Below are 142207 nucleotides of genomic sequence, written 5' to 3'. Positions count from 1 at the left end.
CTCTCGATAAGGCTCCAACAGAGAAACATGAAAGACTGGATGTACCTTCATAGAAGTCGATAATTCTAGACGGTATGCCACTAGATTGATTTGCTTCTGGATGATAAATGGTCCCAATCTTCGATAGTCCAACTTATCACATGGTCGCTTGATCTTGATATTTTGTCGAGGAAGCCATGCTTTATCTCCAATTTTGAAAGTAGGTGCTTGATTATGAAATCTATCTACAGATGCCTTGTAGGATTCTTGAGCTGATTGTAATTGAAGCTTCAACGTATTTTGAAGCTCTGATAGTTGTTTCGCAAATCCTTCAACTGCTGGATTGTTATTTATTGACGGACTCAATAAATCAAGCTTTGGATGATACCCATAGTTGGAAAAGAGTGGTGTGTATTGAGTCGACGCATGGAGGATGTTGTTATATGCAAACTCGGCTAGCGACAGATATGTGGTCCAATCGTCTTGCTGATAGTTGATGCTGCATCTTAAGTATTGTTCTAAGACTTGCTTCACCCGTTCCGTTTGGCCATCAATTTGAGGATAAAAAGCCGAAGAAAGCTTGATATCCACCTTCAGTATCTCAAAGAGAGATCTCCAAAACTTTGATACAAACAGGGTTCCTCGATCTGATACGATATCATCTGGTAGTCCATAATATCGATACACATTATTGAGAAAGAGCCTTGCTGTGACTTCACTGGATGATGTCTTCTTGCAAGGGACAAAGTGCGCCATCTTTGTAAGTCAATCTATCACGACAAAGATGTTGTCAAATGAGTTCCATGATGGCAGGTCCGTGATGAAGTCCATAGAAATTGAAGACCATGGTCGACGTGGAATCGACAATGGCTGTAGGAGTCCATAAGGGCAATGCCGAGGATTCTTGGATCTTGAACAGATGTCGCAGGAAAGGACAAAATCTTTCACATCCTTCCACATTTGGGGCCACCAAAAATCTCAAGAAATAAGCTCCAAGGTCTTGTTGAATCCAAAATGTCCCACAGCTGGAAAATCGTGGTAAGATTGAAGAACTCGGAGTCGTGCTGGTCCTTTTGAGATATATAACCGCTCCTCAAAGTATAAAAGATCTCCTTCTACCTTCAACTTGTCGTCATTGGCACGTTGCTTAACATCAATGGCTACTGAATCTTCAATGGTTACAACACGTACTTGATTCAGGAAGTCAGCATCAATTGGCTCAATAGTAGCGCAAAGCTGAAATTGCTCTGGCTTCAACACTGTCGTACATTGTTGATCAAACACTGCTTCTCCAGCCTTTGGTACAAGATATGATCTCCTCGATAAGGCATCAGATAGTCTTTGTTGCTTTTCAGGTGGATAAGTGATAACAAAATCGAACCTAGATAGCAACATACTCCACCGAGCTTGATGTCAATTTAGAACTCGAGCCGATATGAAATACTCCAAATTCTTATGATCTGTGTATACGGTCACTGGGTGTGCAACTCCTTCAAGAAAGTGGTGCCATTCTTGGAAAGAATCCACTATAGCAAGAAGTTCCTTATCGTGGATCTCATAATTGATTTCAGCAGCAGAGAACTTTCGAGAATAGAATGCAACCGGATAGAGCTTCTTGTCTTCTCTCATTTGTGAAAGTACACCTCCCAAAGCAAAATCCGAAGCATCAATTTCTAAATAAAAGGCCTTTGTAAAGTCTGGATGTACCAAGATTGGAGCTGTAGTAAATGTCGTCTTCAGGTCTTGAAATGCCTTCTGCGCTAGAGGTCCCCATTCCAACTTATCCTTGCATATCAATCGAGTAAGAGGAGCAGCAACTTGAGAGTAATTCTTGATGAAGATCCGATAGAAGTTGGCAAAACTAAGAAAGCATTGTACGTCTCTAATCGTCTTTAGAACCTCCCAGGACACGATTGCTTCCACCTTCTTGGGGTCCATCTTCAAGCCTTCTGTAGTCGCAACAAACTCCAAAAATTCCATCTCTATTTGGTGAAATAAACACTTCTCCAACTTGACATATAGTCCTCGCTCGCGTAGTTTCTCCAAGACCAAACGAACGTGCTTTTCATGCTCTTCCTCATTTTTGGAGAATATCAAAATATCATCCAAATAGATGACAACAAAATCGTCAAGGTGCTCTCGGAAAATATCATTCATCATATGTTGAAAGACTGCTGGAGCATTGGTAAGACCAAAGGGCATGACATTATACTCAAAATGGCCATACCTTGTACAGAACGCTATCTTCCACTCATCTCCTTCCTTGATTTATACGAGGTTATAAGCTCCCCTTAGATCAATTTTTGTAAAGATCCTTGCACGTCCAAATTGTTCTAAGAGAATAGAAATCAAGGGTAACAGATAACGATTCTTCTTTGTTACATTGTTGGGGCCTCGATATTGCACGCACATCTGCAACGAGCCATCTTTCTTCTTCACAAATAAGATGGGTGCTCCAGTTGACGATTTTGAATCACGGATGAATTTCTTGGCTAGATTCTCGTCGATGTACTTCTGCAACTCCGCCAACTCCGTCTGTGATAGATTGTAGATTGGGCCAAAAGGCGGTTGTACTCCTTCCTACAAGTCTATGGCGCAATCATATGGTCAATGTTCCAATAGCATGTTGGCATTCTTCTTTTGAAATACATCTTTAAAATTCTTATATTGCTCAGGTATACTTGTTGTCGAGATCTTCTCCCTAGTAGTTGGAGCCGCATAAATGACAAACAATGTGCCTTCCTTGGATGATCTTATAAACGCTCTTGCTCCAATGAATAAAGATTTCTCTATTTGGGGTTTTTAACTAGGCTTCTCTTAGGTGGTTTTGTGGGAAAGGTCATCTTTCGCAACCTCTAATCTATAGATGGTTATGCTTTTTCAACCAGGAAAGACCAAGAATAACAGGATTTGATCAGGTTCTAATAATATTGAAAATAATATGACTACTATGGCCCTTAAACGTCACTTCTATACGTTTTGATTCACGGGTGACACTACCAGATAATAAAGGTCGCCCATCTATGACCTCAACGTGAACAAGTTTGGATTTTTGTACTAAAGGGATCTTATGACACTTCGCAAATTTTTCATCTAAGAAACAAGCAGATGCTCCTGAATCTAATAATGCTAAGGTTCTCAGTTCCTGAGGGCCAATAAGCAAAGGGATTGTAAAACAAAAGGCAGATTGAGTGGAAAGAAAGGAACCTGGTTGTTTTTGTGATATTTCACTGTCCAGCCGCACGGTTCCTATTATGGCTAGGCATCCTCGTTTTCTTGAACAAACGTGCCCCTAGTCCTAACAATATGTCGATTTTGCTTTTTGGAGCAGTTTCTAACTTTGTGGCCTTCTTCACGGCAATACAAGCATAGACCTTCCTCCATACGCCATTTTTTTTTTTTTTCTAGGGTAAAGAATTTGACACGTACCGCATCAATTTGCATGTCTTCTACCTCTAAATGTGTATTCACGCTGCTTGCCGACATAGTTGGGGCATGGCGAACCGTATGTTGTCTTGAACGTTGGTCTTGGCAACATTGGAATAGGCAATTATCGCACTTCACAGTTTGGCTAATAACTTTGTTGAGCGTTTGTGGATCAGGAAGAGTTAACAGCAAATCCTTCACATCATTCTTTAAATCCCAATAGAATTGACTCATCAATGCTTCTTCATGCCAATTGATGTCGCATGCTAATTGCCTGAAGTCCGATGCATAGACTGAAATAGAGCACATTCCTTGTAATAGTGACCGAATCTTTGTTGTAGCCCATCAAATCTTATTGTGTTCACCAAATGCTTCCGCAAACGCCTCCAAAAAGGTTTCAAAGTTGTTTAGTATGGACGATCGTTTCTCAAACAAAAGAGCAAACCATGATAGAGCTTGCCTTCTAAGTAAGGTTCCAACATGCCCAACACATGACTCCTCCGTTGGATAGCATTCGGGCTGTAAAACTGTTATCAATCTGATTTGATTGACAAATCCTTGAAACTTGGAACGCGTACCATCGAACTTATCCAAAAGGCTAACTCGAGGCTCCTTATGTTATAGAACCAGCAGTGCTTGTCAAACCTGAGGTAAAATTGCTTCTCCAAGTACAGAAGTTTGAGGCTGGTACAACCTAGATTGTGCCATCCCAGATACTCCATCATTATAAAACCTTGCCACAACTCCTTCAATCTCTGCAGTTCTTTGCGATAACGTAGCGAGGGCATTCATGATAGCATCCAACTTGGACTTCGAACTTTTCGTCATACTAATGTTTTGTCCCCTGACCATTCTAAGAGAAAGTCAGAAATGACTCTACAAGAAGACAATATTGGTTTAGAGGAGGGTACTTCGCAACCTCTAAAATGCCTTAAGAGCTTCAAGAAAAGGGGTAATCCACTCTCTCCAAGAAGAATAAGACTCCAATATTGTAACAAAAGAAGTATCAGTTTAGAGGATGGTAATCCGCAACCTCTAAAATGCTAGTACACTTCCAAGCAGAGAGGTAATCCGCACTCTAACGAGGAAGAAACTAACTCTGATATCTGAGGTGAGTGAAGTCTAGACAAACTGTCACGGACACAAAAATACAGACTCGAGATCTAACAAGAAGTTTAAGAAGAACTGGCAAGAACTAGATTAATCAGATGAATACAAGAACAACACCAGAGAGGTGAGCTAGAACTCCAAGAGATGTGTTGTCGAGACTGAAGAACTCTTCAGCCTCGATTCCAATATATACTCCTATTTAGGAAGCTTCTCAAGCAACTTCTACCAACTAAGAAGCTTCTAGAAGGTTCCAAAGACTTGCTTCTAGAAGGTTCTAGAAACTTATCTCTAGAAGGTTCTAAGGACTATATTCCTAACATCTTTTACCAACTAAGAAGTTATGAAAAAATAATCATATCTTGTCACCTATGTTGAATTGTGGTTGTCCCTTGCAATAGGTATCTCCATTAATCTTTTGTTGTACTTGAACTCGTTTTAACTATGTCTTCATTGTTGTATATAGCTTTGACAAATAAATTGTCAAATCATTTGCCCCATGATTATCAACTTTTGAAAAGTCAAAAATATCAAGTTGTGGATGATCATCATAATTGGCAAAGAAAGATATTTAATGAATGGATGAATGTATCAAAATATTGTATGCAAACTTTGCCAGTGATAAAAGAATTGTCCAATCATCTTGATGATAGTTGATGGTACACCTCAAGTATTGCTCTAAAACTTGATTCATCCATTTTATTTGCCCATCACCTTGAGGATGAAAAGTTGAAGAGAATTTTATATCCACCTTTAAAATCTTGAAGAGAATTCTCTAAAATCTTGATATGAATTGAATCTTCTTATTTGATATAATATCTTTAAGCAATCTGTAATAGCAATAGATGATGTTAAAAAAAGCTTAACCATTTCTTCATCTAAAATTGATTTTGTACACAGTACAAAATATACTATTTTGACAAAATGATCTACTACCATAAATATAGAATAATACAAAACTAAGATTGAAAAATTTGTAAGAAAATTTTTAGAAACGGAAGTCCATGATTGTTTTGGAATAAGAAATGGCTGAAAAAATCCATAAAGTGAATAGAAATGAGTTTTGAATCTTTAACAAATATCATATGATTATACAAAGTCTTTTACTACCTTTCACATTTGAGGCCACTAAAAATCTCTCAATATTAGTTCCAAATTCTTGATGTATCAAAAATGTCTAGTTGTTGGAAAGTCATGACTAGTTTGAAGAATATGTAATCGTGTCCTACCTTCTGAAATAAATGATTGTTCCTCAAAATAGATTAGATTATTCTTGAACTTGAACTTAAAAGTATCATGAAACTTAGAAGAATTATTCTTGATATTATTGATAAGAAGATCAGAGGACATACTTGATTGAATTTGCTCAACAAATATTGAATCAATAGTCAATGTTGATTTTGTTGCTCAAAGGTGAAAATATTCAAGCTTTAAGAAAATTATTCTTTGTTCAGCAAAAGATGCATTTCTTTCTTTTGATGCAAGATAAGAACGTCTAAAAAGGGTGTCCAACAAACCTTATTGTTTTCTAAGTTGATAAGTGATCTTGAAATCAAATCTTGATAAGAACATGCTCCAAAAAGCTTTGCGATAATTTAAAAGACATGTTGATATGAGATACTTGAGGTTCTTATGATTTGTATACATGGTGACTAGACTCAAGGCACCTTCTAAATAATGATATTATTCTTAAAATGAATCCATGATTGCAAGGATTTTTTTTATTGTGGATCTCATAATTAATCTCAACTACTAAAAAAAATTGAAATGGAAAGCTACTAAATGGAATTTATCATCTTCTTTGATTTGTGATAATATTGCATTGAAGGCAAAGACTAATCTATCTATTACCATAAAAAATACATTAGAGAGGTCAACATGATATAAGATTGGTGTAGAAGTAAAATTCTTTTTTAAAGCATCAAATAATACTTTGGCATCTTTACTCTACTCAAATTTGTTTTTACAAGACAAATATGTAAGTAGAGCTATAACTTGAGAAAAAAACTTGATAAAAATCGAATAGTAATTGACAAAGATCAAAAAGTATTACACATCTCTTACTGTTCTTAGAATCTTACAATCCATGATAGTCTATATCTTCTTCGGAACTATCATTAATCTTTTGTTGGAAATAATATATCCTAGAAAGTGAACTTGAGTAGTATGGAATATACATTTTTCTAACGTGGCATATAATCCTGCATGTCTAAGTTTTTGTAATATATGAATTAACCTATTTTTATTTATTTTTACCTACTTCTACTTAATTTATAAGAATATATATGTATATCTGTGATAGAAGTATGTATATTAAAAAAGAAATTGTAATGGCTATTGCTAAAAGACCAAGAAACTAAAAACTCTTCAAATTAGACTAAAAATAAGAAAGGAGTTGACAAGAGTGAAGAAGACTTCATTCTTGCTTCTATATATACTATCTACCTAGGATCTATGTGGTGACGTTCTATAAGATCTCCTAAAATATATTGACTTTGCATGACACGTATTTTAACTTGCAAAGCAAGTTTTCTATATGGATACCACATAGTTAACTTGTTTTGGAAGCTACCAACACATGTGGCAAATGGTTAGTTTATTGACCTAATTTCTAACCTATCAATCAACTACAAAGATATATAAAGATAAAAAAATATCTAAAAAGCTTCTAAAAAGCTTTTCTATGAGGTATTTTTGGATGAGTAAATTTATAGAAGATTTATCATATATATATATATATATATATATATATATATATATATAATTTTTTTAATACATAATAATAATAATAATAATTAATAATGCATATGCTCTTCATTATAGTAAGTAATGTTTGATTATATCTTAAGACAATTTTGTATCAAAAGGTATTTTTAAATTGCATAAAAATGAAACTAAGGTAATTTGATTACAATTCAATAAAAATTTAGGAGTTTTTGTAATGTTCCATCATAATTACAGGTGTAGGCCATGATATGGGCCTATCTTGGCCCATTAATAGTAAGCATAGAATAATTTGAGATTATTGAAGAATCACATGTGCTTTGAGATTACTGAACCATGTGATTGTTGAAGAATATTAAAATCATTGTGAGTGATTGTATGTGTTAAGAAAGATGAGTAAAATAAAAATACAAATATCTTTAAATTTTGCTTAAGAACTTTGTAACTAGTAGGCTAGATTGCTTTGGTAGAGTTGTACATAGACAAAAGTTATCAAATACATTTCAATGAATCCTAAGCGTTTAGGCCCTTAAGTCCACACTTTAATTATATCCTGATGACTTGCTTTAATATGTTACCATTTGTTGTTCTCAGATACCATGATCTTTCTAATACATGCCTTGTCATTTATATGGTTGACACCCCACAAGTTGTATGAGCAACTCAATGACAGGCACCTAATTGTCAAATCACCTTCAAAATACTGACAAGCAAACAAATGCAGGATTTCAAAAAAACAGTAAAATAAAAAAAATCAGTTACTCACATCCAGCCAAAAAATATATATATTTCTGGAAACGGACACCCATTTGAACATTTCTTTTCATCCAGAACGAGCTGGGTGCCTAATCCTCTTCAGAGCCATAGGGAAGGAGCAGATTCAACTCCTTATGAATGACTTAACTTGATCCAAATCCCAGAAAGGCAAACATTAAAACTTATGTTACACATCAACTGGCTATGCCGCACTATTCACATGGAAAGGGACAGAGGTGGGTTTGGGGGGGGGGGGGGCACTTACTGTGGCGCTGCAAAGCCCCCCATTTGTTTACAATTTATCCAGCACTCGAATGCCCCCACCGACATGACGAAAAAAGCATTGGACGGATGAAGACCGATTCCTTCCAAATAGTGGACGGAGCTCACGTGCGTCGCGTCGCAGCGCATATCCATCAGTGCCTGATTTTGGCTTTGGCCCAGCTTTTGCCCATAACGCGGTAGTGGTGATAAATGGAAAGCGCCGCAGCGGACACGGCTCCACCTCCGTCTTCGTCTTCGTCGTCCCACCAGCGAGCGAGCATTCGTGAGTGGATGGAGGGAGGGCTTTCATGTAACAATCCCTGCTGTGGGCAAAAAGCCCCCGCTCCCCCGCACCCCACAGCCCCACCCACGCAACGTAAATGGCAATTGAGCTTTACAGACTGTGGGCACCCCTTCAAGAGCCTGTTTTTAGGAGGTTTGGTAAATGAGTGAGCCCAAAGGCGAGGCCCCACCGGAGGTGTCATGTCCTCTCCATATCTGATCCTCAAAGATGCTGTCCTAGATTCCTCCCAATCTGGTTTGCTCCCACATGACACTCCTCTGAACTGAACCTCAGTAGTTGTTGTTATTTATTTATTATTATTTGTTTTTTCTCGTTTCCCCTTTTTCTGGACATGTGCGTTGGGTGTTATTTTGTAGTTTTCCCGCTGTTTTCCTCATGACACGGAGAAAGACTTCGTGTGTGCGTTAGATATCGCATTGATCAGTGTGTTGATCTGGTTTCGGTTTTTGAGGATTTCGCTGCCCGAAGTGAGTCTTGCTGGGGTGATTCGGGGTTGTGAGCTTTGTGTTCATTGTACATGAAGTTGGTTTGGAAAAAGCGCAATGCAGGGGAGAAACAGAGAGAGAGGGAGAGACCAGGGGGAGTTTCAAGTGTAGGAGAGGTTGTGGCGTGGGTTTTGATCTAGTCTTTTGACGTAAACAAGGGCGTGGGTTGTGGATTGTAGGCACGAGAAAGGTGGACCTTCGATATTGAGTCATTTTTGTGGTGATGGAAGATCCGTTACTGCCGACTGGCAGCGGGCTGCGACGTCGGGGTGAATCCTCTAGCTCTGGAGGGTTTGAATCCACTGGGCTGAACAATGTCATTGTTGGGCGACGCGGGGATGCCATCACCAGGGGAGACAAGTATCAGAAAGCTGCCGCCATGGTTGATCAGGTACTGAAACGAGATTCTTCCCTGTCTCAGATGGAGGCAGCAAGAATCGCGAGCTTTGTGCTGAGGTTTTGCTCGTGAAGTAATCACTTTAATTTTGTCCACTTTACTTCTCTGACTGGTCTTTGCAGATCGCAATGTGCAATCCTCTCTGATTTTAACCTTCTCGAATAAATCGCTGCATTGTTGGAAACCAAGGACTAACGCCGCTGCCTCGAGTTTTATGTGATATTTTATTTATTATTTTTTTCAAATTTTTAATTGTAATTAATTATTTATGTTCATTTTTTCTTGTAGATTTGGATTGTTGTGTATTTGAATGAATAATTTCTTTCGTGCTGAATTTATTTGGTGGATTAGGCTGAGGATGGAGTCGGTCTGCCACCGGAGGTTCTTGAACAATCCAATTTCGAAGAAGCTGCCAAGTACTACTTCGCATATATAAGTTTGGATTTTTTGTGGGAATTGAACCTCGCCGCGTTACTCTTGTTGAATTTCTTTGAAGTAAGCTTCATCTAACAGCTTTTCAAGACCTTGTTTCTATTTTTTTTCCTGCACCTCAGAGTTTATCAGAGTTGTTATAAACGTTTCATTCCTCGCGACATTGTTTCGTTTGTTGGCTTTGCAGGTGCCTCTTTGGTGCAAGGAGAGCTTTCCAACACCATGTGGAGATAGAGAGAAGTTTTTTCTGGGAGGCCTTCCTTATTTGACTCGACATCAGTCGCTCATCACTGAGGTTTGGATCACTCCGCAAACGTAGCGTACTGCGCTGAATGCAGTAACCGATTTATATGCTGAACCTCTCAGTGAGAAGTGGAGTCCTTCAAGCCGAAAACACATCCCCCGTCTTTAATGTTTGTGAAGAGAGAAGTAGAAGTGAGGGTTGCTTCGTTGTAAAACATCGCGACCATTTTTATTCTTTCATGCTGATTTAAGTGCACGACTAATTTGCAGGTTGTGGTTCTCCTCATATTGGGAGTGCACACATTCTTCCCGATTGCTTTTACTGGAAATAAGCTGTTTTGGAGGAACAATCTCAATCTTTTACGAGTGAGCCGTCAACTGTCTCTTTTTTTCCTCTGAAACTTCTGCTGTACAGGTACACAATTTCAGTGATATTTCCCACTTCACGAGATAATTTGATCATCTAATCTGTACGCAGGTCTCCTTCTTTCTCGTATTGGCGTTGGATACAGTTGTCAATGCTATCTACATCATACCAACCGGTTTTATCTTCAGTCTGCCATTTCGACTGGCCCCTTATCTAAGAGTTGCCGTCGTCATACTGAACACTCGGTATATTTAACGACCTTGAAGGATCGTTTAACGATTATTCTACTTGGTTGGCCCTGCACTACTTATTTAATTATATCTTCTTGTCACGGTTGCCGCTAGTCCTTAATGTACTTCCTTGTTTGTATTCATCAGGGGTTTGCGTAATTGTGTGAAGACTCTAGCAGGGATTATCCCAGATTTCGCGGATATTGCTGTAAGTTTGCTACATTGTTTTTGAACTTCGATCATTTCTATGCGTTCATTCTTAGCATTTGAAGCATTACAAGTTGTAACCAAAATCTTGGCCTGAAATTTGTCGTTCAGGCACTGCTGGGTTTGTACTTGCTCTTCTCGAGCTGGTTGGCATACGTGATGTTTGAAGACACAGTGCAGGGCAAGACCACATTCACATCCTACTCAACCACTCTCTATCAGATGGCCATCCTTTTTACAACCTCCAACAGTCCCGATGTTTGGTTGGATGCATACAAGTATTTCTCTGATCATGGTTTTGCTCATGCACTGCTATGGATGTCGTCATGAGCTTCATTCAGAGGTTGTAGAGTTTTTTTTGATCATGATATACATCTTTAACATAAAAATCTTGTTCGTTGCCTGCTGTATAAGAAGGTTTTTCTTTCTTGTCTCGTGATATTTGCTCTATTTTTTGAGAAGGGGTGGAATGTATGGTTGTTTTCTGTTTTACACAATAACTTACGGATCTATTCTCTCTAACCAATCACTTTTGTTCCAGGTCATCGCGGTTTTACTCCCTCTTTTTCATCCTGTACATCTTAATTGGTGTTTACTTCTTTATGAACTTAGTGCTTGCCGTTGTATACGACAGTTTCAAGGGCCAGGTAAACATTATCCTTATCCACTTTTTGTACACAGGTCATAGATTGTATTGTAAACATTTTTCTGTTAAAAACGTGCTTGCTCTTCGTTCTCAAATCAGTCTTCTGCATCACTTCTGTTTCCGCTGGTTGGATTCATTCAGTATTTGAATACACATTGAACCTGCTTCATTCTCGCAGAAATTTAGAGCATTCTGTTGTCCGTCATCGCTCAGATGATTGTTGTCAATCGACTTTTGAGAACCTCTCAGTCTAACCAAAGTGGTGCTTATTGCATCAGCTGGCCAAGCTTCTGTTAAATGAAGCGAATGAGCGTCAGCAAGTTCTGGGTGCTGCCTTCAATCTTCTTGATGAACAGGTTAGCTGCAGAGTGCGTCCAGACGTGTAAGCTGTAGGGATGTCTAACATTCTCCTGTGGTGGTTGCCTTTGACAATTTTCATGCCCTGAGCTGTGAAACCCTTCTTGGATATTGCAGAAAAGAGGTTTTTTGGATAAGCTTCAATGCGCTCGTTTATTTAAGGAACTCAACAAGTACCGGTATGAGTTCTGCTAGCTTAGGAATCACCTTAAAACTTGAGATTATTCAGGTGCATGAGAAGTGTATTGTGGCATTGTGTGTTGAAGCTGCCTGCAAATAGCGCCACAAATGCATATAGTCCTCCTCACTGCTTAACGATCTGTATTCGTGTACTTCAGTCCTAAAAGTAGAATCGAATTTAGAACATTAGTGGATTGCAGTAAGCTTTTGATACGCCTTTGGTTTGAGTTCTTACTGATTGACCATATAAGCAAGTATACTGCCAAACTATCGCATGTTTCCTAAGCGACCACAGTGAGTATCTTCTTATTTTTCGTTGTTGGTGCTGGGTTTCAGGTCGTTACCAAAGATTGCAGATGATGACATGGAAGCTGTATTTTGTGCCTTGGACGACAGTGGTGACTTTCGGGTAGGCCCGTACACTTTCTTGTCTTCCTTTCAAAACTGATATCTGTCGCACGTAAGTGCTTCTTGCTCTTCTGAAACTCACATCCTGCATTATGGGCTACAGATCGATAGAGTGGAGTTCAATGATCTTTGCAATGCTATCTCATTGAAGTTCGACAAAGCTGATGAGGTATTGATTTCTTATAACCCGTTATTGTAACATATAGGATATGATATGAGTTAGTCTCTGTATATATGTATTCCTCGATTACTCTTAATTGCATTTTCTGCAGTATTAATCTTTATTATAAACGTACGTATCGTACAAACTGGCTTCTCACATATCGGTTCTGTTTGTGTCCATTGTAGCCCTCATGGTTCGAGTACTATCCAGCCTTTTACAACTCTGCTGCGCTCAACGCTATTAAGGCGTTTGTCAGGAGTCAAACCTTCGACAAAATTGTGATTGGCTTTCTGCTCATCAACGCCGTAGCTGTCATAATCGAAACCACGGTTTGTTCCTTCAGTGGGCATTGTGTTAGAATTTGACGTGTTCTCTGTGGGTGATGCATGATAAAACCCCCTTATTCTAAGTTATGCAATTCAATAGTGCATTATTTAAAAATGCGGGATTCTCAAATAAGACCAAAATGTTAGTTGCAGTAAAAGATGTTTGTCCCAGGGAGAATTTCTGTTCAACTCAATGCTAGCATGCTATGATCATGAGTCTTTTTCCTCGGTTTGTCTTGTATGAGGGTATCGTAAAAGAAGCTACTTGTAGAGTTCGTATCTAGAATTAAAAATTCGTAAACGAAGATATTTGCGGTGTTCTATGCGCAAGTATGTTGAAAAATGTGCTTGCCTTCTGCTTTCTTATTAAGGCCATTAAAGCCTTGGAAGAAGCATGTGAACTCATCAATCGGATTCTGTTATTATGAACTTCTTACATTTGACCGCTATGCCGCAGCTTGATATTGAGGAAAGTTCCTCACAGGCTCTCTGGCAAGATGTCGAGTTTGCCCTCGGTAAGTAACATTGAGAGATGTGATTCTGCAAGTTCTTTCAAATGAACGAGTGAAAGTTCCGATGCTGACTGGCCGTAACTTTCCTTCAGGATGGGTTTACGTGATCGAAGTAGGTTTAAAAGTTCTCGTTTACGGATTCACCAATTATTGGCGATCGGCTCAAAATCAATATGACTTCATCATTACCGTGATAATTGGTAGGTTAAAGAAGATTTCTTCCCCTATTCCTCACAACACAAATATTAGTTCCTGTATACTAGTTCTGCTGTGCTTGGTAGAAACTTCAATTGACCACTGCTTGCTGGATTCTGTGCAGTGGTTTCGGAGACCGTGGCCTTTTTCACTCCCGGTGATCTACCCTTCTTCACCAATGACGAGCTGTACAACATCTCAACTCAATACAGCGTGATTTCGGAATATTGACGAAAACATGAAAAGTTAAAAAAGGAGTTTGACTTGGTGTCAGCTTGTTCTCATAACACTTGTAGAGTAGACACCACGTAAAAACCAAGTTGAAGAAGTATTCTGAGACTTATGTTTGTTATTGTTGCAGGATCCGGTACCTCTTAATTGCACGACTTCTACGGTTGACTAGGTTGCTTGTGTTAGTTGAGCGGTACAAGGTTATGGTTGCCACGTTCTTCAAACTCATCCCGAATCTTATGCCTTACTTGGGGATCGTTTTCTGCCTTATGTGCCTATTTTGTTCCTTGGGTGTACACGTACGTTCCACTTCTTATCTCGTTTACTTCTCTTTTCTATCATTTTTGTCAGTAATATTAATGAATGAAAGCCAGAGGAGAATAAATGTTTTATAGTTTCAGATGGACAGTGGCAAAACAATTTCGTATTCAGGCTACTCCGTAAGACAATGTCGGCGTTGACAACATGGATTGCTGTTGAGGCATTGTGCAGCTTTTCGGTGGTCTTGTCTATGCTGGAAATCCCATCCTGGAGACCACCTCAATGTTCGAGAGCGAGTATCCTCCCTTATTGTCATTAGAATTGTTTTCCTTTTCTTGGGATCATGCTATGTGGATATGTTTCACTAAACGAAAACTTCTCATTGGCCAGAACCCCTTGTCTAAAGCATTTTTATAGAGAACTTTACGTTGTGCAACGAAATCCTTGACTATCTCCAGCTACTTGTTGCAAAACTTCAACGATTTTTCTTCTGGCATGGTTACATTGTTCGACTTGCTTATCATGGGCAGCTGGCAGACATGGATGGATGTGAGTTTTTAAAATTTAAAATTTTAAAGAAAATACCAGATTTGCTACTGCAACTGTCTGTTTTTTGTTCAACCATGAAGAAGCTTGCATCTGTGGCGATGATCGTAAACGGTATCATCTTCAGTCTCTAATTTCTCCTGTTAACATTCACTACTGATGTTGAAGCAGCTAACATTGAATTTAATTTGCAGAGTTATGTTGTATTGACCGGAACGTGGTGGACGATGTTTTACTTCTGGGGTTTCTACGTGATTGCTGTTCTATTTCTTCTTAATCTGGTAAGGAGATAAGATCCATTTCCCGTCCCATGTACGTTGAAGAACTGACATTTGTAATTATTAAGTGACGATTATCTTACAGGGCCTCGACGCTTATGTGCACTGCATAGAGTTGCTTATGGATGGGTGATTGTGGTGTTGAAAACCGCAGATCGCTGCTTTTGTCTTGGAAGCATTTTTTGCGGAAATGGAAATGGCCGCTTCGACGAAGTCATCTGATGAAGACGGGAGTAGTAGTGATTCCGACAACGAGGTGAGAAAATTTCATACATTTTTTAATCCTCCAACTTGATTTGTCAGGGCCGAAGTGAGCATCACACAAACCACTACTAAAAACAATAATTAGTTGGAAAGACTAGTCTCCGAACATACAAAACGGTCAAGATTTTGGGCTCGAAGATAATGTGCTTAGTTAACGATAGTTGATAATGTTGTATCACAGGCCGACAGGTTCAACCCGCGGCGCAGAGCAAAGAGGTATCATTCTGAACTCGGTACCCTACAATATTTGGTAGTGTTCTCTCCTTCAAAGCCTGTCTTTTGAACTAAAAGTATGACTCAGACCACCTGAAACGTTCACAATTCAATATTCAGTCCAAGTGATAGTTCCCAGTTACATGTATCAATATCATATTTTGTGATACGTTATTGACACAGAAATCGGGCCTCGTGTGGCTGCAGGGCAAGGGACTTCAACGTGCAATCACTTCTGAACCACATGTTGAGCGCTGAAATGGAGAAGAACAAGTCTTGAGTATTGTGAGAACAACATCTAACGCTCTGTTCTCAGCTATACATTAATATTTAAAAAGATGGAATTGTGTCTGTAACAGTTCACACCCAGGATCTTGATTGGTTCATTTGTTGAGCAGCAAGTCCGAATCTATCTGAATATCTTTTCTTTCTATTTTCCTCTTTATCTTGCAACCCGAGTTCAAGACGGAAGCAAGACTAACACGCTTTACAGGTTGCTAAATTCATTAGCGTAGATGAAGCTTTATTTCGTATTGTGGTCTCGTGTGCCCATTAGTGGAAACGAATTTTCACTATCTGGATCTCTCGAATTCTCTGCTCATACTCATTCTAAAGGTATTTCAACTTAGGTGAACTACTTTTTTAGATTCCTGACAGTTGTAACCCTGTACTTTCTATCAATCATCATCTCATTCCTGATGGGTATGTGAAAGTAACTTAGATCAGCAGCTGGTACTAAGATCACATATCTATAAAAATTTAATTTGTGGTTGCTAAGTGAAAAATTGACCACTCCTAAAAAAATGTTGACCAGAAAAAGAGAAAGAACATGTGCATAACAATAGAATTATTTATGTTTTGTCATTGTGAATGGAAAAAATGATTATTATCTATTACAACTTAGGTAGCTAAATTGAAAGAACTTTGAAATGAATTATATTTATAATGGAATTTGCATCTTCATTATTTTTAGAATGCAAGATCTTGATTATAATTGGAGAAGTGCATTGTAAGAAGGCAACATACAATTGTGTATGTGTAAACACATGAATTGTAAGATCTATTCATGTATATGTCATCAATTGTGCTTGAGATTTGTTGATAGTTATTGCAAATCTTGCCTTTATTTGAAATTGCCTTTGTTGTAACTTAAATGAAATCTTTGTTGATGGGCATAATTTGATCTTTGAAAGAAAAACCAATCTTCTCTTGTAGTTTTTAGATAATAGACTTGCCTTTGTAATTTGATAAGTCAATAATGTAATGATTAAGTGTGATTTATTGCAAAGTTGACATTGTTGAGAAAATTTGGAGTGACATAAGAGTAGTTAGAAGCAATGTGTACAAAAAAACACACAAAAGAGGGAGTTTATTAATGTAGTTATTTCACATATACAAAAAGAAGAGGAGAAGATAAATAATTTTTTTCCACCACATCTCAAGTACTATAGCTATAATATTTATTATAAACTACAGTAAATATCATGGAGAGCTTTGACTACATTTAATACTTTCAATGCTCCTCTTTGCTTGTTTTAATATTTATATAATATAGAATTTACAAAAAATTATGATCTATAATTTTTTGTAATTTCATAAGATCAACAATTGCTACGTCACTAAAATCTTATCTAAAAAAACCTTATTGTATTCAAGGACATAACTATAGATGAAGAAAAAAAGAATACAATATCATTTTAAGAGTTCATTAACTTTCTTGTTCAAGAAAAGCAAGTTGTTGCATACCAATGCCATAAGTAAGTCAACAATGGTTGTACAAAGAGAGAGCTTTGGTAAAAAAATCAGCAAGGTTATTTGCAGATTCAATTTTTTTGATCATAAGTCCTTGATCAGTAACTAAGTCATGGATATAACTAAAATACTTTAGATCAATATGCTTTGTTCTATTGCCTTTAATGAAACCAACTTGTATTTGTGCAACACAAGCGCTATTGTCTTCATACAAGATAATTGGAGAATCATCATATAAAAGTCCATATGTTGTCTGAATGAGTTTATCAATTGATTGCAATCAAATACATTCTTGAGATGCTTCATGTAAGGCAATAATTTTTACATGGTTGCATGAAGTTGCAGTTATAGTTTGTTTCATTGATTTCTATGATATTACAACTTCGTGTCTTAAAAATACATAGCCTATTTGAAATTTAGCTGTTGCAATATCAAATTTATATCTTACATCAAAATATTCAACCAATTTTAGATCTACAGATTGTATGTAATATAATTTCAAATCTTTAGTGCCTTTTAAATAACATAATAAATATTTGATGCCATTCTAATGTTGTAGTATTGGACGTGTATTATGTCTTACAAGAATACTAATTGCAAATGCAATATTTGGTCTTGTAGATGTGCCTAAATATAAAAGTGCTACAATCACTATAAGGTATGGAGATTGATCTCTCAATATTTCTTCTTCCCCCTCACATGGATGGTATGGATCATGACCATCATGACCATATTCAACCATTGGTGTTTACAATGGAGTAGCATCAATCATATTGAATTTTTGTAAGATTTGTCAAATATACAATAATTGATAGAAAAAAATTGCTATCATTTGTGAGATGCATAATTTGAAGTCCAATGCAAAAAGTTATTTTTCCTAGCATTTTCATCTCAAATTCATAGATAGTAGATTAGTAGCTATAATGCATGCAGATCTAGTATTCACTAGGTTAAAATCATCAACATATAGAACAATGATTATAAAATCAGTTTTATCTTGTTTGATAAATAAATAAGAGATTAGAAGATTATTTAAAAACTTATTTGTAATCAAATAATCTTAGAGACATTGATACCACATGCAATTATATTATTTTAGATCGAATAAGGCCTTGTGTAATTTAATACTATAATATTATCTTGAAGCAAGTACATTTGGAGTTTCTGTTTTCAAACTAAGAGGAACTTTCATTTAAATATCTACATCAAGAGAACCATACAAATACACAATTATCACATCCCTAAAATACATTTCAAGGAAGACATGATTATCATTCTAATAATATATTACAATATAATTGAATCCATGATTGAAAAATATGTGGATTCATAATTAATGCCAAACTATTGGATGAATCTTTAAGCAACAAGACAAACTTTATAGCAAGTTATTTGATCCTTAGAATCTTGCTTGTATACTAATACTATCTTATATTCTATAGGGTGAGAAGTAAGAGTCTCCACAATTGGACCAAAGTCTTTTTTCTTATGTAAAGAAGCATACTCCTACTCAATGGTAGTTTTTCATTTTAACAAGTCAGAGCAATGCATTACTTCTTCAATGGTTTGAGGTTCACAATCTTTTTTCTTGTAAGAAAGTGCTTCTACAATCATGAATGCAAATAATTCATCTATTATAATAGATGGTCTATCTCAAATGTCATTTGTAGCAAACTATAGAACATATAATTTTTTACTTAACTTGGTTTTATTCTTCCTAATTTTAAGATTTTTTATTGCATGAGATGAAGGTATAATTTGCATGGACATATCATCATTAATTGATGGTTCCGTAGATTTAATAGAAACTTCTATAGAAACAATACCAGAATCAATACATGTTATAGCCTTCTTTTTTCCAAGTTGCTTATTTGATCCATAAATCCTTTTAATTTTTGATATTTTAATATGAGGTATATTAATTAGGAGCATTGGAATTGGAGCAAGTCTGTTTTGAGCTTTATTAATTAAAACTCTTATAATCTGAGGTGCATTATTAAAGCCATCAGGTGTTTCATTTGTGATCTATTTTAGATACAAAATTTTAACAACTTCAATTTTAGCCAAAGATGTTTTAAGATTAGGATTTATTGTAAACATTTCTAGTACCCCAAATATAAGTATTGTGTTTTTTTGTTGATTAAATTTTCTTCTTCAAAGAGATGAAAATATATTCTCTTCAAAATGAAAATTTTAAAAATATGCACCTAATAATGTGCCAATTGATGGATTAACAATACAAATAATACTTGATGAATCAAAACCAATATATATGCCTTCTTTTTGATGAGCTCAAATAGTATGCTATTGAGGTTTTGGTACTAGAATCCAAACACGGTAATCAAACATCCATAGGTGAGATATATTTGAAACATGTCTTAAAATTAGTTCATGTAGTACAATAATTTCAAGAAAAGAAAAAGGGAGGCATATTAATGTTGCAACATGCAAGTTTATATGATTCCATATAAATGCAAGTAAATTTACTTAAAGAAAGAGTGGCTAGATAATGAGTTGTATATGCTTTATAAATAAATTTATGAGTCCATTTTGAGCATGTTCATATAGAACACAATATGTCACCTCAATCTCTGTTACAATACAATAGTCTTTAAAAGACTTTAATGTAATTCTTTTGTATTATCCATATTCAATGTTTTAATAGGATAATCAAGAAAATGTGCTCAAAAACAAATAAGCATGGATATAAGATTGAGAAATAAAATATTTCATATTGATAATGATAAAATATGTGATTGTTTGCCTAATACATTAACAAGACTAAAAAATAACAAAATGGTCTAGATATTGGATTAATGAAACCACAAATATCACCATGCAACCTTCAAGCATTAGTGGTAATTCTCATGGGAGTTTAAAAATTGAAGGCTAAACAATCATTTTGTCTTAAACACATGCAAAACATAATTCCATAGAATCTACATCTATAGGTTTTAAATTATGCCAAGTTATACATGGAATTATCTTTCAAAATAATGTAGAGCTTGAATGTTCCAATCATCAATGCGAGAAAAAAATGTGGCTCTCTATGATAGATGATACAAAATAAAATAAAATGGGAGGTTAGATTGCAATCTGGTATAAACCATTTATTGTATCAAAGGCTTTTTCTACAACTTTATGATTTTGTGTAAGAACAAAAACCTCTCGCCTATTTAAAATTGCAGTTGAGAAGTGATAACTATTCGCATGCACATCTCAATAGTTGATCAGACTTTGAGGTATTGAGGGTGCGAATATTATATGTTTATATTTTATGATAGAATTCACAAGCAATTTTACCATTATTTTTTCTTTTTAGAAATAAAATACATTTGCTCCAACCATAGTCATCAAATTTTTAGTTTTTCAAGTTAAAGATTTTGTAATAAAAAACTATCTATGTTGTAGGTTAGTATGTGTTGTTTGAAAATCAATGAGTATATCATTTGATTCATCATTAGAGGTTTTGTCATTCATATAAGCCTTTAAATCATCAACACCAATTGAGTTTATGGATGCATCTATAATATGAACTTCATCAGCCTTAGCTTGAAGTTTCTTATTTTTTTGGAATATTTTAACAAAGTATTCTGAAGAACAGCATATATGTACTAAATGTTCAATTATTCCTCATCTATAGCAAGAATATATTTTTTATTTTTTTTTTCATTGTAATTATTTTAGAATATTTATTCTTCCATTATAGGCAGAAATGGTCACAATCATGACTGATTTGGTGCTTATGAGCACTTTTTTTTATATTTGTATAATTTTATTCTTAGAATTTAAAATATTAAATGCATGAGATTTTGAAACTTTGGTTCTAATAGAATAAGCTTTTGCATTATGCAAAAATAACTCATTTTTTTTCTTTGCAAGAAATAGATAAGACATGAGATAAAGATGACTGTGAAATTTCATATTCCTACATTGTTGTACAAGCTTAGTAGATGTAGGAAGAAATGTAAAGAGTTTTTTCAATAATTTCTTCTTCAAAGATTCTTTCTCCACATTACTATAGTTTTGAGATAATACAAGATATTTTACTATTGAAAATATTTAAATTTGAAAAATTTAAGATTTGTAAATGTATCCAATCATGATATGTACGTAGAAAGAAATTGGACTTTTGATGATCAAACTTGAATTTAAGATTCTTCCAAAACTTGGTTGGAGCTTCTATTTTTATAGATTAATATTTCAATGTAGGTACAAGATAATGACAAAGGAAAAGAAGTATTTTCCAACAAATAGCAAGTATAGTAGGAGATTCTTCAAAAAAAATTATATCAAAGAATTGTTTTATAAATAAATTTAATTTTTCTATTTTTATCTATAATATATATTTTTTCTATTAATATCCAATAATAGAAATAGAAGAGCTTGAAAATATTGAGATGTAATGGTGATAGTTGAAAATATAGTAGATACAATTGAGGATGTTGAAGTACTAATTATAATAAATCTGTAAATAAAAAATATAAGATCAAGTAAAAAAGTTTGAATAAAATTCATCTTGAGATGTAAAGCCAAATAAAATAATAAAGTTGAACTTCAAATCAAAAAATTTTAAAATTCAAGGAGTTTTTTTTTTTTTTATTTTTTATTTTGCTATAAAAATAAGAGATTGCGATGGATTGCAACAAACAGCAGCATGGCACAGCAAGTTGATAGTAGGATGTGGTAGTTTGGTGGCATTGCACAATAATTGGTGGTAAGATGCGATAGAGGACAGCACAATAGCAAGGTAGGATGTAATACAACAGAAGGATAGAGTGAAGTACAACTTAGCAGTAGTAGCAATACATTAGTAGGATAGAAAAAAATGACAAGAAAGCAAAGGATAAAGTACACATAAGTTTTTAAAAACTAAGACTAATATATAAGAGGAATTATATTGTTAATGTGTTAAAAATATTTAGAGAGACACAAAAGTAGTTAGAAGTAATGTGTACAAAAAAACACACATAAAAAGAAGTATATTGATGTGGTTATTTTACATATACAAAGAGAAGGGAAGAAGATAAATAGTTTTTCTTCACTACATTCTAAATAATATATTTATAATATTTAGTGTAAACTACAATAAATATTATAAAGAGTGCCAACTATATTTAATGCTCTCAAAAGACATGAAGAAATGTTTTGCAATAACATAATCAGATGTTTAACCTTCAATGCCAAATTAAATGGTAGTAAATTAGATGGACTTAAGCTGTTCAAACACTCAATTAGATAACAATTGCCATCATTGATACCATCTTCTATAATTACTATATTTATATTATGATTAATATTTGGAATATGTTGAATATTATAATTTTTGGTACATCCATCTATTTTCAATTCATCAATATTCTCTCTTGTTAGGTGATTCTTTTTAAGTGCTTTTATTGAAAATTTCTGAATCTTTGTGTTTTCAAAGATCAATTTGTTTTTTATAAAATTTAATCATGACTAATAATACAAAAGATAATGTGTGTATATATATATATTTTTATTTTTATTTTTTTTCTATTCTTTCTTATTTTGAAGCTATAAATATCTATTATTTTAGATTATTTGAATTTATTTATTTATTAATTGTGCTGATCAGTGCATGTTATTTTTTATTATTAATTTTTTAATTATTTATATCTTTTAAATGTAATATTTTATCTATGCACAATTTTCTTAAATTGCAATATGTAAGCTAACTATAAGACTTCAAATATATTGAATCAATTTAATCTTATGCATAATTATGAACAACCTTCCATTTATATATCACCTAATTTTACAAGCATTTTAAAAACCACTACTAGAAAATGTATCTAAGAATGCAATCAATTAAAACTTATGATCCAAAATTGCTTCATGTTAATACTCTCAAATTTCATAGTATTATATTTTTTTGAAATAACAAAATTTTTCATCATAATCTAATGTGACAAGACACCTACATTGATATAAATGCAATATGGATGAATTTTAAATTATTTATGGACTTTAAAATATGATATATCATTAAACTAATATTTCTCATAATATTGCATTCAAAACATGTGCATCCAATCAAACCAATTGCTATCCTTCAACCTTTCATTTTTTTATCCTTAATCAACGTAATTATTGTGATTTATTACTTATATTCTTTTATAGGCTACTTCTTCTCAAATCTTACTCATCTTTGTAAAATAGGTTCCAAAAAGTTGCTGCTTTTGGAGTGCAATGCTTCATTCATAAAACATATGTCACACTCTTTATTAAATAATCTAAAGCCTTATCAACCTACCTTGCAAATATATTGAAATAATATATAGTCAGCTACACAACTTCCTCTAAATCAACATCAAAAAAATAATTGACTCAAATCAATATTACTCAAGTGTAAGGAAAATTATACTTCTTTGTTTTCTACTTCCTTTTGATTGGCCATATCTTATCCCATGCAACAATACTTTCTCTATGTTACAAAAAATTGTTATAGACTTAGATATAAAGCATCCACTCTTCACTCAACTTTTAATAACTATTATCTACAATTGCCACTCATGAGCAGCACTCAAGTGCCATCCTATTGCAACCTCTTTGACCATTCACCCTTGGCTCAACTATTAATGCCAACACTTCAAGGATAGTGGTCTACATATCCACAACTTATCTACTATCCATGCCACATACAAAATGCCAAATATTCAAATATATAATAAAATCTATACCAAATAATCATCAATACTTAATATTTAACTTCTACCAATTGTCTCAAATCCTATGATAATACATCAAGTCCACCAAAGACATACCTCAAATCCACCATTACATTATTATACTATCAATTCTACACCATCTCTATCCAAAACCATCATCTTTACTACATTAATAATTACGTTGTAATAATAATATGGAGATTTTTTTAATTAAATTAATTTTAGTTTATATTTATTATTTAATAATTTTTTTTGATAGCATAATCAATTAAGATTAACTAATTAAATTTATTATTTTAAAAAATAAATTAATATTAATTGAAAGCTTAAAATTCTTTTAAATAGTTAATTCTTACTGGAGATAATAAATACTCTTGCTATATAAATCAAATGTCAAGAACAAGAACTCGATGAAAAAATAATTCAGATAAATGTGCCTTCACTCAAAGAAAGATAATAAAATATAAATAAACAAGTATGTATATTAAAAGAAAAACTGGAATAGCTATTACCAAAAGACAAAGAAACTAGAGACCCTTGAAACTAGACTAGAAGCAAGAAAGGAGTTGACAAGAGTGAAGAAGGCTTCACTCTTGTCTCTATATATACTATCTAACTAGTCGCTATGTGGCAATGTTCTATAAGACCTTCAATATGTGTTGACTTTGTAGGACACATGCTTTGACTTACAAGGCAAGTCTTTCTACGTGTGGGCCACATAGTTAGCTTGGTCTTCAAGCTAACAATATGTGTGGTACATGGCCAACTTGTTGACCACGTTTCTAATTCAAAAAGTCAATTAAAGACACCTATGAAGTCAAAGCAGCATCTATGAAGCTTCTAAGAAGCTTCCATATCAAAAACTATAGAATTAACTTACTTTTACTTAATTTTATTTACTTCTACATATTTGTATATGTAATTATGAGTATGTTCGTGACATCAAATGATACTACTATATCATTGCTAGGAAACCATACCTAAATACTTAGAAGTCATTATCAATTACATAATTTTATTCAATTATTCTATTCTTCCAATCAAAATCTCTAAGTCAAAAATAATATTCTTATATTATTTTATTCTTCTATAAACACATATCCAGTCTATGCTTCACTCCCTGAATCATTGATACTGAGTTTGGACTTCTTCAAAGTCACAAATATGATATATTTCAAAAACATCTCACTTTTTATTATTTGTAAAATTCTTATATTTTATAAAAAGCTATACCACAAATAATTATCTACTTTATTATTCAAAGATAATTTCAATTGAATAATAAAAATCTCCTCTTATTACTATCATATTACCTCACAACTATTCAATCTTCTAAAAATTTTTGTGAGGAGACCAAGACAATTCCTAATTTATCCATATAGCAAAATAATCTTGGAGCTACTTTAACCAAAAATAAATCTATAAACACATCTTTATTATAATTCATGCTATAATAATAAGTTGTTTCTTCTAGTATTAATACCTAAAAATAATAAGATGCAACTAAACTTCTAATTCTATCAATACTTGAAAAGATCACAATATCTACTTTTACAAGTGTTATGTGCTATTAGATAAAAGCCTAATACAAAATTCTTGTTTATTTTTTTGACTTTCTAAAAATTCTTGAATAAGAATCCAGTCCTTGTAATCTTTATTATTTCCAATAATCCAAAATTTTATTTATTATGAAATACTTAGATTTGCTCACTTAACCATTCTACTTACTCTTAGCAATGGTAGCAAGCAGAAAGATAATTGTGAGAAGAAATATTTTCAATTTCAAAGTAGAAATAAGAAAAAAGTCATGTGATTAATAACAACAACCTTCTTAGTATTGTTAAGGCTTAATAGTATTGTGCCTCAAAAATTTACAACGTTACTTGTCTTTGATTCTTCTTCTATACAAATTGTCTTTGCTTCTTCAATTTCTACAACTTCAAAATATTCCTATATAAAATCTTTTGATTAAATGCAAAGATAGCTTTAGATCTTACAAGAGGGAGAAAGTGATAAATTTCAATTCAAAATAGCACTAATGGTTGTGAAGTATATGATTCACAAATAATAAAAACCTTAATATATTTATAGGTCATTCAAAAAAAATAGATAGTTACTCAAAAGTAGAACAATATTAAAACAAGAATGACAATTGCCAAAGACAAGCTGACTAGATACTTTTAAAATTAAATTAAAAATAAAAAAATATTAATATGACTAAAAGAAGTAATAATAAGAGTAAAGATCCTCTACATAAACTATATAACTAGGAACTATGTAGCAATGTTCTATAGGCCCTCTAATACATATTTAACTTTTGATACACATGTCTAACTCATTAGACAAGTTTCTTAAATAAGCACTACATAGTCAACTTGTACTACAAGCCACCAACATGTGTGATACATGGCTAACTTACAAGACAAGTTTCTTACATGAGCACCACATGGTCAACTTATACTATAAACCATCAATATATATATGATACATGGCTAACTTGTTGGCAAAGTTTTTAATCTACCAATCAACTACAAATGTGTATAAAGTCAAATCCATGTCTATAAAGCTTTTAAGAAGCTTCACCATAAGATATTATAATATCTAGTTACATTTATCTTCTATCTAATACTTCTTATCTATGTAATTAAGTATGTCTATGATAGTAGTAGGTGAAAAGAGAAGCAAGCACAATACTTTACACCCAAACATTGATCAATTTGATATGCAAAGAAGTAGTTATTAAAAATCTTCAAGGTTCTAATAACTTTGTTTTAAAAATAGTCATAGTCCCAAGTACTTTGTGTTCTCTAAATTCCTTTCTTGCCTACAAATCAATAAGCTTCTTTATTTCTTTATCTTATACCCAAGATGCCTTACATTATATATATATATATATATTCTTCACTTATATAAGTTGTATTACAATATAAAAAATTGTGTATATTGTATTACAATGTGAATCTATACAATCAAATTTGCCATTTTATATGACAATTAAAGATTATATAATTTCATTATTATAAGGATATGATTTAATAATCTAATAATCATGTTTCTTATACTAAGCATGTGCAATGGTAATGTGCTTTGCAACTCATGGCTAAGAAATACCTTCACTAGTTAAGGACATGGAAAGATCTACACTCTAAATCTCAATCTTCTTTTATGATACCTTACTAGCAAAACCGACATTGTATAAATATAATCACTAGGACAATGATTTTTTAATCTCTTAAGATACAAAAAATGTGAAAAAGAGCTCAAATAAGAATGTAATGTATTATATATAAGAATTTTGGATGTATATATTGCAATCATCTTAAGATTTTAGGTTAACTACTAATTTGCTCCTAAGTTTTTAAAAAAGATTGAGATTTTAAGCTTCATATCTTCTAAAAAGATTGTTTTTGATATATGCTTGAAGATTTGGAGTAAGTTTACAAACAATGATGCTTAGTAAGGTAGCCAACCTATTGTCAACCACCCCTCCATTTCCAACATATAGGATATCTTATTTAGTTGATATGGCAACTAGGTTTAATATCAATTAAGTTAAAATAATATTAAGTTGTACTCAATAAATAAAATTCATAGTACTTGGAATGGGTTTTGGACAAACTATTAATAGGTAGATAATATTGATTGGTTGACATAAAATAATAGTATAATTAGGTGCCACACTTCTCTTAGTAGTAGTAATAGATGCTACACATCAAAGTTTTGTAAAAGTTGGATTTTTTGATTTTGTAATCCACCACCGATTTAAAGCAATAAAGACTTGTCCTCAACACATGGAAGCTACTGGTCTCTTCACTGATCTTTATTAAAAAAAAAAATAATATAGCATGCGCCTTAGATTGTGGTTTTATTTTAGATAGAATTAGAAGTTTAGAGCTACAATCCGTTGGGTAGTTGTTTCCCAAATCTAACCTCCAATGTAAAGTCTTCCAAGTTCTTCTGTACCGACGCACCTAATGCCACTGCATTCAACGCCAGCTTTTGCAGTTTCCGTACGTTCTTTCGGGCTGTTGACACACCTTCCGTCATGAAAAACTTCACAGTTTCAGAAATACGCTCCTTGGTGACGAGCTTATCCGTTACCCTGCACAATTCGACACCTGCCTTGACTACATCCACAAGAAACCTGCAAACACAGTGGCTCACATCTGTCAGCATGAATGTCTTAACTCGGCTAGTTATGAGCATCTACGAAAATTGACTCCCTCAGCCCAGTTGTGAGTAACCATAAAGTAGATCGATTATCACCTGGCATTCATCGCCTGCTCTGCTTGAATCGGCCACGCAAGCATCGGCACCCCTCGGCAAATACTCTCCAACGTCGAATTCCACCCGCAATGTGTCAGAAACCCTCCTACAGCTCGATGAGACAGTACCCACAGCTGCGGTGCCCACCCTACTTGCACAAACCCCCTACCCCGAGTGCGCTCCTCAAATCCTTCCGGCAACAAGGGCACATTCTCAGGGTTCGATGGTGGCCGCAGCACCAGCAGAAACCGTTGCCCGCTCGCCTCTAATCCCTGCGCTATCTCTTGAATTTGTTCAATTGATAAAACCGCTACGCTACCGAAGGAGACATATAGAACGGAAGAGTCCGGCTGCGTGTCCAGCCATTTCAAGCATGGATCCCGGATATCTGAATCCACCGGAACCACATCGCTGGAAGGCTCGAAATACGCCTTCGGCAATAAAGGGCCAACCGGAAGAAAGCTTATTAGATTATAAGCCTTTCGAAGAGCCTCAATATAGGTCGGCTCCAGCTCGTAGTACGTGTTGATCAGCACACCGGCCGCCTCGAGCAGCTGCTCGCAGTTGCGTAGGTAGAACAGATAGCTATCGTCCTCTGGGTCTTGGATTGGCGACGGAAAGTCTGCTAACCGAGTCGGTGGGACACCGGGGATGTCATACACGAGGTCCTCCTCCTTGGACCGGTCGATTGGTAGCTTCCCCTGCTTTACGAGCTCAGACGTGTGCAGCATGAACGCCAAACCAGACGCTGGCGAGGCGAACAAAACATACTTTGGGATATTGAACGTATTTGCAACTTCCTGTGTCCACCCCAAGAACATGTCGCTAACTATGCAAGAAGGTGGAGCATCTTCATGGCGAGCGAAGAGGGTTGTCATGAGGATCTTGGTCTCGGGCACGAGGGTGTTGACATGATTGACATAAGGCAAACTAGTGTGACCTTCGCCCTCGGGAGGCGTTACTCCAAGTGGCACCACTTGCATAGGATTGTCATCCTCGTTGGCGCCATAGATGCTCCTGAAATGCTCTTTGGAGAGATGGTTGAATGTGTTGACGAAAGTGACGAAAACTCCCATGGAATGCAGCTGCTTCGCGAAATGCAGGAGCGGGATGCTGTGGCCCTTTGCGGGATACGGCAGCACCACTACATGCAGCCGTCCTTTTCGCATTCCGTCAACTTGTCGCTGCTCTCGCCTGGCAACGGTCATTTTGCTTCTACTTCGAGAACCAGCTGCTACAGTTCACTCTTCCGGTTGATATGAAGGTGCACTCACAAGTTCGTAAGGGACTCACTGCAAAAACTATGAACTAAATGCTCCAGATTCTTTCATTTGATAACGATCTGCACCTGCACACCAGTTTAACCAGTTGTATCGTTCGATAGGAATGCATCGGAGGCGGTATCGGCACGCCTAAAATAGAGGACATGGTCAGGATTGGAAGTACGAGGTGTGCTAGCAACCACATTCGAAAATACCTCTGTCGGCTTTCTGAGCACCACTGGTATCTTTCTCCTCACAATATCGCGTATTCTTTCTCACGAGGCCATGAATGCCTATCGATCATTGTAGCGAAGAATGTTTGTCTTGATTCAAGCTTCTAAGGCTGACGTTTGACGTGCAGCCAGATTCGGGTACACTGGTCCTACCGAAACTTTTTATTTTGGATTAGACAGCTCCAACAGTGATTCCAACCGGGCTGGAGCTTAGGAATTAACGACGGCGAACGCATTGTTCGCAAGCTAGCTTTTGTCCAGGAAGTTTGCTTCATTTGCAGACGTGATCTCTAAACAAATCAGTCAGAGGTAATTACATCATACTGCTATCGACAACTGGAAGGAGGGTAAGAAATCAGTTAACCAACTGAAGGCCCGACAATATTGGAAAGCACATGCGCATGAAATGAGTCAATTCATACTCGGTACGCTCCGATCAGGGAATTTTGGCAACAACTTTAAAACATTTTTCTCCGTCCATAAAGTTGTTGCTATCCCTACATAATACTAGGTGGCAACAACTTTATGGGCGGAGGAAAATGTTATAATCACTGCGTGGAACGACTTGATTGAACCGGGATGAACAGAGCCATAGGCCACACAACCAGTCACATAAAAATTAATCACAGTGCGTTAACGTATTAGCTCTACCCTACTGTTCAATAAATTGAAAAGAAGCTAAAATATCTGCACGACTAGGGAATTTCTGTGGCGTGCAGTGTCGGATTAGTAAAGTGCCCACCGGATGAAAGTAGCCATGGGCAGCGTGTGACTGACAACGTTACTGGTGCCTATCCTGGCCAGCTTTTTGAATCGACTGCACTCCTGATCAGCCCAATACGGCAGCCACAAATCTTGCAGGCCGCAGAAAGAGAAAAGAAAAAACAGTTTTATGGGTGGTGTGCAGAGTCACTCAAGTTCACATCCATCGCTATTGTGGTCCTTTTGTAATGGCAGCGTCAGTTTGGGTAATCAACACAGTGAGGGACAAAATCTGTTTTTGGTCGATCATATGGGTGTGGTTAATCTGTTTAGGTGAAAGTACTTCCGGCGCAGGACAAGGCCCGATCAGGCCACTTGTCACGCCAGCCCTGTCACCACATCCTTTGCGCGTATTGTTCTAAATTGTTTCATGATTGGCTGAACGTTGAAGACAAAATAATCTAGGATTAATAGATACAGCACTACGGCATTCCTATGTACTGAAACGGACGCCCCTTTGTTGTCGATGAAATAGCAGTAACAACCACTCTAAGTACGTGCATGTGACTCGTAACGGAGAATAAGAACTCTGCTACAGACAATAAATACGACTGGTGGATTTGGAGCCCAGTCTCAGAGGTGCTTCTCGACGCTTTTGCAATAATGCTGTGGACGTCGAGGTCAATCTGAGGGAGGTGAAGACCTTTAGCTGTGAAAGCCGTTGAAATTATCCTTCTATTGTCGATTTCCAGACATGGGTCATGTGCAGAGGCGAAATCTGCAGGTGCACGGTCCCTCTCCCCAATAAATTCAGATAATTCTATCACCCTGTCGATCTCCTTGAATTCAAAATCGGAGCCGTCGTTCTGGAACTAGAGCTCGTATGCGGTGACGGATGCTTCAAGTGTCTGCAGCGCAAAATATTCCATCGGATTGCGGTCTTTCTAGCCACTTGTCCGTAATCCTAGATTCTGAGCATTGTTTATTTGAAGTTTTGTCATCCTTGCACAGGATATCAATCTCGTTCTTCGTTAACACTTTCAATTGGATCAGGGAGCTCCCAAGTGCAGCCAATTTGTCGAAGTATGTTTGTCCTTGAAGAAACTGATCACGACTGGTAATTTTCACAGCTTGATTGGGTGATTAGGGCACAGTGAAAAATGACTTTTGTGTTGCGCTATTTTGGAGTAGTATGGTGATCTGCAGTGCGAAGCGATGTTGATATATGACGATTAGAAACGAAAGGGGTTTGGTTGTGAAGTATCAAGAAAATAGGAGATTACCATGGCACTGGGTACCTCAGCACTGGAAAGCTTCGTTCTTGCCTTCGCAGTTTTGTTTGGTTCTTCACAGCTTTACAGTTCTCGCATCGCAGCGACAATTATCTGCATTCTTGAAGCACACTGGTCCTTGGCCATTCATGGCGCTGAATTTGGCCAGACAGTGTTGCTTGCTTTTTTATTTGATATTTTTATTTCTTCTGTCGGCATTTCATATACAAAGAAAAAATAAAATGAAACGATCGAGATGTTTATTTAGCTAGAGGTAAGAGTTACTCTCGTTGCATTTGCAAAATTAGGTCAAGAAAAAGCGGTGTTTGTGGCATGCTGAAATGATCATTCCAGGATGTGCAGGTATTCAGACATCACACTAGATTGATTCGTTGATTTGATTTGATTTGATTTTTGATACAAAAACAATGTATATCCAATGCATTGATAGAGTCAAAAGTGATACAAACCTCTTCTTATTATATAATATTTATAGGGGAATGTTAAATAGATCCAAATTTTTACTTACGCTATCCACTCAATCTTAAGTATCATTGCACCCTTTTAGTTCCCATTCTTGTTCCTAGTGGTTCTCTATTCCCTACAATTTCTATGGACAAGGACAAGGGGCTGGGAATGGGGGCAATAGTTGGGAAGAGGGGAATAGGAGAATGGTTGGGAGGGAGGCATGTGGGTTAATTTAGTAAAAATTTGGATTGCTTTATCATTTCCCTATTTATAAGATCAATTTAATACTATTAAATAAGATAAGTACTAATTTTCTTTGTGTTTATAGTATTGTTTAATACCAAGTCACTTTTTCATATTTTAAACTTTTATTTGAGTACCACATGCATTTTAATTCCAATTAGGTACTTATTCATTCAAGACTTATCCTATTTCATAAGAAGAGTAGTTTCATGTTTAAGAAGTTTTTTTAAACTTCCTCTTTGTGGAATACCAACTAATTTATGAAATAGAATACAAAGGTGGTTTGTGGAACAATAATTGCTCATCAAAAGTTATTTTAGAAGTTATAGATAAAAAGTAGGGAGGTAGAAAAAGTTTTAGTCTATGTTGTCTTATTTGTTAAAGGAACTTCTACGTACTTTGTAGGATCATAAAGAAGGAAAAAAAATATATGGATTAGCAAAAATAATAATACAAGCATTTTCAAGTAAAGGCAAAGAATGTATTCTAGCAAAAGTTATCCAAGAAAATCTTAAATTGATACTTAAAGAAGATTAGTTCAAAAGCAACATTAAAAATAGATCCTAAGATTAAATATAAAAGGTTGTCCAATTCTCAAGAACAATTAAAAAAAAACTCAAATTATAAGTGAGAATTTTCTAAATTTCTTATAAGTATTTTTAATTAAGAGTTTAAATTTTGTACAATATCTTAGATAAAATCAACAATTAATCAAAAAACTATAAGGATTTTAATTTTTTTTTTCTTAAATTTACTTAAAATTGATTAAGATTTATAGTAATTCAATTAGGATTTATTTTAGATTTATTTTTAATTTTTTTAGAATTTGATTAAGATTTGAAAGAAATTTAATAAGACTTTACTTGGAATTTAAATAAGATTTTTAAAAATTATTTGGAATTTCATAAAGATTTAATTAAGATTTTTAAAGGATTTATTTAGGATTTAAATTTGTTAGTCCAATTGGCTCTTATGTTTTTTTCTTAAATATCCAATATATAGCAAATTTAGATATCTTAATTTCTAGAGAAAATATGATGTTAAATTTCTTAATTATTTTGTAAAAATTTCTTTCATCTTTCATAATGATGATCAACTAATTTTTATATTGATATGTGAATTTTTTATTTTAATTCCAAGAAATCTTGATGCTATCTATTTTGTGTTCTTAAATTACAATTTGAATGGATAAATTGAAGATTTTACCAATAAAAAAAAATTTAAAGGATCCAAAAAGTATTTGTATCTTAACTCTCTTTTAATATCTATATATATAAAATGATCTATTTAAACCAACTACAATGCTTCTTCTAGTTATTGAATATAACAAATTTAGGTATTAAACATACAAATTTAGGTATTTTATTCATATAACAAATTTAGGTATTAAACAAAAATTTATTAATTCTTTAAAAAAAATAATTCTTTAATGAAATTGGTTATATAATTTAAAAAATAATATTAAAAAGAATTAAAGATTCATTAGAAGATTTAGTCTAACTTATGATTTTTTGTATGTCCAATATATTATCTAAAATAAAGTATGAAAAGAATAGTTATTTGATTTAGATAAATATCTTCTATTAATATGGATTGAAGAACTTTTAGATAAATTTAGTATGATTTATATAAAAAATATTATATTATAATTATTTAATTTATATTTATAATATTTTATGCATAAAGATGATATTATCCATAATCATACTTAAAAAAATAATCTTTTGCAAGGACTTAATTAATTATCAAAAACAAGAATCCAAACAATATAAATAAAAAATGAGACTTATACTAAACTGAGAGTACAAAAAAAATAATAATAAATAAAAAAAAAATAGATATTTTTAAGAAAAAATTATAATAGCTATTGCCAAAAATTGAGATACTAAAGATCCTTGAAATTAAAGTAGAAGCAAGGAAGAAGTTGATAAGAATAAAGGAGGCCTTACTATTGTATCAATATATATTATCTAACAAAGAATTATGTGGCAACATTTTATAGGACCTTTGATACATGTCCAACTTGCAAGACATGTGTCTAACTTATAAGATAAGTTTTTTATATGTATGCCACATGACCAACTTATATCACAAGGGGCAAACATGTGCAATATGTGACCAATTTGTTAGCCAAGTCTTCAATCTATCAATCACCTACAAACATATATAAAGTCAAATCTGCATCTATGAAGCTTTTATAAAGCTATTTTATAAAATATTATATAATATATATATTTTATTTATTTCTACTTATCTCTTTTTATATAAAAAATTAAAATTATTTATGATATTTATTATATTTTTGATTTATGTCATTGACATACATATTTGCTCTAATATTTATCTATATGATTAAATAAAATTAGATAAAAATAAATTTATATCATAATATTTTTTAAAAAAAATCTTTTTAGAATAAAAATATTGTTTTGAATTTATACGTATTTGTAGTTAATTGATAGATTAAAAACTTGGTCAACAAGTTAATCACATGTTGGTAGCTTGTAAAACAAGCTAACTATATGGCACACATATAGAAAACTTGTCTTGCAAGTTAAGATATGTGTCTTGCAAAGTCAATACGTTTTGGATATCTTATAAGATATTACCATGTAGCTTGTAGTTAAGAGTATATATAGAAGCAAGAGTGAAGCCTTCTTCACTCTTAACAACGTCTTTTTATTAAGAATTAAAACTCGATGAAAGTAAATAAATAAATGAGACTCTTTCAAAAAAATATGAAAAAATAGAAATAAAAAAAAGTATGTATATTAAAAAAGAAATTAGAATAGCTACTACCAAAAGACAAAGAGATTAAAAATTCTTGAAATTAAATATGGCAAATTATATATCGCATGTACTTTGATCTTTATTCCTTTTGAAGGTAGTTGATAGGTCCTCTCAACCATCAATAATATCCCATTATAGAGGAAAAAGACTATCCTGTTATTTGATTATTGTTGAAACCTTAAATCCTAAATCATGTTTTCTTTATAGCAAAGGTTTGCTATCCTTCATCTTAATTTTGATGGATGTTATTAATGAAAAGCTTTGACCTTCTCTATTACATTTGTAAGATTTTTTTGTTGGCTCCCTGTTACGGCCATAATCATGTAAGCTAATAATTACATATAGAAATAGGTAGAAGTAAGCAAAAGTAGGTAAAAGTAAGTTAATTCTATAATATTTAATATGGAAGCTTCCTAGAAACTTCCTAGACACTGCTTTGACTTCATAGGTGTCTTTAATTGACTTTTTGGATTAGAAACGTGGTCATCAAGTTGGCCATGTGCCACACATGTTGTTAGCTTGAAGATCAAGCTAATTATGTGGCCCACACATAGAAAAACTTGCCTTGTAAGTCAAGGCATGTGCCCTACAAAGTCAACACATATTGGAGGTCCTATAGAACGTCACTACGTAGCCCCTAGTTAGAGAGTATATATAGAGACAAGAGTGAAGGCTTCTTCACTCTTGTCAACTCCTTTCTTGCTTCCAATCTAGTTTCAAGGGTCTCTAATTTCTTTGTCTTTTGGCAATAGCCATTCTAGTTTTTCTTTCAATATACATACTTGTTTATTTATATTTTATTACCTTTCTTTGAATGAAGGCTCACTAGTCTGAAATGTTTTCTCATCGAGTTCTTGTCCTTGACAGAATCACAAGAGTACACCTACAATATCAGAGCTTTGTCTAATCTTGATTAAGAGTGGATTACCCCTTTTTCTTGATAAGATACAAGCGTATTAGAAGTTGCGGATTACCCTCTTCTAAACTGATATTGTCCTTAGTATTTTCTTTGTCCGCAAGTCCTCTCTTCTATTTGTCTTGAGTGATATTAGACATCTTCTCTTTTCTAAGTGTTATCATGGCAGAACTTCTTGAAATGAAGAAAGCAATGGCACAAATGCAAGAGCAATTGAGGGAGTTAATGCTTGCAATGCATCAACTCAATTTACCACCACAAGGAGCAACAAGATTGGCAGAAAGTGAAGATATAGAAATGGTTGGAGCTGCTTCAACATCTGCACCAAACCATGTCCTTTCTCCTATGGTAGAACTCCCTTCAAATGTTAGAAAACCAAGAATTGCCCTACCCGAGAAGTTTGATGGCACCAGATCCAAGTTTCGAGGATTTATCAATCAAGTGCAACTTGTGATTGAACTTCAACCCCACAGCTATCCAACTCCAAGATCACAAGTTAGATTCATTGGTACGCTTCTTTCAAGTTCAGCACTATCGTGGTTTTCATCTTTTCTTGAATGACGAGATCCAATATTGGATAATCTAGAGGCTTTTTTTGGCGAAGTTTCGATCCATGTATGGAGAACATGATGCAATTCGTGTTGCAACCAATAAGATCCGTATTTTACGACAAGGCAATCGATCAGTAACGTTATATGCTTCACAATTTTGATAACTTACAACTGATATCAAGTGGGATGATGCTGCACTTATTAGCCAATTTCTCTATGGATTATAATATGAGGTAAAAAAATTAATACTTAACTTACCTGATCCTCAAACATTGAGTCAAGCAATTGAATTTGCTGTGAAGAGCGACAATTACCTTTTTGAATTCCGATCTGAGAACCGTACAAGTGGACCTCAACGTTACTGAGCAAGAAAAAACTCGTCGTCGTCCAGAAGGATTATGTTTATATTATGGAGAACCAAAGCACACTGCTCAACATTGTCCAAAAAAATGACGCAATCACAAAATGAGGAGTATGGCTGTGAAAGAAGATAATATGTCGGAAAACGAGTTTGTCCAGCTACAATAGGGACCGTGCAGCTGGAACCTTGCACAAGTTCTAGTAAAGGTCCTATTCTCTCCTCAAAGCCCTCTCTTTATTTTACATTAAATGTTATTTTAGGACCTAAACATTACAAAGTCTTTGCCTTGTTAGATTCAAGAGCCTCAGCGTGTTTTTTAGATCAAGAATTTACTAAAAGACATAGCATATCTTTAGTAAAGAAAACCAAACCTGTTCATGTAGAAGTCATAGATGGTCGTCCATTGTCTTCTGGAGATATTACTCACGGAACCCTTCCTATAGAAGTAATAATCAATGGTCATAATATTTTTGTAGTATTTAATATCATCAGATTTCTCTCTAATCCAGTCATTTTAGGTTTATCGTGGTTAGAAAAATATAACCCTCAAATAGATTGGATTTCCCGAACTCTTACTTTGTCTAAAATTATAACTAAAAGTGTAGTTAAGCAAGTAGAGAGTCATAAGTCTAGTTCAATTAAATCCGTATTTATAGATGCAAAAGCTTTCTTGCATGCTGCTATGAAAGAATCACCATACATTATTTATGCTACACCTGTTTCTACTGGTGAAAAGACTTCAAGTGGCATTCCAAGCCAATATTAAGAATTTCAAGACGTATTTGAAAAAAAGAATGCGGATACACTCCCGGAACATCGTCCCTATGATTGCTCAATTGACCTTCAAGAAGGAGCACAACCGCCATTCGGACCAATCTATAGTTTATCACAAAATGAGTTGGCTGTACTCAAGGAGTATATTGAAGAAAATCTAGCCAAGAATTTCATAAGCCATTCTAAATCTCCGGCAAGAGCTCCAATTCTATTTGTGAAGAAAAAAGATAAATCATTGTGGATGTGTGTTGATTATCGAGGATTCAACAAGATTACCATCAAACATAGGTATCCACTACCTTTAATATCCGAACTTCTTGATCAGCTGAATCAAGCTAAGATCTATACAAAAATAGATCTTCGAGGAGCACACAATCTAGTATGCATCAAAGAAGGAGATGAATAGAAGACTGCATTCCGAACTAGGTATGGACATTTTGAATACAACGTCATGCCTTTTGGACTTACAAATGCACCAGCAGCTTTTCAACATCTAATGAATGATGTTTTCAAGAGTTTTTGGACGATTTTGTGGTATGTCATCTAGACGACATCTTGATCTATTCTAAGAATCCAAAAGAACATGAATTTCATGTTTGTTGTGTATTACAAAAATTAAGAGATACAAGACTCTATGCCAAGATAGAAAAGTGTGTATTCCACACTACTCAAGTCGATTTCTTAGGTTACATCATTTCAAATGATGGACTTATGATGGATCCTAAGAAAGTTCAAACTATTATAGACTGGAAGATCCCAAAAACGGTAAGAGATGTCCAATGTTTTTTGGAATTTGCCAACTTCTATCGAATCTTCATCAAAGACTTCTCTCGAGTTGCAGCTCCACTTATACGTTTGACTTGTAAAGACAAACTCCAATGGAATCAAGAAGCGGAAGTTGCTTTTGAATCTTTTAAGACAGCGTTTCTTTTTGCACCAATCTTGTATCGTGTTGATTTTTTCAAAGCATTCTTTATGGATACAGATGCATCGGACTTTGCTCTGGATGCGGTTTTATCACAAATGGGAACAGATGACAAACTTCATCCAATAGCCTTTCATTCAAGAAAATTCTCAGCAGCAGAAATCAATTATGAGATCCACGACAAAGAACTTCTTGCAATTGTGGATTCTTTTCAAGAATGGCGTCATTATCTAGAAGGCGCTTCTACTCCAGTCACCGTGTATACGGATCACAAGAACCTCGAATATTTTATGTCAGCACGCGTATTAAATCGTCGCCAAGCTCATTAGAGTATGTCTTTATTAAGATTCGAGTTCATCATCACTTATCGGCCAGGAAAATAACAAGGTTTATCCGATGCCTTGTCTAGACGTTTTTATCTTGCACCAAAAGAAGGAGATGCAGCTTTTGAACAACAAAGAACGGTTCTCTTGAAGGTGGAATAATTTCATCTTCGAGCAATAAAATCAACATTGACTGTTGATTTAACTTTCCTTAAGCAAGTCCAATTAACTATGTCTTCAGACCCTCTTGTTCATGATATCAAGAACAATTCTTCTAAATCTCATGATCCCTCTAAATTTGAATTCAAGAACAACCTACTCTATTTTGAAGGACGCCTATATGTTTTAGAAGGAGAAGCACGTTTACGTGTTCTTTAAGCTCATCACGACTTTCCAATAGCAAGACATTTTGGATATAATAAAACTTTGGAGCTGATATCTAGGGATTTTTGGTGGCCTCAAATGTGGAAGGCAGTTAAAGATTTTGTACAATCATGTGATGTTTGCTCAAGATCAAAAACTCCTCGTCATCGACCTTTTGGACTTCTTCAGCCAATACCCATTCCAGAACAACCATGGTCTTCTGTTTCTATGGACTTCATCACGGATCTTCCAATCTCAGGTTCTTATGACTCTATATTCATGATAGTAGATCGTTTTACCAAGATGGCACATTTTGTACCATGTACAAAATCTATTACGGGTGAAGAAACAGCTAAGCTCTTTCTTGACAATATCTATTGCTATCATGGATTACCCAAGGATATTATATCATATAGGGGAACTCAATTTGTATCAAGATTTTGGCGGACTCTTTTTAAGATTCTTAAAGTGGATATAAAACTATCTTCGGTATTCCATCCTCAAATTGATGGACAAACAGAGCGTGTTAATCAAGTTTTGGAGCAATATTTAAGATGTACCATTAATTACCAACAAGATGATTGGACAACTCTTTTGTCATTGGCAGAGTTTGCTTACAATAACACGGTACACTCTTCTACAAAACAAACACCTTTCTTTGCTAATTATGGTTATCATCCACGACTTGATACTTTTGACTTTTCAAAAATTGATAATCTTGCTGCAAAAGATTTGGTAATTCATTTATCAGAGCTACATACAACGATGAAGGTGAAGTTAAAAGAGGCTCAAGAACAACAAAAGGCCAATGTAGATGTCTATCGAAAGGAACAACCATCATTCGTCTTGGGTGATAAGGTATGGCTACTTCGTCGTAATATCAAGACCACTCGTCCTTGTGACAAGTTGGACTATCGAAGGCTAGGACCATTTTCTATTTCTACACAAATCAATCTAGTTGCATATCGTTTAGATCTACCAGAGTCAATAAAAATCCATCGAGCATTCCACGTGTCTCTTCTTGAACTATACAAGACAGTGGACATACCAAGAAGACGACAAGCTCCACCTCATCCTATAGAAGTGGACAACAATGAAGAGTTTGAAGTAGAAGAAGTCTTAGATTCAAGGCGACGCCGAAATAAATTAGAATATCTTGTCCATTGGTGCAGATATGGTATTAGTGAATGCACATGGGAGCCAATAAAGAACCTTGCAAATGCAGCAAAGGCGGTGGAGGCTTTTCATCGACGACATCCATCAAAATCAAGATGAAAACCTTCTTTATAAAAGAAACAACATCTAGGCAAGATGACATTCTACTTTCAATTCTTGTTCGTAGCTTCGTTGTAGTAGTGGTGCTTAAGAGATGGAGAACCAATAACCAGCGGATTCAACTCAAGAGCCTTCATTTGCTGACCTGTCGGATGAGACATTACGATTGTCACAACCTTCAAGACGACGCAATCAAGATGAAGATCTTCAAAAACGACATGTTCTTCCTCGAATAGATGGTGAGATACAACACATTTGGTATCACGATTTGGGAAGGGACTCCCGATGTTTGGTGATTTTGCTAGAGGTAGGAACAACTCCTGATGGTGTTTCAAATATTCTATTCGAAGGAAGTTACGAAGGCCTCAACAATGATCAAATAACTGGGTGGTCTTCCTGCCCTGGTATGGGACACTACCGATGGTTGAGAGGCCCTATCAATCATCTTCGAAGAGAACAGAGATCAGAGTATGTGGCAAATATAGTTCGTCGCATCATAGATTTCCTCAACATATGATGACCGCTCCTCGTGGAACTCGTTCCTAGAAGGGGGGGTAATGTCATGGCCATAATCATGTAAGCTAATAATTACATATAGAAATAGGTAGAAGTAAGCAAAAGTAGGTAAAAGTAAGTTAATTCTATAATATTTAATATGGAAGCTTCCTAGAAACTTCCTAGATACTGCTTTGACTTCATAGGTGTCTTTAATTGACTTTTTGGATTAGAAATGTGGTCATCAAGTTGGCCATGTGCCACACATGTTGTTAGCTTGAAGATCAAGTTAACTATGTGGCCCACACATAAAAAAACTTGCCTTGTAAGTCAAGGCATGTGCCTTATAAAGTCAACACATATTGGAGGTCCTATAGAACGTTGCCACGTAGCCCCTAGTTAGAGAGTATATATAGAGACAAGAGTGAAGGCTTCTTCACTCTTGTCAACTCCTTTCTTGCTTCCAATCTAGTTTCAAGGGTCTCTAGTTTCTTTGTCTTTTGGCAATAGCCATTCTAGTTTCTCTTTCAATATACATACTTGTTTATTTATGTTTTGTTACCTTTCTTTGAGTAAAGGCTCACTTGTCTGAATTGTTTTTTCATCGAGTTCTTGTCCTTGACACTCCCATGTGCATTTGCTAATATTGTATCTGCATCAATGAATAAGATATTTTTTAACCTATGTGATCACTGCCTTTAGTTTAAGACTTCTTCTACCTTAAGTTCTTGATTAGTATCTACTTCTAAAGGAGGCAGTGGTAGTTATCTTTTTCTCAAGATATTTATTGTCTTATATGTCTCTAAAAGAGACATCTAAAATATAAGATGGATTTTCATAGATTCCATTAGATGTAATCAATAAGCAACTAAATTGACTTATTTATAAATAAAAATTGGTTCAAGTCTATAATAATCCAACTTATTACAAGGACAAATAGTTTTAATATTGTAACAAAGTAATCATACCTTATCACCAACATAGAAATGATATTGTTCATTATGATAAGTATCCGCATTGTTGTTTTGTTGTTCTTGAGCCTCTTTTAGTTGCACCTTCATTGTTATGTGTAGCTTAGATAAATGATTTGTCAAATCTTCTCCTACAAGATTATCAACTTTTGAAAAATCAAAAGCATAAAGTTACAAGTGATAATCATAATTAATAATAAAAAAAAAAATATATATATATATATATATATATATATTTGTTGCATAAAAAAATGTACCATATTATTATAAAAAAATTCTACCAATGGCAAAAGAGTTGTCTAATTATCTTATTGATATTGATGGTACACGTCAAATACTGCTTCAAAACTTGATTTACATGCTTTATTTGTCCATTAGTTTGAGGATAAAAAACCAAAGATAATTTTATATCTATTTTTAGAATCTTAAAAAATATTTTTTAAAATATTGATACAAATTGAATTTTCTTATTTAATATAATATCCTTAGATAATCCATAATAGAAATAGATATTATCAAGGAAAAACTTGATTGTTTCTTCACCTATGATAGCTTATGTACATGTTATAAAATCTTCTATGTTAGTGAAATGATCTATTATCATGAATATAGAGTCATAAAAATCTGAGATTAGAAGATTCATAATAAAATCTATAGAAATAAAAGACCATGATTGTTTTGGAATAAGTAATGGTTGAAAATGTCTATAGAGTTGATGACGAGGAGTTTTTGACCTTGAACAAATGTCACATAAATGGACAAAGTCTTTCACTGCCTTGTACATTTGTAGCTGCCAAAAATCTCTAAATATAAGTTTTAAAGTCTTAATGTATCCAAAATATTTGGCCATTAGAAAGTCATAACATGCTTAAAAAACATGTAAACATGTAAACATGCTTCTCCTTCTTAAATGTATAGGCGTCCTTTAAAATAGAATAGGTTGTTTTTAAACTTGAACTAGGAAGCATGATAAGATTTAGAAGAAGGATTTTTGATATCATGAATAAGAAGATCAGAGGACATACTTAATTGAATTTATTTGATAAGGTTTGAATGAACAATTGATGTTGATTTTATTGCTCAAAAATGAAAATATTTTGACTTCAAAAAAAATATTCTTTATTGATTGAAAGATATGTCATTCTTTTAGTATAAGATAAGAACATCTAAATAAGAGGTCTAACAAACCTTATTTTTTTTTGAGTCGATAAGTAATATTAAAATCAAATCTTGACAAAGACATACTCTAATAAGCTTGACAAGAATTTAAAATATATACTAACATAAAGTATTAAAGATTCTTATCATCAATATAAATAGTAATTGGATTTTAAGCACCTTCTAGATAGAGGCACCATTTTTGAAATGAATCCATAATTGCAAAAATTTCTTTGTTATAAGTCTTGTAATTCATCTTGGCTATTGAAATTTTTTTTGAATGAAAATCTATTGAATGATTTTTTCTCTCATTTTTGATAAAACAAAACTCATAGCAAAGTCCAATGTATTTATTTCTATAAAAAAATGGCTTAAAACAGTTGACACAATACAAGATTGGTATAAAAATAAATGTTATTTTTAAAGCTTCAAATGCTACTTTCGCATTTCGATTTCATTAAGGTGTATTTTTATAAGTCAAATGTATAAGTAGATTTTAAATTCAAAAAAAGTTCTTAATAAAGATCTAATAGTAGTTAGAAAATTCCAAAAAATATTATACATCTCTTATCATTTTTGAGATCTTCCAATCTATAATAGTTTAAACTTTCTTAAAATCCATCATAAGTCTATCATTTGAAATGATGTAGCTTAAAAAGTCAACCTGAGTAGTGTAGAATACAATCTATTTTATCTTGACATAGAATCTCGTATCTCTTAGTTTTTGTTATATACAACAAACATAAAGTTTATATTCTTCTATGTTCTTAGAATAGATTAAGATGTTGTCTAAGTAATAGATAAAAAGTTATCTATAAACTTTAAAAAAACATCATTCATTAGATATTAAAAAGTTATTGGTGTATTTATAAGTCCAAAAGGTATGATGTTATATTCAAAATGTCTATATTTTATTCAAAATATAATCTTCCATTCATTTCCTTCTTTGATGAGTACCAAATTATATGATCCTTATAGATCTATTTTTGTATAGAACTTAGCTTAATTCAACTAATCAAGAAGTCCAAATATTAAAGATAATAGGTACTTATTCTTGATGGTGATTTTGTTGACTCCTTGATAATCAACATATATGTGCAATGATCCATCATTTATCTTCATAAATAAAATTGAAGCTCCTACTAGAAATTTGAAATGATATATGAAGTTTTTGGCTAGATTTTCTTCAATGTACTCCTTGAATTCAATCAACTTATTTTGTGATAAACTATAAATTGGTCCAAACGGTAGTTGAGTTCTTTCTTAAAGGTCAATTGAATAGTAATAGGAACAATGTTTTGATAGAATATCCACATTCTTCTTCTTAAATATAACTTAAAAATCTTGATGTTGGCTTAGAATACCACTTAAAGTCTTTCTACCATTAGAAACAAGTATAGCCTAAATAAGACAAGGTAATCCTTCTTTTGTAATATACATAAAAGATCTTACATCTAAAAATATAGATTTAATTGTACTAGACTTATGACTTTCTACTTGATCAATTATACTCTTAACTATATCTTTAAAAAAATTAAGACTACAAGAAATTTAATTTATTTTTTAATTAAATATTTTTAGCTATAATAAATCTAAAATGATTCGACTAAAAGAAGATTTAATGATATTAAATATTACAAAGGTATTATAACCATTAATTTTTACTTCTATAGGAAGAATTTCATGAATAGTATCTTTTAAAGATAATGGACAACCATCTATGACTTCTATGTGAATAATTTTAATTTTCTTCACTAAAGGTATATTATGTTTTTTAATAAATTCTTTATTTAAGAAACATACTAAAACTTTTGAATTTAATAAGGTAAAGGCTTTTTAATATTTAGGTCTTAAAATAATATTTATTCTTAAACAAAGAGAAGATTCTAAGGAAAAAATAAGACCTTCACTATGTGTTGTATAAGGTTCCAGCCGCAAGGTCCCTAATGTAGTTGGACACACTTGTTTTTTGATATATTATCTTTTTTGATGGCTATACTCTTCATTTTGAAGTTGTGTTGTTTTTTTGGACAATGTTAAGTAGTATGCTTAGGATCTCCATAATACAAGCATAATCCTTCCTAGTGACGATGATTTTTTTCTTACTTAGTAAGAAGTTTGAAATATACCATTTCAATTTGCATATCTTTTACTTCCAAATGTATGTGTTGAGAAGATATTGACATTTTCATTGAATTATAATAATATTAAGATGCACTTTTGTGACTCTTAGATCAAAATTTAAAAAATCAATTGTTACACTTCACAGCAAAGTCAATTTCTTGACTCAATTTTTGAGGATCAGATAAGTTGAGCATCAATTTTTGTACCTCATATTATAATTTGTAGAAAAATTGGCTAAGAAGTGCAATATCATCCTACTTGATATCAATTGTAAGTTGTCAAAATTGTGAAGTGTATAATATTATTGATTAATTGATTTCTTACATAATACCAATCTTATTAGTTGTAATATAAATTATATCATGTTCTCCATACATAGATCAAAATTTACCAAAAAAGTCTCTAAATTATCTAATATTAGATATCATCATTTAAAAAAAAGATAAAAACCATAATAATATCGAATCTAAAAAGAGTGTATCAACGAATCTAACTTGAGATACTAGAGTTGGATAGTTTTGGAGTTGAAGTTTAATCAGAAGTTTTACTTAATTGATAAATCTTCAAAACTTAGATTTTGTACTATCTAACTTCTTAAGTAGTGCAATCCTTGGTTCTCTAACATTGAAAAGGTGTTCCACCATAGGAGAAAGAACATAATTTGGTGCAAATGTTGAAGCAACTCCAATCATCTCTATATCTTTTCTTCCTATCATTCTTATTACCCCTTGTGGTAGTAAATTGAGTTGATGCTTTTCAAGCATTAACTCTCTCAATTACTATTATATTTATACCATTGCATTCTTTATTTCAAGAAGCTTGCCATAATAACACTTAAAGAATGAAAGATGTTTAATATTACTTAAAATAAATAGAAGAGAAGATTTAAAAATAAAAATAAAAAAATATTAACGACAATATTAGTTTAGAAGAAGGTAATCCATAATTCTTAATATGCTTAAATTTTATTTTTAAAAAAAAAGAATAATCCACTCTTAATCAAGAAAAGTCAAAGCTCTAATATCATAAATATACACTTGTCAATCTATCAAGGACAAGAACTCAATGAAAGCAAATAAAAAAGTGAGACTGTCTCAAAGAAATATGACAAAATAGAAATAGAGAAGTATGTATATTGGAAAAAAAAAAAAAAAAAAAAAAAAAAAAAAAAAAAAAAAAAACTATATTGGCTATTGTTATAAGACAAAGAAACTAAAAAATCTTGAAACTAGACTAAAAGCAAAAAAAAGAATTGACAAGAGTAAAGAAGGCTTTACTCTTGCCTCTATATATATTATCTACCTAAGATCTATGTGGCAACGTTCTATAGGACCTCTAAAAATGTTTTGACTTTGTATGATACATAGTTAGCTTGTTGGTACCATATTGTTAGTTTGTCCTGCAAGCTAATAATACATATGGCACGTGGTTAGCTTGTTGACCAAGTTTCTAACCTACCAATGAACTACAAATACATATAAAGTCAAAACAATATCAAAGAAGCTTCTAAGAAGCTTATCTAGAAGGTATTATGAAATTAATTTATTTTTATCTACTTCTATATATTCATATTATCTATGTAATAATTATAATATATCTATATATATATATATATATATATATATATATATCCATAATACTTTTTAGTCTTTAGTCTTATTTAAGACTTTTTAGTCTTCTTATCTTTGGCAATAGCCATTTTAGTTAAATACTATATCATCTTTGATTGATTGTCTAGTCCTTTTGAGTGACATAAGATTATATTAAAGATTTCTTTCTTTGACATTTATGACTTTGAAACATTACTTTATCTTCTAAAGAAAAGTTTTATAAAGAGTAGTAATCATATATTGACAAAGTCTAAGATACAACAAATTATATTTGCTACATACTCTAATCTTTATTCCTTTCTAAGATAGTTGATAAGTTTTCTTAGCCATTAATAATGTATCATACAAAGGCCAAAAGTCCACTATGTTATTTAATTATTGTTGAAGCCTTCATATCTTATTTTAAACAAAATATTTAAAACTCCAAAAAGAATGGTTATTACTTCTAATAATATCACCAAACTTCAAGAATCTCTTCCAAGGTTCTAATACCAAATACATTATATATTGATATCTATTCAAATAAGAACATATTCTTTGAAGTTTTCATTTTTATAATTTTATCTTAAAAATACTAATAATATCAATATCTTGTTTTGTCACTCAAGACATAATAGCTTTTGATTTGAATCTATTTGTTATTGATTTTCTATCTTTTTAGCATGACAAATAAAGATAGAAGATAGAATGTAATCTTCATTAAATATTCTTTATTTTATAGCAAAGATTTTTTTTCTTCATCTTGATTTTGATAGATGACATCAATGAAATACATCAATCTTATTGTTAATATTTATAAGTTTCTTTGATGGTTTTTATATATATTTATTAATATTATATTTTTATCAATGTTTAAGATATTTCTACTCATTTTAGAATTTTCTTAATCTAAGATTTCTTTCTCTTCAAATTCTAGATTGTTGTTTATTTTTATAAAAGAAAGTGGCATTTGTCTTTTTACTACTATATATATATATATATATATATATATATATTATGGTTCAAGAAAAAAAAAAAAAAAAAAAAATAGAAGATGGATCATGATAGACTTTGATAAGTATAATTAATATGCAATTAAATTGATTTTTTTACAAATAAAAAATTATCCAAATCTATAATAATCCAACTTGTCACAAAAGTAAATAATTTTAATATGACTACAGAGTAACTATATCTTGTCACTAATGTAGAATTAAAATTGTCTTTTGCAATAGAAATTTATATCAATATTTTGTTGTTCTTGACCTTCCTTTGATTGTACCTTCATTATTGCTTATGGTTCCAAAAAATAAATCTTTTGCCATTAGATTATCAACTTTTTTAAAGTCAAAAGTAAAAAGTTATAAATGATAATCATAATTAGCATAAAATAGTGATTATTGAGTAGAAGAAAGTATTGTATTATTATATGAAAATTTTTCTAATAGAAAAAGAATTATCAAAACATCTCAATAGTAATTAATTTTATATTTTAAAAATTCTTCTTATATTTGATTTATCTATTATGTTTATTCATCAATTTATTGATATAAAATCAAAGATAGTTTTATGTTCTTCTTCAATATCTTAAAAAGAATCTCCCAAAACCTTCACACAAATTAGATCCCTCTATCAAATATAACATCTCTTGGCAATCCTTGATAGCAATAAATATTATCAAAGAAAAATTTAATTATTTCTTTAAATGTGATAGATTTTGTGTATAGTACAAAATGTGTCATCTTAATATAATAATTTATTATTAAAAATATAGAAATATAAGGATTACAACTTAAAAGTTCAATAAAACAATTCACAGAAATAAATCACCATTGTTGTTTTGATATAGGTAGTGGTTGAAGAATTTTGTATTCTCAATGATAAGGAATTTTTTTATTTTTAACTTCAACAAATATCACATGATGGTACAAAATATTTAATTTCCTTCTACATTTGAGACCACCAAAAGTCTCTTAAGATTAATTATAAGGTCTTATTGTATCCAAAATATCATGCAATTAAAAAGTCATGACAATCTTGAAGAGTTGATAATCTTGCTTCATCTTTTAGAATATATAAGTGTTCCTCAAAATAGAGTACTTCTTGAATTTAAATTTTTAAGTATCATGAAAATTAGAAGAATTAGTTATAATATCACTTAAAAATTAAAAGTATCGATTATTTCCATGATATTAGACAAACCAATTTTAAACTAATCAATAACAATATATCACTTGATTTGGATTTTTTGGCACTACTTTTTTTTAAATAATTTTTAGGATGTAGATTTGAGCACTTATAAAAGTATTATTTAGAAAATAGAAAAAAATTTACTATTTGTATAGATGGCAATCTTCATCTACATATAGATATAAATTAGACATCTTTTTATTTATTTAACAACAAAAGAAGACCTTATATAATGCAATAGAAATTAGTGTAATTTTAATCACAATCAGACTTTTTTTTAATGCAAATTTAGGATAATCAAGCTTTAGTAATTTCTTAAATGATTTGAAATTGTATCTTATGTATCTTTTTCAATTAAATGTGGTAGATAATTTTTTATAATAGCTGAAGTAATTGAATCATATTTGGCTTTCTATTGGTTCTTTGTTGCTCTCCTGGAAGCCTTTCTTTGCTTCTATAAGACAAAAATAATGCCATTTGCATCAATAGTATTAAAATTTTGTATATTTTAGAATAAAATTATTATCATGTCGTACAAATGTTTTAGAAAATTTGATGTAGAATTGTAATTGTTTATTTTCAAAATAGATTCTTTTTTATTTATAAATAAGAATGATTTTTGTCTTGTTTTTAAATTAACTATGATAGAACAATCTTTGATGCAATAATCTATTCCTAAACATAAAATGGCAGCAAATTAATAAAGTGAGATAATCAATAAATACCAATTACTTCTTATTTGTCATTGTATTGATTACCTTGGATTTGAACCAACAATCAATGCTTGAATCCATCTCAATATACAACCAAGGCTTCAATGATTACTTATTTTCTTAGCTAAAGTCAAAAATATGATCTAGCCTAGCTACAAAATGTAATGCAACTAAGAGAAATTCTTTCAAGAGTTCTTTTGGAGTAATTTGTATTAATATCTTGAAAGAATCTAAATAAATATTTTCAATAGGATTTACAAATAGTACAAGGATTGAAGTTTGAAATGTAAAAAAACTAATATTTGATGTATACGAAAAATTAAAATAAGACTATATAAGTGACTCCTTCAATAGAAGATTTAGATAGGCATAAATTACAGCCAAGGTTTTTGTTAAGAAAGATAAAGCCTCCAACTATTAGTTCTAATCCTTCATTTCATACTTGAAATTAAAATTATAAGGTTTGCAATCAACAAAGCAAGTACTTACCATGTCTTGGTGTAATTTATACACAATTTTTTCTAACCATGTCCTAATCCATGGTAATTTTATATTGTGTCATTTAAAAAAGTAATTTGTCATAACTTTAAGAAAATCTTGAAGGAAAGAAGTCACCTAGATTATATCAAGTTGGATGTAAATATCTCATTTAATAGTGAAAGTTATAAGAAGCAATAACCTCCCACTCCTCACTAAGATTCAATAGCAAATTGACACTATTGATTGCTATCACAATATTATAGCTAGAGAGACCAATCCTTACACTTCCTTTGATACATTTTGTATAAGTTGTCTTTGCACTTTGTACCATTGCTACCAAATACATAATCCTAAAAAACTTTAAAAAAAATATTAAAAAAAAAAAAAAAAAAAAAAAAAAAAAAATCTTTCTAAAGAAGGTTACCATCTCTTAAGCTTCTTTCAAATCACTATGTTATTGTGCAAAGTGGTGTAGGTACAATAGTAGAGAGCCACTATCTTTATTATATTCATTGGCTACCAATATCTAAGTTTCAAAAGCCACGTTGGACTCTATCTAGTTAAATTGACACTATTTTATTATTGATTAAAATATCCAAACATTTGAAAAATTGATGTAATTATGGAATTTAGTCCTTGAAGTAGCTAAAATATATAGGAGGAATTTACTTAAGTGACATGGATTTAAGATTTGGGTATTAAAGTTGTTGAAAAAGAAATATCAAAAACTCAATTATACTATATTGAAGTATATTTAAAAATAAAATAAAAATAAAAAAATAAAAAAATAAAAATAAAAAAACATTTGAAATTGACCTTAAAAATGCAATTCACTATGTTTTCCATATTTTGGGCAAGTTGATCAGCAACATAAGTATATTCACAATTGTTTAAGTGTTTATAAATCCACTATGTTAACCATTGGTCCACTGCAAGAGTCAATATATGCTGGTATTTGTACAGTAAATGCTACAAGATCGCTCTAATTGATGAGACATATACCTGGCTAAATAATCTTGGGCACAGTAGGAAAAACGAAAAGCTGTAACAAATGCAAACCCGAACCTTGTCTACGTATACGATGCGGAACCTGTAGAACACGTCAATCAGTGCACATCCGACTTACAGCCCCTGTCAGTATACACTCCTACAATAATATGACTACCGCCTACCTCTGACAAAACATTTGCAAGGACAGTCTACTAGCAATAAAATATCACCATAAAACTACAAGTCGGGTTCAGGACTCCCAAAATCTGGTAGCGTCTTCAGAGTATAGAGTGCGGTCCTGAATTTCGAGGTTGGCAATATGAAGATCAATCATGCTCGCTTGCACGCTTTTCTCAAGAACAAGTAATGCTGGAAATAGCCACCAACTCTCTTCTTCCCTGCGATGTCAACACAACCTGCTTAACTACACACCTAGTACTAATTTCTATCATCGATGGTTTACCAGGTTATAAACAACTCCCATAATCTATTCCACAAACCTGAATCATTTATCTCTTGCTTACTCAAAATTAAGTAGCACATACTGAATAACTTCCTTCGACGGAATTAGATCACAACTCGTCGAATGTGACTAGAGGGTTCAATAAATGAAAGGTTCAGAAAAATCTTACGAGTTGAAACCCTGAAGATTAGACGTAGCAGAGTCAAACTTCATAACATAGTGAATGTACCCATAAATAAACGCGGTGCTCTGCAGTACAGAAATACAGCATTATCAGTTCTCGTACTTAAAACCCGAGATCCTCATTCTGTAAAACATATTCTAGAACCCCAGAGTATGCACCCAACAAAAAGAAAAAGCTAGAGATTTCAGGTTTCATTAAGAAGTGAGGGAGGGATTCCTGAATCACGATAGAGTTGTCTCTTTAGGCATTTGAGGGCAAACAGGTTACAAGCAGCTATGCAGGAATATTAATGATTGGAAGACGCAATGAAACAGGGTAATGGGACTTGAACGTTGTGTTGTGCACAAAAAAACACACAAAAAAACATAAATGAAGAACTTACAAGGTTCACAAACGAAGTGATGTTCCACAGAGCATAAATTCGTGCGAGAGCCGCAGATCTTCGGGGACCATGGCTAAATAGAGCGTTCAGGCCAGCTGCACTTGGAATAACTGAAGCAAAAGGCAGAACCAACAGAATTGCCAGCATTGCCCCCAAAGATATAGAGTAGAACTGGAGCAGCATGAGGAGTGTCAAACTCAAATCAACCAACAGCAGCAGAGAGATCACGAGCCCCACAGATGCCTGTAGATAAACCAACCATAATCAGGACATGATAAGAGAAAGAAAAAGTAAATTGTTGTAGAAAAATTATATAACATCTCTAATCATTACCCTTAAAATCGGTTTCCAGAACAACAATGACTAACTTCTTAGTAGAATATTGATAGAGCAAGACAGACAATACAATACTCTGGCCACCTTTTGAAAGGATAATCACAGGGCTTCATCAGAACCAAAGTAGCAAGTACCTTAGCATAAAGAAAGGATACAATCAGCTATTAAAGCATTATTTTTTAGTGAGATTTTGATGGAGCGAGACGAATAATACAAGCATCATTGAAACAGGTTTTCAAAAAAGGTTAAAAAAAATTTACATGATGCCCAACAGGTCTTGCATTTCTGACAAGAAACGACAACGGGAAGAAAAAGTCACGTCTGTATTCCAAAGACTTGAGACTACTAAAATCTAAAACTGCACCGCCAATTCGTCGCCTTGAAATTCCCAATTGTGAGTAGCCTTGGCTAAATTGCCATTGTTGGGGTGCATTGAAACCATCGTCATGATCTGATGGCATATACCTGATACTGCATCACGATGCTACGGTCAGCAAAATTCTGACGCAATACAGCGTACATCAAGAATGGTCTTTCCTTATCATACAAAAGCCATGACGAATAGATTTTCGTTGCAGTAAATCCAAAAACTATCTTTTAGTTAGTGCAAAATTCGTAAACATTACTTACTCCTGCAAAGCCAGATGAGACAATCGTTACTGAAAGCGACGATTTCCTATCCTTCTTCCATTTATTACCGTAGTCATTCAATGTTAAATGTTATTACCAAATAGAAATAAGTCATTAATTAGCAATAATACCTCCTTGGGGAATCATTGGGGCTTGGGTCATCTGGAAACTGCATTGGCTGAGGAACTTCATCAGCAGGATTCATGACTAAGCCAAACTGATAGTAGCCTGTAGCTGTAGCTTGGTACCAGGCCAAGTCCACGCGAACACCCAAAGAAGCTATTCTTGAGTTGGCATGAGTGTTTAGCCAATTCAAGACAGGCAGCAAGCTGCTGCGAAGTGACCCCCTTCGCACTGTCCGCAGTTGCACATTTAAACCAGCCACCAATCTATACCACATTGTTGAAGGGACAGCCTGTAATCATAAATTAGGCCACATGTTACAGGCTACGGAACACATGATCAACCGCAACAGTAACACAGTAGAAACCTGTGCATCAAAGGGTAGAAACTTCTCTCATTCAAAACATCGTGGCAATTTACCTGGCCAATTAGGCTAGTTAGTAGATTATCGCTATGAAGGCTGTAGGGCGCCATATAGCTGCCTTCACCACCGAAAATTATAGTCAATGGCAATCTTTGCATCAACTTAGGAGGTAAATCAGGTCGTTTTTCGTCTCCTCCAAGGAAAACATCAATGTATGCCAACATCAAGTCAGGTGTTGCTGCCACCTGCATGAGACGAATTTCAGGATTGTAATTCACGATAAAATCCATCCAACACAAGCAACAATAAATGTTCATAACCCACAATGAAGAAAACAATGAAGCAATAAATTCTTGTAAGGCAGTCTATCAAATTGAATTATAAACGACATGTAATGGTGCTGAAACACATAAATACAAGAAGAGCTTGTTGTATATTCAAGATGCTTAGTAGCACAGACAGAGAATCCACGTAGTAGCCCCCACAATATTCTCACTGATAGTTGAAGGTGAAAATGAAATCGAAATTATCTCCAGAAAAACCAGCCAGCTGTACGTTTAAGCAATATTCAGATGATCAGGATAATTCACCTTAAGACCTTCATATAAAGCTCGTGATCGGCAGGATCTCAAGCATGCATGATCATATTCCGAGCGTACATATTCCCTCAGTCGCTGAATTTTCTTACGTGCACGCCATTGCTGCCATGACCATGCAACTGGATATGCTAAAACTGACAAAATGCTGTGCACTGAACCTTCCCACCATTGATAAGCTGCCAGAAAGTTGATTTCCTCAGCAAATCTATTAAAAGCATCTTCGTAACTGCGAATTAAGAACAAACATGTGAGACCACGAGAACCCCTCTTCAACAAGGAAATCAAGTACTAGAAACATGCTCAACCCTGCTCTCAGAGAACAATCAAGGCTTGAACATCATGACACACCAGAATGTTATAACTGAGGCATAGATACAATAGAGGGTTAGAGCTTACACAAGATCCATAATCTGCTCAGGGGGAGAATGAGGTAGATGCCATGGCTCGCCAAAGGTATTATTGCCCATAAAATACATCCGATGTATGTGGTTCTGAGACTCCTCTACTCGTGCGGTCTCCAGTACCTGTATCGAAGAACTTCAGGTTCTAAGCAGATTAAACAACTAAGTGAATCTAATTTGGAACAAAAGACTAACCAAGCAATCCATATGGTTTGAAAGGATGGTAAACCTCATTTAGAGATTCCAAAAATGGAAAGGAATGATCGATAAGAGCTCCATGTGGTGTTGGAGCAGGCCCGGAAAAGTCGTCATTGCCAACCAACTTCATTCGTGCAACGCTTAGCACCATAGCCAAGACAACCATGACAACCGAGAGCAAGAGTGTAAACCACCAAGGGCCACCTAGCGTATAAATCAAGTCCTCTACCATAGTGTAGCAATTTGGCATATGATACTTGTCCGAAATACACTGATAAGGGCAAGTTGCCTCAACGACACCCCCTGTGTAAAACATGGAGGTGATCTTGTTAACTCAACATGGCTCCTCCAATGCAATGAAAGTGGATTCTAATTTCAAAGAAAAATCTGAGATCACTCAAAACAAGTAATGAGAGATGAAAGTTACCACGAGTGTAAATATATTTAGCACGGCGTGGAAGATTCTCAGGTGGACATGACTTGCACAACTCAGACTTCCAGCCAATCTCATTCTTGTATGTTCCAACTGGACACTCCTGCCATGATAACACCCAATAATTAGATCAACAAAGCTGAAATGTATCGGCTGAATAAAGCCGATGTTTATAATTCCAACTGTCTAATGCATTGGCATCTGAAACTAATCCATCAAGTCAGTGAATTCCTACAAACAGATCCGAAATTTTTTCTTAAGGACTTAAGAACAAACACAGGCCAACAAGACCATACTAGATATTTGTTTAGAGTAATTACCTTACAGAAGATGCCGTAGAGGCCAGGTGGACAATCAACTCCACTGATAGTGCCATTCTCTCCATCTTCGGATGTTTCACCTCCGGCACGTCCCCCTCTGTTCACACACCAGTCTTGTGATGATCAACTTCGACATACACGAATCTTACGCATCCACACAAAAATATACTTCTGATTACCTCATATATTCTTTCCATCGAGGAGGATATTGGCTCTTCCATATTCAAAAAGAGCCTGCTACAAACGAATCCTAATATTCAGTAAGCGAAGCAATAAAAGTGTAACCGTTCATACGCGGATGTTTTGGTAACGAAGAAGCTTTATCTTTCTACTTATTATCTGAGAGGCGATATTAGAGTTTGAAAACTATAGATGCTGGTTCCTGAAAGCGATAAGAAAAAGGTGCAGCTTCAGTGAAACATTTTGAGCTGTGTTGATGGTTAATAACTTCGTGAATATCTATGAAGTTTTTATAAAATTTCACTAGCTAGTATCCAAATGTCCTATTGAGACTGATCGACATTAAGCGCTTTGGTAAACCATGAAAGCAATCATCCTTTTCTTTGGTTCTTTTGGCCACCATGCAACGGCCTGTAACTACCTGGTATGATAGAGACCCTTGACGTAAGCAAGGGGGACAAAATCTACTCCAGTGGGGATGTTGGACCAATGAAAGTGAAGTCGGCCACCACCACCTCCTCCACCACCCACTGGACCACCATGACCTCCTGCACTCGAAAGAATTGACCCGTTTCCCATGATCAATGTCTGAAGAAATAGAAGAAGACTACCACCAGAGCCTCCACCTGGATCACCCATGTCTGGACCTCCAACTTGACGTTGAGATTCATCGAAACTTCCACCATCCGTAGATAGAACTCCAAAGATTTCAATCTTCGATATAGGATGTTCATTCGAACCCATGACTGAAACAGACATGAAGCAATGATCAACTGAGTCAAATGAAGTCTTAGAACACGATTACGGTAATGGCAGACATGCGCACGTGATTGTCAATGATAAATCCACCAATCTCGACCCTTACGTTCACCAAGTTAAACACATGCGATGTACACATACCACTAACTTCAAAAACTCATGTGAAACTATCAGTGAGAATGCATGCTCCATTGGAATTGATCAAATTTGTTAGAAAGAAGGGAGATACATACATATCGTTTAAAAAACGCAGATAGCGAACATATCAGAGACGGCAGCTGGCAACAAGGAACAAACCTATAATACCGCCGCCAGTGGTATATTCCCCAAAGCTTGCATTGCCAATGCCGCTCCCACTGCCGAACTCACAGGGAAGGCTGTTATTACCATAAGGTGCACCGCCCAATGAATAGCTTCCTTTATAAAAACCCCTGCCACCTTTTCCACCATGTCCCCCACCACCTCCTGCAGCAGCAGAATTAAACATTCCTTTGCCGAGCCCTCCCTGGCACCCTGACAAAATTGTCCACAGCGTCAGTTTCCACAAAGTTTGCAAAGAAACTCACAAGCCAGAAAAAATTTGAAATGAGTTTTTGATGGGACAAACATACATTGAAACGTTCATTACATAATGCAGATGCTTTAAAAGTTAAGATAACAAATTCGGTTTCGAGACATTTGGTGTAGTTGCGTTCTCACGAATGTGCAGAAAATGGAAAAGCTAGGCACAAGAGAGAAGTTCGAGAGAAAATAACTATTCATTGTACGACATAGCAATAAAATGCCCAAAATAATTCTTAAAAAAAGCGCACCTAATGCTGATGTAGAAAAAATGCCTCTTATTGAGATTGTCTTGACTCGCTGCACGTGAATAGCACTACCGACTACAGTACCATTGATATCGACATCTTCCACGCGACAGAACTGAACAAATGAGATGTCTGCATTTAGTAACATGAAATTCTTTTTCCATTTCTGCAGTCACCAGTTCTAAAGTCTTCAAATTAGTTAGGGCAGGGTCTATACATATGCTAGCTAGCTGAGGCTTAACGCAATCACGATACGACATTACGTACTACAAGCATTAATACCTACATAAGTCATAGCTGTGAATTTTCAAATCGCTCTCTGCATGTCAGGACGAACATAGAAAGAAAGCTAAGATCATGACAGGGGACTCTACCTGCATTGTAAATGGGGATGAGACATTGAGTGTACAGTCCTCAGAAGGCGTGAGAACTTCTTCTGGGCAGACACTGTTTTCACAATATACTCTTGTGATCCTGAATTTACAGTTCCCAAATTATGGCCCATCAATGAGGAAATACAAATTATTTCACAGAAATATGAAACACTCGGTTATGGTACATTTTGAAACAAACAAGACTAGCAAACATGCTTTCTAGCTCGGTGGAATATTTCGACACATTTCGATTTCCGACCTTTTCCAGAACTCTAGATTAAAAAATAACTTACTCTTCTTTAATAGGAGAATCTGCATTAAGCGGCGCTTGCATCATTGCTCCTTCAGCAACCTAAGCAACCAAACATATTTCTTTAAAAAATATGCTTGTTCGGAAAAATATATCATGGAAGGAAATTTTCAGCAAAAAGACAAGCGAACAACGGAAGTTAGATGAGCAATCTGAATAGGAATGAGGAACATCTGAATAACATCTCTCGGATAAGACTGTCAACAATTTTAGACCGATTTCTGACTTACCTGCACTGTGTAGAACAGCGAAACAAAAAGTCGTTGTGCTCTTAACGAGTCACCAGGACCAGAAAGTGCCAGCAAACCCTGACCATGCATTCCTAGATTTACACTCGATTCGATCACTGATCCTTGCTGGCACACACACAACAACTTCAATTTAGCAAACCATAATCAAGAATTTTGTTTAACATTCCTATTAAGAACCAAGTAGTCCAGTTTAATACTTAATTCAAGTGACAGGAGTCACTGACAAAAATTGCATAAACCACTACCTGCAGTTTCTGACAATACCACACGATTATGTAAAAATATCTTCACATCCAATTACAGTTGATGACATGTCATGTTCAGGCCAAATCAGACAAGACACCTTATCCTCGTGGCACTAATTTCACTCTGTCGAGTTCTTAAAATTAGATACAGCAGTCATCAATTACACGCTTTCCACTAATCAATAAGATGCATGTTGTGGAGGGTACCCGCAAAATAACTAAGTTGCTCGTCTCGATAGTTGAGGTAGCCAACATAAAATCATCAGGATTGCCTTCAACTTTGATAGTTGAGTTCCACATTAGCAGCATCTTCACAGACAATTTAAGAGCCCCATACACCTTGATCGTAGAATCACTCATGTACACTCCCTCCGCCACTAACTCAAATACAGAGGTTGAAAACGAAGCCAGACCAAAGCTGAGAAGACCTCCCGACTGCAAGGTAATAGTATAGCGAACCTGCACCAAACGTCAAGCATGAAGCAAACTGCAAATACAACGTTTGCAGAAACCACTAACCTGAGGAATCGTCTGAATGAAATGCTAGGTGAACAAGAGCACGAATCTCACCAAACAGTAGGTCTCTCAGTCTCTCTGAAATTAGACCCAACAATATTGTATTTAACACGAGAAACCAACCAGCACTAAAGGTCCCAAAAAATTTCGTAATAAACATATACCTGCACTCTACTCCACAACAGAGGGACCAACACGCTCGCATTGTTTTCTACACACACTTCCGACCATAAAGGGTGGTTGGGAAACTCCAGCAGCAGCGTGTCAGTAGCGGTTGTTTTGTTGCTATTCGATACATGCAGAGATGACGAGAATAAATCAAATCGTGTGCCTGCTGCTCCATTGTTCTGAGGACAAGCGAAACTATCACCACCTGCCAGGCACGAGGGACAATACCGTCTCGTAAGATCCTAGTTTCTAAGCTTTTCATACCGCAATCATCCTCTTCAGTAAAAACTTTGATTTGCTAAAACGCAAGCTGTATGCACATGCGACAGACAGCACAGTTTAAACTCTCGATTCTTAACAGGAAAGCGGAGGCAAAACGCACAAATGTAAACCTTAATACTTGAAAATGCAAGGATCTAATACAAAATGGGTCCTTGTTGAAAAGTTATCAAGTGTTCTGACCATGATAGCGTACAGTGACACCATCAATTCTCATGGAGCTGATGGCAATCCGGCCTCCAGAAGCACCTCCTCGACCAGAGCCACCAATTGCGCTGATCTGTCCGTGCCCTTTTCTGCATCCAAGGTATACCAGGACTTCGGCTTTCAAAACTTCTACTGGAGTGGAGGTGATCAACAGCATAGCATGATGTGACATTGCAACCACCACAAATCAAAGCTTGTGAAATTACCGCAAGAAAAAAAAAAATTCATTACATATATATAGGTCTACTTATTTATATTCTAAAACCAAAAATAAATATTAATCATGTAAAAAATAACCCACATTCGAGACGCTCGAACGAAAATGCTGCCTCCAGATCCACCACCTCCCTCATACCCAACAGATCCCCCATCCGCTTCAATTGAGCCATCGATCACTAAAATCCCTGTGATTGTGACATTCACTCGGCCGCCGCCTTTACCACCAAGATCAGCATACTTGCGTGTAGTCCCCCCGCTGCTACCGAAGTCCCATGGCTTCATAAGAGTGGACCAACCATACATGTCCCCACCCCAACTATCTCTCTGCTCTTTACTAGAATCGTTCAGGCAGAGAGCTCCTCGACCTCCATGGCCGGCCCCCGCCCCATCAATCCCAGACGGCGTCCCACTAGTCCCCGACGGAGGCTTTCCTCCGAAAGCACTGGAGTTGAAACTTGCGCCATCGCCTAGATTTACGTTTGCAGCTTCTATCCATAAGGAGCTGCTTCGTATGGTGGAATTCGCACCCACGTTAGCATCCCCTCTCAGCAGAATGGTTACACTGCACCCGAGACTAACGCAAGAAATCGACACGTTGGGTTGAATCTCTAATGTTCCGTTTCCAACTAGAACAGTATTCTCTTGGGCAAAGGATATGGACTGATTCAGCACACATACTGTATCCAAAGAACCCAACCCAGATAAATCCTCTTCACATGAGAGAGACTGCTTCCTGTAATCGCTGAGCAGTTCGGGAGTGAGTCTCAAGCTGGGAATTTGACTGAAACCCTTCCAAGAGTGACCATCCTGCCTCAATTTGTACACAGCCACTGCTGTGTGTGCCAATGAGGTGCAGCTGGAATAGGAGACGATGAGCAAGAGTAGGAGCAGCACACCAACGAGGGCGAAGTTCAAACCAAGGGCCGCCATTCTGCACCCTCATAGTCAACTCAATACAGTTGATTCTCGGCCATCATGTTTTAAGAAGCCAATGACATCATGAGCTAAAGGAACCAACAATGGCTTCAAATTGTCAAGCATTTGCTTTCGCAACCGGAAGTATTCCAGGGCTTGATGATCTCCAGGAGTTCCTGGGTAGATGCTCAATGGCGGATGCACAATAGCATCCAAACGTAAGTGCGCAAAGCCTTTACAGTTCACAGAATCCAAGAAAATGTTGAACGGTGACTACAGTTGTTGATCCAAACCACACTCTGCCGCAAACGTGCCAGTGACAGATCCTATCAGGGTGATCTGGAAAAGCAATACAAGACGAGGCATTAAATGTGCGACATGAACCAGTTTCACGAAGTAGATACTGCCACCTGAAGGTAACATTTTGTGCAACGATTCGAAGCAACTTCACCCTAATGAGAAAATTTGTGATAGGTATTTTGAAAGCCATGACCCTTGCGAAGATTCCTGGTTTTGGGTGATAACTCTAGCGTATCTCTCTTTTGCAGGATTTATACTAAGATGCAACCATGGTCGGCAGGTCATTCAATCAACACTCCCTATTCCGTCGTAAGAATCTACAGAGCAGTGGAATATGAAAACCCGAACAGACGACACAAAGCGCGAGTACAAAGCTTCCCTCCTCTCCCAAACAATCGCGCTAGACAATGATGATTACTTGTAAAGAAAGGGGCCACTGCAGCTCTTCATGGACCAATCGTTGCGATTGGTTCCGACTAGCACCAACAAAAACCCCCCACATTGAGAGAACAGAAAGCCGGTATTTCTCTCCGTTCGATATCACACTCTAAATTTGAACGCTTCAACACGCTACATTGAGCTCTGGCAGACACCCGCAATCTACAAACGTCCATTTCCAATACCCTAATGTTTCAGAATCCCGCACCTGCCCCCAACAAAATTAAATCCAACAGAAGCCGTCCAGGATATAGATGCCCACCTCCCCGATAACTCCACCAGGCGCCAGATGAGCTACGCGAATTAGCAGGCGGCACAAACAAATCAACCTGCCCATCCTGCACTCTTCCACAACTCAATCTCACTTGAATCCATCCATATGCAATCACCCTTCAAAACGCGCCTGATGACCAGAAACAAATTCTCTGCCCTATCCACCGACTCCCATAAGATGCAATCCACCCCTATCCCATCGACTTCGCAGTCTAGCCCTTCTTCCCGCACTCCCAACCCATCGCCATCACCTTGGCAACCACTCAAACGTCTACATGATACCTCTCACAAACATGAAACCCCGATTAACTTCCCCAATCGAAAATCGCTTTCGAGGCCCAACGTATCCCAATTCTCGGTAAAAAAAAATCCGGGATCCTGGAGCCTAAAGGTTCATCGCTACATCGGAACAACCAAGAGCATTACATAACTGAACTAACAACCCCGATCATTATTTTTTTTATTTTTTTTTTCTCCCAACAAGCGGCATCAGGTCGCCAGAAAAAGCTAGGAAAGAAAAAGACTAAAGGGAAATCTAACACGTGCGATCTCGGCACGCCAAGGGCTCAAGCAATGCAGGAGATGCACCCACGCAGAGCCAATTCATTGTAATGCGTTTCAAGAAGTGACTTCGGGCGTCTCATCAACATCGAAAGGAAACAAAAATTGCGAAGCAGCGGAAGCGATGAGGAAAAGGGGCTGTTCCCAGCTGGGGTGGGCTAAACATAGCCGGCGCGGCACCACGGCTACTCAACAGCCTCTTACCCTCCTTTGTTCTTACCGTCTGGCACCTGCCATCTGTCTGCCGAGCTGATTCCTGCTTGCTTGTGTGCCCGTTTGTGTGTGTGTGTGCGACAGTGTAAGTGAGTGTGAGAGTGTCTGTAAGTGTATGTGTGTTATACAGCACACATCCCCCACCTCCCCTCCATCTACAATCCCCTCCCGCAATGTGAATGATCTATCTCGGCGCTGGGTACTGCGTTGTCCCCTGTGCGACACAGGGGGAGTACGATTCGTGCGCGCTGATTTATGAATTGGTGTCGCATTCATTTATGGGGGCAGTCGAATCGCTTTCGATTCTAAATCACTGTAGCTGAGTGCTTGCTGCATAGAGGAAGCAAACGAGCTAAGCAAGCAGCCCCAGCGGGAGTTGTGGGTCGTCTACGATTGCCCCGATTGCACCTCCTCTTCGCCCTTGCAGCGCAATCCACGCAGCTAGCCGCGACGGAATTGTGCCGCGCAGAACAGAAGAAGCACAACAACAGTCACACGCTTCCACAGCGCTGCGCTGTTGGCGAGGGCCCTTTCTATCTTTGTTTCATGCAAACCCCACCTCCTCCTCGCCGAATCCTGGAACACCGCCCCCCTCGCCGCCATTTTCCTCCGCAATTTGATTGCAAAAGCTGTGCATGGTCGTTGGCGACGCTCCATAAAAAATTCGGGCCGCTAAAGAAAGACTGCAGACATCGAAGGACAATGCAAGCATGTGTTGCCACACTTGTGTATATTTTTTTGCATTTGGGTAACCTCCAATCTAAGCTTAGAAGGGACGACACACTTGTTTGTTTGTTTTTGGTGAAGAGTGTAGCTGTGTAGCAATTAGAAATAACGGTCTATTTCATTTAACTGAAGTTGTAACTTAATATGTAGCTTGTCCTTTGTTTTTACAATGTTTGCTATGTTGCAAGTGCTCAACAATGAGATGAAAGCATTGTGGTCCATACACAAAACTTGGTACAAACGTTGAACTATGCACATGCAACCGTGAGTGGTTGTTTTGACATAGTTTGTTGTCTAACAAAATTGTTTGGAATCTAGAGAATATTATAAGTGGAATTTATTGAATATTATAATGTTGGGCAATATAATAATGTGAATGGTAAAGATACAACATAAAGTAGATTAATAGATAGCTTACAGAGGTATCCTTGTTACTATCATAATTGGTGTTATTTATAATAACTTCAAGCTTGTTAATTGTGTATTATTATTGCTATTTTTTTTTTAACAAATTATACATTTTGTATAGCTTACTTGCAAAAAACTTTGGAAGAATGTCTTTCTTTCATGGCAATATGTGCTTCTTAGGTTACAAGCTTTCTAATGTGAGCATTCTATTGCTATTTTTCTTTTTACAAGGTTTGTTTTGCATACATGTGTAACTTAGGCTTTTGGAATTATGAGCAAGCAGAAGACAATACTTTGTAAAAATCAAACGCAATAACAATGATTGGAAAAACAAGTTTCTATTTATTAAGTCAATGAGAATCACATAACCTCCAACCAAGCATTATTCTACCTCGTGATGCTATTGCCCAAGATTAACAAAGCACTATGCTAATTCTCTCAACTATTCTATTGTGTTTCTTTCAATCTTTTAATATTCTTCTACCTTATTGCACCTTTGTTAATTTTGGTTGCATCATCATCACTCTTTATTTTCTCGTTTATTATTTCGTTGATGTTGTGTCGTTAAGTTATTTTGGCATGTATCATCTACAAGTAGGTAAAGACTTCTTGAGTGGGCAATACATCCACATGTGGGTACAATCACCTTAGATTGGTAACAAGATGTCATATATATATATATATATAAATATATAGATGTATAGATTTGGTTTTTTACAAAAAAATAAAAATAAAATACAATATTTTTTATAATATTATTAAAAGTCCAAATATTAAAATTTCTTATCACATAAAATAGAGATATGCTATGAAAATAGTATGTAGTAGGCAATAATGTAAGTAATTGTTAGTGTTAGTTTAAAAGATTAAAAAAAAAGAAAAAAAGAAAAAAAAAAGACAAATATTAATTTGTAACCAATTCTCATTAGATTTATTAATATTGAATCTCTTATTTAGTTATTGTAATACATTCTAAACAAAAAGTTTGATGCATTTTTCTTATCTAAGAAAAAAATCTTTGCTAAAAATCTTAAAATTATGGTTTACTTATGCATGGAACAACTTTAAAATATAAAAGTACAATATTTACCAAGATGATGCAAGCTGTTTTTTGTGTTATTATTTAAAAATTTATCTAATTTTATAAACTTCATATATATATATATATATTCCATAATTTTAAATGAATTTCTGAATTTGTTTTAAAAACTAAAGTTTATATGACCCTCATAATCCATAAACATTATTTTGTATTAAGTTTCTTTATTATCTTTATATGTAATCTTAAAATTTTTGACATAATCTCTTTTTTTTTAATTTTTAATTTTGAAATGGAATCAAAATATTGTTTTGATCTTCATTATATATGTGTGTAACATATATACATACATATATAACTATATATAAACATATTAATACAATTGTTAAAATTGATATTTTAATATCATAAATATAATATTTGTTGTCATTTATTTCTTTAAAAGAACTTCTTTATTACAAATTAGTTGTATTCTAATAACAAGCTTGCATGTTGATATAATATTCCTCAAAAACTAATCATCTCTAATAATTAATCAAAATTTTGGAAACCAACTCTGTTTTATGGTGCATAATTAATAACCTTTCATTTGTAATATATAGTTAGTTTTTATTGATTTTATTAACTAACAAAGGTAACTATAAGAGACCATATGGCTATACATGATTAGATTAGGCAAGACCATTTGATTTGCAAGAATACATGACTGCATTTGATTAAATAAGATCACATGGCTCCCACAGTGGAAGCTATTAGCCTAGATCATGGAATCTTGGCTTATTAGAATAATTTGAATTGTTCCCTCAACATGCCATCTTTGATGATTAATAACCTCTATTAATGGAAATTAAGTTGTACACAGTTGTTTGAATATATTATAAATATTATAAATATACAAAAATATAATCTAATTACAAATCTATAGTATTATTAAAATGATTAGTATCTAAAATAAAAAATATGTACAAGACATAATTTACTTTTTAAAAAATATTTGTAATTTTTTTAAACTATTTTTACAAAAAATATAATAATTTACATCATTACTTGACACAAATAAAATTTTGTTGCAATAAACCAAATTCTACTTGTTAAAGCTTCTAAATCTTGTCTCAATACTTGAGGATAATTTGCATCATTCAAAATTGCAACATTTCCAAAGAGAGATTTTTTGTTTGTTTGTTTGTTTGTTTCCATTTATTTGAATGCATGATTTAAACAATCTTGTAATATCAGATTATTTGTATACATAGACATATATCAAAATACAAGGTTACTAGGAATACCTGGTTGCAAGAAGTTGAATAGTTGCTGAACAGATTCCTTGAGATTCTGTCACCTATGACGTGAGATTAGGGTTTCATTTCTTCATTGCTTTGCTGTTTTGCAACCCAGTTTTTGATGCTGGTTTCGTCGACATTGCCACTTAGTTTGCCGCCAAGAAAGACCGAAGCAGGAGACTCCACATAATTCCTCACTCGCTTAGAGGCCAATTCTGGTGGTCCTTCACATGTGGACGACGTGGGTACATCTCCCTTTCCCTACATCTTATTTTGGTTTGAAAACTGTGCTTCTGAGTTGCGTTTGCTGTAGAATATATTTCGGCATTGAGGACATCACACAGAGGTAGCATGCCTTATCCTTATGTGGTTTTTGTTTTGTGTTTTTATGTGTTTTTTTGTGTTTTTCGGTTAGTTGAGTGGGAGACAGGACGACGATGGAAGTGGAGGAGTGGGTGATGGGTCATGAAACAGCTCAAAACATGCTGCGGAGAATAGGGCCTCGCACCACAGGTTTGGCGCCGCTGGTGCCTGCCTTGCAGCGGATCGTCAACCTGCATGGGCGTCATGTTGTGGAGGTTGCCGGTGCTTCTGGCTCTGCGAAGTCAGAGTTTCTTCTTCAGGTTCGGACCCATCAGCCATGACATTGTGTCCTATATCTTCCATTCTCGCATTACGTTTTATTTTTTTATTTTTTTGTATCCTGAAGTGTACTGCATGCAGCACATTGTTCGTATCGTAACCTTGGTGGGTTAAGCATCGAATCCCTATTTTCTTGATTGTCTTGTATGTAGCTACATAATTCCGGTTTTCAAGTATCAGCATCTATGTGCTTGATACAGTCACACTTTGTAAAAAGAGGTGAAAATTCTGAAGAACTGCAACCGAATAGACTGAGGATGTGGGAAGTTGTAGCGTTAAAAGTAGATACCAGGATCTGGGATTCAGGGTTTTGGATACAAGTCAAAGGCTTTGGACGTTTCACATATTATATTATGAACTTTTCCTCCATGATTTACCTAGTGATTGTTTCAAGTGATTCGAGAAAATGAAATTAATTATGGACCTAGTGTTATATCTATGGTCGGACGTTAGCATCATCTTCCTATGGCACATTAGGGTTTTAAAAGGTTGCAATGTGGCTGCTGGGAATGGTTAAGGCAGCAGTGAAGTGCTTGCTACCAAAGCAGGGCTACGATGGATGGGATGGAGGCGTGCTGTGGTTTGATCTGGATGGCCATTTCGACGTTTTAAGGCTGGTGCGGCTGCTGCAAGCACACATACACCAGGGTATGGCCCCTAACCTCACCAGGGACTACTGATTATCTTTTACAATGGTTTAGGTTCTGGTGGTATTGATTCGGAGTAGGTCCGTTGGTGTCTGTTCTAGCCCTTCGATGTTCATTAGGTCTGTAATTGGCTTACAGCATATTCGCGTGGCATTTCTTGGTATAGAGGCACGTCGGAGATATGAGGAGGGGAATGAAGAGGAGGATGAAATGGAGGATGGCGAGCAGGTGCTAGAGACCTGCATGGAGCGTTTTTTCTATACTCGTTGCTACAGCAGTTTGGAGTTTATATCTGCTTTGAAGGTATACAATGCTGGACTATTTATGTGAGTGGACTGGGACTCTTGTGTCCGCACTTACTGAATTGTAAGTCAGCTTACCCCTGTTCTGCCAACGTCACATTCTAAAGGTTAGTGGTAACTTTATGAATGCAGAGTTCCCGCAACCATTTGCTGAGAGCTCAAACCTGTGGCAAGGGTTTCCGAATTCTCGTGATTGACAGGTTTTGGCTCCTCTCCTCATGTATTTTGACGTCCATGTAGCAATCGCAGTTGGTTCCGGGAATGATTCAAGTGTAGAGCATGATGCACAACTCTAGCCAAACTTAGTTTTGTTAGTTCCCTAGGATGCTGTCCTTCTTTATTAGGGCCCCTTTTTTTTTTCGATATATAAGTGATCAACTACACTTAAACGTGTGGTGATCAGAAATTTGAAGTATTCTGATAGGAGATGAACAGGAGGTGCGAACAGCATTGCAGCATTTTACTGGCTTGACCGTTCTGCACCATTCAAAGGAGGAGCTGGAAATCCAAGTTTAAGTCTTCAAGGAGCTATGCAAGCAGTAGTGAGAGAGTTAAAGGAACTACGTAAATTGTCCCAACCTACTGGATTGCTGGTAATGGCATCCAAGTGCAATATATATTCCTCCAACTTCTCCGACACAAATGATTGGTAAGCCTATTTCTTATCCTCAATGCATGTACGTTGTTTACATCATCATCTTCCTTATTATTATTATTATTATTATTATTTTCGCAGGTACTACGCGATCAATAATCTTATTGCTTAAACCGTTGATGTTCATTAGATGTATGACTTGAAAAGCTTTTCAACCATCCCTACCAGTCCACTCGCCTAAACCCTAAACCTGGGTTCGTCATTTAAGTACTCTTTTTGTAAGGGGTTATCATATAAGATGTTATGTATCACCAGTATGTGTGGGATTTAAAAAGCGGTACTTGCCTGGACCTCTCAATTAAGAACTCAACTAAAATGGAGGCGGCAAATGTCCTTTAGCTCTCAGGCTTTAAATCTATTTTTTGTGGGCAGGGCTAGTGGTCTTCGTAAAGACAACAGACAGGTGGATTCTGCTCATGAAAAAGACTCAAGGAGATCAGGCTTGCAGCAGCGCGAGTTCATGCCTGCTGTGTGGCAGGTCCCTGCTTCAATCAAATGCTATCTTAATATTGAATTGATAGAAATTGAATGACCAAACAGATTGATACTGGTCCCCTCTCAGTTTAAAGTCAGAAAATAGTTAACTTCGTCTGTTTGTAGGCTTTTACTTGCTCTTGTTTTGCGATGCCCCTCGCAGCCTGCCTTGAAAATGCATTTACTTTTGTGGGAGTCCTATTTCTAGCGTATGAGAGACGGAGATGTCCTAATTATGCTCTTGTTATCTTCAAAGGTCCAATTATGTTTTCTTTGTTGCCTACAGGAATTTATAACTCATCGTTTGCTGCTCCAGTCCAAAGTCGGTAAGTCATGTAGAATGTGCTTCTTGATAAAGGCTCTTTTTAGTTGTGCGGCAAGGTCATCAGTCAATTGTTGTCTGTCTCTTAGTTGATCCTTCTCTAGGTCATACTTAAGTCGCAGGAAATCTGTTAGTAGTATGTTGCGTATCTTGTATTGAAGAGTAATTTGTTATGCTTCAGCAGATTCCATGTATAAATCTTTCTGCGATTAGTATCAATGATCACGAATTTGGTGTGATTTCTGATAGCAGATGGGACTGAAACTCTTTTCTCAGCCGAATGGCTTAGACCTGCATTGTTAAACGTGGACGAGTTTACGATAAATGATGTAAGTCTCTTTTCAAGTTCAATTCCTGATGCTCGTTTGTTCTCCTTATGGCAAAATTCCTTTCAGCAATCTTTGATAGGGTCTTTATCGAGGCTCTTATCGAAAATCATAGAGGATGATTGGTGCTCGCAATACAAGTTCTTTAAATTTCATATTCATATTCCCAGCCTGTTTTAGGGATCAGCCGACACAGTCGGCAATATACTTATCCTCTATGATGGCTTACTTTTCTTTTGTTTTTAACGCAGACTGGGTTTATGCTGACCAACCGATGAAGGTCAGCAATCTGAAAATGGCTTACGTGGAGTAGAGTAAGTCCTGTAGAATTGTCTAGTTTCTATCGAGTTCTTACACCTGCTTATGTCAATACAACATTATAAATGGGTGTTGCAGCTCTGTTTCTATTTGGATATGCTCAATCTTTTGCATACTCATCTCTTGAATGTGTTTCTGAATTAGTCGTTTTATCAGTGTCGGCTAGTGAGGCGTTGGCAATAATAAGGGCCATTTTGACAAAATCTTTTGCATGATTCTTGCACTTTAAGTGCACACATATGAAAAAGCAGTAATTTCTTCGAATGGTGTGGTTTATTAGCTGTATAGAGCCATTACTCAATTCACATACAGCTTATGTACCTCAGTTCATGTGGGATTTTGCAAGGGAAGATAGTGCGAAAGTCCAGAGCTCCAATTTATGGCATAGACTTAGTGAACCGTGTTTCCACATTGAGAAGTGATGTGCGTGTGGATTCATACTGACTGGTGATGATAATCAACAGTTAGACCCACGTGGTCAAACTCCATGAAGGGATTTGTAAATTCTCAGTGGAACCATCAGTGGTTTCACTCGAGGAAGACAATAACTCCCTGGTTACAACAAGGCACTGAAGGAGGATGACTTTTTCCCCACATTTGCTAAACAGTACAGTTTGCTTTATAATTTGTTTCTTAGCCCACCCTCTCACCTACAGTAACTGTAGTTTACTGAAGGAGTTGTTGCGGTGCGCTCCATCTAAAGAATAAGACAAAGTGGACATGGTTTTCATGGACACGCGAGTGACGTTGCTGCAGTATTTCAGTGCAGATCATTCCTCAAAGTCTGAATGATGCAATCTACGAACTGTAGGTAACAGGGAGACGATTGACTTTTGTTTCCACTGTTGCATTACTGAACATATTTCACAATACGAATGATACGGAATTTTGCTTTAATACCTGCTTGGGGATGCTAAAAAATCAATATATAGAGCAGCACAAGAGGCTGACCTCATCACGTGAGCAAAACGGCATCACCAAAACCTTAGTTGCCCGGAGCAAGCTTTTGACTTTAATACAAATTTCAGTAGGAAAAGTCAATATCAAAAAATCTCAGCATAGCATTAGTGTTGAGTAATGGTGTTTATAAAACGAGGTTCTTTGTACATCTCTCGGTGAGTTCATTAAACTGGTTAAAGCGTGATCAGACTGTCACCGTCGAAGTCTGACAAATTGCTGTAAAGTATCAACATCCTTCCTTTTCTCCCACGCGTCTGAAGCACCCACTTTATGCCAATCTTTTATCTCACTTGAATTCAGTGCTTTTTTGAAGCGAAATGAAGATGGTGAATCACTTCACTCAAGGGACATTATTAGGACTTGTAGCGCTAACTTTCCGAAAAGAAAATGCGAATTCCTAATAAAACATTATACGCAGTTTTATCAAACAAAAAAGTTTACAACAGACATCACTCAATTTCTCATTAAATTTACTGATATGTTTATTTGACGTAGCAGCTTATGATCGTAAATTCAAGCCAATGAGGTCACAACCCAGATTAGAATAATAACATCACAATAAAAAAATATTGCAGTAAAATAAGAATTTTGATATGAGGAAGTTGGCTTGAACACTTTGATGAGACTATTGAATACATGCATGTATTTATTGTCCAATATGATTTTGAGAATCACTGACAGCACAGCATGATCACAAAATATTACTTTTCCAAAATGCTTGGAATTCTGTTACTAATGACTTATCATTGATATTATTTTGTTGCAACTGCTAATTGTAATCTTTGTATTTTTCTGTCATGCTGAGGTGTCACTCAAGCACAATGGAACATTGTTATTAATATTGATAACCGTATAGCATATGAGCAATGGAGTAAAAAATAGAATTAACAACACATACAAAATTTGTATCATTCTGGCAAAATGAAAGAAAAGGTGAGCCATTTTAAGATGTGTTAGTCAATCCTCAAATAAAAAATACAACAAAAGTCTCACATTGTATGAATTTCTAATAAACACCCAGAAAGCTCTTACAATGCTATTTTTTACATGTATCAGGAGGCTTTTCTTCAGTATTTTGCAATTACTTTTTCTGATTGTTTTTTCTTTTCCTTTTTCTTTACCAAATTATATTGGAGTTTCTTCACATGTATTTGCAGGTGCTAATTTGATGGCCATCTTGCTGGAACTTCAAATTCCATATATAAAGTCAAATAATTTGACATGAACTCAAATATCGGCTTAAACTTGATTCAACTTAAGCTAAGTCAATTTTGACAATTAATACACAGTAGAAAGTTCAAAAGCCGTAATATCTTAACCAAAAAATATTCAACAACTTTTATTTCATTGTACCAAACAATGCATATCACTGTGATGGACAAAGTTGTCTTGAAAAGATTGTAATTAAGAGTTTATATTTTAATCACCACAATATGTTTTTCTTTAATTTTTTTTTTTAATTACATCATTTTACCTTTCAGCCACTCATTTGAACAAACAAGGGCACTGTGTAGAATTCTTCATTTTTACTGATCAGAGATTCACAACTGATTATCTTCAGAGTTCTCATGAGAAGGCTTTTAGATAATGTTTAATTTTTTTGAAAAGAAAAGAAAGAGAAAAAGCATAAATTCAAGAATATGAAACAGTTAAAGTTAGGAAATTATTAACCCACAGTGTATAAGCGTGAAATTAGCACCTATATACAACAAAACAGGGTTGGAACATGCAATTTGAGCATTTCAAGTCATTAAATGTGTTATCAACATGTGTTTCAAGCAATGTTATCTACATCTAAAAGAGGCTGGTGACAATTTTCCTTATAGGCCCCATTCAAACCACACGAGAACTGTTGTATTTGTGGCCCATTAAACCCAACGACTCCACTTCATGCATGAACACCAAAGAATAATGCTACCGTTCCAGCCGCCAATTCCATTAAATTGGACCAAACATTCATTCTCCACATTTATGGAGCCCAAGCGATTCACGACTCCAACCGACCTCACAAACTCATGCTCATTAACAGTATTTCAAATCACGTTAAAAAAGAAAAAAGAAAAACACCACACTTCAGCAAGAGTCTAACCCACTAAATCCACTACGATTCAACTCATCATCCCCCAAGTGTGAGTTTTGTAATAAAACAACATTCTGCATGGAGAATGAGAGTTGTCCATCTGCTGTGGAAATGTAGCCAGAGGAGCTTGAAATGATTAAATCAGAACGACGCATGCAATCTAGATAGGGCGTGAGAGCGCGTCAAAATTGAGTGCAGCAGCTGTACAGTAAATGTGCCATCAGTCCATTGATAGATCTGCGGCACAGATAGCAAAAGGAATGGACTACAAAGCGACGACGCGGTGCACACCATGATGCTGCTGCAGCTGCAATGTAGATGATCGGTTCGTGTCTTTATCGATGCTTCTTTTTTCTGAAAAAAGGTTTCACTGGAGTCAGCCGCCAGGCCTTACGCCATCACCTCGCGCTGATAATAACCACCACCCGGGACCGATTCACATCGACACTCATATCCCTCCGTGTGTGGGTGTACCCCGATATTTCTTTCTTTTTGCTTCAAAATCCTTCACGGTTGTCTTCATGAAGCGGCCCGGTCTGTCGAGGTTTTCATATCTGTTGTATGCATGCAAGTCCCCCCCCCCTCCGAATAAGCTACAGCTTTTCAGTGAAGACAGGAGCTGGTCTTTTTAGCTGAACTGTGTTTTCAGGTGGGTTTGCAGTGTAATGCTGAACGGGTAAGCTAGTCTTTTGGGCTTCATGGCCCAGCCTGTGTCTGATTCTGCAGCGTGTTAACAAAGAATTTCCCAACTTGGGTTCAGCTTGAAATCGTATGTGAGCTGCTCGGGGTGTTAGAACTGGTGAAGATAAAGTGATGGTTAACTGTAATGGGGGTTGGGAGATGAGTGAGACGTTTGAGTAGGTGAGAGGTAGGTTGAGCCGTGAGAGGAGCAGTCGTTCATGTCGCTGATGTTCACAGTTTCCGAGCTGCCCCATTTCGGTCGAACTATATAGTGGTTCTTATCGTGAAAGCTAGTCGAATTTCGAGAAAACGAGGATTGGTGAAGAATCTTGCTCGCCCACCGCCGTTCTGATTCAGGAGTTGCTTGTGCTTTGCGTGCAGGACATGAAGCTCTGCTGTACGTAACGCTTTCGTCCTCAGTGCTAGTCACCCTAGAATCACACAAATCCGCTTCAGGCAAGGAAGTTTCCTACTGCGTGCACCTCGATTTTTGTCTTACTGGCTTCTGTGAAAATTTAGCCGTGGCCATGATGGTGAACTTGATTGCTTCGAAGTTTTGCAGCAGGTCACAGCGATGGCGTTCCGCGCTAGAAAGTTCTTCCTTCCGTTCCTCTTGCTGCACTTGTTGGTGTGGCCGGTTCGTCCAGTGCATCCGGCGCACACCATTAGTGGGCCTGTCAAGACAATCGTAGTTCTAGTGATGGAGAATCGGTCGTTCGATCATATGCTTGGGTACTTGAATCGGCGGAACCCTAACATTGACGGGCTGAGTGGAGCGGAGTTCAATGTCCTGAATGATGGCCAGACAGGGCGACGCACGCTGTACGTGTCCGACACGGCGGAGTTTGTGGATCCAGACCCTGGACATTCGTACCAAGCAATCGAGGAGCAAGTCTTTGGTCCCGAGAGGAAATTCGCTGACCCTCCGCCGATGTCTGGGTTTGCCACAAATGCTGAGTCAAAGCTCCCTGGAATGTCGAAGAATGTGATGCGAGCGTTTCGTCCAGAGGTGGTGCCCGTGACCACCGCCCTGGCCATGGAGTTTGCGGTTTTCGATCGGTGGTTTGCCTCGGTCCCGTCTTCGACGCAACCCAACCGGTTGTTCGTGCATTCTGCGACCTCCCACGGTCTGATTAGCAACAACGAGGACATTCTCTCAGCGGGACTTCCTCAGCGCACCATCATGGAAGACATAGCTGACGCGGGCCTCACTTTCGGTGTTTACTACCAAAACCTCCCGACGCTGCTCTTCTATAACAACATGCGCCTGGCGAAATTCTCGGCAAATTTCATCGACTATGAGCCTCACTTCAAGGCTGATGCCGCCGCGGGGAAGTTGCCAAACTATGTAGTGATTGAGCAGCGGTACTTCGACGTGGGGAACAGTCCTGCCAACGATGACCATCCTTCGCATGACGTCTCTCAAGGGCAAATGCTGCTCAAGGAAGTTTATGAGACGCTTCGAGCAAGTCCTCAGTGGGAAGAGATGCTGCTTGTGATTACTTATGACGAGCATGGCGGGTTTTACGACCATGTGCCGACGCCTGTGACGGGAGTTCCGAGCCCTGATGGAATCGAGGGCGTGGCAGGGATATACAACTTCACTTTCGATCGATTGGGAGTCCGAGTCCCGACGATTGCCATCTCGCCATGGATCCAGAAAGGCTTCGGTGAGTGTCAATCTTCTCCTCGTTTTCGTGATTACACAGTCGGGTAAAAGAAGTTGGTTGAGATTTTTTGCATCGGCTGGTTATTGTTGCAGTGGAGCACAAAGCAAAAGGACCCACGGCGCCCTTCTCTCAGTACGAGCACTCGTCGATTCCTGCAACTGTTAGAAAGCTGTTCAATTTACCTTCCTCCCACTTGACGGCACGAGAGGCGTGGGCTGGCACTTTCGAGCATTTAGTGACGCAGCAAACAATGCCAAGGAAGGATACTCCCGCAACGCTAGCAAGTCCACCATACTCGTTACGCCACACAGCAGTGAACGAAGCAGCTCCCCTCACAGAATTTCAATCCGAGCTTGTTCTCTTAGCTGCATCCCTAAACGGAGGTCAGATGATGAAAGCTGCCGGTGAGCGAATGACGGTGGCTGAAGCCAACTTCTTCGTCAAATCATCTGTTGCTCGGTTTTTGAATGCGGGGCGGGCTCATTTGAGAGCTGGTGGCGACCCAAATGCGGTGATAAACGTGCAAGGTCTTGAGTACGAGCTCATGCATGGTTGAGTGAGCATGATTTCGGTAATCAACCTGGAGTTTTTGGGAAGAGGTTTCTATGAACAATGCCGAACTTTGCAATGCATTGTTCATTGAAACCTTCGTAAGCACAATGGGACGCAACTTGTATGTGGTGTTGATAGCAACCATGGATTGTCTCCCTTTTGTCGTGTAGGATCTTGCCAATGAAAGACCTCAGCGGTGAGTGGAGACTCTTCTCTCAGAGTTTTGTAATCAATAATGAATACGAAGAATGTAGTTTATCTTAACGTAAAACTCTTGCAAGTCACTCTAAGAATGTATCTATCTGCAGGTGGCAATGTCGTGTAGCTGATGAATGATCGAAGCTTCGGATGTTTGCTGCAATGCATGCTACTTCGTTATTTTCTCATGAAGTGAGCTGCTTTTACTGCAACTTCCGATTCCACAATAGATTTGTTCTGTGATAATAATTTTATGCTGTGCTAACATGCTAAGCTTCACGTTTTCAGACACTCTGGATCCTGAAAACCTTTTCGGATGGAGGAGACATTAAGGACTCGATTCTTTCTTAGAGTTGGGTGTCCGCCAACAACTCACACTATGGTGTTGGTTTGGGCATGGGAGGTCTGTGCAAAAACAAGCTTATGAATTTTCATCACCTAATAAAAATAAAAATAAAAATTGTCTTGTAGAGAAGTGCCATAAATATTTGACGTCAATTGAATATTCTGATTATACTGCGCTGATACATTTGAGTATAGGCGAATGATGTATGGGAACGCATCAACCTCAGAGACACCACATTTATTGAACCAAAAAAGGAAATTTGAAATCTAAGGTCCAATTGAAGGAGAATATTTGAAATCAAGGAAATAGTTATGAAATGTTAGTTTTCTTACTAAACGAGACAAAGGCAGATTTGGAATGCTTAATTAACATTGTGTCTTTGGTAAGATTATTATCCCAGAACAACTATTTTTTTGTGTTCACTATATCTATGATACTGTGAACAGGTTCATGGATTTTTTTATATTCTGGTCAAATTCACTGGAAATAGGAATACTGATAAAATTAAATGGTTAAAGGAGCTTTTGAAAAAAAGTTACAAATTGCACGAAAAATGAATGTAATAGGTTTTTAGTGATGTCAATAAAAGATTATAACTAGCATGTGCATATGGTGTTGAAATATTAAGAAAGAACAAGGTTGAAGAGATTGGATTGTAACCACTTAATACAAGACTCTTTGCTTGTGTTAGTATAGATAATAAAATTCACTTTCATTCAAAGAAGTACAAGCAATCTAATATTGAAATAATTTATTGTACAAAGAAATTTATGATTTCTTACCCTAAATTAATTGTAAAACACGATTCAATATATATCCAATATTTTATAATTATAATTTTTGCTTTGGTGTAGAAGTACATGTGAACTACATACAACATTAAGAACTTTAATACATACTAAAAAAAACCTTCCTGTAAAAATCCAAATTGGTATATTGCATTGCTTCAAAATTATTTTAACAATATTTATGCATGAAAAAAATTATAATATCTATGAATTATATATATATATATATATATATATATATATATATATATATATATATATATATATATATATATCATTGATAAATTAATTTATAAAAAATAAACGTGATAGTAATTATATTTTATTGAAGTTATTTAGTATACATTGAAGTGTGCATATTTTTTTATTTTAATTTAATCTTTGTTTTTTTAAAGAATCTTGATATTATTATTGGTTTATATAGCCTACTAAATTTTAGATTATAAACTACTAGATAACAAGTTTATTATAATTATAGCATTAGTATTTAGTGGTGTTAGAATTTAAACTAGCAATTTATTTAGTATCACCCTACTAGTGTAGTATACACATAATTGTCAATTATTTCTTGTAAAACTGACAATGCTCTATATAATGTGACAATTAGTACTTTATACTCTAACTCCTGTCACCTAACTTTTAAAAGCCATATATATATATATATATATTGGATAAACATTCAACTATATTAAATCACACATTACACCTTATAAGAATTCACAATTATGTACTCCTACTTCTAACTTATATATAAATCATTCTTAATGTACTTTTATCTTTTTACTTTTAATTGATTCTTTGGATTCTTTTTAAAAAAAAAATCATAAACTCTTTTTGGAAGTTTAAGGATCTATAGGTAGTAGGATTATTATGTATCTATCCAACCACTCTTTAAAATCTTTATTAATAAATGATTTAGATTTATTTATTTTTTATTTTTATTTTTACTTAAAAGTAATAAATACTCTACCTTTTTTTTTTTTTTTTTTTTTTTTTTTTTGAATGCATATATGATATATTCATGCATATTGTACTTAATATAATTTTTGTAAGTTGTTATGATCTAATTATTTCTAAGTTTCTTACTATGATTTATCTTTCTTTACTTGGACTAGATCTTATTTCTCATTGCTATTCAATTAATGTAAATTGAGTTGATAATAAGAAAAGCAAGAGAATTCTAATAAATAAAAAAGTCATTTTTTTATACAACTTAAAATGCTTCACTCTATTGTCAATTCTATACTAGTCATTAAGTTATCAATGTGGCCAAATCAACTATACATAAAAAGACAATTAAGAGCTAAAGTGCAATTATACCAATCAATATAACAAATGTAAGATCTAAATTTGATAGTGCAAAGAAAAATTAAGTAAAATAAAACTAAAATTATCTAAAAAATAAATAATTTATTATAGATATCTCATTGCTACTAAAATAAATGAAGTGGTTATTAAGTCAATAATTTTTTGCACCTCTATTTGACCAAATCATCAAAGATCTTTAAGAAGAAAGACAAAGAGCTTCATGAAAATTATAAGAAATTCTAATCTACTATATATTTATAATTTTAAGCCTATTATTAGTATTGTATAAAACAGATGTCAAATAGTAGAATAGTATTTGAATTCGGCAATACACATCTTTAGAATAATAGTAGAAGTTGTACAAGTATGTAGACAATTATGTCCAAAACCTTGAGTTAAAGAAAAGAAGTATATGAAATCCATTCTAAAATAGAACAAAAGAGAACTTTTTGAGTGCAAATTTTATCAATTTATTTTAAATGAGATTAGATTCTAATATAAAAAAATTATATTTTCTCAAAGGTTTGTCAATATGCTTGTTTTATAAAACTATTTGTATGTTATTCATCTCTAGTAATATATTTAAGAGACACTTCTCTTTCAAAAATTCTTTCATAATTTATTTTATTTTTTTATTTTTTAACCTTTATCTACTTGTTATGAGAATGAAATGTAGGATTTCGGCCCAAAACATTATTGCTTTGATTGTTCTAATAAAGATGGAAGTCTTGAATTATCAAAATAGTCAACTTAGAAAAGGTTTGAATAGATTTTTTTTATTCTTAGACTCAAATAAAATCTTGAGAGTTGGTAGTGTGTGAAGATCTAATAACAATTAATGCATATAGGTAACTTTTTTAGCTATTTATAATAGCACATTTTATTTTATTTTAGTTTTATTATAAAAAAATAGAATATTATTTATTTAATTATATAATTAAACTTCATGCAAGGTAAAATATATAAACTCTAGTTAATGACAAGCTTTCCAATAATCAAAATAATTTATATTGGTATATTATCCAAAAATAAAATTTGAAATATCTTCAAAGAAGATATCATGATTAATTATTCTATTTATCCAATCCAAGTTTTATTAATATTACTTAAATAAATAGAAGTAATTAGAAGTAAATATAAATATATTAGAAAGATAATTCCATTGAATTTGTTCTACAAGTTTCTTACTTTTAGGAAATTGAATTCAAAACAACCTACAACTTGATGCTTAAGACATAAGCCTTGTGATTCATTAGAAGCTTCTATAAGATCATTTTTATAACTAATATATATCTATATATATATATATATATATATATATATAGAGGTAAGTCAAAGACTATCTTCAATCTTTTCAATATCTTTCTTCTGTTCTAGTCATGTTTTAAGAATTATAAGTCTTTTTATATTTAATAATAGTTATTTTAGTTCTTTTTTGTCTCATAAAATATATATATATATATATATATATATATATATACTTATTTTCTCTTTTTTCAATAATATATAAGTATATTATTTTTTAGATTTTTTAAAAATTTACATCCTTGATAATATATCTCTAATTATTACTGAGCAACTTGGCAATGATGTTTGTCTCTAAATTTAGAGAAGAGTGCAACAAATAGTACCTCTTTAAAGATGTCATCTTTTCTACTTTATGTCTAATTTTTTTTAGTTTGTATGTGGGAGACTAGATTTAAATAGATATATTTGAACCTCATAGAGAATTTATTATCAAAAATAGAAATAAATATTCACTAGTTATAAAAAAAATCCATTCAAAAATAATGTGTATGAATTTGATTTCTTTAGTACAATCATTCATGTAATCAAGTAGTCCAAGTAAATCATTGATTTGTTTAATGTAGTTTTTAAAAGTGGTTTTTTCAATCATCAGAACATGTTTTAACTATTGATAAACCATAAGGTGATGTTACAATAGAGTTCCTCCAAATTGTAGCTCTAGCTGTCTCCAACACTATAGTGTTTTTTTTACCTAGCTTTTCATAGATTAAAAAAATATATTTTTAATAGCAGCTGTGTAAGAATAGAGATGACCTATACCTTTCTTAAGCATAAGAACTCATGTTGTTAGTAGAAGCAAGTTTGAGTCATCTATGTCTTTTGCCACAATATCAACATCAATAAATGTTACAATACATTTGTTGCCAAAGTGAAGCTTATTCTATATTTACCACTCTAATCTCAAGAACCATTAGGGGCTTTGAAATTATTGAGAGCATTAAATGTAGTTGGTGCTCTCCATAATATTTACTACAGACTATAGTTAATACTATAACTAGAGTATTTAGAATCTAGTAGAGAAGAATTGTTTATTCTTTCTCTTTTCTCTTCTTGTATACGAGACACAACCAGATCAATAGATTTTTATGTGTGAAGCTCTCTCTCCTTAGAAACCTTCTTGTGTATATGACTTATTACTACTCTTTGTGTGCGTGTATTACTTACTACTACTCTTGTGTCTTTCTAAACTTTCTCAATACATTATCAGCACAACTCTCTTCTACATACTATCACATTTTGTTTTTTTTGCTCTAGTCTTAACTCTTCAAACCTATTGCTACTCTTGCTCAGTGTCTACATCATGATCTTGCTGCTCTTCTTGCTGGTCCCTCATACATTAGCTGCTTGTTTAGATCACTTGTTCCATTCTCTGCCTTGCTTGCTAAGAATACTTGATCCAGGCCAACTCTACTCCAGCCTGCTCCTTGTTGCATCCTATGCCTACTGCCAAATAGCCGCCAAAGTGCCATTGACCCTACCACTACCACCCTGCCGCCATCCTACTGCTATTCTACTGCCTTAATCTACATTCTTGTTTAAGAAATAATAATAATAATAATAATAATAATAATAATATTTTTATTTTTCAAGTTCAAGTTTATCATTTTATTTGATTTTATACTTTAAGGTATATTTTACTCAACTTTTCTACTTGATCTTGTATTTTCTTTATAGATTTATTTATAATGAGTGCTTCAACATCTTCAACTGCTTCTACTATGATTCCAACTATTACAAGTGCATCTCAACATTTTCAAGCTCTTTTATTTCTACCATTGATTGTAGATGGAAATAATCATCTATTATGGACAAAAATGGCAAAAGCAAATTTATTTGTAGAACAACTTTTTGATGCTATTATGTTTGAAGAATCTCTTACAATAAGTATTTTTATTCTTCCTGATATTCATTGCAAAGCACTTCTTCTCCTTCGTTGTCATCTTGTATCTACATTACAATATTAATATTTGGAAATGGAAGATTTTATAGAACTTTGGAAGAATCTTAAATCTAGGTTTGATCATCAAAGAACCATTTTCCTTCCACGTTATAATTGGATACCTTTATATGTCTTGGATTTTCTAAATTTAAATGCTTTCAATAGTGAAATATATAATATTATCTCACAATTACGATTATGTAGACAAAGCATCTGTGAAGAAGAAATGATTGAAAAACTCTCTCTACATTTCCTCCTGTATCTGCTGTGCTTGCCCAACAAAAGAAGAACATGAAATTTCAGAGTCATTGTGATTTCATGTCCTATCTACTTCTTGCAGGGAAGCAAAATGAGCTATTCTTGTGCAATGTAGAAGCTCGTCCTATTGGAACTACAATTCCAAAATTTCATGCACTTAATATTTCAAAGTTTAAGAAAAAATTATATAAACATAGAAAACAATCTCATAAGTATCAGAGTAATCATAGTCATGACTATTTCTACATATATGGAAAGAATAAACGTTCTACTATTAATTATAGTAGAAAAAAAAAATCAGAGATGTATTTTTGCTATAAGTGTGGAATGATTGGACATTTAGTATATGCATGCTGTATTTCAAAATATTTTATTAAAATATTCCAAGAAAATAAGAAACTACGAGCTAAGGCTTGTGAAGTTCATACCATAGATGCATCAATGGATTCAATTGGTGTTGATGACTTAGAGGCTTATATGAATGACAAAACCTCTAATGATGAATTAAATGATGCGCTCATTGATTTTGCAACAACACATACTATCTTGCAAGATGGACGATTTTTTATTGAAAAATCTTCAACTTGGCAAATAAAAATATGATGACCATGGCTGGAGCAAATGCGTTTTGTTTCCAAGAGGGCACAACAATAGTAAAACTACCTGCGGGTTCCATCATAAAATATAAGCATGCGATGTTTGCACCCTTAGTACTTTGGAGTCTGATCAGCTATCGAGATGTGCATATTAATGGTTATCACTTCTCGACTGCCATTTTAAATAGAAGAGAGGTTTTGGTTCTTGTGAAGAACCATAAAGTTGTTGAAAAAGATTTTGCTATAGAAAATGGTTTATATTGAATTATGATTTTGCCTCCCATTAAATTTAATTTTGCATCATTTATCACAAAGAGTCGTGTTTCTCTATGGCATGGACGATTGGGACATCCAAGATTTACATTATTTAGAAAGATCATTCCATGTACAATTGGGCATAATTTATAGCATGTGGATGTAGACTATAGAATTATGTCGTGCATGCGTATAATGTAAAATGATTACTCGGCCTTCAATTTGGAAACTCCCTTAAGAATTACCACCAATAATTGAAAGATTGCATCGTCATATTTGTGGTCCTATTAATCCAATATTGGGACCATTTTGTTATTTTTTGGTCCTTGTTGATGCATCAGGTAAACAATCACATGTTTCCTTATTATCAACTCAAAATATGGTATTTGCCAATCTTATATCTATGCTTATTTGTTTTTCAGGACATTTCCCTGATTATCCTATAAAAACATTGCATATGGATAATGCAAAAGAATTTGCATCAAAGTCTTTTGAAGACTATTATACTGCAACATGAATTGAGTTGACATATTGTGTTCCATATGAACATACTCAAAATAGACTTGCAGAGTCATTTATAAAGCGTATACAATTCATTACCTGACCACTCCTCCTTCACGCAAATTTACCTACATCTACGTGGAATCATGCAGTTTTACATACTGCAACATTAATATGCCTCCGCCTTTCTTCTCTTGAAATTGTTTCACCACATGAACTCATTTTGGGTCGGGTTCCAAATGTATCTTACTTACGAGTATTTGATTGCTATGCTTGGATTCCAATACGAGAACCTCAATGATGTACTATTAGAGTTGATCGACAAGAAGGCATATATATTGGTTTTGATTCACCAAGCATTATTTGTATTGTTGATCCATCAAATGGCACATTATTACGTGTACATTTGCAAAATTGCCGTTTTGAAGAAAATATATTTTCATCTCTTCAAGGAGGAGTATCTAATCTACAAAGAAATAAAATACTCGTATTTGAAGCCTCAAAAATGTTTACAATGAATCCCAATTGTAGGACATCTTTGGCAAAAATTGAAGTTGCTAAGATTTTGTATCTAAAACGGATTGCAGATGAAACACCTGATAGCTTTAATGATGCACCTAGAATTACAAGAATTCCTATTAATGAGGCTCAGAATGCACATACTGAGATTGCAATGCCATTGATTATAATACGTCAAGTTATAACAACAACAATTAAAAGAACTCGTGGACTAGATAAGCAACCATGTAAGAAGAAAACTATAATATTGCCTAATCCTAGTATTATTTCTCAAGAAATTGCAACTCATCTTGCTGGACTACCAATTCATGATGATATATCCATACATAATATACCTTCAATTCCTGTGAAAAACAATCTTGAAATTGGAAGGAATAAGAATAAGTTGAGTAAAGAATTATCTATTTTGTATTGTGTTATAGATGATATTTGGAATGGACCATCTATTACGGTAGATTAATCATTTGCATGTATGATTATAGAAGCCTTTTCTTGCAAGAAAGACGATCTTAAACCTCAAACCATCAAGGAGGTGATGGGTCGCTCTGATTGCTCAAAATAAAAAAACTGCTATTGAGGAGGAGTATGCCTCTTTGCGTAAGAAGAAAGTCTTTGGTCCAATTGTAGACACTCCTACATCTCGCCATGTAGGTTATAAGATAGTGTTAATACGCAAGTAAGATGCTCAAGGTCAAATAACCTCCTATAAAGCTCGTCTTATTGCTCAAGGATTTACTCAACGATTTGGCATTGATTATGAATCCACATATTTTCTAATCATGGATTCAATTACATTTCAATATATTATTGGAATGATAGTTCATGCCACCCTTGAGATGCATCTGATGGATGTAGTAACTGCATATCTATATGGTTTTCTTAATGCAAATATTTATATGAAAGTTCCACCTGACTTAGAAATAGGAACTCCAAATGGTCCTGCTCCAGGACAATATTATGGTATTAAATTATGTAAGGCCTTATATGGTTTAAAACAATCTGGACGCATATGGTATCAATGTCTTCAAGCTTATTTAATTACAAATAAATTTGTAAGTGATCAACTAATCCTTTGTTTGTTTATCAAACAAGACAAAATTGGTTTTATAATCATTGTTGTATATATTAATGATCTTAACCTAGTGGATACTACATCTGCATGTGTTACAGCTACTAACCTACTTATACATGAATTTGAGATGAAAATGCTAAGAAAAACAACTTTTTGCATTGGTCTTCAGATTATGCATCTAACAGATAGTAGCATTTTTCTCTACCAACTAGCATATATTAGATGAATCTTGCGAAGATTTAATATGATTAATGCTTATCCATTGTCTACACCAATGGTTGGACGTGGTCGTGATGGTCATGATCCATATCGTCCATGTGAGGAAGAAGAGGAAATATTGGAAGATCAATATCCATACCTCGCAACGGTTGGAGCACTTTTATATTTAGCTACATCTACAAGCCAAGATATTATATTTGCAGTTAGTGTTCTTGCAAGACATAGTGCACGTCCAACACTACGACATTGGAATGACATCAAATATTTATTACGTTATTTAAAAGGTACTGAAGACTTGGAATTATACTACACACAATCTGTAGATCCAAAATTGGTTGGATATTGTGATGCAAGATCAAATCTAGTATTGCAACAGCTAAATCTCAAACATGATATGTATTTTTAAGACATTGAGCTACAATATCATGGAAATCAGTGAAACAAACAATAATTGCAACTTCATCCAACCATGCAAAAATTATTGCCTTACATGAAGCATCTCGAGAATGTATTTGGTTGCGATCAATTGATAAATTCATTCAAACAACCTATTGATTTTCATATGATGATTCTCCAACTATCTTGCATGAAGATAATAGTGCTTGTATTGCATAGATGCAAGTTGGTTTCATTAAAAGCGACAGGACAAAGCATATTGATCCAAAGTATTTTAGTTATACCCATGACTTGATTACTAATCAAACACTTATAATTAAAAAAATTGAATTTGCAAATAACCTTGATGATCTCTTCACCAAAGCTCTTCCATTGTGCAATCATCGTCGATTTACTTATTGCATTGGTATCCGGCGACTTACTTTTCTTGAATAAGAAAGTTAATGAGCTCTTTAAATAATTAAAGAAAATGATGTTGTACTCTTTTTCCTTCATCTATGGTTTTGTCGTTAAATACAATAAGGTTTTCCTAGATAAGGTTTTAATAAGGCATCAATTGTTGATCTTGCAAGATCACAGAAAAATATAGATCATAATTCTATGCAAATTTTATATTATGTAAATATTATGATGAGAGAGGAGGAGTGTTGAGAGCATTAAATGTAGGCGGGGCTCTCCATAATATTTATTGTAAACTACAATAAATACCATAGCTACAGTATTTAGAGTCCAGTGGAGAAGAACTGTTTATCCTCTCTCCTTTCTCTTCTAAGAAACCCTCTTGTGTGTATTACATACTACTACTCTTGTGTCTTTCTAAACATTCTCAACAAAAATCAAAAATCATGTAAATTCCTTATCATTGACTGGAACGGACGGAGAGACAGCATCAGAGCGGCAATTCGCAGTACTAGAAACTACGGATAAGTTCCCCGTAAATGTTGTTGTAAAGGAAGATGCAAGTCTAGCTCTACTCGTTCTGGAGGGTCTTGCAACGGTAACGGATCTTGCTGGTCAAGTTACTTCATTTCCGCGCTTGCAATGCCCCATGTTGTTGAATCAAGACAGAGGGGATTTTTCCGGGTGAGTGTGATTTGTGGGTATGTGTGGAGATAGCTGAGCGATTGAGTTGGAGAGATGGCGATGGAAGGGGAATCATCGAAAGCTCGTGGATCGAGGCCTTGCAGAGAATGGGAGCAGGATCCCTTGTGCTTCGCCCACGTTCGCCTGCTTGCGTTTGATCTTCTCGCCCTCCGCCCAGTTCCTCACATGCCAGGTTCTTTACATAAATCTTTTGTTTGTTTTTTCCTTCCATATCGCAATCTATATGCGGAAACCTGAGCTGCATCTTCTGTTGAGTGATTCACACTGTGTGGCTTGGACGCTCTCGTAAGTGCGTTTTAAAAAAGTGTATTCTTCAGTAGTTGCGTTAGTGCTTGGAAGTGGGGCGGGTTTTAGTCATCCAGAGCAGACGGTCGATTGTGATTCAATGACCTAAATAATTTGGAATGTATAATAAAGAGTAACATATTATCGACGACCTTAAAACAGCTGCATTTGATTTTGAACGAAATCTTCCCTTTGCTAGCCCGTGCTGAAATTGTACTTCATGCCTTCATGGACGTTTACAAAACCCTACATTTGAAATATCTGTCGCTATGTGAAACTTCAGATTTGGCAATACTTTGCTTTTCATGTAATTGTGTCGTCTCTTGGCGTCGGCTGGTTGCTTCGGCATCTGCACAGGTTATTTCTTACGACGAGGTCGCTCTGTGAGACAAGTGGAGGTCATGGGCATAGTGGTGACTGTGGACCGAAAAGAGCGGTATTTGCGCTTCACATGTAATAACGGCACTCTTACTAAGATGATTTCTAATCTCAAATATATCTCTTGTACATCTTTCTTCATCCCAGATGTTGCTCCTTCACCAGTTCATGGTGACTATCTGTGTCATGTGGTAGTGGACGATGGAACAGGGTGTGTACCCTGCATTTTTTGGACGAATTACGCATCTTTTCCAGCAACAAGCCCTGCGAAAGGTTTAGAGCTTCGGTCGCGGCAGGAAATGGCAATTGCAACGACCGCAAAGGTGGGTTGGATAATGATCTTGGTTAGTTTTGATTAGGTTGTGACGAAGTGGAACAAGAGCAATCTTCTACTAACAAGACTCACGTCCTGCCTTGAGCATACTATCGTAACACTTGATCGATGATGGCTTAGCAGGTGAAACTTGGTGATTTGTTGCGAGTTCAAGGCCGTCTGAATACGTACACCAATCAGATTCAGGTCACAGTGGCGTCCCTCCGTAAGATCTCAAGTTCCTCCTTGAAAATTCGCATGAACTTCGCATTTTAGAATTCGTCCAGTGTCGAAAATGTTTTGATGGAAATACACTGTCAGTGTATTAATGAAGTGGTGGGGTTCCTATGTTAGGGACGGAAAAAGATCCAAATGCTGAGGTGCTGCATTGGGTGGAATGCATGCGGCTGGCTAAATGCTGCTACGACTTGGATCCCAGTTTACAGAAGAGACCTCTTGTTCCCTGATCGAAAGAAGTGAACCATGTACACAGCTCAAGTGTTATTCCGCATTAATCACGTACACTTATTCCCGAGCGGTAGTAATTGCGGAGACTTGCCACTGTACTTCAAAGAAGCTTTCAAAGAACACTCGGTATGGTACGCTGTTTTAAATAACTTTGTACATTTGTTATGTTTTTAACTTGAAAGAGGCTTAGGTCCTACGCAAACATCTTTGAACTTGAGCTTTCTTGCGAAACAACTATCTGTAGGTCTGCAAATTTCTTAACAGTGTTTCGCAGGCAGCCTTGATAAACTCTTACAAATTACGTGTTGCGGATGTGATAACACAGGAAACAGAATGCAATATAACCTGCTTAACCCCCAACTAGTAACTTCAGAGGACGTGGATTTGAATCGGAACGGTGCTGTGAAATCTGAAGAGAAACGGGAAGATGGATTGTCAGCTTACTTAAAAGAAACAGTCGAGTGGTAGCAATACTTTCATTAGACCCCCTATCGCAAATCGTGGTGAAAACTCTGTTCAAACGACATTCTCAGCTTCAGTAGTACATACGAATTGAGGCTGAAACCAATCTGATGTACCATATCCAATTAGAAATATACGAAAATCTCTTGTCAATGCATACTACCACAAAACAAAGCATTTAAATAATCTATAATGGAAAAAGATTTAAATTTTTAACCTTCCACACTTTTTTCTTGAAATCAAAATTAAAAACAGTTTTTTCTTCACCATTGCATCCTTAATAGCCAAATTTGATAACATCTATAAAAAAACATCTATCTATAAAAAAAGAAAATCCAAGTGATAAAATTTCCACAAAATGATAATATTTCTGTAATTGACTCCATAACTGTTACACATGCTTGGCTTCATCTTGTTGAACTTTGTGAGGGTAAGGCCACAAACACAAAACATATTCCATATTGATTTCATTTTCTTATTCGACGCCAAAGAAGATAGAGTGATTGGTGATTGTTTGCATGATCCTGCATTGTCCATTTAAGATTTTCATTAATTCCATTACCTACTTCTCACACTCTCTAATGTTGAAAAAGGGGAAGTATTTTGGAAGCGTTGAGAGTCACTGAGGCTTGCACCCATTGCATCAGGTTTCTGAAGTTTACAAGCCATAGAACCTTGATGTAATAACAATTGCCACTAACTAGCATACCACTTCGACAACTAAAGAGAGATTTTTCTTCTTTAGTATCAGATTAGAGTCAGATTAGGGCGGAAAAATATGTTTCTAATTGAATTCTAAGGAGCTAAAAAAAAAAAACACCGTTGATTTAACGAAATCGCTCGCTTTCGTTTTTCTTGACCTCAAGCGATGGCCTCCTCTGATCACAATCCAGACGTTCCAGCAAACGATTCGAATAGATTGGCTTTCCATGTTTATTTATGTCAAAAATGTAGAACACGACATTGTAATATCCTATAGCTAATATGGCTACAAAAATCCTTTCAGGTACTTAATGAGATTACTGCACACCTCCTTTTCAGCCGTTCCATGGCCTATAAAATCCTAATTGGCCACTGTTGACTGCTCCTTGTCAATACAGCGAGTTATCAACTTGATGCACGTCGACTTCCAAAACTTAAATGTTACTGTCGATGGTTGCAATTTGGTGGTTTCTATGAAATCTCAAAACGCCACCAAGAATGAGTGCTCTGAAGCGTTGTAGACCTAAGAAACACAACAAAAAACAAAACATTCCTTTGTAAGAACTATTCGCACCTGCACACAATCAACACATGGCACTACTTTAATCTCCAATTAATAAGTACATCCAATTCCATGCCCACAAGACTAAGAGATCTTTTTCTCTCTTTTAGGCATCTGAGCCCCAGATTAAAACAGAGAGGAAACGAGTAGAAATAGAACTTAAGCCTAAAGACCTTGAGGAATCAATGAACAGACTAAGAGTATAACGGATGAAAACTACTCACGAAGAGTCTTGAACCAGTGTCGTATAACTCCGAATATAATAGATTCGAAAGACGTGCAAAATAATATTGATTATAATCACGATGTGAAAATAAGCAAATAAAAATAATTGATAGAATGAGTATGGATCGAGGTGCAAAAATTCGAAAGAGATGAGAGATTCGCACCTTGAACGACTCTAGAATAGAGAGACAAGCCCCATTTAAAACAATGCTTTGTACATGGCGTATCTTCATTGCAGCAATTGCAGCATCTTCTTCGCTACAAAAATATAATAACCTGAATGGTCGTCGCTAATTGTATTAGTAACCCCCAGTTATGATCAGTACATTCTCAGGTTCAAATGTACGTGGAGATGGATGCACTGAAACTTTGATGTTTCACTTCAATAGCGTGAAGCAGCGTTCCTTCGAGATCCAATTTTAGTTCTTTACGAACTACAGGAAAAGTTGCTAAATCCTGAACCCTAAGTCCCTTCAGCTGGCTCCGCGTGGTTGATTTCGTTACACTCAGCTTTCGAATTGTCGATACAAATCCGCAAGTCGTCAATCACAGATGAAGAGCCGGCTGATTCACTACGCAACGTCTGAACACGATCCATCATAAATTCTTCTAAAATAATTCCTGTATTCAGAGAGCAGAAAGTTTTAAAATGGAGATAAAAAATAAAAATAAAATATGGTCGAAGGGGAAACGAAATGACGAAAACGCATAATCATGCATAGTTAGGTTCAACACTGATGTAAGAACTAGACCACAACCAAGCGACTGTAAAACTGACTTAAACCAAGGAAGTCTGGACAAATTCCAAGCTCCTCGGCTTTGAGTTGCGTAAAAGATCAATTGCAGTCAGGGATAAGTACACTAAAATAGGCATAACTGATTAGAAAGTGATAAACCCTACCAATAGTACGCAGTCCAGCCGGGGTTAACAATCCATTAAGCGATTTCTCTCGCGTGCTCCGCACGCGCTCCATAGCCAGCTGCTTCACACTCACCAGCAAATCCTGCGTAGCCACCAAATTATGCTCAATTAGGTTACAAACCATCCCACCCGTTTCAGCAGCAAAACAAAGGCTCCGAAGAACCTCCTTCACCAACAAAAAAAACTAGATAGATTACAACAAATTACGTACCAACTGAGAATCCGAGAGAGATTTTGCCCATTCAATGTCAACATCGCTGGCGTCCCCCCACTCAACCTTTCTACGCTTCATTCTTCTCCGCTTCTTCACGGCTGCAATTTCCGTATCCAAGGACGTCGGTTGGGTACCCGTGTTCGGCAATTCCGGCGACGCCATACTCTCTAGATCCAAGTATCCAATCACAGAAACATACAACCTAGACCCAACAGCTGTCCACAGAAAGACTCCCCTAAATACTACGAAAAACTGACAATTAAGACAAAACATGCAAAACTACTTCAGCAGTGTAGAACACGAGTGTACAAAGTGAAACCCTAGAGCTACAGTGCACTGGATTATTTTTTACCCGACCTAGACATTGCCTGTTTTTTTATTCCATGCTTCAATCTTCGCTTCTTGCACCAGCGTGATCCCTGCGTTCCTCTAGTCTGCCACCATGGGTCGCATGCACAGCTCCGGGTAAGTTACCCTTCTGTTAAGCATTTTTTTTCGTACTACAGTTTGTGACTCTGATGTCGGAAACAACTTTTGAACCCGAGTAATTTAGTATTACTGGTTGGGGCCAAGAGGTTTGGAGGTATGTTGGGTATTGTGGAGGGTGTGTGGGGCATGTTGTGATGAATGGTTAATGGGTTGCGGTGGAGGCTTGAGATGCTGTGAGTTGCGGTTGAAGATTTTGTGGTTGGGTTTGGTGGACTTAATCGGTGAGCAGTCAGGGGTTCGGCATGATAAAAGCTGGGTGTGGATGTCTTTTGGTTTGGGACGCGGAGGTGGGCACATGAGGAGGTAGGAGGGAAGGGTTGGGTGTGCAATGGTTTGAGGATTAGGGCGAGGGGTAGGGTGCACAGGGTCTAAGTGGAACGTGAGGACGGTGAGTGCAGGATTGGGGCCGGAGATACCCGAGGACCTATATAACCTGATTAAGAAGGCTGTGGCGGTGAGGACGCAGTTGGAGAGGAACCGAAAGGACAAGGACTCGAAGTTCCGTCTGATTCTGATCGAGAGTCGTGTGCACAGGGTGGTGCGGTACTACAAGCGAAAGAAGCAGCTTCCAGCCAACTGGAAGTTGTAAGTTCAACTAGTCATCTCGTCCTAGCCAATTGGCGGCTCAGTGATAGTTTGAGGTAGATCAAGCATTAGCAATGGACATGTTCTGATTTGGACAGCGTCGTATGGGCACCCAGAAGAATGACAAAGTGTTTGAGCTCACTGAGTGAAATCTTGTGTTACTCGCAGTCAGGAAGATTGCATGTGTCAATTTTCAATTCAGAAAATTTGACACTCTAAAAGACAAAAGTGTCACAATCCCTCCGCTTACCCGTTCGAAAATCGAAATCCACCAATTCTATTGGATCTGTATCAACTGGATTTAACTGCAATTGCGGTCTGAATTTTTTCATTCCAAGTTGGAGCCTCTTGGTCACCTGGCATGGAGCACCTTTGATTCTCACACAAATCTTCCGACTGTTGTTCAGCTTGTATTCCCCATTAGAAGAAAACAGAATTACATCAAGGAAAACCTGGAATAAATAATTAGAAGTGAAATTTAGTTCGGTAAAGGTCTAGACTTTGTTTGATATTTCGGTTTTTGAGTGACAAGCAGAAAAAAATTGAGATTTGATGAATGATAAAATGACATGACTGTTCGCGTGGCAAGATTATCCAGAAGTATTTTTGTCCTGGAATCAGTTTGAAAGTTCTCTATTTGTAGACTCTTCGATGTAGGAGTCCGGGACAACACAAACCCTCTCAACCCAATGCACATTTTTAGTGCATTCGCATGTACATGAATACTTGCACAAAAAAGACTGGTATCTGAACTGAAACCGTCTCCTTGTGCCCAGGACGAGACGTCAACCCATCCTCAGGGTGCCAACTTTGCACACACACTGGTACCAGTTGTGTACTTGTGTCTGTATTTTTAATTGTTTTTGCGGTGAGTACAATGTGGGACCAGCAGAACGTTCCAAGTCTCCGTGATAGTGGCATAGAGGTGTGAAAGGATGGCGTTCTTCCGGGTGGTCTTCAGCCATCTCTAGAGGACAATCGGTGGTCTTAACCCGTTGAATCAGACAACACAGACACCGCAACCCCGATTATCTGCTTGATGTAACAACACGCCTACTCGAACGCCAAGCTTGTGTCTAACATCCTTCAGTCCCTTCAAACTTCCGTGACCATTGCCCCTTTGCGCTGTGCGTCCATTAACCCTCTCTCATCTCCCTCCGCCATCTTTAGGGTTGATCATTTCCGTGCCGTACCTTTGCTTCCTCAGGTTACCTACTCGTGCTCCCCACCTCCCCTGCATTGCCATGTTTGTGATTCACTGATCTCTCTCACCTTCGGATACTATGCAGCTCGGGGTTCGTAGGTTGGGATTGTCTATTGGGGTTGCTTTTTACTGGTAATTTAAAGTAATTTAAGCGTGAATCTTACTGTGCTTCGGTTCGTCGAAGTGAAGACTATCCGAGGGCCTGAAGGCTGCATTGTCTTGTCTGGTTCTTGAAGGTATTTAGCGCAGCAGAGCGCACAGCTGTTTTATGATAGCAGATTTGAAAGAGCGACGCTGATCGCGTATTAGATCTTGTGGTTCTAGAGCTTTTTTTAGTGGTACTGTCGCGCCTGTACAGAATCTTGGTAGTTTTGCAGCGTCCTTAGCTGCTGATCCAGCTACAAACTTCGTAGCAAGTCAGTCTTTCCCAATGCCATTACTTCGCCAGTCCATTCTTGGGTAACAATTCTTCAACTCGGCGTCTTCGATCAGCTCTATTGGACTAAGTGGGACAGTAACACTTATGGAACAAGTAACGAGGGCCTTGCGACCGTAGAGGAATTCATGCAATTTGAGGTATGTATGCTTCTAATCAGAAGCATGACCGTGTGTTAGAACTAGAAAATGACGATTAAAGTAGGGTAGCTCGTGTATGCATTCTTGCATATGGGCGAACTGCTTATTGAAATGTAAAAATTGTATATTTTAGACAGAGTTGAGATGACACCCATTTAGGAATGACGATGTCCTGCTATTTTTGAAATCTGTCTTTGTGTGGCTATTCTTCATTTTCTCTGGATACACATGACCTTACTTAGGCACACTCTTTAACATAAATAATCCCGTAATAGTGTGCGAATGTATCAGTTTGTTGCACAGAATATTTGTTGATCGCTGGGCATGGAGTGCTTGCCTGCGATACTCCAACTGTATTTTTAGATTTAATACCCTATTTTTTTACATAATCGTGTAATTACTGATTATTCTCTGCGATTTAGTTGAGCTACAAATAGCCAATCTCTCTCACTTGTGCAGTCGAGTGGTGTATCATTGAAACAGGACTTTCATCTTATATTTCGTGATTGCAATGCACTGGATTTCTTTAATCTTTATGCTTTTGTGGTCCAAAGACGCATTCTGGTAGCAAGGGGAAGATACATATTAGTAGTGGTGGCTCTAAATATCAAAGAGTTTCTGACAAAAGCGTGTTCAGATGTTTTATTGACACCTTTGTGTTATCAGTGTAAACAGCTGCATAATGGAGGATTTACAAGCCAGCCAGCAGTTTCTGGCCAAGTTACGATTGAAACGCAACAATGACGCTTCTCCTATTAGACGAGGTCCAACGGAGGAAGCGTGGAATGCAGACGACACTGGTACTCGAAGCACAGATTCTCCTATGTGGAGACGCGTCTCGATGACTTCTAACCGCTCTCAGCCAAACGGGAAGAATGTGCAGAAGACTCGGCAGATCGAGTGGGTCATTCACTTACAGAACGTGGCACAGGGACTTATGACGAAGCTACATAAATTGCACCAAATTTTGGGGCCACCAGAACCTGGCTCTAATATGCAGTATCCTGAATCATTCTGGAAGACTGGAATTATTCCAGATATGCCAAAGCTCTGCCAACATGTCGCACGCAAGTTTCCGGAGCACCCTGCAAAAATTCAGCTCGACAAGGTGGATGACATCCCTTCTGAATTCTTTCCCAGCCAAATACTTGTAGAGTGAAAGTTTATATAGAGCTTTTTGTAAGTCTATAATCCTGGGAAAGTGACTATAACCGCTGAATGCAAGTCAAATATTCTCGTTACATTTTGAGGTAATATTAGGTTTTCAATCTGAATCCAATTTTAGTAATGAATTTTGTTGTCGTTTCCTCAGGTTGACAAAGCTGGAGTCGACTTACTACATGAGCACGCTGGAAGATATGTGGCAACACTTGAGCCGTGGATTATGGTACATTTCCTAATTTAGGCTTTTGATCCATGGAATGATTTACTCAAGTAGCTTTGCCTTGAAGCATTATCACAGCACTTTGCAACCTCTCATTTCATTTTTTGCTCTCATATTTATCGGCATTAGATAATTAAATTGCGTTTCAAGATGAATTTACCTTTGTCTGCAGGTTCTTGAGGACCTTATGACATTTCGTGAACAATCACTCCGTGTAATACTCGACCTGAGCAGTACAGTTGTCACCTTGATGGTAAACCCTCCACTCAATAATAAAATTCTATGTCAATAATGCTCTAAAATCAAAGCTAATGTTTCTGTGTGTAAAAAGCAGTGCTTAGACAAGTAACCTTTCACTTGTTGATAGTACAGAGCTTAACTAGAGTTTTTCAGTCTTACAACAGCTTTTCATATTTTAGTGCTCACTCTTTGGTGCATCTGAACATGCGTCATCAGACGTTTGTCAACCAGTATCAAGGCTAACTAGAATCAGAAAAGCATGCGGTCGAACGTTAAGAGTAAATGCTCCTTTATTTGATACATGGCATATTTGTGCAGCCGAATCAAAATCCTCTTCTTCTGCAAGTGTTCATGGACCTCTTCTGTTGTTTTGTCCGAGTTAATCTCCTAGCTGACAAGGTATTTTTCATTTGCTGTCTTTGTGGGTTCATACGTTTCCACTGTTCTGCAAATAACTGCTGTTGAGGTTTCAAATGATGTGTACCATTGGTTGTATCATGATCGTCGTGGTTATTTACAGGTACCAAGGAAGATGCTTCTACAGATGCACAATCTGGTACATACGATAATGAAAAGCGGAAGAGATTACGGGGCTTACCATCGGTAAGACGGTTGTCTACTCGATGATTTTTTTTTGGTTTCAAGGTGTTTGAAAGTGTTGACTTGAGATTAAATGAAATTTGCTTGTATCCGGATTAAGTCAAATTCTGCGCTCCTAGTTCGAGGTTCTCATAGAACAGAGCGAGAAGGCTGTAGTTTGTATGGTTCTCGTGGAGCTGAGAAAATGATTGCTGAAGGGGTACCATAATACTCGATGAAATGACAACCTCAATTTATGTAGTTGACGGTGAGGATAGTTTCTTTTCTCAAGGTCAGCATTCTAAAAGTTTGAGGCGTGTTTGATCAGCATGGTGCAGTTCGTAGAAGCATACGATCCTCCTCTTAAAGGGCTCCACGATGATTTGAACTTTGTGAGTCCCCGGATAGGTGAGGTATGTGCTTGATCTACAGACTCAGCCTTGAAGCAAGACTTGAGTTTGCATTATTGCTCCAGTTTTCTTCCCGGTATAGTGTAATGAGCCTCTTCTTGCGTATAGTTTTGAGTAAATTCTCTAAAGTTACTACAGTGGCAAGAGTGTTGCAATTGTAAAGAGTGACTGACATTTCTTTGAGAGTTGTCAGATTGGGACACAGTTTGGGCTGATTCATGGATTTGATGTATTCCAGATATTGGATGCTGTAGGCCCAACAGTGTTGCTTGGATCAGATTTTCAAAGGCTGCGCAGTGAAGGTTACCTCAGTCCATTTCATCCTCGCTATCCTGAAAAGCTTACTAATTCGGCACATCCCGCTGTAAGTTTTGAGACCGAAAATGTTGACCATCTGCAATAACCCCTTTTATTTTTCTTTAAGACCTTCGCAAGGTTGTGTTTTCGTTCGCGTGTTGATGTGTAAGTCTAGATAGTAGTAAGCTCAAAAGAAACGTGTAGGTGTATATATAAACCAATATTTGCTCGTGTGCTTACATTTTGTGGGCTTGTCAGAGAGCTCAAGATCTCGTAAATATTGAAGCCTATCGAGAATGGGCACTTATTGGGTATCTAGTTTGCCCCACAGAACTTCTTCGGCCTGGAGCAGTGGATATCGCTTTAGTGAGTCTCTTTTGTATCCTGTTGTTTTCTTCAGTAGCTTATATTTTACTTCAAATATGGGTAACTGGCTGCTTAATGATTTTTTTGGTTCTTTTTCCTCGTTGTAATCCGTATATACTTGTGGTATTTTGATAATGATTCAGGTATTGCTCAAGGAATCCTTACTTCTGCCTCTTTTCCGAGATGAGGTACTTTCCGAATCCTTATTTGAGTATCATCCTTTACATTTACATCTTTCACGACACGCTTTAAGAATCCTTTTCTGCCCCTTTTCCTTTCACAAAGGAATCCGTATATGAAAAGTTAATAACTCCGTTTCATTTATGTAGTCATTTTCAAGAATCAGAGTTTTGTGTGGTCTTACAATAATGGGATGTATAACAATCGATCGTCCTCTCCAAGTGCAGTATGTTCTGTTGCATGAGGAGTATCAGCAATATGTGCTGCCCAGGATAGCTGAGTCCAAAAAGCTTGCTAAGGCAGGGCGTGCTAAGGGTGGTGATGCTGACGTTGAATACAATCTAGCTAAACAGGTCGAGAAGCAAATCTGGTTAGTATGCTGAATAAGGACTAGCTTTTGATAAAAATTGAAAAAAAACTTGTTATTTCCAATGACGTTGAAGAAGAGATCCGTGTGATTTCTGCATCAGCTTCTAAGTAAACTAGCGAAATCCTGATTTTTTACGGCAACTTAGACCCCCACTCTTCATGCAACTTAAACTTTATACATCGCCCTTTTATGGTTGTGCTTTTGAATAGTTGATCATTCGCTTTTTAGTTTTGTGTCAACCTGTCTGAAAGTACCATGGTCTGGTTTGTCATAACAGCGACGCCCAAGATACTGCTATCAACAATGCAGATGTAGCACACAGAGAGCACCGGCTTCTTTTGAAGCAGGAGCTCGGCCGAATGCTTTTGTTTTTTACGGACCAACCCACCCTCCTCGCACCCAATTTGCAGGTTTATTTCTCCTTTACCACATGATTTCTCTATTTTTAAATTTTTATTTTATTTTTTGTTTCGCCTCATGTTTTCGGTCCTTTCGCCTTTCTCTCCATATATCGTATTCATAAGGTGTTGAAGAGTACATATACTCTGTTTAGTAGCCACTAGGATGCTTATTTGATGTATATGACTTTGTTCATTCGTACCGCACTATTCTTGTATGTCCTTGTGAGGCCTTTTTGTGTCTATTTTGATATATCTTGTCAACTTGACTGCAGATGGTGTTTGCTGCTATGGCAATGGTTCGTGCAGAAATTCTATGGTTCTTCAGACACGTTGGAGTCACGGTGGGAAAATCGAAGGGTGCACGAGTGATGCCCATAGAGATGGTGCGAATACTTATTCACTATTCTATCCTCGCTTTTTTAATTTAGCCCTTTTATTACGTGGAGGTTTCTTGAACTGGGCTCTCTCCAGGACATTCCTTCTTTCTGAATTAGCAAAGCCTGATAAATAAGCTTCACGCATTGGTGGGTACAGGACATTACAGATCCTACAATTGGGTTCTTGCTGGATGGCATGGATCGTCTCATCGGTCTTATTCGCAAGCATACTCCAGGTATGTTAGGAGCTCGCAGCTTTCATTTTTAGGGGTTCAATTTGAACTTGAGTCAAAATGCAATTATCTGTTTTCACCCTTCTTAAGTAAGTATTGGTGTGCCATACGATCTTCGTGCGAACTTCCTGACCATTGCTGTTGTTTGCTATTTGCAGCTTGCAAAGCATTTGCAATGGGCTACTTGTCAGCTGCCGTGCAGAGAATGCAAGTTCTTTTGGTTGGGCCAGGAATGGTGGCTCTTGATATAGATCCTGAGTTGCGTGAGCTGTTTAATTCTGCCCTGGAAACTCTGGACCAACTTCGTAAGCTCCAAAATGACAAAGTTGTTTCCACTTCGCTTGATCTCTCAGTAAGTTTGTTCACCCTCTCTTTGGAATCAAAGCATACTGGAACTAGACATTTTGTCTTGGTGGAACTGTAAATTTGTAACGGAGTGCTGAAATGTAACATGTTAAAAGATCGCGGATTGGTCCATCGTTGGTGTGAAAGTGGATGTAGTATGGAAGTCAATCATGGCGATCTTGAGGCTTAGATATTATCAGAGATGTCAAAAGTTTGTATTATCTGTTAAAAATGGTTGAAATTTCCGATTAAACTGCAAGGCTCTATCTGAGGATTGTGTGGAGTTGCTCAGTTGTCTCATATGTTGTATTGTTATTTGACAGACGTTTCGCAGGGACTGGCTGCGTCTGATAATGCTGGTGTCTTCCTCAAGATCTCCAATAAATATTCGGCACCTGGACAAAGCTACTTTATCTGCAGGCAATGATAGCATTGTTTCTGAAGGGAACCTTGCATACATGTGGTCAAGGTGGAACTCTATTTAAATTACATAATTGGATGAAAACTCTTCTGTTTTCACTGTTATTATGCAGCAGTTGGCTAGAACAATGCAAGTCTAGCTGGTCATGATTGCTGAAAATTACCAATTCCTTACTTTTTATTTATTTTCTCATTTATTATTTTTTTGATGCTGAAAATAGTCTATATTTACGTCTTTCAATACTGGAATGTTCCAGGACTGTGGACGAAATGGATAAGCAGATTTTGCAACATGCGTCCCTCAAAGTGCTGTATTTCTACCGACTTGATGTCACAGCGGTGAGGACATTTGCCATCAGGTATCATGCATTATGCCATGATCAATTTGCACTATGTAAATGGATAATATATCTGACTATTGAATTGGGTGCTGCAGGTTTTTCGACATACAATGTTCGGACCTGAAGGTCGACCTCAGCACTGTTGTGCCTGGCTTGCCCTGGCGTGTACATTTCCAGATAATGCCCACCCAAATGTTCCTGATGAGGTTTGTGCTTCTCTCTCTGAAGCCCTGTCGTTGATGTCAAAGGTTTTTCGGGCATTGCTTTAGTGAATCAGATATAATTTCTGATGGCTTCGTATTTTTGTACCCGAATGTGACAGCTGCCAAAATTTGCCCGCGACGCAGTGTCCTATGCAGAGTCCATTCTTGATTCAGTTATGGGTGGCTTAGAGGGTTTAATCAACATCTTAGATTCAGAAGGAGGTTATGGCTCTCTTGACAATAAGGTAAATCTCTTGAAGATATTTACTTGCGTTATTGTGAAGACTGTTGAACTTTAGATGTGGTTGGCCAATTTCACTGTTCCGGCATTTTATTGGTCCATATTCGTAATAAATTCAAGGTGTTGTATGTCGTCATAAGGAGTTGTATTTCACTCTTTAGACAGGGCGTGATTGATATATATATATATATATATATATATATATATATATATATATATATAATTCTTTTATTGCTGCCTTAACTCTTCTGGAACCGTGCAGCTTCTTTTGGAACAAGCTGCCTTGCGTCTCAACCAACTATCTAGAGCTGGCCTCAGCGGTGTCAAGTCTGCTAATGGGACGATGAATTATCCTTTGCCCGGTTGTGAGAGTGAGCCAGCTCACAGAGATTCTATTAAAATGTAAGTGTTCATGGGAATCGCAAACAGCAGAACGTCGTCTTGTGTAAAGTTTATTGCTGACCATCTGAGAATTCATGGTATGTTAAAGATCTGTTTTGTGTTTGTCCAGGTTGGAAGCAGCCGTTCAGAGACTCATCAGTCTTTGTTCAGTACTGAACGAGATGGAACCCCTGCGGGTTCTTAATCACATGTTTGTACCGCGAGAGGTATTATTTTCTACTAACTTTTGAAGATGATATATCGACTTAATAAGTGTTTGCTTGTGGTTCAGTGCGTACTTGACAGACGTCTTTTGAAATTGTTTGCAATTGAGGCCATCTTTACATCTGTGGCATGATTGCAGTACCTAAGAGACCGAGTTATGAAAAATTTCCGCACGCGGCTAACAAGTATTATCATGGTGGATGGTGAACTTCAACGGCCAACTGTAGTGGAGGCACGGTTGCAGCGGCATATGAGCATAGTGCATCTCGTGGAACAGCATGTGCAATTGGATTTGACACGTGGTATCAGAGAAATTCTCTTAACTGAGTCTTTTGCACGGCCCATGCGAGATCTGCACCCCGACGATCGTGAAGTTGGCGCTGGTGGTGACGCTGTATGTACAATCACGGATTGGACAATCGAGAATCTGTTACGTGATGCGAAAGCCTCTGGAGTTATATTTTCTCCTTTGGATAAGTGTTTCAAGAGCACTAGGCCTATTGGGAGGGTTGCTGCAGATTCAGTGGGAGATTTGGTAGAACTCAAGGCGTTTGTGCGCATCTTTGGTCCATACGGCGTCGATAAGCTATGTGATAACTTGTTGCGGCAGCTGACAGTTCTTGTAGATACCTTCGATACTTTTTTGCGTTCCAACAAGGAGATTCTAGAATCTTTAGCTGGTAACTGGCATAGTAAAAATCATCGTGAGAGTATGCTAAACCAATTAGTTGAGTTGGAAAGTCTTATGGCAAATGCTATACGGCTAGGCCACATGCTTAGCATGCGAGCTCTTCTAGCTGAGGCAACTGCTCAAGTCTTAAGGACCAATACTCCACTACTCTTTTCTCTCTTGACAGACTTTTGCAAGCACGCTCCTGCAACCATTCCTGAGAGACCCAATCTATCGAGACTAAAAAATGTGGCCAGCCGTGTGGGTGCCATTGAACTTGAAGAGGGTGACGCTGTGATGATTCATAGCATTTTGACCAATAGTCGAGGAGCTGGTGATTCATCATGGGGACTTCTGCCATTTCTCTTCGTTGCGTGCATGAACGCAAATGTTTGGAACTCCACCACCTTCAACGTCCTTACTGGCGGTTTTACATCAAATGTTCATTGTCTGTCCAGGTATTCTTTTCGGAACTTTCAGCTTGATATGGGACAACCATCGTGTAGAGCAGTTTATGCTTCTTTGTTGTTAATCTTCGACAATAAAATATTCAAGGTTATTGCCTCGATACTAATGTTATCTTTGATTCAGAGCGGATGCTGACAGAGCAACTCTCTTCAAAAAATAATAAAACATTTTATTGTTTGTTGAGCTACTTTTCGTTTCCCAGTCTTCTTGCATATCCTCCGCATTTGTGATACCTAATATGACAACCTTGGAGAACAGATGCATGAATGCTGTGATGATTGCCAACGAGTGGGTGCGTTCAGAGCGAAAAGATCCAGGAAGTAGAAGTGTGCGTGAAGATGGTTCTCCACTTCAACCTGTAGAAACTCGAGCAGAGGTTGATACAGATGTCAAGGCTTCCATGAAGACTTTCTTACAGTGTGCAGTTGCCACAGTGCTTGAAGCATGGGATGACTCGCACAGGTATTGCTCTTTCTAAAACCTTTCTTCACACATTTCTACCTCTCCACTCATTAATGCTATCACGTGTGCTATAACCAACTTGGGAAGATAAGGTTTGGTTTGTCACATTTAGATTAAACGATGTAAATGATTCTCCCATGTTCGATTGGAAGCTTCTACTGTTAATGCGAAATTCCTGGAAAAGCTTACGAAGGTGCAGACAATCTGGAAGTGTGTAAACATAAAGAGGTTCTCATTTCATTAAACGCATATTTATAATGATTCATATGTGCAACATTATAATGTAGCTATGTATGCATTGTTTACAACATTGTAGCCAGTATTAATGTTATCCTTCCTGATGCGCATTAACGTCTATTGGTTGTTGCTTGCAACACTGCAGGAGTCCCCTGGTTGCAAAATTGATCTTTCTGGATCAGCTTTGTGAACTAACAGCGTATTTACCTCGAAGTACGCTGGAAAGCTACGTACCCCATACAATCATGCGGTCAATCTACCAGATGTACTACGAAAGCTCAGTGCCGAGTCTTGTGCACGTCCATCCTTCCTCACGTCAGTATACAGGCTCAGCTCTAGGCAACGGTGGCCCTATGAAGAGCGAGCAAGCTGGGGAGTTAACAGAGCCGTATCATCCCCCGCAGCAAACCTCTAGAGGCTCCATCTTCTCGGGCCCTATTAAGTTTACTGGACAACACAAGCGGCCCGAGGTTGAGCCCTCTGGTGAGCTGGGAAATGATGGCAAGCCTCGCAGGAAAGCCAATCGCTTCTCAGGTCCCCTGGATTACAGTCGGAAGGTGTCGTTTGCTGAAGGCCGAGTTAACCCTCAGGAACCAAAGTCTCCATCTAGTAAGAGCCCACTTGGTAGGTTCAGGTCAGGACCTCTGTCATATGTATAACACGATGGTCTAGATGCTGGAGTAGAAACTTAAATTTGTGATTTCTAGAGTTGACCACAATTGGGGTTGCAACAGTAGGATTGGATTGGCAGTTGATGTCCACAGGGGCAAGCATGGACTTTGTAAATTAGAAGGATTACTTGAAGCTTTTGGATGAGTTTCAGTGTAGACAGTAACGTATGGGTGATGGATTATGAAGAGTATTCCTGAAGCTATCATGTAATAGGACTACGTAATGACTGAAGTTACTTGTAATAACACTATTGTCGTAACTGCGGACTCTATATATACGCTTAATTTCGACGTTTTGTAGCTCAATGTGGTGGATGACTACTGTAGTTCTACCATCAGCCAGATTTCCAATGATGGATTGTCAATTATGGGTCGTTTAGTTATCAAAAAAAAATCTCTGTATGCAACCTTCACTGTTCTTGTCGTCACTGGAGGCACTGATGCAATTGCTTTCTGCAGTTTGTCGAGTTTCAACATCTAACTACCGTGTTTGGCAAGAGAAAAAAGAAGTCTTGATCACATAAAAGCAGCGCAAGCTTATCTTGTAGAACTGCGTTATGTTGTGCGCTAGGATTATAAATGTTTCTAAAAGTTTCTAAATGTTTACGATTGATCTCTTTGAAATCTTTTTGGCACTGGAGATAAGATCTTTGACAGAGCCCACTTCAGTACAGAATGTAGAGTGTGATGGTCTTAAAATGGTCGTAGTTGCCATTGTAGTATTGGTCCATCAAATGATACAAAAATCCTTATCCTACACCTTACAACAAAATACAAATTTGTAGCGTTTCTGATTTCATTTTCCATTCACTAACGTTTGCCTTCAATATTATGTTTTCTTTGAATCCCAAAATGACTCAAGCCTTTGTGAACTCTCAGCACAAGTTTCTCAACATTCTTGTAATGGTGCAACTGTGTTCTTCCTCCCATGTGAAGGCATTCCGAAGAGTGACTTATATTACACGCAAATCTCTTGGTTTGTTGTACTATCATGTCATTCTGTGTAAATATTTTTTAATTTTTTAATTTTTAGTTTCTCTTTTCTTTTCTCCAAGTATCTTGAAATCAAGTCAATTTTGCATAATCGTGTTAAGTAATCATTTGAATCACTTCACCAGTTGATTCTTCACCTTTTTTTTCCTTTGTCGAAATCTATAGTTCTTCCTTCTACACCCAAGTCTTTAAAATTTTAAGATACTAAAATGAATAAAGAGCTAACACAGTTCTTCTAGAAGGGAGGCGATCTCTCTCTCTCTCTCTCTCTCTCTCTCTCTCGTTATATATATATATATATATATACTTCTTCGTGCACTTTAAAGAGTTATATTAGATGGTACCTTGCTAATTATTCTTTGTGGTTTGTGAAATAGTTTTTTCTTTTTTAGCAAATATGTATATATATATATATATATATATATATTAAAAGTATCTTATTAAAAAGAACATGTCAAGCATTATGTCATGATTTCATGATTTGCATGAAGGTGTGGCATAAGATGTAAAGTAACCATACACATGCTTTAAATTGCAACATTGCTGCATTTGTCATCAACATTAACAAGAGTTTAAATATTTCTTCAACTGATTAATTCATTGATTATTGTAAATCATAATTCAATTACTTCATTATGATTTTTCAACGTATGTTTATTGACTGAGTACCAGTGCCAAGATGTTGATACAGTTTGATATACACTTAAGTTAATTATTTAAACTTTTTGTAAATAATACTTTTTATATTTACAATGTAGAATATTGAATTTGGCCTAAACATTGTGTAATATGCATATTGAGAAATAGGATCAAGGAGAAAATTTATGAAGCATGCTATGATTTGTTCTTTTACATTTCTAAAAGCTATCAACAAATGAAATTGTTATAGAGCCTTTGGAAAACCAAAATATAGATAGACACACTTTAAATACTTAGGCATGAATTTGAGATAGATAATCCACGTTCATAAAATAATAATAATAATAATAATAATAAACAAATGACTAATATTGATCAAAGCATTATCTTTTTGGATTTTCTATATATATACATATATATATATATATATATATATACACACACACACACATATATGTACATGCTTGTTTTTCTGATGATATTTTGTATACTATTTTATGATTTATGTGATTAATTATTTTACTTTATTTCTTATAAAAGTAATAACATGAATACGAGATTTGTTGTTCAATAATCTTTGAAAAAGAAAAATTGAAATATTTTATAGTAGTACATTCCTAATAGTACATTACTGAAATCATCAAAATATTTTTTGAATTAAATATTGGATTGTATCATGCATTATTTAGCTAGTGTGGGGCACACTATCCTTTTATTTTGATTACAAATAACCTTACTTTATTATTATTATTATTATTATTCATTAGTGTGTCGTCCCTTTTTTTGTTTGTTTATTTATTTATTTATAGTGAAATCTTATCGTTGCATAACACTCAAAGTTTCCATTCCAGCCATAAAATCATGCTTTTTGAGTTACAACATGCATTACTTTCCCTTACTTTTATTCCAATTATTTTACTTTCATGCTTTTGTTTCATCCACAACGTCACTTCTTGCTACACAATAAAACCTATAAATACCACTAATATTAACTAATTTATTTTTTAAAACGTCTCAACGAAAGTGAAAAGAAGGAATAAATAAGTAAATAAATTTAATAATAATAAAACGCTGCCCTAACAAACGACACTAAATTCCAAACACCAAACAAGGCAAAGAAGGCTGCACTCCTAGTGCCAGCAAGGCGACTGAGTCCCATGAAGCTCATGGATGAACGTGGGAGAAACGAACAGAGGATATCATCCAGATGACCGGCTGGGACGGTCGCCGATGAAGCCCTAAAACACCCACAATGGAAGCAAACGAGAGAAGGCCCTTCTATTCCCCTTCTCCCTTCTTCGTCTCCCTTCTTCATGTGCTGGGCTGCCCACAAGCTCACAATTCTCCCTTCATCGCTTTACTTTGCCTTGCCCTCGCTCTTCCATAGCCGCCAGGATCCTCGTGAGTGAGTGTGAGTGTGTTGCTGGGTTGGGGTGGTGGTACTTGTTGCTGCAGATTGCTAGTGACGCAGGAGGATCTATCACTACATGGGGATGAGCAGAGGGTGTTACTCTCAGAAGAAAGGGTGGAGTGCTGCGGACAATACTACTACGATGCTGATGTGAGCGCGGAGGTAGACCTACTCCTGAGGGGATTTTGGTGGCGAGGGTTTATTGAGGTTTGCGGTGGGGCGGATAGCGGAAGTATCCGAGGCTTGAGCAGCCATGGCCACGAGGAACTTCTTCGACTTGCTCGGAGACGACGAGAACGAGGACCCGTCGCAGGTTGTGGTGCGAGTGAATCCTGCCGCGCCGGTGGAGACGACGAAGCCGGCCGCGGCCGATAAGAAGAAGCCCGTCGCCGCGGCGAACCTGCCGACTAAGCCCGCTCCTCCTTCCGAGGCTGGTATGTGTCTCTGCCTTCCTCGGAGATGTTGACATTGCGAGGTGTGTGGTATTGGATTGGCTTCAGGATCTGGAAGGGGTTTGGTTTCGGATTCGATCAATGAGAATTGGGATGGTGTCGCGGGCAGTTCTTTTCTTTTCTTTTCTTTTCTTTTCTTTGCTTTTGTGGGAAACTATGTCGTGAAAGGAAGTCTCAAGCAATGATTGGTTGCATTGTATGGAGCTCGAGTGATGTTGGAACCGGGATGCGTTTTTTTTTTTTGTTTTTTTTTTTTTTTGTTTTTGTTTTTTTGGGGGTCAGCCAGCATTGGTAATTGTCGGATATCGTGGTAATTCTTGAGTGGTTTCTAATGGTTTAGTGTTTTTTTTGCAGTGAGAGATGGACGGAGGGGTCAGTATAATGGAGCCAGAGGTGGCCGAGGCGGTGGTGGTCGCGGAGGGCGTGGTGGAGGTGGATACAATGGTGACCGGGAAAGCGGTGGCCCCCGTGAGGGAGGAGGTTATAGAGAACGCGGTAACTACAACAATGACCGCAATGTGAGCAAAACTGGCGACGCTGATGGCTTCGTCGGAGGCCGTAGCTCGTTTGATAGACCTGCCCGTACTGAGAATGGTGAGGGACGTCCTTACGAGAACAGTCGCGGCGGAGGTCGCGGCCGGGGCCGTGGTGGTCGCGGATCTGGCGAGGGAGACGATCGTCGCCCCAGGCGCGAGTTTGATCGCCAGAGCGGGAACTCCAGAGGGTGAGCTGCAGCTTCTTGGCCTAGGCTGCTGGAGAATGTGTAGGACTTGCTAGACCTACTGATGAGTTCATTTGTATTGTGGGTGCAATGGTCTACCTGCCCATGTGACACACTGCGAAGTTCGTGTTTTTTTTTTTTTTTTTTTTTTTTTGTTTTTTAATTAATTTTTTTATATTGAGTATTAGCACCGATCTACTTCCTGTTTCCCATCCCTCGACATTTTCCTTTGTCTCTTTCAACTCTATCTGCATAAGCAGGCCCACCTTAAAAAGGATGCATGAACGGAGGTGCGTGATAGTACATGAATTTACTTTCTCTTACTGAGCGCCCTTCAGATATGAAACCGAGAAGAGAGAAGGTGCTGGTCGCGGTAACTGGGGAACGGACATCGATCCTGCACTCATTCAGTAAGCCATCTTGGGTAAAAACTTATGGAGGTTTGTACTCTGATGGCTTCACCGCTTCTGGAGTTGGTTCAGTCACCTGGGTTACTTATCATGTTTTCGTGGATGCAGAGAGAATGTTGAGGGTACTAAGGAAGAAAACAAGCCAGTTGTTGAAGGAGAAATCAAGGAGAAGCCTGAGCAAGAGTCATCTGTGGATGTTCCCGTTGAAGAAGGCACAACCGTGAAGAATGAAGAGGAAGAAGAGGACAAAGTGAGCTAATTGATTTTATTCGTTTATTTTTTCTTGTAAAGTTTAGATGTATTGTTTGGAGATTGCGTAGGTTAGCACATTGCTGAAAACAGTGGCCATGTACATATGCAGGAGATGACTCTGGAGGAATACGAGAAGGTTATGGAAGAGAAGCGTAAGACCCTGGAAGCTTCTAAGGCCTCCGAGAGGAAGGTCGAAGTCGACAAGGCTTTCGAAAAGATGCAGCTTGTATCCAACAAGAAGCGCGAAGAGGACATTTTCATCAAGCTGGTAGGTTATTTGATTTGTGTACTTGTGCTGCTTCATGCACAGTGTCTTTCTGTTTGCGGCTTATTCTCGAGTATTGATGCCTATCGTGTGTTTGCATGTATGGTTATACAGGGACAGGAAAAGGAGAAGAGCAAAAGGGAGGCTGCTGAAAGAGAGGAGAAGTCTCGAAAGGTATGCAATTATCTTTAGTGTATTACATCTGCATTGAGCTTTTTGAGATGAATAATCGATACTCACTGGGTAGTTCAGAGTGCATAGGGTTAGAATTTGGATACCGTGAGGGCAAGCTGATTCTAACCTTGACATCATCTGTTTTTACAGCCTGTTAGCATCAACCAGTTCCTGAAGCCTGCTGAAGGTGAGAAGTCTTACTTCCCGTCTAACCGCGGCCGTGGAGGACGAGGTGGTCGTGATGATCGCCGTGAGAGCGGAGGTCGTGGAAATCGAGAGTCTACTCGCAGCAATTTTAGCGCCGGGAGGGGCGGTGGTGGTCGTGGTTCAGCTGCTGGAGACGCATCTGCTCCCAAAATCGAAGACCAGGCACAGTTCCCTACACTGGGAGCGAAGTGAGTGGCGCTAGCTTGTGGTCGGGCAAGGCGGCTCGAGGTTTCTGTGCAAGAGTATTTGAGAGGGTCTAGTAATGATGAACTGGTTGGGTTTGTTTAGGGAGCCTGCTCTCGGTGTATCGAAGTGCAGTTTGCCTTATCCTGGTATATCACATTTCTTGTGAACCTCTGATCTACCTATCAACTGTATCTTGATTGGTTCGTTGGTGTGGGTCTATGGCTGTGTGTTTTATCTGTAGATCGAGATTGTGCAACTGGGATGGTTCGATGAATGAAGAGTTTGTTTGTATCTCACTTTACTGAGATGAAGTTCTTAGAAAACATGATACAAAATCATATGGAAAGTTCTGGAAAAATGAATTAAGTCTTTTCTGAAGTTGACACACGTCCCCAACATAATTCTGAACTTAATCAGTACACACGATTATGTAGTGTCAACATATGTAGTATATTACTATATTACAGTGTCCACTGGTCTTGTTCATAGCTACTCCCAGTAGGTCTGTTGGACAGACCGAATGATAATTGCCAATCAAACCTGTCTAATTATTGAGAAAGTGCAAGACAATTAATTTTTATGACTAGTCTCTATAATCATGACCTTCAACACATAAGAGAAGTTTTCAACCACCACGGCAAAAGAAACAGTAACCGGAACCAAATCCCACCTCCACGTAGTGTACCCCACTTACCTCCCAAGGTTGGAAACTGAGCTTGAGCCTCGACCTTGGGAGCAGACGCGACTCCGGGATTTGAACCTCGACCACTGAACTTACCACGGATATAATCTCTATTACCATAGCCTCCACTCTCATGACGATTACCTCGACTACTCCAACCTCCAGGGCTGCGGTTTGATGGTGAATAGAACTTATCACCTTCAGCGGACTTCAGAAACTCGTTGATGCTAACAGGCAACAGTAGCCAAGAGCTGACTAGTGGTTCAAATCGATATTATAAATTATCTTAGACTCGAGAAAAGTGGGCAGTTCATGGCAAACACAATTTCTAAGCAAATGTGTACCCTTGGGGACTTCTCCTTCGCAGCATCCTCTCTCTTTACTTTTTCGCTGTCCTGACCCAGAACATACCTAACGTACAAGCGCCAAGTTTGTGAACCAACCAGGAAACAGAATGAGAAAAAGGAGGATGTTGAGACTTTCAACGAGGAAAATGGCCACCACACTAACCAGCTTGATGAACACTTCATCCTCGCGTTGCTTGTTGTTCACGAGCTGAATCTTTGCGAATTCCTCGTCAGCCACTACCTTTCTCTCAGCTGACTTAGCATCCTTCAGGAACTTGCGCTTCTCCGCCGAGACCTTCTCGTACTCCTCGCAAGGTCATCTCAGCAAGAATGTTTCTAATTAGCAACTCTTGCACCATAATCACTGTTCAACATCTACAACAATCCTATGACTACTGCATTCCATCCATTCACTCTAAAGCTAAACAATAAGACACAGCGCAGCACTAACAAAATCGTAGGCCAACACTCACATTATCCTCATATTTCTCTTACTCGCTTTCAGCAATGCTTCCTACGGTGATGTCAGCAGATATCGTTTGATCTACAATTTTCTCCTCTCCCTCCATTGCAACAGCGGGCTCTTCCCCCTTGACATCCTCAACGGTCTCTCTGTGAAAACAATTTAAACAAAAAATTAGATGCACAAAGCAGCGGTAGTTGCCCGAAGAAGAAAGTCTGTTAGAATCCAAGCAAGGAACGCATATTCAATACAGCACTTACTGGATGAGAGAATGATGAACTTCAGTGCCCCAGTTCCCACGACCAGCACCTGCTCGCTTCTCGGTCTCATTGTTGAAACTCAACCAAAAACAGCATTATCAGTAAGAAACACGACATTCACAATAGAAATGCAGTCCTCCTCACTTAACACATTGCCCAACCAAACCAAACAGCCATGAAACTTCCAGACACTGATTCCTACTACTACACAAAGCCATAACGGTCTCGAGAGGAGCGGACTTGGTTGACAACTTATCAGGCGCAGCAAGATTTCTCTTGGAGTCAGCGGCTGGCTTAACCGTTGCCGGCATAGAATTCACCCCCACCACTAACTGAGGCGGATCCTCATTCTCATCGTCACTGAGAAAGTGGAAGAAATTCTGCTTGGCCATTAGTCGACCCAAGATCGCAATTCTTCTTCTCCTCCACCCTTACGATGCAGCTGGTATTCCTCGAGGAGTAGATTTACCTTCAGCTCACATCAACATTACATCAACCACAGAATTACATCGACACGGGAATTGGGCATCAGATCAAAACAATATGGCCGCCAGAGGGCACGCGCGAATAGGAAAGCTGGTTAGAATGAGAGTGTCAAAGACTAGGTCATCGCCTAGTCCCCAAAATGTACAAATTAGGGATGGACCCTTAATGACGTAGAAATTGACAAGCGTACCTCGGAAGCTGTTTTGGAGTCTGCCGGTTGAAGTCGGTGTCGGATACTTCCGTTCCAATCAACCTCTCAGACGCATCCTGCAACATTTTTCCAGAAGCTACTCTTTCGACGTCGACGCATGGGACAGTTTGGTCAAACGAGCTTTGGCAGTTGTGGAAGATTAGCACGAAATGCAGAATGACATGCAGGTGACGACCAACGGGCATTCCGCATTGCAGTGAGAGTGTCAGGGTCTTTGAGCAGGGTGGGTGTCCGCTGCGCTTCGCCTCATGAGACAAGGATCAGCGTTTTACAGTTGGGTTTGTGGTTTCCCAGGCGTGAAGATGACGCGCAGGGTGGCCCGTTTACGCCGCACACTTCCTTTGTAGTTCAACATATCTACAAAGCGATTGGACAGAGCGTTGGTTTGGTTTTGCGACGTGAGGCAGCAGCTTCCTCAATCCGCAACCAGAGTGTATTATCGCCTCTCTTTTCATGATTTTGACGAGAGCTGTCAATTATCTGGATAAACCACAGACCCGTCGCTTATAACCTCAACTACAGTATTTTAGTAACCACGTCTCCGTCTTGTGAACGTGTGACTTGTCACACCCTGTATAATCTCAATGGTTACTCCTTGCAAGGAGTCGTGTAATAGTGACAGAAGCATGGATTCTGATCCTGAGATACCCATCGCTGCAGTTGTCAACATAGACTAACCTTTCAAAAGTTGCCCGAGTGGAAATCTCCGGAAGTGGTCCATCTGTTAAGGAGGATCCTGATGAGACACCCATACGCAACAAAAACGCTGACATTGCTCTGCTTCCCATTGCAGTTCATTTCGATTAAACAAAATCCACCCACCAAATTCAGCCAACATTAAATCATGCAGCAAATCTTTCATACAACTTGCTCTCATCACCAGAGGCCCACCTCGGCACACTACCCAAATTCTGTATCATGACTCTAGCCCCCATGCCACACCCCTCCCTTGCGAACTAGCCCCTTCTGCAGTTTCAGCAACGACCCACCTGCAAGAGCATCCGACGAGCAGGCCATGGCGACCCAATTCCTGACAGAATCTTAACTATCAAAATCAATAATATACGCAACGCTTTTAAACCGGGCAGGGATACTTCCAGAACACTAGGATTCTAAGTTGCAGCTATCCGCTTCGCATAAACTAGATATATGTCAACTAGTAGACATTAGGCCCACTTGGGCTACGTTATCTTATTAATGATGTCATTGTGTCAAAAACATCAAAGCAGAGACTGAAGGTGAAGCAAGTTAAAGAAATGAGCAGATTTTCACCACAAATCATACAATTATACCGAATGAATGGTCTCCACAGTAAAGCGTGACATGCAGTTCAAAGTACTCTTGAATTAGAATTCTCAACATTCATGCAAACTCTCGAGTAATTACAAAAGAGGTCCATGATTAAATACTAATTTCACAAGCAACAAAATCTCAATATCTAATCGAAATTAAAGAATCCAACCCTACCGGATAATGCTGTCAATATGTTTCTCGAGATTGAAAGGAAGCTTTGCCTACGACGATGAAATCATTGCGGCAGTCACTGAGTGGTTTTAATATGTGACGTTTAAAGTATTGACATAAAAAGCCGAATGTGGAGACATAGAATTGCGTCAACTCGGGCAACGTTACGTAGGCTAGATCTTTTTAAAGGCCCACGGTTTGAATTAACCCAAGAAGTTCATGATAACCAGATGAAGAACAAGATTGCACAAAACAAAATCTGCAAACGCTCTTTCCGGAGAAAGATCCTGCGCGAACAATGTGGGATCGCGTATCAGCAATACTGTATAATCATTGCAACAAGCAAGCGGAAAATTTCTTTTTTTCTTTTTTGTTTCTTAGTTGACAATCATGACATATTACTGAACACAGATAATAAAGAACGCCTTCATACCTTAAATTCCTTGTTTTCTGGATTAACCTGTATCCGTAGACAGACTGCTTCAACAACAGAACCATATTATATATATAAAAAAAAAAAAAACAAAAAACAAAAAACAATGTTGACATAGTTCCAGCAGGCCTCAGTAATTCACGGAAACCAGTGGAACACTCAACTTGACGCAGGCATAAGATCAAGAACTATTGTGGTAGAGAAGATTTCACAACGGAGCACGCACTTCAATACAAACACTTCTCCACATCCTCCACTGCAAAATACAACTGCCTCATGAATCCAACAAGAAGCCTTGACTAGCAGAGCATAAGACACAAAGCAAATGCCTTATTCTGACAAGAGGTTAAGAAATATACCCCCAAGTACAGAAGTGCCAATGCATGACAACACACCAGAAAGAAAAGCGTTAAATGGGAATGTTCCGACCATCGCCATATACACCACCTGCTTCCCAGAACCAACACCACGAAAATTAAACTAAAAAAATGTAGCATTTGCTGTAGAGATGAACAAGATTCACATTGAAGGGGGACATTCTGGACAAACAAACTCTAAAACCAAGGACACAACTTGCCTGTATAAGTGCTGTGATCAGACCGTAGATAACATAAACATCTATGATCTGCAAAATTCCAATTGGAGGATCATCGTCATTAATGTGCGGGAATTTCACTTATTTGAAGAAGGTACTGCAATGGGCTGGTAATCCATATATAAAATTCTTCATGACTGTTAGATATCAAATGTATCAAGTTAATAAGACTGTGATTACAAATTAAGTCTGCGACTTAGAGAACAGCCGTTTCCGGTAAATTCCACAAATAAGCGGCTGTCTACTTGTTCAAAAATCAATGAAAGAATATCAGATGATCGGAGGATGAGCTATCCACCATAAAACAATGTGGATAAACTCTGGAGCATAAACTCACTGCCGCAGCTGGACCCTAGATAAATGTAAACTCTAAAAACTGCTTGTAATAAATCCTATTTCAAATACTGGAGAACCCCATCCGCAAATGGCATGCTTAAAACCCCACAATCACAAGTAAAAGATTCAAAAATATATTTATAAATAAAAAAATATAAAAACTACCACTAAAGCCATTAAATGATCAACCACACGACCGAATAATTGAAATTCACCGAAACTATTTTTTTTGAACCAACTGCAATTTCAACGTAGGATTCCCCAAATGACTGGTAAAATGCGATAGCTCACTGCAAATATAAAATCGCCAAAACTCAAGAAAAACAGAAGGACCGCGATCACTACGATCAAATACTATTTTAAAATATCAAAGTAAAAAAAAAAAACATCATCGATCCAGCTGCAAAGTGAACATCAAACCCACACGAGAAGGAAAACAAAACAAAACAAATAAATTTAATTTAAAATTAAAGTAAACCTTGAGCCTTGTTGGGGTCTTAGAATATGCAGAGCGCATCGCAGAGAAGAGATCCTGCGCATCCTTGGCGGTAGAAGCCATAGCCCCACTGAACTGAACTGAACTGGGCCGATTCAATCGAAGCTCAAACATCCACAAATTTGCAACAAACGAGAGCTTCCGTTCTCGCCGAAACACACACAACTCCACTTCGGAGAATGCCTGGGCTCCGCGGTGAAGAGTTCTCCTTGTATGACCGTGAATAAGGAAGTTTCCGTGAAGCACCTCTCCACGGTATTAAGTGCACAATGTCTTGACCCTTTCTCGAAGTAGCTCTGCGACAACTTTGAAAGTATTTTAAATTCTTTTTCTTTATATTCTTTTTTAGTGTGTTTAATTTTTCAAAAAATGTCCCATTTTATCACATCTTGTATTTTATTTTATTTTATTTTTTTAATCAAAACGAATTATTCTTATTTGATGGCAACATCGATCTCTAAAAGAAGTCATGAGAATATGGCCAATACCATTTTTTGCATTTTTTATATTGGATTTTTATTTTAAATGAATCTTGCAAATAGTTCCTCATTAGATGATAATTGTGAAACTGGGAATCAACCACATCTGCTGAGATATGTAAATATTTACTGAGCAAGAGGAAAGAAAAAGAAAAAGAAATTCCCTTGTACATGTTCTGTTATTTTTCTTTTCTCTTTTCGAAGTCATTTGTATTTTAAAAATTTGAAAGATAATTTATGAACACTACCAAATACGCTTTCATTATTATTTTACTATTTTAATTTATTTTAATTTCATGTAGTTTCTATGAATATTAAAAATTAAGATTTACAATAAGAGTTACATAAAAAAGTACTATATTTTACTAAATTTAACAAACTTTTAAAGAGAAAAAATCATTTGATATTTAATTATTGAATGATTAAAATTTCAGATACTTTTAATTATTCTATAATTAAAAATGCTAGAAATAGATGATGTTTTTATCATTAAAAAAAAATATTTATTTTTTAAAATTGCAATTATGTTGTGCAATTGATCAAGTCTTAAGTGCTCATTTGGAGTAAGAATAAGTCATCTAAGCCTATAATTAATTAACTTGAATCATTTATTGAGATTTTACAATTGCAAAGAATCAAATTACTTGTTGCTTCTAATCTTTTAATTATGTTGGTCAACATAAAAATACTAAATTAAGTGCTATACCTTTTTTTGTAGATATTTTTATAACATCACTTATGTTTTTTTTTTCAAATGTTAAGCTAAAGAAATAGTAAAGATACTCCAGCTTCACAATTATAGTAAAGAAAGTGCTTGTTTTTCTACATGTATCCTCTTATCTCGGTAAATTAAAGACAATTGATATTGTTTCTAATAATTGTGATAATAGAGCTTTGATATATATATATGCTCTACTATATAAATTATAATATCTTAAACATTAGTAATATACTAGTATAATAGTTTTAATAATAAAATAATCATATATAATATTTGAAACTTTGATAATTTTAACAAATGGTTTTTTATTTATTTTAATTATAAATGAAAAAAAGACACCAAAAGTATGAATATGCATGAGAATAATTTAGAATTATACTAAATGTTATTTGTAAAGAACTTAAGAATATGGCAATAAGGATACTTTATTAAATAGTTAACTTCTTGCAATTTATTTTGATTTAATGAATTTTTTTATTTAATATTGTATACACAAATAAATTTATTTTGAAAAATCAATATCCTCAAATATTGTTGAAGATAGAAATGAGATATATAATGTTATAATTAAAGTACTTGTAAGAAATGACTATTGTTGTAAATGCATAGTATACAAAAACTATTCTTTGAAACTAAAAAAATAAGAGTTATTGTGATACACACCTACTATTTGTATCCATTAATATTAATACTACCAAAACTTAAGGCTTATTAAAACAATGTTATAAATTAATAGATGATTCAAAATTGAAACTTGTATGTCATTTCACTACACAAAATAAAAACAAATAATGTCTAATTTATAAATAAATAAAATTTACAAAATTTTCTTGTTTATTGAGAAGTTTTTAATCCAATGGAATCTATGACATTGCAACTTCACATGAACATTTGCACACATAAAAGATAATTATGATATTTTTGTAAATATAAAACTTAATCATATGAAATATTTATATTAATTTGATGAGTTTTTAATATATTTGAAGCATAAATTATTCTCTCTTTTTTTTTTTTTTGTGTATTTTTTGTTTTCAAGTATTTACAGGATTAACTTTACTTCAAATTCTATAATACAACAAGAAATTAACATGTTTCAAATATCATTTTAATTTAATTTTTGGAAAAGATAATAACCACATAGCACTGATTTAGTATAAATCTAGCAACACAAAACTTATACTAAATCAATGAATTACATGGTATTCAATCCAATCCGACCACCCGAACGACATTAGTTCTCTAATTGTGAAGTTATGGAGGCAAAAGACTCAAACACTGCTGCAAATATTTAATTGTTCTTATTGTGTATTATTAGTTGAAAACTTCGAATGTGAAATCGAAGGTTACACTACTTTTGTTCCAAATTTCCAGTGGAGGTTATCTGTCGAGCACGAAGGATCATTCAACCATTCAAGTTTTTTTAATAGAAAGCGAATCATGAAGCATTATTCAATATCAGTCTGAACTCTAACAAAGGTTCCAGCATAACTCAAGAATTGGCTCACAAAACTTTGATCATAGAGACACCGCAATATATTCTAACATTTCCTGTCTAATAACCACTGATGTGAGTGTTCCATATTGCAAAATGATAAATTTCACAAACCTTTTCTCGCATGCGTTTTGTCTTTCAAGACATCAAGCTAGTCTTCACCTCTGAGCAGTAACTTGTCCGACCATTCATTTGCAATCTAACCCGCAGGCGAAAGGAAAAAAATATTTGCGAATCGTTATAAGTAAAATTCTAAGAATAGAAAAGAGCCAAACAACATTACAAGTCCTTCATCCTTTCGAAAAATCACATTCACGCTTAACTTTGTGACTGTATCTTGTGCGCAATCTGCCTCTATTCACTCCTCCAGCATAACTGAGCACCCTTCAAATCTTAGTTTTTTGACCAATCTATACGAAAATTTAATTTCTTCGGAAACATCTCAATAATGTTTCCAGACCAACTTATTGCACTGCGTAGGTGTTCAAGACCTTCGTTGCTTATTTCTGACTTTTTATTTTTGTGTTTTTATTACTTATTCAGCCGAGCACAACTGACTCAAATTATTCCTTGAAGTTACAGCATTGCATGAAGCCTCTAGTCACTGCAATACAGGAATGTATGCAGGCACTGGTGGAATGCACAAATCATTTAAACGATGAGTTGCGATAGGTGCTAATGCTTAGTGTCAATTATGTACCTTCATAACCAAACCAGGATTGATGAAGTAACGTCTACCATATTGAATGCACTCACAATTATCTGAACATCTTTAAGTTGGTCTTATCCATTTGAAAAGCTATGCAATTGGTCTACCTCTGGACCAATACCCAAGCGACCCAGACGACCTATGACGATAAAAGCGAATAGAGGCGATTGTGATAATTCTCGAACAACTATCCTCTATGTTGAGAGTGTTTAGAAAGACACAAGAGTAATAGTAAGTCATACATACACAAGAGTAGTAGAAATTCATACACTTAAGAGGGTTTCTAAGGAGAGAGAGCTTTACACTCAAAAATCTATTGATCTGGTTGTGTCTCGTATACCAGAAGAGAAAAGAAGAGAGGATAAACAGTACTTCTCCACTAGACTCTAAATATTATAGCTATAGTAATTATTGTAGTCTACAGTAAATATTATGGAGAGCATCAACTATATTTAATGATCTCAACACTCCTCCTTGCTTATCATAATATTTACATAATATTTACATAATATAAAATTTGTATAGAATTATGATCTATACTTTTTTGTGATCTTTCAAGATCAACAATTGTTCACTCATTAAAACCTTATCTAAGAAAACCTTATTTTATTTAACAACAAAATCATAGATGAAGGAAAAAGAGTACAACATCATTTTCTTTAATTATTTAAAGAGCTCATTAACTTTCTTATTCAAGAAAAGCAAGTCGCCACATACCAATGCCATAAGTAAGTCGATGATGGTTGCTTAATGGGAGAGCTTTGGTGAAAAGATCAGCAAGATTATTTGTAGATTCAATTTTCTTAATTATAAGTGCTTATTCAGTAATCAAGTCATGAGTATAACTAAAATACTTTGGATTAATATGCTTTGTCCTGTCACCTTTAATGAAACCAACTTACATCTATGCAATACAAACACTATTATCTTCATGCAAGATAGTTGGAAAATCATCATATGAAAATCCACAGGTTGTTTGAATGAATTTATCAATTGATCGCAACCAAATACATTCTCGAGATGCTTCATATAAGACAATAATTTTTGCATGGTTAGATGAAGTTGCAGTTATTGTTTGTTTCACTGATTTCCATGATATTATACCTCCATCTCTTAAAAATACATATCCTGTTTGAGATTTTGTTGTTGCAATATCAGATTTATATCTTGCATCACAATATCCAACTAATTTTGGATCTGCAGATTTTGTGTAGTATAATCCCAAGTCTTCAGTATTTTTTAAATAACGTAATAAATGTTTGATGCCATTCCAATGTTGTAGTGTTGGACGTGCACTATGTCTTGCAAGAACATTAACTGCAAATACAATATTTGGTCTTGTAGATGTAGCTAAATACAATAAAGCTCCATCCGCTGCTAGGTATGAATATTGGTCTCCCAATATTTCCTCTTCCTCCTCACATGGACGGTATGGATCATGACCATCACAACCATGTCCAACCATTAGTGTGGACAATAGATAAGCATCAATCATATTAAATCTTTATAAGATTTGTCTAATATACATTAGTTGGTAGATAAAAATGGTACCATCTGTAAGATGTATAATCTGAAGACTAATGAAGAAAGTTATTTTTCCTAGTATTTTTATCTCAAATTCATATACAAGACGGTTTGTAGCTGTAACACATGCAAATGTAGTGTCCACTAGGTTAAGATCATCAATATATACAGTGATGATCACAAAACTAGTTTTATCTCGTTTGATAAACAAACAAGGGATTAGTGGATCACTCATAAAATTATTTGTAATTAAATAATCTCGAAGTCGTTGATACCACATTCATCTGGATTGTTTTAAACCATACAAGGCCTTACATATTTTAATACCACGATATTTTCCTGGAGCGGGTTGATTTGGAATTCCTGTTTCTAAGCCAAATGGAACTTTCATATAAATATTTGCATCAAGAGAATCATATAGATATGCAGTAACTACATCCATCAGATGCATCTCAAGGGTGGCATGAACTATCATTCCAATAATATATCGAAATGTAATTGAATCCATGATTGGAGAATATGTGGATTCATAATCAATGCCAAATCATTGAGTAAATCTTAGAACAACAAGATGAGCTTTATAGCAAGTTATTTGGCCTTGAGCATCTCGCTTGCATATTAATACCATTTTATATCCGACAGGGCGAGATGTAAGAGTGTCTACAATTGGACCAAAGACTTTTTTCTTATGCAAAGAGGCATACTCTTCCTCAATAGCAGTTTTTTATTTTGACCAATCTGAGTGACGCATCGCCTCTTTGATGGTTTGAGGTTCAAGATCGTCTTCCTCGCAAGAAAAGGCTTTTATAATCATATATGCAAATGATTCATCTATCGTAATAGATAGTCTATCCCAAATATCATCTGTAGCACAATATAGAATAGATAATTCTTTACTCAACTTGTTCTTATTCCTTCCAATTCCAAGATTATTTTTCATAGGAATTGAAGGTATGTTATGCATGGATATATCATCATGAATTGGTAGTCCTACAAGATGAGTGGTAATTTCTTGAGAAATAATACCAGGATTAGTTAATTTTATAGCTTTCTTCTTACTTGGTTGCTTATCTAGTTCACGAGTTCTTTTAGTTGTTGTTGTTATAACTTGAGGTATTGTAGTCAATGGCATTGCAATCTCAGCAGGTGCATTCTGAGCCTCATTAACAAGAACCCTTATAATTCTAGGTGCATCATTGAAGCCATCGGGTGTTTCATCCGCGATCTATTTTAAATGTAAAATCTTAGCAACTTCAGTTTCTGCCAAAGATGTCCTAGGATCGGAATTCATTGTAAACATTTCTGGTGCTTCAAATATGAGTGCTTTATTTCTTTATTGATTGGATACTCTTCCTTGAAGAGATGGAAATATAATTTCTTCAAAACGACAATTTTACAAACGTGCACATAATAATGTGCCAGTTGATGGATCAATAATGCGAGTAATGCTTAGTGAATCAAAACCAACATATATGCCTTCTTGTCGATGAGCTCCAATGGTACGCCATTGAGATTTTGGTACTGGAATCTAAGTACGACAACCAAATATTCGTAAGTGACATACATTTAGAATATGACCCAAAATGAGCTCATGTGGTGAAGCAATTTCAATAGAAGAAGGACGGAGGCGTATTAATGTTGCAGCATATAAAACTGCATGACCCCACATAGATGTAGGTAGATTTGTGTGAAGGAGGAGTGGCTAGATAATGAATAATATAGGCTTTATAAATGACTTTGCAAGTCCATTTTGAGCATGTTCATATGGAACATAATATGTCAACTCAATTCCTGTTGCAATATAATAGTCTTCAAAAGACTTTGATGCGAATTCTTTTGTATTATCTATATGCAATGTTTTTATAGGATAATCAGGGAAATGTCCTGAAAAACAAATAAGCATAGATATAAGATTGGCAAATACCATGTTTCGAGTTGATAATAAGGAAACATGTGATTATTTACCTGATGCATCAACAAGGACCAAAACATAACAAAATGGTCGTGATATTGGATTAATAGGACTACAAATATGATGATGCAATCTTTCAAGCATTGGTGGTAATTCTTGTGGAAGTTTCCAAATTGAAGGCCGAGTAAACATTTTACCTTGCACGCATGTATGACATAATTCCATAGAGTCCACATCCATAGGCTTTAAATTGTGCCCAGTTATACATGAAATGATCTTTTTAAATAGTGTGGATCCTAGATGTCCCAATCATCCATGTTAGAGAGAAACACGACTCTTTTAGATAGATGATGCAAAATTAAATATAATGGGAGGCCAAATCACAATTCGATATAAACCATTTTCTGTAGCAAAAGATTTTTCAACAACTTTATGGTTCTTTGAAAGAACCAAAATCTCTTTTCTATTCAAAGTGGCAGTCGAGAGGTGATAACCATTAATATGCACATCTTGGTAGCTGATCAGACTCCGAGGTACTGAGGGTACAAACATTGCATGTTTATATTTTATGATGGAATCCGCAGGTAATTTTACCATTGTTGTGCCCTCTTGGAAACAAAACGCATTTGCTCCAGCCATGGTCATCATATTTTTAGTTTGCCAAGTTGAAGATTTTTCAATAAAAAATCATCTATCTCGCAAGATAGTATGTGTTGTTGCAAAACCAATGAGCGCATCATTTGATTTGTCATTAGAGGTTTTATCATTCATATAAGCCTCTAAGTCATCAACACCAATTGAATCCATGGACGCATCCGTGGTATGAACTTCACAAGCCTCAGCTCATAATTTCTTATTTTCTTCGAATATTTTAATAAAATATTTTGAAGTACGGTGTCGTATTACGTGCTTTCTTCCTCGAGAACGCGCTGGGCGTCTAGCTGTAGAAGGTAGTATGGAGATTCGCCAATAGTCAAGCAGTCTATCAGTTTTTGACTGCTGGAATATAAACGACTGCAAGAATACACCGTAAATCTATACGGATGCCCTTCGACTGCTTGTCAAAGTCCTTTTTGCCCCAGCCGATAGGTCTCTAGACGTTATAGAGAACCCCCAACAACCCAATCTGCTAATCTCCAATACCGCTTTGTACTTACGATCTTGTATCCACTGACTGTCTTGTTAGATTAACCCAATAAATTTCATTCACTCCGCATACTCAATCCTATAGACACCTTTTTAATTCTTCAATCACAGACGTAACTCGATTTCACAAAACAATCAAGAGTAATCAAACTACTTCATTAAGAAAATCCTGATTCACCATTACAACACTGACTTCAGCAACGATTGCCTCAGTCTTCCCAAAACTCTATGAAGAAGAAAAATCTAATTCTCCATCTTTTCTTCCCCGACCCGAAGTATGAAGCTCCTCTCTAATTCCCTTGATCTTCAAAAAACCTCCAATGAAACCGAACTAGTAACCTTCAAAAGAGCTTGAAGCTAGCTCTTCCATCAAAAAAAAAAAAGACCCCTCCGATCTCCCCCTAACCTTATCCTCTGAATTTCTTCAATCTTCCGTCTTGGATCCAAAATTGGCTCTCATCGTCAGAGCTTAGATCCGAAATTGGCTCTCGCCGTCAGCGCTTCCTCCTCCATTTTTACCTTTAAGAGATCCATTTACCGAAAACAACATTCCCTGAAACGGCACAGAGATAAAGACAGCCTGAAACAGAATCGAAACCCCGTAATCGAGTCCACATTGAGTTGCTCGACCAATTCAGGTCTCATATTGGATAAGATGCCCGTAGTAACCTGGATGTTCTCGTAATTGGATCAAATTGGTCCTTCGCGTCAGACTGGCTGAGGCCTATAGTAAGACCTGGATTTTCTCGTAATTAGACTGCATTGGGTTGTCCGACCAATTCAGGTCTCATATTGGGTAAGATGCCCGTAGTAACCTGGATGTTCTCCTAATTAGACTGCATTGGGTTGCCCGACTAATTCAAGTCTCATATTGGGTAAGAGGATCCGGATTGGATTCTCGAAATTGGATCTAATTGGCTCTTCGAACCAGGCTCACCCGTCGCGTGAATTGGTCCTTTCTCTTCCTGTTGATTCCCGTTATTGGAATCAAATGGAGCATTTCAGTATGCCTCGGCTGACTGTAACTGGGTGACTGAACCTGACCACTCAGTATTTGCACTGGAGTTGGTCGTTGCTCCCAATATTCGAGGTAACTGAATATTAATAGAAGTCTCTTTTCTTTATATTTTCATGGTATACTAGTGTTACAACACGACATCCACCCCCTCTGAACCTGTGCATCCTCCGGTATGCACCAATTTATCCAATTGCTATTTGATTCAGAATATATCCTCTACGTCTTTGTCCTGTTCATCTTCGTCACCTTCATTATCCAAATCACTTTCATCTTCTTGCTGCTGAATCTCTATACCTTCATTAAGGTCTTCCATATTCATCTCTGCGTGTCTTCGTTTAAATATTTTTACTCGCTTCTCTACAATTGGTATTTTCAATTTTGTACCATCTAACTCCCGTAATGAGTAAGTCGCATTATCATGAACTGTTGTTACCACATATGGTCCAAACCAATGTTTTAAAAATTTCCGCAAAGTACTATGTTGATTATCCAGACTATTGTCATAAACAAGTACCCAGTCACCTTCCTCGATTGCTTTTGGTCTCAATCGATGTTGCTTATCGAATTGCGCCTTGTTTTGTAACCTTGTTCTTTTTAACCTTCCCAATGCTATCTGCACATCTTCCGTTCTTTGCTCCAATTGTCGAATCCTAATAGCCAGAAGTTCTTCTCTTGTCAATCCATCTTCCCATGGTAGCATACTCCAAGTAAGTACCTTTTCTTCAATCGGCATAATTGGTTTTTGACTTGTCATAAGTTCTATTGGCATATATCCTGTCACCGAACTATGTGTTGTTCGATCAACCCATAATGTAAATGACAAAAGTCGTGGCCACTCTTTAACTTTTCCATTACAAGCTTTAACTAATGCTTTCACAATCGGTGGGTGACCGCGTTCGCTTTTTGCATTCCCTTCTGGATTATAAGCAGTAGTCAGTGACGGTTTAACTCCACATCTTTCAAAGAACTTACGAGCTTCTTGTGCATTTAATTCTCTACGATCTGCAGTGATTTTTTCTACGCATCCGTAGCGGCAAATGACATCTTCAAGCAAAAACCTACAAATCTACTCTGTAGATTTTGTCCTCAATGCTCTTCCTTCTACTTGATTTGATAAATCTTCACGAGCTAAAACCAAATATCTCATCTGCCATAACCCAACCGGCATAATAACCAAATCAACAAACCATTTAAAATGAATAGCCAGAGGATACGTAGGATGAAGACCATCTCAATGTCGGATATTAGAATACGATTGACAGATTTCACATGACTCTACAAATGAGAGCACATCTCGATACATATTTTTCCACCAATATCGTTCCTTGAGTTTAGCAAAAGAAGCCCAGATTCCTCTATGCCCTAGCCATAAACTATCATGAAACTCCTTTAATAATTTTAGTCTTTCTTCCTTTTTGCCTATCACTCGTTGTGACATCCCAATTCCTTTCTTCGGTCTCTTCCATAAGAATCCATCTCGAAGTAAAAATCCATATGCTTTTTTTCTTATTTGTTTGAATTTTTTTGTAGACCAATTCTCCTGCTTAGTCAAGGTATTCAAGTAATGATTAATATTCAATAATTCTCCTTCATAAGATTCTTCAAAAAATAGCTTGTCTTCTCTGTTGAGATTTGATATTGAATAGAATTTCAATCCGACGTCATCAATGTCTTCAACCAGTTCATCCTCCCTCTCGTATCTTGCTCGAGATAGCATGTCTGCTACTAAATTGTCCTTCTCAGTAATATGCTTAAATTCTGGATTTAGTGACTTAATATAAGCAATCCATCTCAACATTGCAATATCTGGCGTTGAACAGTTAATAATCATTCCAAGCAATGGCAAGCAATCTGTTTCAATTACTACTACTGCCTCAATCAAATAGTCCTTTTTAGCTTTCATAGCCGAAACGACTCCCCAAAGTTTTCTTTTGACTTGCGAATATGCACGCTGACGAATACTTAAAACTTTAGCCCCAAACCGAACTGCAAATCTATTCCCACTGGAATCATCTTGACCCACAGCCCATCCAATGGCAATTGGACTAGCGTCCACAGTAAGAACCACTGGTCTATTGCACTCATAAACAACCTTCCTCAATATTGGAGGTGACATCAATAATTTCTTCAATCTTTGCATTGCTTGAATATGCCTTTCTTCCCATTTAAATCGGTAACCTTTGCGTAACAGTTCATATAATGGATCCGCTATGTGAGCAAAATGAGGGATCCAAATTCGATAAAATACACGTGCACCCAAAAACCTGCGAACCTCTGTTAAAGAACCACAATCCTCTTTCATCCTTCCAATTGCATCAACTTTAGTCGGATCTGGTTTTCTTCCGTAAGATCCGCATAAATGTCCAACAATTACAACTTCTCGCACTCCAAATACGGACTTCATATCCGATAATGTAAGATGAACTTCTCCAAGCCGAGTTAAAATCTTTTCACAATCTTGTATATGATCAACAACATATTTGCGACACCCCCTCATATCTAAAGTTTCATCCTTGTCTCCTTCTCTACACCCTTTTATAGGAACATCATCCAGAAAAGGCATAGTCTTTTCCGGAATAAAATCTCTCAATACCTTATTCATTCCATTCATCATATGCGCAACTGAGTTGGTCGTGCCTTGAGGAAGAGTGCACATTCTAACCAATCCAAGTGGTGTCCTCATCGTTTTCATATCTCTACTTCCTTCAGCAAGTTGAAATTGATCATAACCTGAATACAAGTCACCGATTGAATAGATCGCCCTTCCAGCAAACGCCTTAGCAAATTCATCCACAATAGGCCCAATTCCTACATTTCTGACAGTTACTGCATTCACCGGTTGCATATCTTGAATAAACCGTAGTGATCCATTCTTCTTAGGTTCCGTTAACCATCGACTAGAATACGGCGCAAATGAAGGTTCCAATATTTTCATCTTCATCTTTTCTTTTAATAGTTCTATCAATTTAGGTAAATGTGCCCTCGGTACTGGAATTGGTCTTAGATTCCAAGGTACATGTGGTACAGTGAAGATAACCATAGGTGTTACAATATTTGGATCCACACACCCAATATCATGAGATTCGAAGGCAAACGATCTACCTTGTTTAGCCAACATCTTTTTGAAGCAAGTAATTTCCTCCGGTAATAAAGAACCATCAGAACCAATCTTCAATTCTTCAAAAGTCTCTCTAGTAAACTGGTGTCCAATACTCATTGGATCTCTTAAACTTGCTTCTTTTGATGCTTCTCCCATTTGTTCTTTAGAATCTTCTGGTAATGGTCTGGCAACAGGCTTTACCTTCTTATCTGCCGTTTTATATCTCGTCTCTACAGTGACTTCTGGTGCTTAAAGAGATTCAAGTATGGTATAAACCTCTCTTGAATGAATCTCAACAATCTTATCATTATCCCCTAACCCAATAGATGTAATCAATTCCAATGAATCTTCCAGTCTATTTTCTTCATAAACACCTAAAATCCTCTCATCATCTTGCAATGTACCTAACTTGCGTAATTGTCCTTCAATATCATATAATCTTTTCTTTTCTTTTCATTTAAAATCATCAACTTTTTTATATATAATATTTCCATTCTCTAATATACCAATAAAACTCGCATCAAAGGCACCTTCATCTCGCGAGAGTACCTCCTCTTTTGTACCTCCATAATCTCGCTTTACAGTGGTACCTCCCCAAAATCCTTAAATCCTTCAACAATCTTTGGCAATGGTTTCTCCCTCAACCTATCTCGATTTCGTTCATGGTTAGGAGGTACTGTTAGAAATTGTACAACTTTCCTCTCATCCTCGCTACATACCCTTGCATAAGCAGAACCATCGTCAAGTACTTTTGTTTCCATCCGTGTTGCTGTAATATAAGGTTGTCCTAAAATCAACGGATAAGACGTTGTATCCTGAACAAAGAAATGTTGCTCCGTTGCAACATCTCCAATCCGAATTTTGACATCTGGACAAGTTCCATATAATTCGCCCCGTGTGTTATTAGCTGCTCGAATTGCCCATCCATGTTCCATATCAATTGGCCATTTTTGCTTCTTATAAAGATCTTTAGACATGAGATTTATTCCAGAACCATGGTCGACTAAAGCAACTATTGGTTCTTCTATATCTCCTACTTTCACTAATACCTCAATAGTTGCCCTTGTCCAATGCTTTCGAGTATAATGGCTCAAAGTTTCCATTTCCTTATCACTAGAATCTTCGAAACGTACTCGTTGATTTTACCTATTCTTTTCATTTGTTGGTTGCTTGTAACCAATATCAACCTCTTCTTCATCTCCATATATTCTTGCATCAATAGTATGACTCATTCCAGTTTCGTCCATTAATTGCCTCTTTCGCTTAATGCTGTCAATGATAACATCATGAAACTCCTTCTTTGCAATTCTCAAGACTTCTTTCAATGTGAATTCCACCTTAGCGTTTAATATACGTTCTTCCAACACCCCTTTCAAATTTGCTGCCGCTTCAATGTTAGAAAGTAGCTTATAAGCAATTGATTTGCCCTTATCTTTTGTCTCCTTTGTTTTTTCTCCCAATGATGCTGAGGTATCCTTTACAGGCAATTCTTGTGAAGCTGCCTCCCGAGCCTTGTCTCCTCGAGTTTGCCTCTTAGAAGAATTTCCTTCTCTAGTATCATCAAAATTTTCTCGTCTCTTTTCTTCCATCAAAGCTTCATGTTGGCTCTTAGCAATATATGCATGAACTGAAAGAGACTCAAGAGGATCCTCCCAACTTGTTCTACCTTGTATTGTAGCTGCAGTCCTCAATAACGCTTCTCAAGGTAATTTCCCTTCTTGCATTGTAGAAACGGCAGAAGCCCAAAACTCACTAGTTTCCGTACTTCCACCAATTTCATCATCTACTCTAGCACCATAACTTGCACTTTCTCGTGTTGCTGTTTCATGCTCTTTTAGGTAATCTTGAATCAATGCTCTCATTCCTCCCTTGCCGAAATTGGTTTGAAGAAGGTCCTCTCTATTTTTCAATGCTATCTTCCCATCTTTCCAGCAAATAATTCCCTGCCGTATCATATTATTAAATTCATTGCAATCTTTTCTGGTGTCTGAAGCATCATCACACCAAATGCATCTTTGTACATATCCTTGTTTTGAAACATTCTTCGAATTGTTTCTAGAAGTATTCTCTTCAAGTCTTGCCAATTTGATTTGAAGATCTCGCATTCCTCATATAATTTCTTCCATCCCCATATCTGCTTTCTTTCATAAGGATGTCGAAGGTTGAACTGTAGGCATTGTTGGTGGTGTTGTACGTACTGGAGCTTTGGGTGCTTGTACTGTTTTCTGAATATTACTCCTATCCTTCCTCCTTTCTTTTTTTGTAAGCAACCCCACCGCATCTTCAATGTTCTTCCACTTCGTTGTCAATCCTTCATCTTCTTCTTTGTCTTCAAAAAGGAGTTCTAATTTCTCTTGCAATTCTCCATCAGCAGCTTGAAGAAATAGATCAACTTTGTTCGGCTCCAATGTCAATTTTTCTACCTTTGACAATTGAGAGTACTGCCTCTCAAATTCCCTTAGTAGCTCTGTTGCTTGTAAATTCTTATTGGGCCATTCAATCCATTCCAGAAACAGCTTCTTAGTAACGCGATCAGCATCTTTCAAGAAGTATTCGTCTTTCAATGCATGTGAAAAAACCTCCCATGAATTCCCATAACGATCCGTAATGGATGTAATGTGGTCTCTTATCTCCGGTATCGTGGCAAGTCCAAATAGTTCAACCATTTTCTTCTCAGAAACCCGATTTAATTTCATTTCACGAACATAACATCTTAAATACCTTGAAATATTCCTCCCATCAAATTGATCAATTTTATTGACCACTGCTTGCAATGCTTTTGTTGCTAAAGCTTCCTTTCGATCATTGCTTTGCTATTGCTGCATTGATAATGAGAAGGCTTGAAACATATTAGCAATAGACAAATCCATGTGCATATCTTGTCCTTTAGAAGACTCCCCACCAGAAACCCCTCCCAAAATCCTTCAAAATTTTTATTTTCGTTTTCCATAAAATAAAGATAAAATCAACCGAAATCCAATACCTTCCACCTCAAGCTTTCACGTCGGGTTCACCACTTTTGTCATATTACGTGCTTTCCTGCTCGAGAATGCGCTGGGCGTCTAGCTGTAGAAGGTAGTATGGAGATTCGCCAATAGTCAAGCAGTCTATCAGTTTTTGACTGCTGGAATATAAATGACTGCAAGAATATATCGTAAATCTATACGAATGCCCTTCGACTGCTTGTCAAAGTCCTTTTTGCCCCAGCCGATAGGTCTCTAGACGTTACAGAGAACCCCCAACAACCCAATCTGCTAATCTCCGATATCGCTTTGTACTTACGATCTTGTATCCACTGACTGTCTTGTTAGATTAACCCAATAAATTTCATTCACTCCGCATACTCAATCCTATAGACACCCTTTTAATTCTTCAGTCACAGACGTAACTCGATTTCACAAAACAATCAAGAGTAATCAAACCCACTTCATTAAGAAAATCCTGATTCACCATTACAACACTGACTTCAGCAACGATTGCCTCAGTCTTCCCAAAACTCTATGAAGAAGAAAAATCCAATTCTCCATCTTTTCTTCCCCGACCCGAAGCATGAAGCTCCTCTCTAATCCCCTTGATCTTCAAAAAACCTCCAATGAAATCGAACTAGTAACCTTCAAAAGAGCTTGAAGCTAGCTCTCCCATCAAAAAAAAAAAAAAGACCCCCTCGATCTCCCCCTAATCTTATCCTCTGAATTTCTTCAATCTTCTGTCTTGGATCCAAAATTGGCTCTCATCGTCAGAGCTTAGATCCGAAATTGGCTCCCGCCGTCAGAGCTTCCTCCTCCATTTTTACCTTTAAGAGATCCATTTACCGAAAACAACATTCCCTGAAACGGCACAGAGATAAAGACAGCCTGAAACAGAATCGAAACCCCGTAATCGAGTCCACATTGAGTCGCTCGACCAATTCAGGTCTCATATTGGGTAAGATGCCCGTAGTAACTTGGATGTTCTCGTAATTGGATCAAATTGGTCCTTCGCGTCAGACTGGCTGAGGCCCGTAGTAAGACCTGGATTTTCTCGTAATTAGACTGCATTGGGTTGTCCGACCAATTCAGGTCTCATATTGGGTAAGATACCCGTAGTAACCTGGATGTTCCCCTAATTAGACTGCATTGGGTTGCCCGACCAATTCAGGTCTCATATTGGATAAGAGAACCCGGATTGGATTCTCGAAATTGGATCTAATTGGCTCTTCGAACCAGGTTCACCCGTCGCGTGAATTGGTCCTTTCTCTTCTTGTTGATTCCCGTTATTGGAATCGAATGGAGCATTTCAGTATGCCCCGGCTGACTATAACGGGGTGACTGAACCTGACCACTCAGTATTTGCACTGAAGTTGGTCGTTGCTCCCAATATTCGAGGTAACTGAATATTAATAAAAGTCCCTTTTTTTTATATTTTCATGGTATACTCGTGTTACAAGACGACAACGGTACACATGTGGTAAATATCCAATCATTCTACACTTATGACAAGAACGCATCTCTGATTTTTGTTTTCTACTATAATTAATAGTAGAACGTTTATTCTTTCTATATGGGTAGAAATGGTCTTGATTATGACTACCTTGATACTTATGAGCATGTTTCCCATGTTTATATAATTTCTTTTTAGACTTTAAAATATTAAGTGCATGAGATTCTAGAACTATAGTTCCAATAGGACGAGCTTCCGCATTGCGCAAGAGTAGCTCATTTTGTTTCTCCGCTAGAAATAGATAGGACATGAGATGAGAATGACTTTGAAATTTCATGTTCCTCTTTTGTTGTGTAAGCACAGCAGATACAGGAGGAAATGTAGAGAGAGTTTTCTCAATCATTTCTTCTTCAGAGATGCTTTGTCAATATAATCGTGATTGTGAGACAATATTATACATTTCACTATTAAAAGCATTTAAATTTGAAAAATCCAAGACACATAAATGTGTCCAATTATGACATGTACGTGGAAGAAAAATGGTCTTTTGATGATCAAACCTAGATTTAAGATTCTTCCAAAGTTCTGCAAGATCTTCCATTTCTAAATATTGATGTTGTAATGCAGATACAAGATGACGACGAAGGAGAAGAAGTGCTTTCCAACGAATAGCATGAGATATAGAAATACTTGTTGTAGGAGATTCTTCAAACATAATGGCATCCGAGAGTTGTTCTGCAAATAAATTTGTTTTTACTATTTTTACACATAATAGATAATTGTTTCCATCGACAGTCAATGGTGGAGATAAAAGAGCTTAAAAATGGTGGGATGCACTGGTAATAATTGGAACCATAGTAGATGCAGTTGAAGATGTTGAAGTACTCATTATAAATAAATAGCAATAAAATGGCGGCAATAGGCAGCAGTAGGGTGGCAGGCAGCGACGAACAGCAGCAGCGGGCGACAACAGGCAATGGTGGGCAGCAGTAGCAGACAACAACGACGAGCAACAGCAAACAGCGGTGACGGCAGTAGTGACAGCAGCAGCGTTAGGGCGACGATGGCGGGCAAAAGCATCAGCGGCGACAAGGTGGCAACGGCAGATTCGGCAGCAAGCACGGGGCACTGTATGGAGCAGGGAGCAAGCAGAGGGTGGAGTTGGACTAGATCAAGTATTCAGAGCAAGCAAGGCAGGGAGTGGAACAAGTTTTCTAAGCAAGCAGCTAATGTGTGAGGAACTAGCAAGAAGAACAAGATCATGATGCAGACATTGAGCAAGGGTAGCAACAGGTTTGAAGAGTCAAAGACTAGAGCAAAAAATTGTGATAGTGTATAGAAGAGAATCTTGCTGATAACATGTTGAGAATGTTTAGAAAGACACAAGAGTAATAGTAAGTCATACACACACACAAGAGTAGTAGAAAGTCATACACATAAGAGGATTTCTAAGGAAAAAGAGCTTCACACTCAAAAATCTATTGATCTGGTTGTGTCTCGTATACTAGAAGATAAAAGAGGAGAGGATAAACAGTACTTCTCTACTAGACTCTAAATATTGTAGCTATGATAATTACTGTAGTCTATAGTAAATATTATGGAGAACGTCGGCTATATTTAATGATCTCAACACTCTAAACAGTAAAATGATATTAAGATGTTCATCGAGGAGAGCTCTTCCTATGATTCAAGTAGACACATTTAAGCTGCCACCCACACCAAGTTTGGACTTCTAATATTGCCAAGTAAGCAAAAGATATGAATTCCAAATTCCACCACATTCTACAAATACCCACTCCACCACAAAATCCACCTCACTCGTTGGCCGAAGCTACACACCAAACTGGAACAGTGACAATGATTCAATCATTAGTATCAAATAGCATATTAGTTGATGGTGGTTTTCAAATTTATCACTACTATTCAACTATGATGGAGGAAACTATTTAATTTAAGAAAGATATATATTTATATATATATGACAATTTTCACCTACTGTGCTTAGTCTGAGTTCACTGGTAGGAGTGCAGCAACTTAAGCAAGATGGTTAAAGAGAACATATCTTTGCAAGAACATGTTGAACACTGAAGAATCAAGTATTCTCCTCAGTTCTCATGAATGATTTCCAACAAGGCTACCTCGCACACATTGCAGTATCAATGTAACTACAAAGTGACAAGAAGAAAAGAAAACATCAAGTACTACATGGCTGAATGGTGGTTGTTGGTAAAGTGTGGAAGTTTTATCCTCGAAAAATTGAAAACCCACCACGATTGAAGCTGCACAACCCACTTTTCATATCAGACGATGGTGTATTTTGGTGTGTGGAATAAGCGCTATGTTTAATTGCTCAATGAGGAGAATCTAAATACATGAGAAGTATTTCAATGCACGTTGAATGGGTAATAATAGATATGATCCAAGCTGGAGATTCCTACTTTGTACATCAAAGGTATGTAATTATAAAGTGATCTTGTTGCATGAGTCTATGCAAAGAATGTTGAATTCTTGTTTTAGTATTGCTTGAGTAAGCTTCTCTTCACATTAAAACGTATAATAGTGAAAATATGCTCTAAAATAATTTGAATTAGGAGACCACAATGTATTCTTAACTTTTTTTAACTTTCAATGTAATAAAGTAAAATTTTGATATTACCTTTATTAGTGATTTTTTTTACTTGTGTCTGATTGGACCTACCTATAAATAGTCATATTATTCTTGAACATGTGAGTTTATATAAAGAAGTGTGTTTCAAAATTTTCTTAAGATATTGTTCATAGAAATGGGTTTCTATAAAATAAGATTTTTCTAATGCTACTACAATTTATACTATTAGCATAACAATCTACCACCCACTTGATATATTTATTTAGTTTTCTTATTCCAACCATATATATATATATATATATATATATATATATATATCTAATATATTTTATTTTTAAAAACTAAATAAAATAATTTTAATAAAAATAAAAATAAGTTTTAGTGGCAATACTAAAAAATTTTATGGCTTTAGCAATACTTAAAAAATGATATTTAGAAATTTAAGATTTTAAGTTTTAGCTTTTTTAAACAAATTCAATACATAGATAAATAATTACTTATAAAGATATGTACTAGAATTAATCTTATATTTGAAAAAATTATAATAATGGTCAATGTTGTTTTCAAAAAGATGGACAATTATAGAAAATATTTTTTAATTTTTTAATTATTTAATTTCAAAGAAATATATCATAATTCCATTACCTTCAAGGAAGATTTGCCCTAATACATTGTGAAGCTACTATTATCACATCTTTGAAGTAATCTATATATTTTGAAGTAAGTTCAAAAGAAAATAACAAGTGTGCAAGAAAAAGAGGTTAATTATACAAATGATATAAATTAATGTAGATTTATTGTATTATATTTTATTAAAAATATTATCTACTTATTTGGTGCTTATAGTAGAATAGAAGGGCTACTTCTTAGGCTATTTATACATAAGAACATATATTAGAAAATAAAAACAAGAAATTTATAGATAATTTTAAAATTAATAATAACCATTTATAAAATTTTAGATATATATATATATATATATATATATATAGATATTAAATTACCTTAAAAAAATAGCATACATTCATTAGAACAGGATTTTAAATTTTATTTGAAAAAATAATATAAATATAAAACTTAAAGAAAAGATTAGTTTGTACAATGGCTAAAACAAGGAATGTTAGCAATATCAAGTACTAATAGAATGTGGCATTGGATTATAAGGTTGTGAAATTGAAATGTATAGATATTTGGTGTAAGAAAGCAATGCAAGTATAAGTGTAAATATAGCCTTTTATACAAATTATTTCAATTTATGGCAATCAAAATCAACATGGTTCTTTCTTTAAAGAATAATATTAGCAAGAGAAAATTCCTATACTTTCTTAAGGTCAGAAGGGTAGACAAAGTACACAAGGAAAAGAAGGTGATCTTATTAAATTTGATTGCACTTGCTAGATCTATGTAAAGCAATATTATTGTTATTTGATATTGTTAAAATAACATACTTAAAAAAATATGGTAAACTTAAGAAAATAATTGTTTATAATAAAATTTGAATAAGATTTTATGAAGGATTTTAAAATTTCATATTGCAAGAAATATAAAATATTATGTTATTTAAAAAAAATGAATAAAGACATTATAGTATAGATGAGAAATTTTAAAAAAAATAATAAAAATAGAATTTTATATATCTATCTTTTTAATAAAAGATATTAGCATATTATTATTGGACTTATTAAAAAAATCTACAGCAATATTAATTTATAACATAAGCTTCTTTGTTATAATATTTAATAAGTTTTAAATTTTTCTTTACTTACTATTAGAGACTTCATTTATAGACACTATATTTTTTTTTTCTTTATCTTTTTTTTGTCTTCTTTATTACTATTTGGCATGTTTTAAAACAAGTCCTTGACATCTTAAAGTAGTCACTTCTTTCATAAGCAAAAGAGACTTCTTTAAATATTTGAGTAAAAAACTAGAATTGCTCACAAAATCCAAAGATTTTGCATTTGGCAAAACTTTTAATATTTATATAGATTTAATTGATGTTTTTTATTCTTTGTCTTGCATTATATAAATTTTAGTTTTTTTAGTATGTACTTGTTCTATAAGCTTGTACAAATTATAATTTTTTTTTCTTCAATGTATCACATGTACAAGATTATTGGATTTCATAATCTTTCATTATTAAATCTAATTTTGATTTCTCTTAACAATTAAGATCTTGTTGACTAAGGCAATAGTCTAAACTTATCTTAGCTAAGTGCCTACCTTACGATCTTTTTATAGAATAGCAAACACTTCATTGCATTTGCAATATGAAGCACTTGGCATAAAAAAAAATTGAAAAGATTGAAACTTAATTAAATAGATACTAATATATAAAGAATTTACTTTTGTAGCATTAATAAAAACTAATTAAAACTATATCTAATATTTTATAATTTAAATTAACAAAATTATCTATCATAGATATACCAAGGCCTAAATGATGATGTTTTCTCAATAATTCTTGTTAATCATGACAACAAATTCTTTATCTATAATTTCAACGAAAACAAATACCAATTTTTTTGACTTGAAACAATTGTGAAAAGACAATTAATCTATAAGGTCTAATGGCAATTTTTTTGATAAAACACTTATTGAACAACTTCTAATACAACCATGCATTAAAAAAAAAATGAAAAAGTTTAGTTTTGCAATGGCTATTGGTTCTTCTATATAGCAATAGCTAAATTCTTTGTCCTTGCCAATCTCAAATAGAGTCCAAAGCCTTGTATTTAATAACAATAACAACTACCAATTGCAAATCTTTATATTTTAGCTTTAATACAATGCCAAATAATTTTTTTCTAAATAATTTCAATCACAACAAAAAAAAAAAAAAAAAAAAAAAAAAAGAACGTGAACAAATAAAACAAAAAAAATATATATATTTTAAAAAATAGTTACTTTGTCAGAAGAGACGTAATTGTTATTGAACCACCACACTTTTCCAAATACATATGCTCAACAATTTTGAATTTGGTTTGTATTTTTATTGTTACTGTACACAAAAAATAATGTTGTCAAAATTGTTGTCACTAACATATATATCTCCAATACATCAATTGGATATTGATTGTTTTGATCTACTAAGTAAACAATTTTAGAAACCAATTGCCAATGTGATCCTTATCAACAATAAATTGTCTTCGGAGGGAATATCCTCGAATGATATTACAAGTCTTGTTCTGAACAAGGTTGTGAACTAAACTGAAGAGTTAATATGTAAAGAAATGGAGGGAACGGAAATAAGCATGGAGAAGTGTCAGCATATGCACAAAATCCTCATTTATCTCCTCTACAATTTTCTATTCTTTTTGTCGTATCACCGAAAGATCTTCTGGATTTCTGCCGCTTACTCAAGCCATTTATTATTTTCATTGCTTTGGGTCGTGCAATGTGATTCACAACTTCGTCGGAAGATAGAGGTGGATAATCATTGACTGGTTTTCTCATTCATTCATGGTTTGGGTCCTGGAGCAGATTCTACTTCATCATAATTTGCAAGTTCAACAGAAATTTCTCTACTTGTGGTGCTTGATATGCATATCAAATGATATGATCTGTTCAATCGTTGAACGCACTGCACAATGAATTACCAGCATTCTCCAGAACTTCCAGTGGCTTACGTCATGTGTGAAGACTCACAATAGCTCACGTCATTGTGTGATATTTCCTGCAAGACTGGTCGGCTTAATAGATATCAGACGACTTGAAGCTATCGCCGCGGATAGCTTCGCCTCGACGGCTTCAAAAGCAAACAGTTGAAGGGATCTTTGAACAAAATGACCCCACTTCATTGTATTTACTGTTTCAAAACCTATCTAGAGAAGCTTCGCAACAACTGTCCCTGTCTGGTTTTTCCTCTCACAAAGCCTACGTGTTAACATGCTTACATGGCGATCATGGTGTATCCAGTGTGTGGAAAAGACATCCTTGCACCAAAGCACAGAGAGCTTGGCTTTAGATCCCTACACTGAGAACAATGAATTTGCACATTTGGATGATATAGAAGGGGTGTCAATGAGTGTGACAATTGGTGTGCTGCGAAGTCGCTCCTGCTTTGCAAGTGCCAAGACGGGCTATTTGAAACTGTAAAAAAGTACAAAGTGTACGCTCTGCAAAACTGTTGGATGACTATTTCTTAACACGCCGCGGCCGATCTAACACTCCTCTAAGTTAAACTAACCATTGCATGATAGCTTCTTCGAGTGCGGGCCGATCAAATGATTCCCCTAGCTTTCAATATGTACAGCTGACTCCAACCTCCTTTTTACCATACACACACCATGGGCTCGACCATAGAATTGTAGCTGTCGAATCTCATTCTTTTCGCATTCGTGAAGGAGTGGTCTGTTGAAAATGCACGCTTCAGCGCACTACGCATGAACTTCTGCGGGGAAAACTGGCCCCGAGATTGAGTGAGCGTGTGGGGATAAAAGCTCCGCGCGACCTCAATCCCACAGGATCTGACAGGGGAAGAGGTACTACCATTTGATAACATTGACGACGATAAGAGTATCGCAGACAGCGTGTCTGACCAATTACTCTGCCACAAATCACCGTGCCGAGCCCGATGGTGTCTTGATGACTTCGAGCCTGCCAGAGCGTGATAGCCGACCTCGTCCGCGCTCTTTTTCCCTGTGTGTGAAGGATAGGTAGGGTCGACGTCTCTCTGAAATTCGAGAAGCGCCGAGAATCGTTGCCAGGAATTGGACTCCACCATCTCTGGCATTTTGCTCAACTAGGACTACACTTGGTTCCACGGGTAGCTGAGAAGAGCACAACTCCTCACACAAGCGCCAACCGCAAACTACTAGTCTCAACAATTACACTCGTATCACCTCCTGATCTCCAAGTGCGAAGGACCACCAACGGCAACCACGACTACCACCCCCTACTCAGCTTCAAAGCTAACCTCGAAAGTCAGAGCACCACTCCTTTCTCACAACTTTGGACGAACCTCTCGCAACCCCTAAAGTGCTCAAGCAAACTCGCAATCAACTCTGCAACTCAACAACGCGCCTGCGCAAATCACTCTTTTTCTTCTAACGTTCCCGAAAAGCTACACACCTCACACTCCCGTAGCAGACTCACATGCGACAACTCCGGAAACAGCGCCCATCCCTTCGAGAGAGGTCTCCAACTAGTTTGCGTACAGCGATGCCGAACCTAGGAACATTCCCACTGACAGTCCTCCGGACTCTCAAACTCCTTTATACAATACCTGGAAATACCGACTGTCCGCGAGGTGGTGGTCCACCACGGAAGCAATTAAAGGCCGGCGAAGCTCAGGGCACAATCTGCATGAGCACTCTACCTACTCCTGCGCAAACTGGTAGAGCCGTTTCATGCGCATCTAGCCCACCGACAGCTAGACTAAGCCAGCTACGCACAATGCGAGTAGCGGAATTCGTAGCTACGGGGTACACACACACAACTGCTGCAGGAAACAGTCCCTTGAACGAAATGGATGATCGCATCCGCTCCGAGGAGTGGGTCAGAATCCGTGGATCCTTCCTTTCTGAATGGTGGGGTCCGATTAGAAACGGATGGTGAATCGAAGCGACACCGATCGCTGGCGCTCAATGAGAATATCATCAAAGCGAGGCGAGGCGAGGCGCTTGTTGTGACTGCCAGAGCACCCGCGCTACCCGCGATTCCGCCGTTCGGGCTTAGCGTGGGATTCCAGCCACCCGTCACTCGCCCGTCGTTCCACCGGGTCGCCCCTGAGTGGAAAGGTCCCGTTCACACTGCCTCTCTTTAGCGAATAATTGAACCGCCCTCGCGCTTCTTATTGGCTCATGGTGGTCCAATCGGGGATCATTCCCTTTAATCATGTGATAAAAGGAAAAAAAGAAGAATGTACATTTAATAATAATTTCACGTGTGGCTAAATTACTTTGCATATGAATATCTGTATGTATGTATACAAATACATACATACATGCGGAACTATTACATTGGCCCAAATATTTATTAGATTGACCTGCCCATTGTCATTGGTTGCAGATTCAACCATTTTTTTTTATTGGGTTTGAACCAATATGGATTTTGTAGTGGAGAATTTTTTGATGATAGTTAGGATGGATGGGTTGATTTAATAAATACCTCAATCAATTTAAAAATCTCCAATAAATAAAATTTTCTTTCTCTCTCTCTTTATATATATATATATATATATATATATGTATATAACATGTTAAAATGACCCATCCATTTACTAAATTGACCCATTCCATCATGGAGAATAAGGAGGAACAAGGGGGGTTGAGATAAAGAAGGTTGAAAATAAAAGGAGGGAGAATTGATAAACAAGGGGAGTTGGAATAATGAAGGTTGAAATTAGAAGGAGGGAGAATTGATGAATAAGGGGAGTAAAGATAAGAGCCATGATTCTAATGATGGTTTCTAGAGATGATATATTTTTTTAACAATGGTTATGAAAGAATGGGTAGATTTAGTAAATAAGTGGATCATTTTAATAATCCTTTATATATATATATATATATATAAATGGCATTCAAATATAATCTCATGTTATCAAAGAAAAACACATGTGTATCAATTTCCTCAAGTGCCTTCACTTATGAACATAGCAACCAACAGTATGTACAATAGTCTTTTAAATTTGAGTTTAGCATGAGTTCTAACAAATTGATTTTTTAGAAAAGTAATATTTTGATGTTTTTTTTTTTAAAAAAAAATCATTAGAAAAATAGATTCTTTTTGTTGAAATAATAATTGAAATAATATAATTATTTATATAACTTAATACCAAGTTTATGGATTGATTTTGGAAAAAAATAAATTATTAATTTTTTAAAATAATTTTTTAAAGATAAAAATATGGAATTATTATGATACTTGATATTATTAATATTATTGATTGACTTTGAGCAATTTGAAGTTACTACTAATCATAAAAATAATGATATTAATAGTAATATTGATAATTATTTTTAAAAAGAATCTAACCTATTGTTAAAGACATGAATCTTGAAGAAAACAATCTTGAATATACTCTTATGTCACTCGAAAAGACTAAAAAATCACTCAAAGTTGGTAATATATTGAACAAGAATGGCTATTGCCTAAGACAAGAAGACTAGAAAGTATTGAAACAAGACTTAGGATTAGAAAGGCATTGATAAGATTGAAGAAGGCTTCACTCTTGCCTCCATATATCCTCTCTAAGTAAGAGCTATGTGGTAATATTTATAGGACCTCCAACACATGTTGATTTTGCTAGACACATGTCTTCACTTATATGGCAAGTTATCTATACATGTGCTATATAGTTAGCTTGTTCCATAAGCTACTAACATGTTTGACATGTGGCTAACTTGTTGATCAAGTTTCTAGTCTACTAATTAATTATAAACATATATAAAGTCAAAGCAACATCTATGAAGCTTTTGAGAAGATACTTTAAAAGATATTATGAATTTAATCTATTTTTACTTACTTCTACTTAATTATAAAGATAATTATGAAAAAAAATAGGTATATTAGTGACACTTGTGTCAAAAAATACATACAAAAACCAAAAATAATACACAAAATTTTGATTAATAGCTCATCAAAACATGTAGAAATAATAATGTTTTAGAATATTTTAAATTATTCTTTTATATAATTTGATACTAAATTTAAATTGAAATTGGTTGAAGTTAAAAGTAGTTTTATTTATTTATTTATATAAATTTACTTATTTAAATTAAATTGAATATGGTTCCATAAATTTTGAAAACATAATAGATAGAAGTATTTGTTTTTTATAGTAATAATTTTTATCTTAAAATGAAGACCAAATAGTTCAGATATCACATGTGTAATCTATATTAGCTATAATCTGAATGAAACAAATTATATAAGGTACTGAACTTTTATACAATATGGCATTATTTAATTGTAATAGATTACAATACTATCAATTATTTTATAAAAAATAATAATTAATTTATAATTATGAATAAAAATAAATATT

The 142207-nt window shown here is 36.0% G+C and overlaps 10 protein-coding genes, 1 long non-coding RNA gene and 1 pseudogene across 24 annotated transcripts; 7 read left to right on the top strand and 5 right to left on the bottom strand.

Moving 5' to 3' along the window:
* The first annotated feature begins 8653 nt into the window (after nucleotides 1–8653).
* On the top strand, nucleotides 8654–16226 carry LOC112289367 (two pore calcium channel protein 1). Of its 2 annotated transcripts, none has more exons than XM_024534537.2 (24): nucleotides 8654–8794; nucleotides 9225–9436; nucleotides 9794–9937; nucleotides 10062–10169; nucleotides 10388–10483; nucleotides 10596–10729; nucleotides 10862–10922; nucleotides 11033–11199; nucleotides 11463–11568; nucleotides 11846–11923; nucleotides 12042–12103; nucleotides 12441–12513; nucleotides 12616–12681; nucleotides 12861–13004; nucleotides 13459–13516; nucleotides 13606–13713; nucleotides 13833–13896; nucleotides 14070–14238; nucleotides 14432–14496; nucleotides 14659–14749; nucleotides 14941–15027; nucleotides 15179–15280; nucleotides 15470–15504; nucleotides 15709–16226. In XM_024534537.2, the coding sequence occupies exons 2-24, from the start codon at nucleotides 9269–9271 to the stop codon at nucleotides 15779–15781; spliced, it is 2259 nt and encodes a 752-aa protein (XP_024390305.1). In that variant the 5' UTR covers nucleotides 8654–8794; nucleotides 9225–9268; the 3' UTR covers nucleotides 15782–16226. The 2 variants fall into 2 exon arrangements, with proteins under 2 accessions (XP_024390305.1, XP_024390296.1); XM_024534528.3 differs by having other exon boundaries at nucleotides 8785–9027.
* Nucleotides 16227–27750: 11524 nt separating this feature from the next.
* LOC112293107 (UDP-glycosyltransferase 72B1) lies at nucleotides 27751–29755 on the bottom strand. The gene is made up of 2 exons (XM_024542245.3): nucleotides 28212–29755; nucleotides 27751–28089 (listed from the first exon to the last, which is right to left on the bottom strand). The coding sequence occupies exons 1-2, from the start codon at nucleotides 29417–29419 to the stop codon at nucleotides 27840–27842; spliced, it is 1458 nt and encodes a 485-aa protein (XP_024398013.1). The 5' UTR covers nucleotides 29420–29755; the 3' UTR covers nucleotides 27751–27839.
* A 21491-nt stretch (nucleotides 29756–51246) lies between these two features.
* LOC112285586 (uncharacterized) lies at nucleotides 51247–62700 on the bottom strand. The gene is made up of 22 exons (XM_024526551.3): nucleotides 62044–62700; nucleotides 60211–61382; nucleotides 59886–59998; nucleotides 59420–59628; nucleotides 58947–59198; nucleotides 58474–58599; nucleotides 58227–58285; nucleotides 57934–58033; nucleotides 57563–57674; nucleotides 57048–57263; nucleotides 56413–56737; nucleotides 55812–55908; nucleotides 55486–55594; nucleotides 55090–55361; nucleotides 54856–54983; nucleotides 54451–54685; nucleotides 53917–54105; nucleotides 53505–53788; nucleotides 53004–53214; nucleotides 52408–52650; nucleotides 52011–52090; nucleotides 51247–51776 (listed from the first exon to the last, which is right to left on the bottom strand). The coding sequence occupies exons 2-22, from the start codon at nucleotides 61056–61058 to the stop codon at nucleotides 51629–51631; spliced, it is 4356 nt and encodes a 1451-aa protein (XP_024382319.1). The 5' UTR covers nucleotides 61059–61382; nucleotides 62044–62700; the 3' UTR covers nucleotides 51247–51628.
* A 3681-nt stretch (nucleotides 62701–66381) lies between these two features.
* On the top strand, nucleotides 66382–70071 carry LOC112279183 (DNA repair protein XRCC2 homolog). 4 transcript variants are annotated; one of them, XM_073531643.1, is made up of 10 exons: nucleotides 66382–66522; nucleotides 66697–66904; nucleotides 67472–67571; nucleotides 67737–67873; nucleotides 68005–68072; nucleotides 68321–68521; nucleotides 68900–69005; nucleotides 69288–69327; nucleotides 69573–69652; nucleotides 69901–70071. In XM_073531643.1, the coding sequence occupies exons 2-10, from the start codon at nucleotides 66719–66721 to the stop codon at nucleotides 69925–69927; spliced, it is 945 nt and encodes a 314-aa protein (XP_073387744.1). In that variant the 5' UTR covers nucleotides 66382–66522; nucleotides 66697–66718; the 3' UTR covers nucleotides 69928–70071. The 4 variants fall into 4 exon arrangements, with proteins under 4 accessions (XP_073387744.1, XP_073387721.1, XP_024369147.1 ...); XM_073531620.1 differs by having other exon boundaries at nucleotides 67442–67571; nucleotides 69576–69652; XM_024513379.2 differs by having other exon boundaries at nucleotides 67442–67571.
* A 3348-nt stretch (nucleotides 70072–73419) lies between these two features.
* Nucleotides 73420–76181, top strand: LOC112291976 (non-specific phospholipase C1). Of its 4 annotated transcripts, none has more exons than XM_024540210.3 (4): nucleotides 73420–73656; nucleotides 74070–74144; nucleotides 74251–75358; nucleotides 75451–76181. In XM_024540210.3, the coding sequence occupies exons 3-4, from the start codon at nucleotides 74263–74265 to the stop codon at nucleotides 75912–75914; spliced, it is 1560 nt and encodes a 519-aa protein (XP_024395978.1). In that variant the 5' UTR covers nucleotides 73420–73656; nucleotides 74070–74144; nucleotides 74251–74262; the 3' UTR covers nucleotides 75915–76181. The 4 variants fall into 4 exon arrangements, with proteins under 4 accessions (XP_024395978.1, XP_024396133.1, XP_024395820.1 ...); XM_024540365.3 differs by having other exon boundaries at nucleotides 73420–73683; XM_024540052.3 differs by having other exon boundaries at nucleotides 73421–73656; nucleotides 74254–75358.
* Nucleotides 76182–86427: 10246 nt separating this feature from the next.
* LOC112275553 (CST complex subunit STN1) lies at nucleotides 86428–88776 on the top strand. 2 transcript variants are annotated; one of them, XM_024506218.3, is made up of 6 exons: nucleotides 86428–86889; nucleotides 87360–87455; nucleotides 87576–87703; nucleotides 87838–87919; nucleotides 88048–88287; nucleotides 88487–88776. In XM_024506218.3, exons 1-5 carry the CDS (start codon nucleotides 86751–86753, stop codon nucleotides 88158–88160), a joined length of 558 nt encoding a protein of 185 aa, XP_024361986.1. In that variant the 5' UTR covers nucleotides 86428–86750; the 3' UTR covers nucleotides 88161–88287; nucleotides 88487–88776. The 2 variants fall into 2 exon arrangements, with proteins under 2 accessions (XP_024361986.1, XP_073387469.1); XM_073531368.2 differs by having other exon boundaries at nucleotides 86570–86889; nucleotides 88048–88292.
* A 756-nt stretch (nucleotides 88777–89532) lies between these two features.
* LOC112275749 (uncharacterized) lies at nucleotides 89533–91788 on the bottom strand. 2 transcript variants are annotated; one of them, XM_090246805.1, is made up of 4 exons: nucleotides 91246–91788; nucleotides 91014–91116; nucleotides 90277–90733; nucleotides 89533–89848 (listed from the first exon to the last, which is right to left on the bottom strand). In XM_090246805.1, exons 1-3 carry the CDS (start codon nucleotides 91519–91521, stop codon nucleotides 90576–90578), a joined length of 537 nt encoding a protein of 178 aa, XP_090102931.1. In that variant the 5' UTR covers nucleotides 91522–91788; the 3' UTR covers nucleotides 89533–89848; nucleotides 90277–90575. The 2 variants fall into 2 exon arrangements, with proteins under 2 accessions (XP_090102931.1, XP_024362171.1); XM_024506403.3 differs by having other exon boundaries at nucleotides 89533–89899; nucleotides 91246–91762.
* LOC112289856 (40S ribosomal protein S13-like) lies at nucleotides 91659–92649 on the top strand (annotated as a pseudogene). The gene is made up of 2 exons (NR_165818.1): nucleotides 91659–91713; nucleotides 92136–92649. The product of NR_165818.1 is annotated as a 40S ribosomal protein S13-like (transcript).
* Nucleotides 92650–92953: 304 nt separating this feature from the next.
* On the top strand, nucleotides 92954–103894 carry LOC112275387 (putative protein NAP1). Of its 3 annotated transcripts, none has more exons than XM_024505775.3 (24): nucleotides 92954–94102; nucleotides 94769–95210; nucleotides 95415–95489; nucleotides 95659–95739; nucleotides 96045–96125; nucleotides 96247–96329; nucleotides 96634–96718; nucleotides 96954–97079; nucleotides 97271–97378; nucleotides 97522–97566; nucleotides 97786–97928; nucleotides 98206–98338; nucleotides 98602–98712; nucleotides 98864–98942; nucleotides 99098–99291; nucleotides 99608–99753; nucleotides 99962–100043; nucleotides 100141–100251; nucleotides 100368–100493; nucleotides 100752–100891; nucleotides 101001–101097; nucleotides 101235–102223; nucleotides 102492–102695; nucleotides 103078–103894. In XM_024505775.3, exons 2-24 carry the CDS (start codon nucleotides 94785–94787, stop codon nucleotides 103589–103591), a joined length of 4179 nt encoding a protein of 1392 aa, XP_024361543.1. In that variant the 5' UTR covers nucleotides 92954–94102; nucleotides 94769–94784; the 3' UTR covers nucleotides 103592–103894. The 3 variants fall into 3 exon arrangements, with proteins under 3 accessions (XP_024361543.1, XP_024361688.1, XP_024361601.1); XM_024505920.3 differs by having other exon boundaries at nucleotides 93310–93449; XM_024505833.3 differs by having other exon boundaries at nucleotides 93390–93529.
* Nucleotides 103895–106519: 2625 nt separating this feature from the next.
* On the top strand, nucleotides 106520–109480 carry LOC112284419 (RGG repeats nuclear RNA binding protein B). Of its 2 annotated transcripts, XM_024524197.3 has the most exons (7): nucleotides 106520–107080; nucleotides 107453–107822; nucleotides 108158–108229; nucleotides 108338–108479; nucleotides 108591–108749; nucleotides 108861–108920; nucleotides 109071–109480. In XM_024524197.3, the coding sequence occupies exons 1-7, from the start codon at nucleotides 106900–106902 to the stop codon at nucleotides 109317–109319; spliced, it is 1233 nt and encodes a 410-aa protein (XP_024379965.2). In that variant the 5' UTR covers nucleotides 106520–106899; the 3' UTR covers nucleotides 109320–109480. The 2 variants fall into 2 exon arrangements, with proteins under 2 accessions (XP_024379965.2, XP_024379973.2); XM_024524205.3 differs by lacking the exon at nucleotides 108158–108229.
* Nucleotides 109481–109653: 173 nt separating this feature from the next.
* Nucleotides 109654–112982, bottom strand: LOC149989830 (uncharacterized). Its single transcript, XR_016500298.1, has 3 exons — nucleotides 111742–112982; nucleotides 111066–111534; nucleotides 109654–110954 (listed from the first exon to the last, which is right to left on the bottom strand). It is a non-coding gene; the product is annotated as an uncharacterized LOC149989830 (long non-coding RNA).
* A 104-nt stretch (nucleotides 112983–113086) lies between these two features.
* LOC112284433 (dolichyl-diphosphooligosaccharide--protein glycosyltransferase subunit DAD1) lies at nucleotides 113087–115217 on the bottom strand. The gene is made up of 5 exons (XM_024524215.3): nucleotides 115069–115217; nucleotides 114237–114284; nucleotides 114019–114106; nucleotides 113660–113703; nucleotides 113087–113513 (listed from the first exon to the last, which is right to left on the bottom strand). The coding sequence occupies exons 1-5, from the start codon at nucleotides 115198–115200 to the stop codon at nucleotides 113430–113432; spliced, it is 396 nt and encodes a 131-aa protein (XP_024379983.1). The 5' UTR covers nucleotides 115201–115217; the 3' UTR covers nucleotides 113087–113429.
* Between the last annotated feature and the right edge of the window lie 26990 nt (nucleotides 115218–142207).

The sequence above is a fragment of the Physcomitrium patens genome, chromosome 1, assembly GCF_059467195.1.
Source record: "Physcomitrium patens ecotype Gransden chromosome 1, ASM5946719v1, whole genome shotgun sequence".
In the NCBI taxonomy this organism is placed as follows: Eukaryota; Viridiplantae; Streptophyta; class Bryopsida; order Funariales; family Funariaceae; genus Physcomitrium; species Physcomitrium patens.
Note: the sequence above shows the minus strand (reverse complement) of the source record. Positions and strands in the feature narration are given on the sequence as shown.

What these genes read in the sequence shown, in the direction of transcription:
- LOC112275553 (XM_024506218.3), top strand. Translation starts at nt 86,751, where the DNA reads ATGGCGATGGAAGGGGAATCATCGAAAGCTCGTGGATCGAGGCCTTGC. An exon ending in GCGGTATTTGCGCTTCACAT is followed by an intron (nt 87,456 to 87,575) that starts GTAATAACGGCA and finishes GTCATGTGGTAG; the next exon opens with TGGACGATGGAACAGGGTGT. An exon ending in CAATTGCAACGACCGCAAAG is followed by an intron (nt 87,704 to 87,837) that starts GTGGGTTGGATA and finishes ATGGCTTAGCAG; the next exon opens with GTGAAACTTGGTGATTTGTT.
- LOC112279183 (XM_024513379.2), top strand. Translation starts at nt 66,719, where the DNA reads ATGGAAGTGGAGGAGTGGGTGATGGGTCATGAAACAGCTCAAAACATG. An exon ending in TCATGCCTGCTGTGTGGCAG is followed by an intron (nt 69,006 to 69,287) that starts GTCCCTGCTTCA and finishes TGTTGCCTACAG; the next exon opens with GAATTTATAACTCATCGTTT. An exon ending in GCTGCTCCAGTCCAAAGTCG is followed by an intron (nt 69,328 to 69,572) that starts GTAAGTCATGTA and finishes GATTTCTGATAG; the next exon opens with CAGATGGGACTGAAACTCTT.
- LOC112291976 (XM_024540210.3), top strand. Translation starts at nt 74,263, where the DNA reads ATGGCGTTCCGCGCTAGAAAGTTCTTCCTTCCGTTCCTCTTGCTGCAC. An exon ending in ATGGATCCAGAAAGGCTTCG is followed by an intron (nt 75,359 to 75,450) that starts GTGAGTGTCAAT and finishes TTATTGTTGCAG; the next exon opens with TGGAGCACAAAGCAAAAGGA.
- LOC112284419 (XM_024524197.3), top strand. Translation starts at nt 106,900, where the DNA reads ATGGCCACGAGGAACTTCTTCGACTTGCTCGGAGACGACGAGAACGAG. An exon ending in CGCTCCTCCTTCCGAGGCTG is followed by an intron (nt 107,081 to 107,452) that starts GTATGTGTCTCT and finishes TTTTTTTTGCAG; the next exon opens with TGAGAGATGGACGGAGGGGT. An exon ending in CAGAGCGGGAACTCCAGAGG is followed by an intron (nt 107,823 to 108,157) that starts GTGAGCTGCAGC and finishes AGCGCCCTTCAG; the next exon opens with ATATGAAACCGAGAAGAGAG.
- LOC112293107 (XM_024542245.3), bottom strand. Translation starts at nt 29,419, where the DNA reads ATGACCGTTGCCAGGCGAGAGCAGCGACAAGTTGACGGAATGCGAAAA. An exon ending in GAGCAGGCGATGAATGCCAG is followed by an intron (nt 28,090 to 28,211) that starts GTGATAATCGAT and finishes CTGTGTTTGCAG; the next exon opens with GTTTCTTGTGGATGTAGTCA.
- LOC112284433 (XM_024524215.3), bottom strand. Translation starts at nt 115,200, where the DNA reads ATGTTTGAGCTTCGATTGAATCGGCCCAGTTCAGTTCAGTTCAGTGGG. An exon ending in AGACCCCAACAAGGCTCAAG is followed by an intron (nt 114,285 to 115,068) that starts GTTTACTTTAAT and finishes GGAATTTTGCAG; the next exon opens with ATCATAGATGTTTATGTTAT. An exon ending in TGGCACTTCTGTACTTGGGG is followed by an intron (nt 113,704 to 114,018) that starts GTATATTTCTTA and finishes TTGTTGAAGCAG; the next exon opens with TCTGTCTACGGATACAGGTT.
- LOC112275387 (XM_024505775.3), top strand. Translation starts at nt 94,785, where the DNA reads ATGGAGGATTTACAAGCCAGCCAGCAGTTTCTGGCCAAGTTACGATTG. An exon ending in TATTCGCAAGCATACTCCAG is followed by an intron (nt 98,943 to 99,097) that starts GTATGTTAGGAG and finishes TGCTATTTGCAG; the next exon opens with CTTGCAAAGCATTTGCAATG. An exon ending in ACCCAAATGTTCCTGATGAG is followed by an intron (nt 100,252 to 100,367) that starts GTTTGTGCTTCT and finishes CGAATGTGACAG; the next exon opens with CTGCCAAAATTTGCCCGCGA.
- LOC112285586 (XM_024526551.3), bottom strand. Translation starts at nt 61,058, where the DNA reads ATGGCGGCCCTTGGTTTGAACTTCGCCCTCGTTGGTGTGCTGCTCCTA. An exon ending in CATCCCCATTTACAATGCAG is followed by an intron (nt 57,675 to 57,933) that starts GTAGAGTCCCCT and finishes TCATTTGTTCAG; the next exon opens with TTCTGTCGCGTGGAAGATGT. An exon ending in AAGGGTCTCTATCATACCAG is followed by an intron (nt 55,909 to 56,412) that starts GTAGTTACAGGC and finishes GTGTGTGAACAG; the next exon opens with AGGGGGACGTGCCGGAGGTG.
- LOC112275749 (XM_090246805.1), bottom strand. Translation starts at nt 91,521, where the DNA reads ATGTTTTGTCTTAATTGTCAGTTTTTCGTAGTATTTAGGGGAGTCTTT. An exon ending in CTCTCTCGGATTCTCAGTTG is followed by an intron (nt 91,117 to 91,245) that starts GTACGTAATTTG and finishes GTGGCTACGCAG; the next exon opens with GATTTGCTGGTGAGTGTGAA. An exon ending in GGCTGGACTGCGTACTATTG is followed by an intron (nt 90,734 to 91,013) that starts GTAGGGTTTATC and finishes CTCTGAATACAG; the next exon opens with GAATTATTTTAGAAGAATTT.
- LOC112289367 (XM_024534537.2), top strand. Translation starts at nt 9,269, where the DNA reads ATGGAAGATCCGTTACTGCCGACTGGCAGCGGGCTGCGACGTCGGGGT. An exon ending in AGTTCGACAAAGCTGATGAG is followed by an intron (nt 12,682 to 12,860) that starts GTATTGATTTCT and finishes TGTCCATTGTAG; the next exon opens with CCCTCATGGTTCGAGTACTA. An exon ending in TTTGTTCCTTGGGTGTACAC is followed by an intron (nt 14,239 to 14,431) that starts GTACGTTCCACT and finishes GGCATTGTGCAG; the next exon opens with CTTTTCGGTGGTCTTGTCTA.